This window comes from Petromyzon marinus, chromosome 44 (assembly GCF_048934315.1).
Source record: "Petromyzon marinus isolate PM22_M1 ecotype Great Lakes invasive population chromosome 44, UKy_Petmar_22M1.pri1.0, whole genome shotgun sequence".
NCBI lineage: Eukaryota > Metazoa > Chordata > Hyperoartia > Petromyzontiformes > Petromyzontidae > Petromyzon > Petromyzon marinus.
The window spans coordinates 3822718-3966896 of NC_133710.1; the positions used below are offsets into that span (position 1 = coordinate 3822718).

Genomic DNA, 144179 nt, shown 5'->3' on the forward strand with positions numbered 1-144179 from the left:
TCTCTTAAATCTACACCCCACGCCGAGCCTCTGTCCATCCAGCAGTTTAAAAAGTAAAACATAAAAAATACCAGGTAAGGCTCCACTGAGCTCTGTAGCTTTTTTTCAAAAGAGACCTGGCCACAAATAGTAACTCAACGAAGTGGCTTAACACGTGGAAACGTACAGTGAGGGAAAAAAGTATTTTATCCCCTGCTGATTTTGTACGTTTGCCCACTGACAAAGAAATGATCAGTCTATAATTTTAATGGTAGGTTTATTTGAACAGTGAGAGACAGAATAACAACAACAAAATCCAGAAAAATGCATATCAAAAATGTTATAAATTGATTTGCATTTTAGTGAGGGAAATAAGTATTTGACCCCCTCTCAATCAGAAAGATTTCTGGCTCCCAGGTGTCTTTTATACAGGTAACGAGCTGAGATTAGGAGCACACTCTTAAAGGGAGTGCTCCTAATCTTAGCTTGTTACCTGTATAAAAGACACCTGTCCACAGAAGCAATAAATCAGATTCCAAACTCTCCACCATGGCCAAGACCAAAATGCTCTCCAAGGATGTCAGGGACAAGATTGTAGACCTACACAAAGCTGGAATGGGCTACAAGACCATTGCCAAGCAGCTTGGTGAGAAGGTGACAACAGTTGGTGCGATTATTCGCAAATGGAAGAAACACAAAAGAACTGTCAATCTCCCTCGGCCTGGGGCTCCGTGCAAGATCTCACCTCGTGGAGTTTCAATGATCATGAGAACGGTGAGGAATCAGCCCAGAACTACACGGGAGGATTTTGTCAATTATCTCAAGGCAGCTGGGACCATAGTCACGAATAAAACAATTGGTAACACACTACGCCGTAAAGGACTGAAATCCTGCAGCGCCCGCAAAATCCCCCTGCTCAAGAAAGCATATATGCATGCCCGTCTGAAGTTTGCCAATGAACATCTGAATGATTCAGAGGACAACTAGGTGAAAGTGTTGTGGTCAGATGAGACCAAAATGGAGCTCTTTGACATCAACTCAACTTGCCGTCTTTGGAGGAGGAGGAATGCTGCCTATGACCCCAAGAACACCATCCCCACCGTCAAACATGGAGGTGGAAACATTATGCTTTGGGGGGTGTTTTTCTGCTAAGGGGACAGGACAACTTCATCGCATCAGAGGGACGATGGACGGGGCCATGTACCGTCAAATCTTGGGTGAGAACCTCCTTCCCTCAGCCAGGGCATTGAAAATGGGTCGTGGATGGGTATTCCAGAATGATAATGACCCAAATCACCCCGGGCAAGGCAACAAAGGAGTGGCTCAAGAAGAAGCACATTAAGGTCCTGGAGTAGCCTAGCCAGTCTCCAGACCTTAATCCTATAGAAAATCTGTGGAGGGAGCTGAAGGTTCGAGTTGCCAAACGTCAGCCTCGAAACCTTAATGACTTGGAGAAGACCTGCAAAGAGGAGTGGGACAAAATCCCTCCTGAGATGTGTGCAAACCTGGTGGCCAACTACAAGAAACGTCTGACCTCTGTGATTGCCAACAAGGGTTTTGCCACCAAGTACTAAGTCATGTTTTGCAGAGGGGTCAAATACTTATTTCCCTCATTAAAATGCAAATCAATTTATAACATTTTTGACATGCGTTTTTCCGGATTTTGTTGTTGTTATTCTGTCTCTCACTATTCAAATAAACCTACCATTAAAATCATAGACTGATCATTTCTTTGTCAGTGGGCAAACGTACAAAATCAGCAGGGGATCAAATACTTTTTTACCTCACTGTATAGCAGCCAAGTACTCTAAACGCGTGTGTATAAGTGCGGAGGGGGGGGGGACCAGAGGTCCCGGAGAAAAATCCACGTGACCACGGCGAGAAAGAAAATGCAAACTTCAAATATACAGCAGGCGTCAGGGTCGGGATCGAACCCACGACCTCGTTCTATATCGGGCGAGGTAGTTAACATCTCCTAGCCACCGTGGCGTAGTCGGTCGGCAGAGTGTGGGTGCTCCTCCACCCCTTAGCGCAGGGGTGGGGAACGTCAGGCCCGCGGAATCATTTGGTGTGGCCCTGCCAAGGCAACCGCAGGCGGGGACTCGAAATTCAATAAATCTAGGAGCAAACGTGGAAAAGCAGTTGCGAGTAGCAACATCGTCAATACCAGCTGACATCATCACACGACTCGCCAAAGAGAAGCAGTTCCAGCCCATCACATTAGGGGTGAGTTAATTAAATGTTTCACCAAATATAACAGGCTAATGTTTAAGTTGATAATTTTGCACGGCCCGCGAATGATGTCATAAATATCCAAATGGCCCTTGGCAGAAAAAAAGGTTCCCCACCCCTTTCCTTAGGGCCTCTCTCAAGTGGCAGCCCTTCCGCCAGCAGTGGTCGTGAGAAGGCAATTGGAGAGCTCCTCCATAAGGTCGTGTACACGTCACGTGAGAAGGCAATTGGAGGGCTGCTCCATATGGTCGTGTACACGGCACGTGAGAAGGCAATTGGAGGGCTCCTCCATATGGTCGTGTACACGTCACGTGAGAAGGCAATTGGAGGGCTCCTCCATAAGGTCGTGTACACGTCACGTGAGAAGGCAATTGGAGGGCTCCTCCATATGGTCGTGTACACGTCACGTGAGAAGGCAATTGGAGGGCTGCTCCATATGGTCGTGTACACGGCACGCACACATTTCGGCCCAAAGGTTCGCCAACCAAAAACAACAAGAGGAGCCACATTTGTCGAGTTCGGTCAAATGTTGCAAGGGCCGCAACGCACCGTGGGTGAATAGTAGAGGGTGGTGGTGCTCAATAGAAAACTGCCCCGACGCAGCACTCCTTAAAGAGCCGCAGGTGGCAGACTCCTGATTCAGGCGGTAAATACTTGAACGTTACAACGTGGCGGGCAGCAGAGGGCAGTACAGCAAAAAACAAAACGTTGTTGTACGGTACTGCACTTGCAAGCACCACGAGCCCCACCCCCGGGTCTATGGTCCCAGCCTTTGCGAACCCGCACTGACCGGCGTGGTGAAGCATCGCCACACAGCCACACCCCCCACGACCTCAACGGCGTGGAAGAACCTCTCATCCAGCAGTGGACTTACAAACGTTGTGCGCACGTTTTACACAGTCGCAGTCATTCTAGATTTGAAGCTTTCGCGACTGCAAGGATTCATACTCTTTGGGTTTTTCGGTATAGTCACGTAGATAAAATTAAATTAAAATAAAAGAAAATAACTAAATCAAATCACAACGTTTCGGAGGCAACACAAGCTTCCGTCTTCAGGTGGAACAGTCACAGCAAGATAGCTGCATCAAGTGGGGGGCTCTGAGACCCTCCAGCTTATATACAGGTTAAGGTGGGGGGGAGGAGCCAGGCAGGGAGTGACGACGTGGCGAAGTTAATCCGTCTTTTGTTATGTTGAGGGTTCGGGGGAAGCGGTGGTTCACTGCACGGGGGCAATGAAAAATGGTACAAAAAAAAAGGCTGTGCGCTTATAAGGTAGCTGAAGTTTTGACTTGGTTTATAACATCTTTCCAGTGGTTGCTTAATTTAAAACCATCCTCTTGGTTCAAGTTGTGTCTGTGTTTGTATATCTGGATGGCTTCATGGACAAATCTTTGGTAATAACCAGGAGGTTTGCAGAGAACTTTGGTATCGGAGAAAACAATGTCATGAGAACCCGCTGTGTTGAAACAATGATCAGCTACGGCCGACGAATTCGTTCTGCCGTGTTTCAAATCTGATTTGTGCTCGCGAACTCGGTCAGAAATATAGCAGTCACCGCAGATACAACTCAATTTGTAAACACCGGGGTACTCTAAGTCAGGAATGACATCCTTTACGGATGAGATCAGATCACGGATTTTGTGTACTGTGTTTAACCGAACCTGGATCTTGTGTTTGTTTAGAAATTTGGAAATCCTTTTGGTGACGCCTGCTATGTATGGCAGTGTGATGATTTTGATCGGAGTGTCAAGTGGTTGCTTCTGTATGGTAGGAGAAACAGCTTGGCGGATGATACGGTCAGAGTAACCGTTCATCTTGAGGGCTAGATGTACATGTTTCAATTCACTGGTCAGGTGGTGTTGGTCAGAAATGTAATAAGCTCTATGGTATAATGTTTTGATGAGATAATTCTTTTGAGCCGGGTGGTGGTGGGAATCAGGCTTCAAGTAGGAATCTGTGCGGGTGGACTTCCTGTAAACAGAATGTCCCAAAGAGCCATCAGTCCTCCTCTCAAACAGAACATCCAAGAATGGCAGCTTGCCATCTTTCTCCACTTCCATGGTGAATTTGATGGATGGGTGTCTGGAATTGATGTGGTCTAGGAAATGGTTCAAAGCTGGGAGGCCATGTGGCCAAATGACGAAAGTGTCATCCACATATCTCTTCCACAGGGAAGGACGAAGGGTGGATGTCTGGATGGCATCTGATTCAAATTTCTCCATGAAAACATTGGCTATCACTATCATTTTTCATTGCCCCCGTGCAGTGAACCACCGCTTCCCCCGAACCCTCAACATAACAAAAGACGGATTAACTTAGCCTCGTCGTCGTCCTCTACTTGGCTCCTCCCCCCCACCTTAACCTGTATATAAGCTGGAGGGTCTCAGAGCTCCCCACTTGATGCAGCTATCTTGCTGTGACTGTTCCACCTGAAGACGGAAGCTTGTGTTGCCTCCGAAACGTCGTGATTTGATTGAGTTGTTTTCTTTTATTTTGATTTTGTTTCATCTACGTGACTTTACGGAAAAAAAACAAAGAGTAGTCGCAGCCATGTTGCGAGTTCAAATCCTGTTTTGGAAGATCGACTTAGTCCATCATAGCCCACCGTGTCAAATAAATAACAGAGATAGCACTTTGTGGAATGGGTGGCCCTGCCATGGGAATGTGGAATATCCTCTATATAGGCTCGACAGTGAGGGAATTTGAAAATAAAAAAAGAAACATCGTCCAGTGGACGGAGACACCGGCGGTTAAAACATGAAGATACAGAATTGAAGTAAACTCAAACACATTCGTCAATGACACAGTGGCCTTTAAAATAAATGAAAAATATATAAAATTGATGATATTTCGGGCAATGGGACTTGATCATAGCTCACGAAAAAATAATCATGGTATATGGTCGTTTGTGAAAAGTTAAGACGCGTTCGAGATTTGGAAAGTGCGGTTACCCATCACGGCCACGAGGTGGCAGAGTCGCGCCACACACGCGACCCGACCCTACTGCGATCCCACGCCACTCCGGCGCGGGTCAAAGGTGCCGCGGTTTCCACGGCCGATGGAATCGGACCCGAGCCGTGCCGCGTTGTTCTTGGCCGCGCGCGGTTTCGTTTCATCACCCGAGCACTGAAGTTCGGAGCCGTCCATAAATGACGTCACGCACCTAGGGTGGTCAGATATTTGTGACGATGTGTGACGAGGGGATGGGGGGTGGTGGGGGGTTTGAGAAATGTGACGTCACATCAACATGCGCAACTTTAAATATAGACAACACGTTCTACTTAATTAAATAGACTTTTTAATAAATGTTTTCTCCTACAACATCAGAGTGCAGCGCCACATTAAATACGCACTACAATGACAATAGTTTTAAGCGATTTGAAGCATGTTTTATATATATATTTTGGGGGGGGGCATAGCTTTCTGACGTCATATTTGAGGGGGGGGGGTCTGACTTTTTGTGACACCGTGTGACGAGAGGGGGGGGGGTGTAAAAAATCGTCCAAAATCGCGTGACGTCATTTATGGACGGCCCCTTAGCCATGCAGCTTTGTCAGCCTGGGCCCTTCCCACCGTCGTTCCACACTCCACTCCCCTCCACGGCAACAGGGACATTTGTTGTACTTTAAAAAAAATCAAGGTTTGTTTAATCCATTATCAGAATAGTTAACACTATCCTGAGCTAAAGTATATTTTTTGGCTTTTTTTTTTAAACGAAACTCTGAAGTTGATCGGAATTGGTTTAGGGTCATTCAGCGCATATATTTTTTTCAGGTTGACTCAATCAATTGGGAATCCAGTTTAATCGTCCGTGGATAAAACTGACGATTTGAATCCCGGATCTCAAACATTGTCCAGACATGGTATGAGCCCCTTGAGCCATGCGGTTCGGTGCTTTTAAGGGCACGTTCACAAACATTACTAAGGAGCCACAATAAAAGTCTGCAAATAGCAACCAAATCCAAGGACAGATTTTTTTTACAAAAAAATTATTACGAAATATTTGCCAGTTTTTGAGGTGCACAGTACAGTGCTTCAACAACGATATCACAATTGAGCATATCCAAAGACTCGTATATTATCCACGACATACATAAACCAGTATGATTATTGATATAACACTGTGTAACGCAAAAGAATGTTTCTGTTCCTGGGTAGTAAGTGTTATTTCCTAATAGCTTATATCTCAAAAGTACAGAAAATGGCTATTATTCCCCACAAACTTTGATTTTGTGACCAGGACAGTGATATTTTGAAATTTACCTATTTTCAAAGAGAAAACGTGGTGTGCGTTTGTGTCAGTCCTTCACGTAAAGTCCTGGACACAAGAGAAAAGTTTGTGGGGAATAATAATAGCCATTTTCTTTAGTTTTTAGGCATAAGCAATTCAACAATAACACTTAGTACCCAGGAACAAAAATTGTGTTACATAGTATCATTAGAGGGCGAATATGTATGTACGGTGAACGTCTCTCGCAGATCGTACGTAGCCAACCGTGCTAACCGGAGGTGCGGGAAATGTAACTGTATTGGTATGAAAAGGGTAACTTCCCCAGCTTCTAAATGTAAACTCGGCGTATGATTAAGACGTTGATCCTGCACCGCACAGGATCTTCCTCTCCTCTGTTGCCTCCGACCGACGGTCTCTCTCTTCTCAATAATGACGCGTCTTTATTCGCACTTACGAGAATAATGTCATCTCAATCCCCCCCACCCCACCCACCCACTGATTAACATCACCATCAAATCTGGCTGTAATTAAACAAAATCATCATACCCAAAAAATTACCCTCTTCTGTAAACCTCCACGGGAAGCGCGCACACTTCCCTTTGAACGCCGAGATGTCGTCACGTTGAAACAATGCGTACAATCATTGGCAATGTGTCTTAAATACAGCTATTTCTGTAAATCATCATTTTAACCTCTATCAAAACAGGAGAATGCGCGCGGGATGGACACAATTAGATTTAACGGCACGCACAAATGTGTTGCTGCTCACAAACAGTGTGACAGCACGTGTCACGTGACCACAACATTGCATGTGACGTGCTCTCAGCTTTGTCTAGACCACCAACTCCAGAGATTGAACACACCAAGGTGCGCTGCTGCTCACAATCAACGTGAGGGCACGTGGCTCCCACCCATATGCCTTGCGTGTACAATACTAGCCTCATGTAAGCCACGATCTCGGAAGAGCCGAACGTTCTTTCAGTTTAGGTGTCGAAAAACATGGCCTTCACAAGGGGTGTCGGTGAAACGAAGAGTCGCTGACGACTCGAGGAGGAGTCGGTTGGTCGGAGAGTGCGTCCACGTGCGGCTGATGAACCCAGCGGTGTGCAAGTACAGACACTTACACGCGCGCTCACGCACGCGCAGCGCTGCGTAATTGTACGATCCACTGTTCGAAGATGGGGCGACATTAAAACGGCTGAAATAGGAGTCTCGCGTTCAGCACAAACCCCGACTGAAAGGAGAGCCGCGTGTTCCTGATGAGCCAATAACTCCCCCCCCCACGTCCCATCTCCCTCTAAAAGGTCCACGCATCGGATACGATCATCACCACCACCATCACCATCATCATCAGTTCACGTGCAACGTTCGCAACAAGTTGCCCTACGACGCAAAACACCGCAGGTGACATTCGATCTGGGGGCCGCTGCACGGCTCTCCGAGGCGGGGCTCTTCGGCTCTCGCATCGGCGCGAAGGGCCGACGTGTTGAAGCGTTTCTCAGCGCCCGGGCATGTGCGGCAAAACGTCGGACACCGTCGCCCGGCAACACGCCGGTGCTGCAAGCCGAAGGCGCGTCGGACGACTCTGGCACGCGTGGGGCTTTTACCGACGGGTGCCAATATCGTCAAAGGTCAGCGCCGCGTGCGTGGGTCACGGTACATTCATTGGCAAGGGCAAAATATTGACCTCAAAGCAGTCGCTCTTGAAATATCGGTGACTTTGTTTCACGCTAGTTTTCCCTCCCTCCTATTTATAATAAGTATTTTAACAATTTAATTACGTAATTGGCCAGAAAAAAAACACGTTCAAAGTGGAAAATGCTAATTAGGCCCAAGATTAAAAAAAAACACCTGTGGCGTGGCATCGCAGGCGCCTACATTGTGCGTCAAACTCTCTGTGCCGCCAGCGCGTATCAAGCACCACTAAATTATTGATGGCTCCTGAATAATGCACATATTGGAGGCGCGACATCTATAGTTAATGCGTCTCTGGGGGGCGGCATTTGCCGCACGAGATACGGAGCTGAGCGTGCGGGGCAAAAGCCAACCGCCCAAAGTCATCATCATCAACTAAGTGGTGATCATGATGATCATTGTTACTGAGACCAGGAGCAACAACGTGATGATCACCGTCATCATCATCACCACCCACACGATGATCATCAATCATCATAATCATCATCACCACCACCACCAATGAGACCACCACCACCAGAACCATTATGTATCTATGTATGTGGAACGTCTATCGCACCATCGTACGTATCCAACCGTGATAATCGGAGGGAAGGACAACAAACTAAACACACGCAAAAAAAAACATCCACTGCAAGGGTCAATTGATCACCATCATCACCATCATCACCAACACGAGTACACGCCACTTCATCTCGACGACGACTTCTGCCGCGTAACGCAATGGGGGCAAGTTATCAATTTACATACCGAGGGACCTAATGGGGCATTCGGATACCACCAAGCGGGCCTCAGCGTCGTACACTCACAACGCACACATGAACGCGCAGGCACGAAGAGGGCATGGCAGTAATATAAGTGGCCAAATGAATATCGCAGAGTGCTCGAGCCAGATTGACAATATCACCCCCCCACCCACTCCTCCTCCACCGCGCCCGTTTGTACCCGATTAGTGCCGCTAAGACGCTTCCCAAGTGGCGAGTCGTGTTCAAGTGGGGAGTTCGTACTCGCGTGGCCGTGGACTTTTACCAATCACGAAGTCGCCTGCCACGTCCTGACACGCGGGGGCCATCAGCTTCGCCGCTTCCCGTGCAGGAACGAGCCAGCCAGCGTGCACTCCGCCACATTTACATCCACGATGCAGGTGTTTTTTTTTTTAGTTGGGGTTAGATCGCTTAAATATATAAATGTGTCAGATCTTGACTTAAAGCTTTCGTGCCTGCACGAATTAATATCCGCGGCTCTTTTGGTGAAGTCACGTAGATGGGTTCTTTTCTTTGAACCGATCTGCGTGACTTCACCGAAAGACTCAATAACATAATTATAAACGCGTCGTTCAAACCCGCCACCCCCGACGACACAGCCAATTAGTAAGGTTTGTCACGTAAAACAGAACGTGCCCAATTCGTTACTCACGCAGCACTAACCGGTGTGTTGGACAGCAAAGCTGCAACGTTTACTATCTAAGTGCGACGTTTCGCCAGCAATTACGCTGGTCGCGAAGGCCGTACGTGGTACACTCACATTGGCATCGTTCGCGCCGCGGATGTTGACCGTGACGCGGGCTCTATTTTGGGCACGGCTCCGTCTCTGCGTGACTCATCCGTGGTGCGTAAAAAAAAAACCCTAATTACGGCAACAACAACAACAACAACAACAAGAGAGAAGCCTATTAACACGGCCGCTCAGCGACACGAGAGGCGTTGGGGGTGCTTTTTTTTTGGGGGGGGGGGGGTTAGACTCTCGGCCCGGCGGTTTGACGGGCGCCGTCAAACAGTTGACTCCTGCACATGGACACGTGTTAAATCGCTTTACGATCCCGGCGATGGCCGTAAAAAGGTCGGACCATGAACGTCAGACTGGGATCCGAGGTTTAAGCCACCCGCATTTATGTTTCATTCGTTGCTCTGTCCGGCGTTGGCTGTAGGAGGCGCGGTCGTCGAAACGGAGGGGTGTAGGGGGTCTCGGTATCAAACCGAATCATCCTGCAGCAAGCTCAAGCTCACTGACACACACACACAAAGACAAAGTCCCCCGTATAGCCTTCACCGACTTTCAACCGACCAGTGTAGCCTTTAACAGACTGTTAGGGCAAGTGCTGTTAGCGAGCACAGATGAAGACCGGCAAGGCACACGAGGGGATGGGTGGCCAGCATCACGCCCGGCCGCCTTTGTATCCCCAGTGCTGATGTTTACACCCCGCACCAGGTACCCATTTAAGGCTGAGCCAATCAAGAGGAAAGCCCAGGACCGGTTCAAATATTCACCACTGTTGTTGCTTGTGAGTGGAAATTGGACTCGGGTCACCGGGTTCATTGTGCAGTGCGCTAACCATTGTGCCACCGCTCCCTGCTTACACACAATCCGCTCACCCTTACAATCATTGCCGGTACCCCCCCCCCCCCCCCCCACCGAGCCCCACATCGTGTACGGCGTAGAAATGAGGGCCTCCCCTCGCCGTGCATGCCTTACTTGACCATACTTCACCAAGCTGGTCAGTGCGGGTTGGTGGATGCGGTGGGGGTTGGCGTTGGGGCGTAGCAAGAGTACAGTACAATAGTTGACTTTGCGGTACCTGCGTGCCCTCCGTGCTGCCGACCACTACATAGCCCTGGCAGCAGCCTATACTACCACTGCTGCTATGCACGCTGGTCGCTCATTCAAGCGCTCTCCGGGCTCAACGCTCGCTTCATATTTTCTAGGTCCACGCAGGGACGAATTGGTCGCTCGCAGGCACGCAGGGAATCCCGTGCAGAGAGCCTCCACCCGCCGCCCCGCCGGCACCGCTCCGTCAGGCGCTCCGTGATGCCCGGAACGATTCCTCCTCATCGCGTGGCGATGCCCAAGCGAGGTTGCCCAACCTCTGGGCGCATGTTGAGTGGTCGGAGCCTCTCTCTGTGGGGGGGGGGGGGGGGGGGGGACATGGGAATGGCTAAAGTCGTGATGGATCTCAGTCCTCAGTCCATGTCTCCGTGTCTCTCCCCCGTGCCTGTGTTTCTTTCTCCGTCAATGAATATGAACAATCTGTAAACCCTGCGTTGCCGCCGTGCAGTGTCCGCTCGCTGTCGCAGAGAGAGGACAATTTAGAGGTGCGAGGATTAACCACGGACGAGCGGTGCAGAGCTGGTGTCAATAAATGTAAAACAAAACTTTGGGTCATGACTTGCTTTGTGTTTTATTGTCAAGGGAGCGCAGGTCAATTCATGACTTGATTTGTGCCGTTTTCTTGTTGTCTGACCCCAGGGCACATATGCCCCGCCCACTTCGTTGTGCCGCAGGGAGCGCTTGTGCCACGCCCATTTTTGAAACCTTTACAAACGGTTGCCTTCGGTGGCTTTCCCTCTCTTTCCTCCTGAAGACGATGGCTTGTGTTGTTATCGAAACGTCGTGGTTTTTAATTTTTTTATTTTTCATTTTTTATTTAATTTTGATTACCGAAAGAACCAGCATAAGTCAACATTATAGACTGCCAGTACGCTCACTAAGGTTAAGAACCAGGCTACAGTCTACATTATAGACTGCCAGTACGCTCACTAAGGTTAAGAACCAGGCTACAGTCTACATTATAGACTGCCAGTACGCTCACTCAGTTTAATAACCATTGCTACAGTCCACATTATACACTGCCAGTACACTCACTCTGATTTAGAACCAGGCTACAGTCTACATTAGTGTTTTTTGTTTATTATTTTAATTTTATAATTTATATTTGTATAAACTTTATTTTTATTATTATTTTTCGATCTGCGTGACTTTACCGAAAGAACCAAAGAATATGAGGTCCTTTTGAAATTCATGTAAGTATTCATGTAAGTACGTAGTCGACCGTGCTAATCGGAGGTGTGGGGTGTTAAGGTGTTCTCAGCCAATCGATGAGCGTTTACACGTGGGAGGAAATAGCAGCGCCCGGAGAAAATCTACGCATGCGAGGGGGAAACACTCCATCCCAGAGTTTTTCCTTGCAAGGCCCACGGGCCTCGAGTGCGGCCCTTGACGTGCGGCCCACCGACAACACACAAATGGTGACAACAACCCCCATCATCATCATCGTCGTGCTGCTGTCAAACCCCCAATGGTTTCAAATGTGTGGCGGCCCTCACACTGATGATGTCTCATCAGTGAAAGTGCCTCCCTACCACCCCCCCAAAAAAAAATTGGTGAAAAACACTGCTCTATCCCATACAGACAGAACAGGCTGGAGCCCCGCACATTGTCGTACTGCTGAAGTCTCGCAACGTCCGTGCGCGGCCCACCAACCCCGGGCGGGGAGGAGCGGCGGCGGTGCGCGTTCTACGCACCGCATGTACTTGTCCCATGCCAGGTCGGCCAGGTATCGGCGCGAGGACGAGGAGGGGGTCGCGTTGGCGCGAGGGGTCGGCGGGGGGGCGGGCGTCCTGGGGTTGTAGCGGCCCGGACCGACGGGGTTCTGATCCGGGAAGCGAACGCGGTGAGGGGGTTGGCGGACAGAGAATTTCGTCAATGTACGCTAATCGATCTCAGCATCACATCACACAAAAAGCAATGATTTAGCGACCACAACTTTCTCTCCAGGGCGCAGAATCTGATGGTGCCCTAAGTGGGTTTTTGCCTGCGCCACGCCTGGCTTCAGGGAGGGCAAGGCACCTGGCTGCCCATGAAGAGGCGGTCCGAGCGGGGGTTGAACCGCGCCGAGCTGCTGAGGAAGGGAGGGCGGGAGGCGCTCCGCACTTCGCGCGCCTCCAGGTTCACGGCGTAGGTGCCAGGCCCGGGCCAGCTCTGCGGGTCTCGCGAGGGAGGGCACGCACACAGGGGAGGCCTGAAACCAGGAGGACTCAAGACCGAAACCAGGAGGACTTCTTCACAATTTGGGCGAATCGCCTGATGAAGCTGGTTGTAATCACGGGCGATATGTCGTACTCGAATTGTAAATGTATGTATGTTTGGACTTATTTCGCACCGTACGTAGCCAACCGTGCTAATCAGAGGTGCGATGTTGTGGGTTTACTCTCCAACACACCGATGTGCCGAACTAGGATCTGATTGGCGCATTTCATTTTACGTGACAAACCTTACTGATTGGCTGTGCCGTGTCGTGGAGGGTTTAACGACACATCGATATATTTACGCAATCTAACCCCCTAAAGAGTTATTCATTATTATGGATAATATTGTTTGGCGAAAGCCTACGTGTTAAACAGACAGGGTAGCTCAGAACTCAGTTGTGGTGGCCCTGAAGGCCACTGCTAGCACATTTCTTGGGGGCACAATGGGGAAAACGTCTTGAGCTGGCGGCTCCTCACTCCTTCCGTCGGATACTCCCACATTCACACAGCCACGCCCATATCCACATAGCCACGCCCATGTTCATATAGCCATGCCTACATACACATAGCCACGCCCACATTCACACAACCACGCCCACACGATTGCTAGCCCTGCCACACGCAGCGAGCGGTCTCCCTATTGGGGCTCTTCGTGATGTCGGCTCCGCCTACTATTCGGGTAGCCCCGCCTACTAATTAGTTGGCTCCACCCTCTTCCCGAATCGTGGATTGAACTACCGAGGCCAGATCATTTATCTGAAAAACGTGGGGGACAAAATCCAAAGTGTTCGATAAATCTTTTGACACGAGGGGGCACACTTTATCAAATCGGAACTGCCCTGGCCAATGCAGGAGGTTCGATAGCTCTGTAGTGAGGACTGTAGCCGGTGATGCAACAAGCTGGGCTGTTACCCAGATGGGTTACCTAAGAGCCCAGTCTACGGAAAACAGAGCTGCAGTCCAATCCGAGCAGAAGCGAGGCCTGTTTGATCCAACACTGAAACTCTTCCAATGCCTATAACTGGTCACAGGGGACCTGTTTGGCCACATTTTAATAAAAAAATGAACTGCACTGGCAGTAGTTTGCAAACAAATATGGACGCCACCTTTGTCATTCATACTGCTTTATAGCAAAAACAAAATATATAATAGGCTGTTCTGAAAAAAGAAAATGGTATGTAACAATAGGCTGTCCTGTCTGCAATTTGTCCATCTTTCTGTATATCCATCTCTATGTCCTGCCTTCCAACTGTCTTTGCATGTCTCTCCGTCCATACATCTATTTGTACGTCCATTCGTTTGTCCGCATCCCTCCATCCGTTCATTCATCAGTTTATCACCAGTCTATCTGTCTGTCTTTGCTTCAATCTGTCTGTACATCCGTTTGTCGGTCAGTCCCTCCATCTGTGTGTGTTTCCAGCCATCAGTCCATCTGTCCGTCCTTCCATATCTCCTTCATTCTGTTTGTCCATTTGTCTTTGCATTTGACTGCCTGTTTGTGCATCCATTCATTCGTCCATCCATCCGTCCAAATGTTTGACAACACATTCGCTTGCCCACGCTTTCACCCACTGCTCCATCAATCGCTCTGCCGGTTCCTTGGGAGGTCCAACGGTGCCGATACGGCATGGCCGATGAACGTTCCGGTCGTGCAGCGGGGTCGTTGGGCGCGACGTGCGACGTTACGCTCCACGTGCCGGCGGAAGCTTCTCTCGCGGAACAACGCGCGGCGCAACCCAACGACGGCGTCGCGTGTGCGCAGATCGTGGTGGGGCCCGGTTACCGGCTCCCGGCGGCAGTGGGCCGGCGCGTCCAGGCACAGGCGCAGGCCGGGCTGCGCGTTGGGGCCGGGCTCCGGGGCGAAGCGGCCGTTCCTCGTCCTGGCGGCCAGCGCCTCGGCCATGGATGGCTGGGGGCAGCCGCGGGGGCCCGGCCACAGCGACTCCTGAGATTGATGGAGAGGAGAGGGGAACGCGGCAGGGAGGGGGGGGGGGGCGGGAGGAGTTGTGAGCAGGGAGAGGGGGAACGTGGGGAACGAGGGGACCCACGGAGGGAAGGATTTTTGGAAGCGTGCTGGGAGTGGAGAATACGAATGGCACCGATGCGTGTGGCGTGAGGCTCTGCTCGGGGAGTTGAGGCCAGTGGCTGACGGTGCAAGCCATTGGCAATAATGCACTCCCAATGGTGACGACGACGATGATGATGATGGTGCATTAAAATGACGGATAATTCCTGGACTTGCATCACACACCATCTGACACTTTTCAAAAAATGGCGCCCCGCAGTGGCAGCTGTCCCCCATTCGGCACAAGTTGACGCAGCGCCTGGCCTGCAAGCGGGCATCAGTCTGCCATCGGGGTGGGGCGATTATTGTCGCTCTGTGTGACATCCCGATTGGGTAAAAAGCGGGGTCGTTTCTCCAAAGTGCAGAATCGGGTGACCACTGGACGTCTGTGAAAAAGAGCTTGAAAACTCATCGGATTCCTCCAGCATGAATCAATATTCTGATTCTCAGGCGAACCTTTACCATCCACTGTAAGCGAAGCCGACGGCGCTTCGTGCCACTTCACTGTCACCACAAAACCGCAGCATTAACCAGGGCGGCCCGAACGGAATCGAACTGCGAACCTCCGCTGCAAACGAGAAACAGAGCTGCCGCTGGGGTGCCACGTCGCCGGCGGCTTCAGCGGACGACCGAGCGCATCCCCCCCCCCCCCCCCGTGGCTCTCACCGGTGCCACGAGCCACCCGGTGCGCAGGGGGTCCGTGCGTCGGCCCGTGAAGAGGTCGTACGGACCGCGCGCGCTCACGACACGCGCGGCCAACTCGTCCGTGAAGCTCCTGTGCTCATGGGTCCCCGGGCCCAATCCGCTGCCCTGCGCGTTCACACAAAGACAAAGATCCCCCCCGTGTAGCCTTTGACAGGCTGTTGGGGCAAGTGGCCAGCAGCGCCTATGAAGGCCGGCACGTCACACGGCGGCGGGGGGGGGGGGGTGGCCAGCACTACCCCCGGCCGCCATTGTCTCCCCAGTGGCGATGTTTACTCATCGCACCAGGTACTCATTTTAGGCGGAGTCGACCTAAGGGAGGCCCAGGACCGGTTCAGGTAATCGTCACCCGTTTTGGCCGTAGCGCAGCGTAGCGCTAACCGCAGCACCACCGCTCCCCCCAACACAAACAAATCCCCAAAGATCTCCGGTATAGCCTTAACAGACAACACACACATACACAAATTAGAGACGTCGAATTGTCTTTAAATAAAAGTACGGGGGCGTTGGGAGGGCGCGCGGCGGTCGAGATGGACGCCGGAACGGCAGCGGAGATGGAGCGATGAGACCGGTTCCCGCTTTGCAGGAGACGCGTGGATTTACCGTCGCATCTCAGAACTCGTGAGAGACAGGCGGCGACTTGGGGAGCGGGGGGGGGGGGAAACGCCTTCATCCAGCGGTGGATAGCTCACGGCTGATGTTGACGGTGGGGCGATAACAACGCGGCACGCAGCGATAGACAGGGGGCCCATGGGGCCCACGTGACCCCACGCACCGTTTCGGGGGTGCTGCGGTTGACGGAGCTGCTCAACTCCATGGGGCCGCGCGAGGCCGGATGGTGGGCCCACGCCGCTCCCGGCCTCTCCGGCCGCACGTAGGAGCCCGGACCAGGAGTCGAACTCTGCGGGATTTTTTTAACCACACGGTTAGCGTCGCCGCGATCGCACGGCTACGCGTTGCGATCGTCGATTTTGTATTTTTTTCTCTCTCTTTTGGCGCAGCCGCAGCCGAAACTGCGATTCCCCATCTCATCTCCTGGCGTTCAGTCGTTGGCAAAGGAAAGGAGGAAGAAGACCTTTAGCCTGGACTTGCAAATACTTACACAGACACTGTAGTCTTGCATAGAGATCCATAAATTGTATAGAGACCCGTAGTATATATATATGAAAATGACTTTCAACCTTCGTAGTTTGAACCGACGAAGGTGGTGGTAGGGTTTTTTTTTAAGTATTTTATTTTCTCAATGCCACGCGGTGTCCCGACAGGTGACATGCGACGAGGGAGACGCGTAACGAGTTGCGATGTAAGCAGCAAGCAGCTGTTGTGACGATAAACAAAGCCACGCTGGAATTCACGACGGGAGTCACCGCTGGCACGGTCATCACATCACGGCGTGTGAGCGGTCGACGGGCTCGCAACGTTATTTACTGCGTCAGCATAACCGCTGCCGTGGACCGCTCCACCTTCGCAAAACTTCGTTCACGTATGAATTCAAGTTGTTTCCTGCCGAACGAGCCTGATGATTGGTAAACAAGACCAACGTGACGCAGAGTGTTGGATTAAAATTAAGGTGCTCTATCCTCAACTTGAATCGGAGCTCTCAGCGTCACGTGGCACACGCGCATACACAAGGTCAACACCATCGCAAGGTCTCCTTCGCGTAAAAAAAAAAAAACGGCCCACGGAAGTGGATACCACAGAGCTACCTCTGAAATTCCTGCAAAGTGAACCTCTGTTTTACAAAGTAGGGAGCAGCACTTTACCACTCATCTTTCCCACCGAGAGTAATGGTCGTCGCATGAGAGTGTAGCCAATATTTGTAATTCTCTAAATTTTTATTTTGCCAAAGTGCAGATTAAAATTCAACGTTACGGGTTTGTTTTTGCGTGTGTGGTCATTGGTGGCTGTGCTGAGACCATCAACTCGCTACATCTGAGGACCAGCTTTAATCAGAGGCGGCTGCCACTTGGATTCAAACTCAGGGTCTCGGTGGTGCAAGCTCAGCGCTCTGCCCTCTTAGGCCCACCACCTACTCCACAACATCAACGTTAATAAAAAGACGCCAGGACACGATCTTCCTTTAGAGTCACACCAAAGTTGCGTGTGCGTACTATGAGTGGAGCGCCGGGCGGATAAAGCGCAGCGAGTTGGCACAGTGGTGGGTGGGGGGTACAGCTGGTGCATGTGCCAGCCATCTCGGTCAGTGAACCCATGGCACCTGCTGCGTCTGTTCCGTGACCTCCTATCAGCGGTGACTTCAACATTTCACGTGGCCTCAAATCGCACCTAGCATTGCACAAGCGCCGTGGTGACATCACCACCACTGAGTGGTGAACGGTGGTTGTTGTTGGTTGTCTCATCGGTTAGGGTTATTATTTTTGGTTATTGTTGTTATTGTGAGGCTGTCGAACTTCGGTAGGGATTCGCTCACCTTGCCGATGTTTAAGAAGCGCTCTTCCAGCGTGTCGCACACCCCCCTCCGACTCGATGGTCTCTCCCGCTCCAGGTCAATGAAGTCCTTTGTGTCATAGATCCCAGGGCCTAGCCTACTTTTCTGAGGGGGGGCGGGGGGCAGGGTAGTGGAGGAATATAGGGGGTGGAGTAGACGAGAAGTTGGAGAGAACAGAGCGAGTCTGTGCGTGGCTGCTTGTGAAAGTGGCAGCAACAACGCCCCGGGGCAACCAGGGAACATTCACCGAGGAGTCTCGGGGGCTCATTTTTCAGGTGGGACTTTCATCCGTCCACGAACCCCTCTGGACGAGTTACCTGGGTTCGCTCCTTCTCCCAGGCCTCGCGGTGCCTGAAGTGAGGTGTCCGAGCCGACCGGGATAGCTCCACCTCGCGTGCCCAGCCCGGCCCGCTAGCCCGGCGAGAAACGGCCCGCACGCCGAATCCTCCGGAGCACTCGGGGTTGTAGCGCCCGGGACCCAGGGCCCTGATCTAGATGAGTTGGGGGGATGTGTCAAGCCAGAGTCGTTTGCCTTCGCCGTCGTCGTCATCATCATCAGCAGCAGCAGAAACAGCGGTAGCATCATTAGCGCCACCTCTGATTAGCACGGTGGGCTGCGTACGGTGCAAAAAAAAACGTTCAAGGCAGTACAAATATATACTCCGTGGCGATGGGAGCAGGGTGGCCACCTCTGCGATTGGCACGGAGAGTCTAGGAATTGGCATCTGCATTCGTGCGACGGCGATCGATTTGCACGGAGACCCGCGCTGTTGTGTCGAGCTTTTATCGCAGGAGATTGCAGAGCGTTGACAAGAGACCGAGTGCCGACGCGACAAACACGTCCGCGTTGTGGGGGGGGGGGGGGAGATGACGATCCGACGATGTTATGATTGGGTTGGTTCCCGCTGGAACCACATGAGCCCTGGGAATCCACTCTCTGCCACCGTCCACCTCCTCATCCTCCTCACCTGGTTGCTCATGGTCTGCGAGCAGTAGGGGGCCTCTGTGTAAGTGCCGAGTGGCTTCAGCTGTGGATGAATTCCAGAGACGTTGAACCTTGATCGGCGTTGGGCAGGAGCGAACAAGGGGGGGGGGGGTGTCGGTCGAGACGGACGGTGAATTAGAACGCGTGATACCTGCATTGGCAGTGGGTGCACAGGCATAACTAACGAAGTGCACACACACATCGTTTTCGATTCGTCTCCCTTCCTTGCGCACCCTACCACTGGAATAAACTTCCCCACTTTAATTAATTCCCCCTCCTTTCGTTCCTCTCTTGAAGTCTCACCTCGTCTCCATCGACCATTCTCTTCCTCTTCCTTCTCCTCGCCACGGCACTCCCTCCCGTCCCTCCCCTAGAGTCCTCTCGTGACCTCCACGTGTGCCCTCTGTTACGGTAACAAATTCCTGGGCCCTTGCACTGCCATATAAAATCACTCGACGTTTTTGTTACCGCTTTTAAACGATGCCATCGAGCGCATTGAGCCGAGACACTCTATAAAAATCAAATAAGATAAGATCGTGAACGTTGCCCTAACAATACAAATAACAATAACGATAAGCGACATTCCAGGAAATTGTATTCAGCAAATCCTGTGAATGGCAATCGATTCGAGTGTGACCATGCTTAGAGTCACACTGAGAGACACACAAAGTGGAAGTAGCGTATATGAGAGAACACAGGGCAGCTCACAAGGACATCGTTCACAACTGATACGAAATTTGGGAATGAGGCTTGGACCGGACGCGTCACGTCCAGAAGGGAGGATGGTGGACACAAATCACGGAGGGAGTGGCAGCCAAGGAACGGAACACGTCCCTGAGAAAACGTCCACCGTGAAGGAGATGGAGCAATGAACTCGGCTCGTGTGCCAGCGCTGGGTGGTTTGTTTGGTGTCGAGCACCTGGCCACGGAAAATCATGGAATGTCAGCACCTGGGCACATGCAAGGCGATACAAAATCAACGCCTGTGCATACACGCGTCTGAGGCGGGCGTCAGTGAGCGGATACAGTCGGAGACCGAGATATGGGTGACATTACATTCGTCCTCATCCCTGATACCTGTGAAACGAGACGTCAGTACCCGGACACAGGTGAGATTTAAATTGCGTCAGTACAGGAATAACAGGTGAGATTTAAGGATGTCACTACGTGGATACAGGTGAGGTTGGTACAGGTAAGATGACGCTACGGCAGCACCCAGATACAGGTGACATTTGAGGGCTTTCAGTACCTCGATCCAGATGAATTTAAGTGACATCAGCACCCGAAGGAAGTCAGTATCTGGATACTGGTGAGATGCGAGGGCATCGGCAACCCAGACGCAGGCGATATGAGGGCGATGTCAGTAACTGGAGAAAGGTGAACGAGTCGTCAGCATCCTGAACACAGATTCGAAAAACACCTCTGTACCTGGCCGTTGCAGAACCGAACGGGGCACCGTGAAACTCCACGCCGGGCATGGCTGCGGCTCTCCACGGGCTCTCGCCAGGGGTTTTACTGCCTCGGGAGAGCGCGAGAGTGCGGGCGGACTGCGCGATTTGTATTTGTTCTCGACTGCGTTTGTTTCCTCTGCGCAATTTTGCCGGCCGGTCGCTGGGCAACACGGAGCCAAAGAAATGCCGGGGGGGGGGGGTGGGGGGGGCATGCGGCAGTGGCCCAAGGCTGGCACGCGGCGGGGCTCAAGCGAAGGCGAGCGCACACTCTTTCGGCGATTGCAACAGCGGTAAACTACAAACTATTTGTTTTTGTTACCAGCTAAGGCCCCACTGAGCTACGTGCCTCTTTTTTTTTGTTCTTCCAGAAGGGACCTGGGCTATCGCAAATGATAGCTCAACAAAGTGGCTGACCGTGTGGAAATGTATAGCGGCCAAATACTGTAAACGCGTGATGTTGATTATAAATGTGGAGGTAAAAACCCGGAGGACTCGGAGAGAAATCCACGCGACCACAGGGAGAGAGAGACCACACACAGACTCCAAATAGAGAGGCGTCAGGGTGGGGATCGAACCCACTACTTTCTGCATACCAGGCGAGGTAGTTAACATCTCCTAGCCACCTTGGCAAGATGTTAACTCGCCACTGTGGCGAGTTACGTTATCGTGATCGGCCAAGATCTATCCACTGCTGGATGAATATCTTCCGTGGCCATCTCTCTCTTTCATGAATCCTGATGTCACAATCCACCCGGTACAAGCCTGCACGCCAGCTGGTTTATTATAAGGGGCGAGTTTTCTTTCGTGTTTTACCACAGTTGCTGAGCACAGGTCTAAAGGTCCCATCAACAAACAACGCTAATAAAAGCTGCCGAAGATGACTTACAACTTTTCATAAATTGCGCGAGGTTATTCTCACTATCATCGCGATACTCGCTTGGGAACAGAGACTGATGGAAGGGAATTCCCAAGTGGAGCAGTGCGTGGATGGAAGAAGCAGAGAGAGGTGATGTGACCTCCGGTGTGGTGGTTGAACACAGCGTGGAAGAGACGAGTCTGTCTGGTTGTGTCAGATGTGTTATAGCTCATGATACACTCCGTCATCGCATAATTGATGATGGCAAGCTGCTATTTTTGTTTTGTTTTACCAAGTAAGACCCACTGAGCTGTATAGCTCTTTTTCAGAAGCGACCTGGTTATCACAAATGATAGCTCAACGAAGTGGCTTATCATGCGGGAATGTATACCAGCCAAATACAGTGAGGGAAAAAAAGTATTTGATCCCCTGCTGATTTTGTACGTTTGCCCACTGACAAAGAAATGATCAGTCTATAATTTTAATGGTAGGTTTATTTGAACAGTGAGAGACAGGATAACAACAAGAAAATCCAGAAAAACGCATGTCAAAAATGTTATAAATTGATTTGCATTTTAATGAGGGAAATAAGTATTTGACCCCTCTGCAAAACATGACTTAGTACTTGGTGGCAAAACCCTTGCTGGCAATCACAGAGGTCAGACGTTTCTTGTAGTTGGCCACCAGGTTTGCACACATCTCAGGAGGGATTTTGTCCCACTCCTTTTTGCAGATCTTCTCCAAGTCATTAAGGTTTCGAGGCTGACGTTTGGCAACTCGAACCTTCAGCTCCCTCCACAGATTTTCTATGGGATTAAGGTCTGGAGACTGGCTGGCCACTCCAGGACCTTAATGTGCTTCTTCTTGAGCCACTCCTTTGTGCCTTGGCCGTGTGTTTTGGGTCATTGTCATGCTAGAATACCCATCCACGACTCATTTTCAATGCCCTGGCTGAGGGAAGGAGGTTCTCACCCAAGATTTGACGGTACATGGCCCCGTCCATCGTCCCTTTGATGCAGTGAAGTTGTCCTGTCCCCTTAGCAGAAAAACACCCCCAAAGAATGTTTCCACCTCCATGTTTGACGGTGGGGATGGTGTTCTTAAAGTCATAGGCAGCATTCCTCCTCCTCCAAACACGGCGAGTTGAGTTGATGCCAAAGAGCTCCATTTTGGTCTCATCTCACCACAACACTTTCACCCAGTTGTCCTCTGAATCATTCAGATGTTCATTGGCAAACTTCAGACGGGCAAGTATATGTGCTTTCTTGAGCAGGGGCACCTTGCGGGCACTGCAGGATTTCAGTCCTTCACGGCGTAGTGTGTTACCAATTGTATTCTTGGTGACTATGGTCCCAGCTGCCTTGAGATCATTGACAAGATCCTCCCGTGTAGTTCTGGGCTGATTCATCACCGTTCTCATGATCATTGCAACTCCACGAGGTGAGATCTTGCATGGAGCCCCAGCCCGAGGGAGATTGACAGTTATTTTGTGTTTCTTCCGTTTGCGAATAATCGCACCAACTGTTGTCACCTTCTCACAAAGCTGCTTGGCAATGGTCTTGTAGCCCATTCCAGCCTTGTGTAGGTCTACAATCTTGTCCCTGACATCCTTGGAGAGCTCTTTGGTCTTGGCCATGGTGGAGAGTTTAGAATCGGAATGATTGATTGCTTGTGGACAGGTGTCTTTTATACAGGTAACAAGCTGAGATTAGGAGCATTCCCTTTAAGAGTGTGCTCCTAATCTCAGCTCGTTACCTGTATAAGACACCTGGGAGCCAGAAATCTTTCTGATGGAGAGGGGGTCAAATACGTATTTCCCTCATTAAAATGCAAATCAATTCATAACATTTTTGACATGCGTTTTTCTGGATTTTCTTGTTGTTATTCTATCTCTCACCGTTCAAATAAACCTACCATTAAAATTATAGACTGATCATTTCTTTGCCAGTAGGCAAACGTACAAAATCAGCAGGGGATCAAATACTTTTTTCCCTCACTGTACTCTAAACGCGTGATGTTGATTCTGAATGTGGAGGGATAAAAAAAAACAGAGGGCCCGGAGAAAAATCCACACGACCACTGGGAGAAAGACATGCAAACTCCAAATACACAGCAGGTGTCAGTGGTCAGGATCGAACCCACGACCAGCTGTATACCAGGCGAGGTTTGTTAACATCTCGCCACTGCGGTATGCTCCAGTGACCTCGCACACGAAGGCTGTGTCACGGCCCAGCCTGTTGCGGACGATCGCGGTTCGACTCCAAAGGCCGCCCTGGTTATTACTGGGGGCGTCATAACCGTGACAATACTACGCGCCAGCTGCTTCACGGTGGACGTTAAAGATGCCCCGTGTGCATAACTTCTTTCGCACCACACGTAGCCAACTGTGCTAATGCCCTGACATTGGCGACGGTAGGCCATTGTGTGCCCCGGTGTCATGGTCAATAATTGGCAAATTTGGAATTTAAACCGTAAATAACTATTGCGATTATACATATAGCAATCACCGTCTCCGACTGGCAGCAGACTCATGTTCCAGGTCACTCATGCAAAGGAGACTCATCCTGGTTTCGAGTTTTCACCTGGTTAACACAAAATTAACTTGAAACTTAAAAACACAGCACACATGGCATGAAACAATCGTTTAACCTGTTGCGTGTAATAATTATTTTCAACGACCATACATTGTAAGAGGAGTCCCACAATCATTTGCAAAAACTGATTTGGTCAGACAGGTGAGTTGGCCATAGAGCGAGGCTTTTTTAGAACTCTAATTCCCGCACCTCCTGCTCCTCCTCGGGAGATCGGAGGCGGCGGGGCCTGAGACGGACGCGCCCGGGGGTTGACGTCGAAAGGTGGGCCCCGGCAGCTACGAAGTCCAGGCATTAAGTTGACCGTCAACATCCGAACCCAGAGCCGGGATACGTTGCGATCGATACAGGTGACTCGGCCAGCCACATCAGGCGCTACATCCAGCACAATCTCCCCCCCCAAAAAAAGAAAACTTCAGAATCGATTCTTGAGTCGCGTTCTCCGATAAGGCACTCGGGTAGCACGCGGCGGCCGTTCACGCCCCTGTCACTCTCACACCGACACGCAGACAGGCAGCGGACGAGTGTTGAAGAAAACTTTATTGCTGTTCAATTAGGGGGGGGGGGGGAACTATACAAATTGGGGGTTAACAGACAGGACGCAAACATAAACAATCAATGTATTATCCAACGTTTGTCTTTGGTCTTTTCCAAAGAAGCAGCACTGACGAGTTGCGTGCACGCCAGGCCCATCGGGAAGCCTTTGGGCCGCGCCGCGCCGCTGCCCCAGCCCACGAGAGCCCCCCACCCTGCACGCCTCCCGGCTCTGCTCCTCGCGCGGACCTCGCGTTGTTAATGGACGCGGTTGTTCAGCGTGATCATTAATCGCATGAAGATGGGGGGGGGGGGGGGGGGGGGGGGGGAAATCGGTTCGTCGCACACAAATATCGAAATGTTCGACAATAAAAACAAATTCCAGGACTTGTTTACGTTGCGGACGTCACCACCTTGAGGCGGCTGCTGATAAGCCGGGCTGCTGGCATCACCTGTAAGTTGGTGGGCAAACCGCGTTCGTGCCCTCGCGCTGATCGCTCCGGCTAGAACTGAACCAGATTCGGCTATCGATTCCGAAGACGAACGTCGAAGAAAAAGAGAAAAAAACCACGATCGACGATGGAACAACCCCTCAACGCAGAATGGACACGAGCTGACGCTGCCGACCAACCCCCCCCCCTCCCCCACAAGTGCCGAGACAAAAAATAAAACGTCCAAGCTGAAACGGGAACGCTTGGGGCGAGTCGGGGGCCGGCGGTCCGAACGCCACGCGCACCGCCTTCACCCTCACCGTGTGCCATCCTCACCGCCGCGAGTGACGGTCGCGCGGCAAAGGCCCTCGATCCATCGCGCCTACTACGGGCGCGCGGCGACGCGACCCGCCTCCGCTCGTTCGCATCCTGCGAGTCGTTACCCGCTCTACTCGAGACTGCCGCTTCAGTGTTCGGCGCTAAGCAAGATAGCCAAGGCACAGGTGCAAGGCGAAGCAACACGACGTTCGATTACGACGACGTGAAACACGCGGAGGTGGGGGGGGGGGCGGGGGGGGGCGGCCCGGCCCGGCGCGGCACTCCTCCTCCACAACGCCACGCAGACGGCCTTCGGTCTTGGAAGGCATTTTGACTTTTCGCTTACGCTGGCCGGAGGAGGTGGGCAAGGGAGGTGGACAAAGACGATTGTACAAAAAGCAGCCGTATCGGTGACGCGACGAAGGCTCATCGCAGAGATAGCATTGACCTGATCAACCTGTGCGTCATTTACATCGATTCGTGGGGGGGGGGGGGCACGTTGCACGCTCGTTGACGGTAACGGTTTTCGCGAATGCCGATGACCTCAGCGTCTCAACTCCGAGTGGGCCATCGCGAGGGGCGGCTTCGATCGAACACGGGATTGGGAGTCCGGTAAACGACGCACAGCAACAGTCCAACGCTCAAAACTATGTCAACGTAGAACCTTTACATTGAGTCACTGTTACGCAGACAGCAAAATTACAGCCGGTAACGAGACGTAGGTCAAACGATTCGCGAGGACTTGGCAACGGGTTTGTTGTTGCACGGATCAACGGGCCACGGGACGTGACTTATCCCGAAGGGTGGATGCCCCTCCCCATTACAGCGGCACAGTTACGAGATGAGCCACGGCCACTTCCAAACAGCAGTTGGCTGAACGAGCAACGTCGTTGTCATCGCCACCGCCGCGTTAAGGTTCATGTGCAGGGACAGTTCACGCTCTGTGGCCCGAGTCATCCATAGCGGTCTGCGAGGCCCGGAGCAAATCACACCGTGTGCCGCCACCCCCTCCCCCCCCCGATGGCTTGAAACTAAACCGGAAGTATTACATCTGACATCGTGCCGTCGATGCGCGGGGCCTCCCCAAAGTACGGGGCCCAGGGCAGTCGCTTTCCGATTAGCCGTACCCTAGGGACGGCTCCGCCTGTGTCAACTGTTTGCCCGCGGGTCGGAGCAGCCGTTTCTACACGCGACGGAGGTGCCCGCATATCAACAGCTCCTTAGAAGCCTGGACTGGTGGCAAGACTGACCTGCCTCGGCTTGCTAAAGAACATTTAAGACATTCAGCATCAATAGGAATAAATTATAAAATTATTTACAACCTTGACTTTCATTAAATAGATGCACAATTTCTGAGACGGGAAAAAAAAAAAACAATCTTTTAGTTTTAAACCAAATTTAGCATAAAGAGTTTGTACAGCCCTTGCATATGTGCGTTCGAGTTCAGAGCGTGTTTATCAGCATTGAGAAATGTCTCTCTTAATCTGGAGCGAGCACGCACGCGCACGCCCAGACGGGCACCGGATTACAAGTGCGCGCATCCGTCCGTACGTATGTGCTTGTGTGTGTGCGCACGCACGTCCACTTCTTACATTTACTTCACAGCAAATAAACGATTACAGAAGCACGCTGCCGTGGCGAGCGTTTCGCCCCGCCGCCTAAAACAGTTCCTGCTGCAGCGTCGCTCGGTTGCCCATGCCCCCTGCCGCCCTCTGCGTCGTCACGGCCACTTCGCCGGGGCTGGCGCTGCCCCGCAGCAGTACGAAGGGGGTGCTGCTGTTGTTGCTGCTCAGTGAAACGGGCTGCGGGGAGAACAGCGTCTTGCCGTAGCCTGGCACGGCCTTCCTGGTTGCGGACGGTTTCCCGGCACGGTGGTACACCGGCGAGCACGCGCAGTCCCTGTACGCCGGTGACTCGGTGCAGCCGGGCCCCTCGGCGTCCGAGTGCGGGCCGCACCTCTGCCCGTGCGGGCAGCCTCGCCGCTGCTCGTCGCTGTCCTGCCACACGTCGTCTGTCGAGCCGTCCGTCACGTCCTCGTCGTCGTCGTCGTCGTCGTCGTCGTAGCCGCGGAAGCCGTTGCCGTGGAAGCTGGAGGAGCAGTCCGTGGAGCCGTCGTCTCCGGGCTGCGAGTAGCACCCACTGCTCGACGTCTCGCTCTCGTCGCGCGAGCACCGATAGCGCGGCGTCTCGGCGTGGAATCGGGATGGGGCGCAGCCGTCGCCGCCACCGCTCAGCTTCATGCCTGAAAAGCGGCTCTCGCTCAGTACGTAGTCGAGTTCCAGCGGGTCACTGTCACTGCTCGTCGATGCTACCCCCACCGCTGCCGCCGTGCCTCTGTCGCCGGCGCCGCCCTGCCGTGACGACGTCAGTTCCGGGCGAGGGGAGTCGGTGTGGCGGCGGCGGTCTTGATTCGCTCGCCACGTCACCCGGCCGAGTGTGGCGTGAGTCACCGGTGCCCGCACCGGCATGTCTCTCCGCGGCAGCTCCGGCGAGCTGGGAAGAGACCTACACGTCCGCAACGGCATTAGCGTGAAGTCCATGTCCAGCGTGCTGTCCCACTCGTCCTCATCCGCTTGCGGCCGCTGCTGCGTTTTCTGCGGAGTCGACTGCGGTTCCGGCTTCATGCCGTCCACGGCATCTTTCATCGGCTGGTCGAACGCCAGGGGCGCCAGCGTCGGCCGCGTGGGCGTGTCGAAGAACTTGACGCGCCCGCCTTTGAGCTCCTTACGCGACGAGAAGGGGTTCACCTTCCCGCTGTTGGCGCTGCCCGGCGTGTAGTAGGGGTCCATGACGCTCACCACCGCCCCGCCCCGCGTCTTGGAGTGCGGGGAGAAGACGTCCGAGTGGCTGCGGGAGAGCCGCGTGTCCAGGCGCGATCGCGAGCTCTTCCACGCCGACTCGCCGTCGCCCGGCGGAGAGTTCAGCGGCTTGCTGCGCTTGCACCCTGGCCCCTTCTCCCGCGCACCTACGGGAACAATGCAGACGCAGGACGTTGTCACGTTGTGCATCGTCGTCATCGTCAGCTACGATAAATCCACCGTCGGATGAAGGCCTCCCAAAGCTGTCGCCGACTCTCATGGTCTCGCGATGCAACAATCGATTTAGCGCCGTCACACGGGCATATTTCGTCTGTGGTGGACTTCCTCTCGGGCCATGTTCATTAGCTTGGTTGAACCCGGCGACCATCCCTTCGTGCGATGTGTCCTGCCCGAGTCCACTTTCATTACTGGGTGCTGGCGAGCGGGTGGGGGTGCAGGATGGGTGGTACCGTGGATTGGTGGTGATGAGTGGTGGTGCACGGCTGGGGCTGCAGGATGGATGGTGCTGATGGGTGGTGGTGAATTGCTGGGGGTGCAGGATGGGTGGTGCTGATGGGTGGTGGTGAATGGCTGGGGGTGCAGGATGGGTGGTGGTGAATTGCTGGGGGTGCAGGATGGGTGGTACTGTGGGTTGGTGGTGATGCGTGGTGGTGATGCGTGGTGGTGAATGGCTGGGGGTGCAGGATGGGTGGTGGTAAATGGCTGGGAGTGCAGGATGGGTGGTTACTGTGAGTTGGTGGTGATGGGCGGTGGTGACGGGTGGTGGTGATGGGTGGTGGTGATGGGTGGTGGTGAATGGTTGGGGGTGCAGGATGGGTGGTGGTGAATTGCTGGGGTGCAGGATGGTTGGTACTGTGGGTTGGTGGTGATGCGTGGTGGTGATGGGTGGTGGTGATGGGTGGTGGTGAATGGCTGGGGGTGCAGGATGGGTGGTGGTGAATGGCTGGGAGTGCAGGATGGGTGGTTACTGTGAGTTGGTGGTGATGGGTGGTGGTGATGGGTAGTGGTGATGGGTGGTGGTGAATGGCTGGGGGTACAGGATGGGTGGTGGTGAATGGTTGGGGGTGAAGGATGGGTGGTACTGTGGATTGGTGGTTGGTGGTGATGGGTGGAGGTGAATGGGTAGGGGTGCAAGTATGGTACTATGGGTTGGCAGTTGGTGGTGATGTGTGGTGGCGATTAGGGTGGGGTGCTAGAATGGGCGGTGATGTGGGTAGGTGGTTGGTGGCAAAGCGTGGGCGACTCCCACCCCTATCGGGACATCTGGCCAGCGTGGAAGAGTAGAACAAACTACCCTCTAAAGGTGGGCGAAGTTGCGGCCGCTGCCTCGAGCGTGAGGCCGAGTCATACCTGGCTGCCACACGGCCTCGGTGCTGCCCCCCTGGCTGGACGGGGACCCGGTCTCTGTCCTCTCCGTCTCGATGCTCCTGCTCATCTCCTCCAGCGCCCGCTCGACCTCCTCGAAGTTCGGCCGCAGCTTGGGGTCCATCTGTGAGCGAGGCGCCAGGCAAGACGACACGGTGACGACGCCCAATGAGGGGGTGGTTAAGGAAGTGTTAAGAGTCGCGAGCTACGAGAGGAGCCAACGGTGATGCGAAGGTGCACTGCTAGGCGTTGGTTGGAAGCAGTTTTTTTCAGTTCTCGTTCAAATAAAATGTCAGTGGGTGAAAATAGGACAGATGTCTTATTGGTTTTTCTTTAAAAGTCATGCAAAGTGCATATGACTGGAAACCCATCAGATCTCGTTGCATCTTGCAAGCCAAGCTGGTTTGAGCCTGGATCGCACTTGAATGTGTGACTACCATCCATAAAACAAGCATTGTTGGCTGTGTTTACACAGCAAGAGGACAGTGTGGCAAATTTCATTTTGTATTGTGCTACGCTGCGATTGCTCTGTTCACCACTATCAACGACCGCACTCAACGGCATGGTAGAGTAGGTCAAACAATCCACGAACCTATTCACCCATTCACACACCCGTCCACTCATCACTTCGGAATTCCCCACCAACTTGTCTTTTCCTGAGTCCTTAAGATAATAATAATAACCTTGCTCAATTTTGCCAGAAACGTGTCAACTCTTATCCACCACTGCTTTCGACAGCGCTGTTTGTTGCTGGCCGCTCGACATTTTGGGCCTTCGGGCCTGCGCTCAGCAAGAACGTAAAAGCCCCCAACCCCCGCGCCCCCCAATAAGATGGCACCACAACGCAGGCCCTGCCAGGAATGCGTCACGGTTGCCAGTAGCGCGTGCAAACACTGGGCGGCCGGGGGCCGATCCTCGTGACAAGGAGGCACCTGGGCGGGACAGAGTAACGCCGGCTTGCGATTTCACCCACACAGCCGCCCGCCTGCCCACGCGTCTGCGTGCCCACCCGCTCGCCCGCCTGCGACCAGAAGCCTCCCGACCGCCACAGACAACAGCGGCGACGGCGGCGGCTGTGGCGGCCTCCCATGTGTTCCGTATTACGTTTCGCCGTCCTCTTTGCGAACGGATACTCCCCGGCTCGAACGGATGTCGGGGTGATTTGTGCAATAAACGGGGGGGGGGGGGGCGCGCGCTTTCACTCCCCGCTTTGATGTTTCGTGTCAAGATTTTGAAAGGTGGCTCAGACGACGCCCCACGCTGACGCGCAACAGGGACCACCAGGAGGAAACGGCCCCATTTTTTTTTTTACTTACTACAAGGAGGCCACTCACGAAGACGGGCGGGGGAGTGAGATCCGTTTTGGCCACGCGCAAGGGGCCAGCAGGAATAAAAGATTCAAATGACGCTCGCCGCTTGACTTTGCGCGAAAGGACTTAAAATCTCGGTAGGCCTCTACTCCGCGTGTCGTTCGGCGCGATGTCCGACGTTGCGCCCCCCCCCTTCATGTGCTGGGAGCTACTTCAGAAAAGGGAATGAATATGGTTTTCTGAAAGTTTGGTTTGCGATTGCATTTTCCGAAGAAGCTCCCGGGCACGCGCATGGAAACATCAAAAGACACCCTGGCAAGCACAAAACGCGGTACAACACGGAAACAAGTCGCCGAGCTGCATGCTCGTCCACTGTTCTTTGCTTCTCCATATTTGGGCAATTGCGGCAAAAAGCCGAGTCCACTCTTGATGCTGCGCGTGACACGTGCGCTGCCGCCGCAGCCACGGACGTGCGATCGCGGGCCGCCGTGACCTACTCGACGGCCGCCGCTTTGCGGGGAGTGGCGCGTGGGAGCTGCACGTGCAACGGGCGCGGCTACTCACGTTACAGCAGTTGAAGGCGAGCTGCAGGAAATCGGACGGGCAGTCCCCGACCATGTGCTGGAAAGTCTCGTAATCCAGGCCAAAATTCTGCAGAAAAACGACGCAAACAAAAAAAACAGAGAGAAGCGCACACTAATTGTCGGCTTGTTCGGCACGTCGTGGCACAGCTTCAAATTTCGGCGGAAACCAGGAGGTCGACCGCGGGAGGGGTGGGGGAAGGGGGGGCCAGGTGCCGCGCGCCGTTAAGAGGCGCGTAAGGCGCCGCTCGAGCGCTCGGTTATCTGGTTCCAGGAGTGCCGGAGGAAGTGGTTTGAAAGCCGCGAGCGAGCGAGATTGATCCGGCCCGTACGCTCGTCGAGCCTGCGCTCCGGGGAGAACGTGTGGCCAAATGTTGCAACTTGCCCGAAACCACAGCGCGTGTGTTGCGACAACGCATGCGGTTGATAAGCGAACGATAAAGGTGCGTGTGTGAACCAATGTCACGGGACCTCTTCTCAAATATGAAGAAGGGTTTACAGTGACCTCGACGTTGTGAGCGTCATGGAGAAGAACTGGACCAAATGCAAGATGGGGTTGTCAAAATCGTGGCGCGTGCACACACACGACCACGCCCCACGATGGATCGACATTCGCTCCGTCTGGTGGATCGATATTCAGAGCAGGGAATATGAAGGCATGTTTATTTACATTCAAAAACAAACCGTATGTGTCGTAGCATTTTCCTTTCATTTACAGCCCATTGCCAAAACACCGTTGGACGAAGGCCTCCCCAAATCCGTGTTGATCATAGGGGTTGTGTGACCATACTTCACCACATACCGATCGGTGCGGGCTGGTTACGGAGGGAGTGGGGGGGGGGGATGGGTGGGACAGGGGAGACCCAGAACAAGTTCAGACATCACTTACCACTGACGGAGGTCACTCTGGCCAATGAGACTCTCCTGCTCTCTAAGAGGTTTCACAGTGGCTACACAAAACAGACTTGTTAGCCGTGGCCAGGGAAATCGGGCTCGGGTGGCTGCGTTCAGGCCTCAGTCCGGGCCAACGCCTGCGCCGCCACTGAACCCCCACGCCGCGCACCTCGTGAACGGCGAACACAAAAAGCACTGTGCAGCCACCGAGCTCAATTACAGATCCGCTCAACAGTAACCGAAGCATTAAACGACGAGCTGCCATTATGTCCAATATGATATTACGGCCTAGAAGATGAGCGGTCATTGCCGTTTAACATGCCACTGCGACCGAGAGCTCGACGCGCGTGAAATTAGAAAAGTCCAGCGAAGCCGATAAAAGTGTAATTGCCCTAATTAAAATGAAAAGTGACGAACGCATTTAAGCGGCAAACTGTTCGACAGTGAAAAAGGGCTGATTCCGACGCTTCTCGTTTGAGAGCACCCCCCCCCCACTCCCTCGTGAAAAACAAACTCTAATTACCTCTGCCACTTTCCCCAGGGAGTCCATAAATTATTAGCATTAAGCAAAGTCTGACACGTGAGCGCTGCGACCTTGCGTCACCATCACAAACCCCCAGGCCCCTCCGCTGTGTTTTCAAGACCACTCGGGAAAAAAAATCGAGCTCTTCAGCACAAGCTACGCACTTCTATTTACCATGGTTCTCCTTTACCATACCACGGTGGTGCAATGGCGAATACACTGGACTTGCAATCCACAGCTCGCCGGGACGATTCACTTGATACCACGGGGCAAGTTTTTTTTTTTATTCCCCGGCATCTGCCTCTGTCCACCCTGCAGCAGTGTAAATGGGTCAACCACAGTTAGTCGATAGGCAAGGCTGGCCAGTGTGGAAGACTATGCCTACATTCCTTTTTAAGAGGCTCTCTCGAGCTCCCTCTACTAGTGAAAGGCCGTTCTTTTAGCAGGAGCGCGACCAAAAGCGATTACGGCGCAGCTCCTTTACCCATCACCGACAAACAACTCTGGCGCTCAGCTGGGCTGCGTTAAGAACGGCCCGGGCCCGCTGCGATTGTGCAACGCAAACAACCCGAGCCAACGCGACGGGGCCGAGCGGCGTTACCACTCGACACACACGCGGAGCCCGGAGCCGCGGTCGAGTCGGCACAGCAGCAGCCCCCGGCAGGAGGTCCGCGCCGCGGCCAAAACCCGCCACTCGCAGCGCTCCATAGATTTTTAGAAAACATCTCAAGTCGTGGCTGGAGATCAAAGGGAGGGGCGGTCTCGAGGGCCCGGCCTCTGACAAAAAGTGGTGGTGGCTGCGGCGGCAGCGGCTTAGTGGGAGGAGCGCTGGAGTGGACACAGCGTGGGTCCTTGTCAATGGGGCCCAAGTAGATCCATCACGCCAGGGGGAAGGGCAGAAGGGAGCTGTGCCAGGGCCCCCTCTGGTAACCTTGGGTTCATCTTGGTGGGGGTGTTGGGGGGGGGGAACAATGGTACCATTGTGCGCTCTTGAAACACCCGGGGGCAGTGGTGTTGTTAGCTCGACCACTATTTACATATTGGAATATCGGTGGTATCTGGGAAAGCATTTCCAAAATCTGTATCGTGAAGAGAATAATTTATTTTTACACGGTGAGCCAGACGAAATTGAAAGACGAAGCTTATCTTACATCCAGATTATATCCGTACTGCTTTTGTGTAAACTGGTGACGAAAAATGTAAACACACAAAGCTGGCATTGGGACATCTATAATCAGAAACAATCACCCACAGTTTTCCAAAGCAAATTGACAACCCACTGCAAAAGCCGAGTTTAAAAAAACAATCCTCCCCCCACCACCACTTGGGAAAATCCGATTGCACAGTTCCCCAGCCAGCTCTCCGTAATACAAAATAAACGGTAAACATCCCGTGCACGTCGGAATTGGGCAAAAATAAAACGCAAATCCCCCGACGTAAAGCGGCGGTGACTCCGACACGGGTTACCCCGTCTCACGGGCGACGAGCTGATAGGAGCCAGGAGTCGCGGATCGTCCGTGCCCAGCCGCGCTGACGCCCTTAGGCGGACGGGCGCGTACGATACGCGGTTCCCGGGTCCTATCAGCGCCAGACGCCCCGTGGCTCTCCGTTTTTGTCTGCGCAAGAAACGCTTTGCTCCCGGTCACGGATGAGCTTAACTACATACACGCGGCGCAGGCAACGCCTGCCCGCCAACCCCCACACACGCTTACCCCAGCCCCGTGAATACAGTATCTCGTGAGATCACACGGCTTGCCCCGTGATGGAGGCGTGTGTGTTTTACACTGTACCGGTGGTGGTGCTGTTTTAAATTCAACTCGCCCTTATTTGGAATAATGGCAAGGCCTGTGCCAGACAGCCAACCGAGACTTCACCGCAATGCCATATAAAGCCCTATAAATAATTTTTTAAAAAATATATAAAACCTTCTCTTGTTCTGACTACATTGGGCAAGCTGAAGCCCAGAGTCTATATTGTTCAACGCGTGCGTTTTTAAATGTTGCTCGTCAGCAGCGCTGGAGTGACTGCTGCTGCTTGATCTGATAAAGGCATCACGCTGCAATCCACGTCAGCGACACCCAGGCTGAATGTCAAAGCAAGTTGTGTCGCACCATCCGACCAGAAAAGAAAGGGACCCGTCCTTGCCTGCTGCAGTTCCATCACCCGCCTGACTCACTGCCAGCGTCTCCAGCCGACCTGCTGAAACCGGTACTAAGGGCTGCCTGGGCCAGATCGGAGAGGCTGTACGAACCCAACTCCGTAACGCAGACGCCCACAGGCGCTCGATTGCTCGGGCTGCCGCTCGATTGCTCGGGCTGCCGCAAACACTTGGCAAGTCGCAGCCAATTCCCCCATGCAGCTCCGACACGCTTTTCATCCGTCGGGCTGTTTTCTTTACTTCCGAGCGGCGTGAACGAGCGCTTTCAACGCGGCGACCCTGCACAGCGAGCCCACACGCACGCAAAAATCACGTTCTCTGTCAAACCGTCGCCCTCCGGCGCAGGAGGGGGAGCCTCCTCGGGGAGCACGGATGCCCGTGGACTTGAACTCAGACCATCCCCCTACTCTCGCCACTGTTCGCGCCGCAGCACGTACGACCCGTCGGCCGCGCCATTCTCTCGGCGCGTCAACGTCTCACTCCTAATTGAGTTAAACGCGCCGCCGTTTCAAGTGTCAAGTCGGCCGTGGCTCGGCGTAAGCCATGGAGGAAACGTCCGCACGCCAACCCTGGTACCGTTGCAGCCGTCGGACAACTGCGCACGCCCGGGGTCTCGCCTCCTCCGGCGGTCCGCGGTCGTGGGTGACCTTTGATGCGTTCGAAAAAAATAACTTGTTGGACGTACAAATGTGCTCGTTTGCGGATTGCCCGCTTTCGGTTCACGCAAGGGGAGCAGCTTCGCGGTGCGGTGCCCGTCATCGTGTTGCGTGCAGCCATCTCTCCTGCGGGCACGTAGCTCGCTCTCCTCAAATGCAGTTGTTTTTTTAGCCTTTTGTTTTATTTGCTTTCCTGCCCCAAGTAATTTGTATTTCATTGCTTTTGTCACTTTGGTCACTCTTCCAAATGAGACTCATTCTGGTCTCTAGAAGCTCTCACCTGGTTCAAAATGAACTCCAACCTGAACTTTCTCTCGTTGTCCCTGGCCGCCAGCTTCTCCGAGCGAGAAAACCTCGTGGGTGGAGGAGATGGAGGCCGAGGGGGCGGCCAGAGGCCTCTTGACTGCGTCAGATCGACCGCTACAGTTGCGACGTGGCGACAGGAAGAGGGCTCTCGCCTGGGGGCTTTACCAGGAGGGACCCCTAGGAAGGGGCTCGCCATGGGGGCTTTGCCAGGAGGGACCCCTAGGGGTTGGCATCAGATAGTGGATGCCCCCACGCGTCGTGTTGGCGCACGCTCTCACAACTTTGCTATTCCCACCCGTGCCACCGGTGATACACAAGCTCCGGAGACCGCCGCCGCGGGAGCCGCTATGTCCTGAATTCACCTCGAGCGGCATTCTCGCACTAACGAAGCAATCAATGAGCGCACGTCACTTCCTCGGCTCTCGCCCGTCACTCACTGTGCAAGTACGTGCATTTAACATTTTATATTCCTTATCCTCCAGCGTCCCTATCCAGTTCCCCGAGAGCACCAGCAGCGTCTAATTGGCTGTCACGAGTGAGTAATTTGGTTTCCGTCGAATGTAGGTGAGTTGGTGCCCTTTAATTTTAAGCAGGAGAGAGCTCACCAGGGAGAGACAGAGGGTCTCTTCCGGGTGTTGACTAATTCTATCCACAGCCTAATGAGCACAGCTCCCCAGACGACTTCCGCTTTACGATTATTCAGCCCCACTCTCTGGCCCGCAGGGTTCGTTTTAAACAAGCCACTTGGCCGGCGATATCAACAAAAACAAAGCCCCCCCCCCGCGGAATTAATGAGCACGCAGCACTCATTCCGGTCCGGGCTTCTGCTGCAACATTTAGGCGGCTTACAGAGGACAATCTGAGAAATCCTCCACGTGGGGAGGGAAAAAAATAAACTCGAACCTTCACCCCCTTTGTAGATGACCAACGGAGCTGGGCCTGTGCTCAATTCGCTCAAGTTAATCTTGGGTGGCAAGGATGGAGGCGCAGTGGTTAGCGCTTCTGTGCTACGAACCAGGCAACCTGGGAGGGTGGCGACGGGAACTGGAGTTCGCGCGTTCGACCCTCTGCCAGAGAGGTTCGCGGTTCAAAATCCAGCAGGCCGAACCTCATTGTTACTACTGGTGTAATAATAATAATAATCTTAATTACGCTTCGCGCCGGCTGCTTCACAGCGGACATTAAAGATCACCCGGGGGTAGATTCGCAAGAGTAGGCCTTCGTGTGTAGGCACCAGGGTGCAAATTTTCCAAATTCGAAAAATTACCCGCAAATTTCGCAATTGGATTAGAAAAGGCGGCAAACATTGCCCCCCTACAGGCAGACTAATGCCCCAGGTCACTGTTGCAACTTACGACTATCCTGAGTCTCTTAAGAGTTCTCACTTGGTTAAAGAAAATCAACTTGCAACTTGAGTTGCATTCCCGGCCATTGCTAACATCCGCACCACCGATTGGCATGGTTAGCTATGTAGGGTGCAAAAGTTCAACATACACACATACAGCGGACGTTAAAGATCTTCTGATATCATTCACAAGAGTTGGTGAATGATGTGATATATTTAAATCGCAGGCCTCCCAAACCTCTTTCCCCAGCCTGCACCAAAACAACCATGCCCAACACCACAGTGTGGGTGGCCTACATTCAACAGAGGGTTGACAAACGGCTGTCTAAATTATTTTTACGACTTTTATTATTTAAAAAAATCTCACAGATGAGCTTGAAGCCAGCGATGGAAATGCCACATTACTATGATGGGGGGGGGGGGGGGTTGAGTTTTTTTTTAAGAAGAAGAACAGCACCCTTTGACTCTTCCTTTACAAAGCGGTATTCATGTCGCTCGCAAGAACACAACGGTCTCGCGGGGAGAGGCACTCTGCGGTCACTGCAGACCGCATTATAATTAGCCACCTCACTTTACAACCGCGTCTCCGTGTGCGTGTGTGTGAACGCGCGACGGCTCGGGAGAGGCCCCCCCCCACTCCCGCGCGCACGCCACCACCACCCCTGGGCCTCATCTTGGTGCCACGCCAGTGAGTGCAACCCAAGCTCATGGTGGCGCTGCTTGTTTACCGAGAGGTGGCGTGTCCAAACACGGCCGCCATCACACTCTCCCCCACCAAACTACCACCCCTCCCTTTCTCTTGCTGCTGCTACAAGCCTGGAAGTAAGCCCCCCCCCCCATTCCTATCCACAACAAAAACAACATCGCCCGCAAGATACCCGGGTGCTTTGTCAGCTCCGGTGAATTTTCATGATTTATTTCGTAACAACGCCTTGGGACGATTCACCTCCCGTGTAATTTGGTTTGGCTCCGAGCAAGCGGGCATTGCCACTAAAATCCCAAGAATGTGCAATGCTACGGACTACGGTTTTAGAAAACGGTGGACACCCTATACGGTACTAGTGTACAAACTGACGTGTCAGGAATGACGCTTGTAAGCGACCCCTGTAATTGCTTTATAATTATTTCCCGTGACCATGTTGTTGTGCTTGTGAAAGCTGCTCACCACCAGCCCATGTCACACAAACAGCTACGGTTCAAAGGGACGCCGCTTTAGCTGAACACAGGCGGTGTAACAACGCGGATTCGTTTTCATTGTTAAGCTCGCAACACGTGCACCGAATCACACAAGGATGTAAGTGTATTGATTTGGACGTGTTGTAATGGGTGGGGCGGGAGGCGGTGCGGAGCGGGTGGCACATTGGTTTGTGCACTGCACTATGAACCCAGAATTCTGAGCTTGATTCCCTGCCTGGTTACTGTCTGCACCAACATCCAAGAACCAGCATGGTGAAGTGTGGTCAAACTACACCATTGACTGGCACAGCGTGGGCAGTCCTTCATCCAGCAGTGGATTGATGAAGTCCCTTGCATGCTATAATGGGTTTCCTCTCACCCTTGCAGCCACTAAAAGGCGAGAAGATTCACCAAAATAGATATAAAAAAACGAATCGTGAACTGTGAATCACAACTCATGAAACCACCGGGAGAGGAGATATTTCGACCCCTAGTGGACAACATCTCCGATTCCAAACAACACACACCCACGCTCAACCCCAAACGCTCTACTGCCGCGAGGAATCGCAAGTGGTAATACCACGGCGAAATCCCTCGTTATGAAGCGGAGGAGGAGGCTCCTTAGTGTGGATCAGACACGTGTGGCGCGCCATCTGCCCAGCGCTAATGCCAGGCCGATAAGACAGGATGTCCGGGGATAATCGGGGGGAGGGGCACAGCTGCCACAATGCGCACGTGTGCCGTGCCAGTCACGCACACAAAGGAGCCGCATACCCCCCCCCCATCCTCGCGGGGGGGGCATCGTGGCGCTGGACGTCGGGGGAGCAACAAAAACCACAAAACAAAGAAAAATATGTCGCCAAAGTCTGCGCGCTGGCCCTGCCTCTCTCGGATGGGTATGAAAACGCAGATGGGCTCGCGCTCTCGCGTACGGAGATGGGTCCCTGGTGCAGCCCGTGCACTTGCTCACTCAAACCGCTGCTGGCAGAAGGACCTCTCCCACTAGAGGGAGCTTCTCTCTCGAGAATTTCCAGATGGTATGTGGCCTACTTTTTTTTCCTTGCTGGCCAGATGTCTTGGAAGAGAACATGAATGGCTATTTATACTGCTGGGTGGACATAGCCGGGGAGATGTCGGGTGCCATGTTGCCGACATGTTATCTACCTCGCTTGGTATATAGGTCGTGGGTTCGATCCTGACAATGACGCCTGTATATTTGGAGTTTGCATGTCCTCCCTGTGGTCACGTGGCTTTTTTTCCGGGTCCTCCGGTTTTCCCCTCTAGAATCGACATGCGTTTTGAGTAATTTGGCTGCTATAAATTTCCACGTGATAAGCCACTTCTTTGAGCTATCATTTGTGGCCAAGCCGCTTCAGAAAAAAGAGCTTATATAGCTCAGTGGGCCTTACCTGGTAAAATAGTTTAAACGTTTTTGTTTTAAGATTAAATAAATAGTCCTATTGTTCCAAAGGCTGTGCCAGAAGTTCGAACTGAACCGGTGACCTCTGGGTCGCAAGTCCAGAGTGCCAGCTATTACACCCGCTATGGCAGCCTCCCCGACGTCCTGTACCTCTGATTAGGTTATCTCCTGCAGAAACCAAATGTTGAGTTCAAGGTTCGTGTCAAGCCGCGGAACACTTTTCGGTTCACGTTACACGCGCTATCGTGCAATGTGATCAACCTATTTTTACTCGTAATTTCTGGAAAGATCTAATACCCTCCTGAAAAAGAGTCTTGGGACTGAGCGAGGCTTTCTTGGATAAAAAAAAAACGGTCGCCCAGTGATAGAGCGAGCGGCTCGCAATCGGGAGGTTGCGAGTTTAAATCCTTGTCAGGGGTTGGCACAACCCATCATCCCTCCGATGTCGATAGAATGACCAAGGAAGTCGATAACGATTGACCTGCAGTGTTCACCTCCAATTTACAGCCCTGAGCCAGTGGTGGAAATTCCACATTCCCATGGTGTGGTCGAGACTGTCCACGCGTCAATCTCTGTTAATCCAGAGGGATGATAGACTGAGTAAACCTCCAACCAGGATTTGAACTCACAACATTCCGATTGCAACTGAGACACCTGGTCAGCTTGTGTAGAGTTACTCAAAGATATATACACACACTCACAGAGTGCTTACAGAGTCTGTGGCTGTCCAAAGTGCAGAAAGCAGCCAGGATTAGTTTCGTCAATCATATGCAAGCCAAAAAGCTCTCCGTTCTATCGTCTTGGATTTCGGACACCTGGCTGTGTCGTCATCGTTTCAAAGTGAGAACCATCATCATCACAACCATCATCATCACAACCACCACCACTACCTATCGTCGTCATCAATTTTGTTATAAATCTGCGGAGATTTGCCAAGCAGAATTGCAGCAGAGCTTCCGTGAGTTTCTATTGGTGCCGGGTTTGGGATCGCGTTTCTCAAGGTCGGCGAGTGCCGAATCGGCTGGATTCCTGCGAGTTCCCGGCGACCGCGCCCCTCTGTCGATGTCAGCATGGCCCACACATGTTCATGCATACGAGATAACGGTGGAGTCCTGCAACTACTTGCGCGTGCCTCTGCTGGAAAAATAGCTTCCATTAGACGGGGGGGGGGGGGGGGGCGCCACGGTGGCGAGATGTTAACTACCTCGTGTGGCATTCAGGAGGTCGTGGGTTTGATCCCAACCCTGATGTCTGTATATATGGAGTTTGCGGTGTCTCTCTACCCGTGGTCACGTGCATTTTTCTCTGGGTCCTCCAGTTTTTCCCTCCACATTTAGAATCAACATGCGTTTAGAGTATTTGGCTGCTATAAATTGGATGAGCCACTTTGTTGAGTGACCATTTGTGGCCAGGTTGCTTCTGAAAGAAGAGCTATAAAGCTCAATGGGCCTTACATGGTAAAATAAAAAGTGTAGTTTTTAATTTTGATTTAAAGCTTCCGTGACTGCAGAGATTCATATTCTTGGTTCTTTCGGTAAAGTCAAGTAGAAGGGAAACAATAAAATAATAAAAATATAAAACAATACAATTCTCACGACGTTTCGACTGCAACACAAGCAATCACCATCAGGTGTGAAAACCACTGAAGGAATGTTTTTTAAAAAGTGACGGTTATTTTTAGCGTTAGCACCACGGAGAGCGATTTGACATAGATGGACTCGTCCATCTGAACAAACTGTCAAATCGCTCTCCGTGGTGATAACGTTAAAAAAAACCGCCACTTTTTAAAAAATTTATTGCTGTGGTTTTCACACCTGATGATGATTGCTTGTGTTGCAGTCGAAACGTCGTGAGAATTTTGTTTCATATTCTTCTTATTTTATTGTTTCCCTTCTACGTGACTTCACCGAAAGAACCAAGAATATAGTGTAGTTTTAGTTTAAGTGGTAACGGCACCACCCCACACTTCACCCAAATGCATCCGACCTGCTGATCGACTGACTGTGGCATACACATTGACTGCTGGGTGTTCAGAGATTACGGGGGGGGGGGAGGATTTGAGAAAACCCGCCCCATTTTTTCAACTACCGTGTTGTGAGATCGAACCGGCGACCTCCGTATTGCAAATTGTGCTGTCCTAATCGTTACACCGCGGCAGCCTTTATCACAAACGCTCCACCGACTTCACCTTTCCCAGCGCTAGGAGTGTGCGAAGGCGCAACAACTCATTGATTACAAATGATTGACGCTCACGCTGCAGGCAAGTGGGTCATGCGCACAAGAATTGATTCAACTGTGATTTATGCAAATGCAATTCAAACAGTGCGCTAATGCTGGACGCGATCAATTATGCGAACGAAGCAAACAAAACCGTGAACACGAATACGTAATGGTGAGTGCCAATGCAGATGAGAAAGCAAAAATGAGACCAAAGAAAATCTATTTTTAAATCGAATCGCTCCTCCCAATCGTGACCATCACGCGCCCGACCGCCAAGCTATCTCGCTCATACCCACACGCGCACTGCACCCGCCAAGCTCCGCAGGTACATTCCTTTCGTGCCACCTCAAGGTGTGTAAAGCACGCACGCGTCTGTGCAAGCGCCTGTGCCGCCGTGCCGGCCTCAGTAGGTGCTCAACTCACGGCACTTGCTCCAACAGCCTACGCAGACAATACGGGGCGACATCAATGCGTTTTGCCTTTGTCCTGCTGATGAAGCCCTGATAGGACGTGACTTAATGGCTGTGTTCAAGCTCGCTCTCTGGCGTGCATTTGCATGTGGCGCACATGCACGCGCGCCCGCCTGCTCAGGAACCTGGCCGCCTGGGCTATCCTGGATATACAAAGTCACGTATTGGATTGCGAGCATAATTCGTTCCGGAAACGTGTTTGTAATCCAAAGCACTCGTATATCAGTTGTGATCACGTGATGCTCGGCAGACAAAGCGTGTATACGTACGACTCGTATTGCAAGACCTCGCTCGTTTATCAAATTAATATTTATTTTAAATTTTTGCTCGTCTCGCAAAACACTCGCAGACCGAGTGACTCGCAATCCAAGGTTTTACTGTACCTTTGCGACCCGCAATTGTAGAACGTGCACTTGCCGAAAGAACTACGTGCGTGCGCTTGTGTGTGTGTGTGTGTGCGTTGCGGTGGAGCGGTTAGTGGGCCGCACTACGAACCCGGCGTCACGAGTTCAATTCCCGCACGCGACCTGCCGACGGACTAACTGTGGTGTACCTATAAATACTTCTGGGTGGAGAGAGGCGGAGGGGGGGGATTTTAGAAACTTGCTTCAACAGCCACGCCGGGAGATGGAATTGAACTGGCGACCTTCGAACTGCATGCTGACCGTTAAACAATAGTAGCTGTGACCCCGGCTGTATGCTATATGGCACGCGTGTGTGTGTGTGTGTGTCTAAAATCGACTGAACGAGGCGGTAAGAAAAATATGCAAGTGGTGCTAAGCATTCCGGATTTAACAGTGTAATTAGCAAACGCTTCACAGTAACAGCGGATGGTTAAAGCCCAACAAAGCGATTTCCTTCCTCGGCACAGTTCGACAAGGGACTAGATGCTTTATTGCGTGTTTTGACTTCCAAACTATTCCCAACTCGGGCTCCGTAGGAAACCGATGCAAACGTATCAAATAACGCGCCTCGCTGCGGGGGGCACCAGGGACCTATAAAACGGTACGGGGAAGCGTTCAACGCGGGGGGCTTTGGAACGTCGCGTTCCTCTGGCTCCGTCGAGCAGCAAACAAGAGCGAGTTTGTCCGACAGTTGGCACCCACGCCCGCTCTCCCTGACGAACGCTGCCTTGGTTCCTGTGGTTTTTCCACGACACTTCGGTTGGCACTTTCAGCCAAGTCATCTTTCATCTGTTTCGGAGCGTCGAGAGAGAGAGAGAGCGAGCGAGTGCGTCCGTGCGCGCTAACACAAGCCACATTTTGCATGCGAGGTTGGTAAGGACGCCTTTTGTGGTCGTCTCTCTCAGCGATCACTTCCCCGTTCGCGGTGCCAAGCATTTCGGTCACGCTGGCGCGCGCGTCACCTACCGCGGCCGGCGTGCTTGCCGGACCGCACAGAGTGATAACTCAAAAGGTCAAATGTACTCGAGTACATTTAACCTTTTAGAATTTTTGTTCGCTCACTTTTTTGTGGTGTACATGGATTTGCATTGTTTTCTTGATCGTTGTTGCTTGGCCCCGCTTTTGTCCTGGCGCCTCGACACCGTACGTCCCTGGGAGGTGTAAATAATTCGCGATGAAGACGGGCGCACACCACGGGCGAGACTCACCTCCGTACGCGGAAGGTAGTCCGGGTCGGCCTGTACGCGGGCTATGATCTCGCACAGGATGATTCCGAAGGAGAACACGTCAATCTGCCGGGGTTCGCAACAAGCACCAACAAAGGGGGGATGAGAAACGGGGCTGACCGGAACGGTAGTCGCACGGCGATCTAACGAGGCTTCGCATACTTAACCTCAGCGCCACACACGCACACACACAACACCGTGACAGGTGTGTGGGACACACAGCAACCTTTCAAGTGTCAACATGACCTCTGCAAAGCAGAGATGAGGTTCTCATCTGCGTGTCACTTTGCATCTGAGCTGGAATGCGATTCCCGGCAGTCACGCAACGCTTTGTTTGACCGTACGCGTCAACCTTCAAGGTGTTTCGTGGGAGGAATTTTTGACCCTCTGTTAGTGACATACGACAATGTTGCGCGCGCATGTGTGTGTGCGGAAGGGTTAACCCGTCTCTTGGCTCATTGCTGTGGGTCGAAAGCTTTAAGTATGCACCTACTAACAGCAAGCAAGCACGCACGCACACGCTGCCCCGTCCTTCCAGCGGGGTCAGGATGTAAATGAGGCAGGGGCGCTGGATGACAGCAGGACTTTTGACCGAAATAAACTGGCTAGTAAATAACCTTTTATGACAAGCGAGGGCTATTCATGGTGTTTAATGACAAAGTATGCGATATTTGTTTGGCTGCAGGCATTATATAAACCAAAGGTAAGGTCTAAAACCGGCGTTCAACAAGCTCGATATCTGTGTGATGAGTTTTCGGGTTTATGGGTTGTAATTCGTGTTGTTTGAGAAGCTCCCGGGCTGCACGTGGAGCGAAACATTGGACATGACGGGCGGTACGACCCGTAACCAGCGGGGGACAAGCTGTACGGCAGCGCAGCTGCGAAAAATCTTACACGGCAAAATAAAGCTCACGCAGAAAGAAAAAAAAAGCCTTCCAATCGATCACGGGGATGTGTGAAATGTTCAACGATACAGATGGCCGTTTATTACCGGTGGCGGTTTGGCAATGAAGCGATTAAAGCATCGTTGAGGCCGAAAAGGCTTTAAAAGTTCTCGCTAGCCCTGCGTGCAAGTCCGAAGCGGTGCCAAGACGATAGAAAACTCCAATCACAGAACTGTCAAGGACTCCCCCCGCACATAACGCTTGGGGGACAACACGCGAGTTTGACAGCAACGTCTCGCAGTGGGGGACTTGGACTCGCTCAGTTACGAAACGCGTCGCTGGCCTGCGGGGGGGGGTGGGGGGTAGGTGAGCCCCGACAATGCCCAGACAAATACCGAGGTTAACCAAAGAAATTAGAGGTTGCATAGGTTCTAGGGGGTTTGGTTGATGCACATGAGCTGCCTACTCCACGATGAGAGATTAACTAATTAAACGGAGGGCCTTGCACGGTGGTGACAGATGACGAATGGATGACAACGATGCCTATTTACGAAAAGCCTTCACGCTATGGTGTCTATTAACAAAGTGCGCCAGGCTGTAACCGACAGCAATGGCAACACTCGCATTGGTTGTTGTGGCAACCCAGGTCACTTGCAAATGAGGCTCTATGCTGGTCTGATGAGTTCTCACCAGGGTAAACATATAAAGCCGACTTGGCTGAATTCTATTGGTCCCGAGTGGAATAGGCGCGCAAGTGAGAACCTTCAAGCCGCACAACCCACGACGTCCAATATGTATTTATTCTTTTAAAGTGTAACCCTTTGTTAATACACGTATGGATAAAGGCCTCTTCTAGTTGAATAACGACCATTCCCTCTCGAATGGCTTTACAATATATGAAACTAAATGCTTTCAATTATTTTATTTCCTTCGAAGGTTTTTAGTGCAACTGTGAACATGTTGTAACTGGCGTCACATATAATTTATGACTTTATTGATGGAATTACATTTTTCTGTTTTGCAATTCATTTTCGCTCCACCTGCGTTTATCTTTGCCCTCGTAAATTAATAAAATGTTTAAGCAGACAACACGCCCCTTTCAAATATCTATCCCTTACCATAAAATTCCACGACAAAGTTATGGGAAACCGATTTCACAATAATCGTCAACATGTGAAAGTTGATGTCGTATTCACTTGTGAAAACATTATAAAATTATTGTGCTTACCGTCTCATCGTAGATCTCTCCACGGAGAACCTCAGGAGCCATCCAGAAGGGGGAACCCACGACGGCCAGGCGCTCCCGCTCTCCCTTCTCACTGGAGCACAAAGACAAATACACCCCCGTATAGCCTCACCAGGACTTCTGGGGCAAGTGCTGTGTGCGATTACCTATGGAATTGGCCAAACATCTCAATGTAGCAGGAACTTCTCGTGAAAAATAGCCTTGAGACTCAGAGAGGCCTTCCTTGATATAAAAAGCCATTCTTATGATTATTATAGCCAAAAGCGTTGTGCCAGTGGTCAGTGACCCAAGCATTGGACGCAATCTGGGAGCAAGCGACCCTGCTCCTGCGCTGCCTGGTCCAGATATTTCTTTGGACCCATGACAAACAAATTCCTAAACAATTCCCCCACTAGTACACGATTAGTCTGGCTAAGGTGCTTGGAAAGCGATGGGAAAAATATTGCCCCGTGGGGCCATGTGACCGTGAAGCCGTGGGCTGTGGGTTTCCCACCCCATGTCCCAAGTAAAGAGGAGACCAACAGCTGTCCCTGGGCAGAGACACATGCCATTGAGTAAAAGTGGTTGAAAAAGACTTACATTATCCTTTGTGTTATTTACAGGTCCCCTTTTTGAACACAGGTTTCAAACACATCTCCCACACCTCCGGTTAGCACGGTTGGCTACGAAGGGTGCGAAAGGAGTTCAACATACATACATACAGTGGCGAGTGCAAGGTGCCCAGGTATGCACGTGCATAGAAAGGGCTTCTTGTCAGCGCACGATTGACGTGCAAATATTTAAACTCTCCTCGCAGCGCCTTATTCTTGGCACAAAAACAATGCCGGCGCTCTTGACCAAAGAGGAAATCTTCACACTCCACAAGCGCACAAGAAACTGCTCTCATTGCAACCGCTGGGTTTAACCGAAGACAGCGGAGGCGGATGAAACACATCACTGGGCAAGTTTCACTCTGTAAACCCGTGCTCCCGCCATGCCCCTGATTCAATCATTCTTCTTCCGCTAATTCACGATTTCTGGGGTCGTATTTCCTCGTCGATTTCGGCCTTTTTCTTCACACTCAGCAAGTGCACAAGTAATTTCCAAAACAGTGGCATCAAGTTTAACCGAAGGCTGAACGGAACTGCTGAAAGACAACGCTAAAGAAGTTTTAACTTATAAATCGTGCTCCTACCACCAGAACCCCCGGTTCTTTGCAAAAACAACTGCAGCTTTCATTGTTTTATCTTCTCCTGCCAAATGCTGTTATTATTATTTTTTGCGCCTGAATAGGTTGTGCTGTAAAGCTCTCGAAAGCGCGTGGCATTCGGCTTGTATCAAACACCACGAAGCACAGCGCGGAAATGCACCGGAGAGCTGTCGGGGGTGGGGGGAGGGATCTGGTTTCCTTGTCAGCTTCTCCCATCTCTCCCCGTATCTCTCATCTCTCCCGTCTCTCCCGGTATCTCGCGATTCCCTCTCCTTGTCCCAAACTCCACCCAAGGGCAGCTCCGGCAATTAGGCAACACCGCGGCCACAAATTTTCGAAATCACACTGAAAATGCACACGGGGTGTAACTTTGAAGGCAATTATTGATATTTATAGAATACATGGCTCAGTTGTGGAATGCGTAAACGGTTTGACACACACAGGAAACCGAACATACGATTCCAGCGTGGATGAGGAGTCGGGTTGCCCGAGTACGTCCGACACCACAGTAATTTGAGCACAGATGTGTTGAGTACGGGTCCAAAAGGTCCAAGATGCCAAGTGGCCAGCAACAACAGCACTATTCAAGGTGTAATAGACGAGTCAACTTTTTTTATGAGGTAATTAGACATTTGGGAAATTAGATTATTACAGAGGCTTTCTTCCCCCATTAAGCAAGGCTGACATTCTTTAAAACTGAATTCTATTTATGTATATTTAACTTTTTTTGCACCGTACGTAGCCAACCGTTGATTATAATCGGAGGTGCAGAATTGAACGTCTTAATTGGTTGATGTGCTGTGTCCAAGTAAGAAGCCACTTCATAAATGGAACGGTTTTCCATATTTTTAGTATCTGAAGTGTATGTCCCGCACCGTGGAACTGCCCTGAGAACATGTCTTTGGGTCCTCCATGAGACAGTCCTATGAATCACTTATTTGGTTTCTCCTTGACTGTCTTCTCTTATTCCTCTTTTTTTTCCAAGACATTTCCCAACATGACCTGCACCCCTTCTCACCCACCTATATATATACACAAAGAAATACATATGTTAACCTGGTAAAATACCAGATGTCAACTGCAACAGTGGCGGTAAAAGCAAAATCATAGGTGTGACGTAGAAACTTGGCAGCGGCGTGAATCGTAGCCTGTCGGCCGCTCACAGGGGTGACCCTGAACGTAATGTGGGATTTGACCGAAATCCGTCGCCGCAGCGCTAAGCGCACAAAATCCAGCGGGGTTCCAATTCCGTGACGAACGTGCGAATCATCAATTCCACCTCTCCACCTTGGATGGCAAAATACTCCCCGAAACCCCCCACCTTTTTTTATTGACAAATGTCAGCTTGAGATGCAAGCTGGCAGTTGTAGAAGCAGAGGGGCTTTGTGTGAACAGTGCCACTGTTCAGGCCAGGATTAGAGGCAAATGGCTCCTCAGGCAGGGGCAGTGGACGGGAAATGGGCTCTTAGTCACGACTGACCTACAATCAACCTCGGGTCTCGTCCGTGAGTGACGCGTCCGAGCACACAGAAGTACGTGAAGCAGAATTGAGACAAGCTAGCAATGTATACATTATGAGAGTATGTTTTTTGTTTGCATTCTGACCACAAGCATTGTGGTTAATGCAGACTTGATTCCTTGTAAAAGGTTTCAGTTAGGTGTTTTAACATCATAACGCCTCTTTTGTTGCCAGAAAAAGGGGGGAAAAAAACTATTATTAAGCTAGCAAGGATTGTTAATCGAGAAATTCGTTTAAGATTTTTTGTTTTCTAATTTACAAAATGGATTATCGGGACTGTTCTAAAAGTCACGGAATTGATCATCGCATCTAGTTCATTTTTGGGAACAATCGAACCGATTGGCACACGGCAAAGTAAAAACCGCAAGGAGCGTTGCAATAAGATTGGTCACTCGAGTCATGGGGGCTGCTTGACCATACTTCACCTTGCTGGTCATAAGTGTGAATGGAGGCTGCCCAGGACCAGTGCGATATCACTGGCAACTGATGCTAGCAACCACAGCTATTTATAGCGGGGATGTTAAAGATCAGCTGAAGAAATTCGCAAGCGTAGGCCATTGTATGCTAGTGCCAAGGGTGCAAATTTACCAAATTCGAAAATGTATTTACTCAGTTGGGACTATACACAGCAATCGCCCCCTACTGCCAGACAAATTACCGCAGGTCACTCTTGCAAAGGAGACTATCCTGGTTTCGAGTTCTCACGTGGGTTAAACATTTATATATATTTTATATCTGCTGACCTTGCTCGTCTTACGTGACCGGATTTCACAAAAACAGATCTCGTTTGTAAGCCAGCCCAACCCTTCAAAGCACTGCTTGGCAAGACAGACAAACAAAAATGTCATACCTGCCCCTACCACCCTATCACTTGGGATCTTACCTGCCATGTGGGCAGGCTGCTCGACAGCATTGCTCACAGTGACAGCAAGAGAGAGAGAGAGACAGACTGGGCATTTCACAATCTCGGTGAACATCATCCCACTTCGCTTGGGCACACAGCGCTGTCCGAGACCTGGCCCTCATGTGGGTCCCGCTGGCCACTGATTGAATGCACTCTAAAAACCTAATCATGTGGACTTTATATAAGGCACTGTACGAGTTTAGATTACAGATTAATTCTTTTTCTCCCAACATCAGCAGTTAAATGCACCGGATTGTTTCTCCATTATCAAAAGTAATTCCAAGAGACGATTAGTAGCAAACTAATTCAAAAACACATTGGCAATGACCACTATTGTTTCTGAATACAATGTAACATAGCACAAGAAGCTGATGGATAACCCAAAGCTCAGTGCTTTTGCCTGTAACTCAGTTTGAATTGGTGGGGCGATTTGATTGCCAGGCAATGGCAAAGTAAAAATGCCATTTATTTACCCAGAAAGACCTCACCGAGTATCAAGACTCTCCTGCAGGAAGGAGGTTTCTGCATTGGGATGTATGGCCAAGCATGCCGATGAGTGTTTCATATTCGAGAAGAAACTGGAGAACCCGGAGAAAACCCACTGGGGCATATGAGGGGGCAACACTCAGCGCTGCTATCTCCTGGCCAACTTCACAGCCCCATCCTAACAACGCCTGGCAAGCCCCGGTGAAGCCTACCAGGCTTAATACAGCTTAGCTTGTGTAAGCTGATAAGATCGAGTGCATTTAAAGTGAGTTTGGTTATTAAGTTGTGGGTCATTACCAAAGTGCAGAGTCCCTGCAATTACTCCTTCACTTTGAAGCATGTAATCCTTTACATATACATTACTTCCTTGGCAATACGCGAGAGTTTTCATTGCGGGCTGGGATAGAGCAAGTCTTTTTCCCCCCCCAATGTTCCGAGTAGAAGTGTTTCCTGCCAAAATGAGATGTGTGCCACCGCTCACAGAAGTGTAATGATTCAAACAACCAGCGATGCTATCAACGGTTGCAATCCAGGGCAAAGATTTAATTCAAGAATCAATGATTGGTTGCGTCGGTTTACCATCTCATTTGTATTCTCAACCTTCGGCAAACCAAATTAAATCAGTTCCTGAAGCTCAAACAAAGGCAAAGCGTCAGACATCATGCTGAACATCACGGCGGTAAAACAAAAAAAAACACACTGGAGCACGAGTACTGATTTTATCCACCTCTGCAAGCATGATAGACCGAGATGAGCTCTGACCGGTATTTGAAATGGCAACTTTGCGTGACTGAGTAATCGCACACACTATAACCATGTGGCTTGTGGTTGTACACATAGAGCCCTTAATTAATCCACTGTTGAACGAAGGGCCTCCCAATGCTGTGCAGCTGTTGAGTGGGGGTGCGGGAGGTTATTTGACCATACTTCATCACGCCGTGATCACAGAGTGTAAAAAAACAGCCGTGTGTCCTGGTGGCGTTATTTACTTGCACTTTGGGATCGTCTCAGCCAGGCCAAAGTCCCCGACGATGCCCGTGTAGCCGCTATCGTCGTACTTTATCAGGCAGTTCTGCAATCGCCAGAAAACAAACGCAAAAAAAAGACAGACTTTGCACGATCAACTCTGGAGCCGAGAAGCAAGAGCGCGCGAGGTGGCGGCAGCACAGGTGTTACGTAACATGTCCCCGAATTGAATTAGGCGTTTAACCGCAGCGCCGCAACACCTGCGAACACAAGGAGACGCACGCAGGAGCCCCGTAGACAATTAACATGTCAATGTCCCTGCCAGTTCTCATTCGCTGACGGTTAAAGTTATGCGCCACCGTTGGGAGAGGAAAAAAAAAGCAAGTGATAAAATGTTCCCGAATCTCTTGAAACGTTGCAGAACATTTATACGAGCGTGGAGTGATCGTGATGGGGGGGGCCAGGTTGTGAAAGGAAGATTTTAATAGGTATTCTTTTTTTTTTACAGGAACTTGCAAAAAATGTTGTAAAGAAAATAGAAGGAGCAAGTAAACAAACGAGCAAGCTCGCCGCCGGCATTCAAGCACCGCCCACGTCTAATCTCCATACTCCCGGTGGACATTGGGCGTTTTATTATTTTCCTTCCCTTTTGATTGTTCCACCACGAAAACCACTGGGCGTTACAAGGAGCCATGACCCCCCCCCCCACCCACAGTCGTTAAAACCACCCAGCGCAACTTTTTTTCTGGAAGAGTCAAGGCTGCAAGTGCCTGTGAACGCAGTGTCTCTGCGTAGAGAAACGGCCTCATTGACCTCTTAGCCAGCGGCGACGGCTTCCCCCCACCGCCTTTGCTGTCCTTAACCACGTCCACCACCGTCACCGGCAATGGTCTATCCGCTGCTAGATGCCGGTAACCACGAGCCGTCGCCGTCTCGCGATAAAAACAATCCATCTCGAGCGGGTCTCATCGCTCCGTCTCCGCGATGGACCTCCCCCCGGAAGCGTTGTCCCTCCTTTGGCTGCCACTCCGTCGTCAGTCCCGATCGCCGGCCATCGCCCCCCTCCTGCTTGGGGCGATGGCATGTCCGAAGACGCGGCCCTGCCCGATTATAACCTTCTCAACACTCGGGGATAGCTCTAACGTGAGTGTTTTCTCAGTCCATGTCCAATCGTGCATCTCTCCACGCTCCTTTGCACACTTTTAGATTCAATTCCATTTTCTTTGTCAACGACCGTGTTTTTAAATCTACGTAATACAGAAGGTAATGTACAAACTGGTTTTCGTAGCCAATACAGTTAGGTGTATTTGGTTTTGAGTTTGATGTATGTCAAAATCCTTGAGATTTACAGGTGGGCTTTACCGGTGACAATTTGATAAATAGATTTGCACGTACAGATAACATCTTTGTAAATGTAACAATCTTGTTGGGTGGTTGAAAGGTTAACGGCCAAGAATTTTGGTATACAACTACCACGCGATCTAACCCAAAGACAAGTACGGATCGGTCAAGTTTGATGTCTCTAACCCGCGTACGTTGTAAACCTTCCAGAGCAGACCGGCGCGACGCAATTGATGCGGCCATCCCTCAACATAAAACGTGTACGGATGTGCAGAAAACAAACAGGCGGCCCCACGCCCTGCTCGGTTATGATAAGGCAACAAAAGGGACTGCAGAAGCAGGCAGATTCAGCTCGCTGAAGCATAGAGGATCGCACGCACACACACACGCGCACGCACACGCGCGCCTGCCCTACAACGGGATTAGATTCCATACCCGACCACGCCCTGCCAACATGTATCCATCCTGTGAGGCAGGCGAACACGCTATTTGTTGCCCCACCAACACAAACAGACGCAGGTGCGTTAGGTAAGCGTTCGGCATGTAATGATTCACACCTCCACCACCCTAAAATGAGCCGGGCGGTGGCGGTGCACATGGGACCTCTGCACTTTCAGAGGGCCGTGCGGCTGATGGGACGTGTAAAAAAAAAAAAGAACACTTATTTTTTTAAAGTGGAGACGCAGGTACATGAAGCATAAGTCCAATTATTTATCTCATTAATTAAATCCTCCACAACGTCGAAAATTATTTTACTGCACGCGCAAGCGATGCACCGCTTAACTGCACCTTGGAGGTGAGGTCACGGTGGAAGACGCCCCTCGAATGCAGGTACTTGAGTCCCCGCGCGATGTCCAGGGCCAGCTTGATGCGAACCAACCACGACAGGTACACGGGGCTGTCCAGCAGCTGCTCCAGGTTACCCCCGTTGACGTACTGTGAACATAAAGCCACGGTCTTCTTTGGTTCTTTCGGTAAAGTCACATACAATGAGAATAAAATAATAAAATAACGCAATAAAATTCTCACGGGTTACGATGGGCACCGCCCACTAAGGGTTCTGGTCGTCACACGTACCAAGGCACAGATCGCCCCCTTTGTAGCCTATACAAATATTGTTTGCGACAGTGGTGTTGGCGAGAAACTGTGAAGGCCAGCATGGCACACGAGAGCGTGGGTGACCAACGCCACACCCGGTTTTTGTCTCCCCGGTGGTGCGGTTTAATGCACCGCACCAGGGCTGAGTAGACCAAGGGGAGGCCCAGTACCGTTTGAGATAGTCGTGGTGCTCCCCGCACCGCCGCCCAACCCTGCTCAGCCTCCGAGATCTTACTATTATCGGGCGGCATTCCGGGAGATTTGGTCACAGGCACCGTTTATTCAGAACTCCAACTGTAGCCGTGGTGCAGAGGACAGACGATGACGCACATCGTTGAGGACTGTCTCCGCTAACCAAGCTTAGTGGCGGTCTCAGGATGACACCGCATTCTGCAATTGATGAAGCTGCCGCCCGGCTTGGCGCGAAAGCACAGGCGCTCAATTAATAAATAAAATGCCGAGACATTGCATTCAGGACGCCCTCGCATAAAACTGCACACAGAATGCACAATTCAGACTGCACACCGACCACAACCACTCGCACACCCTCTACCCGCCACAAAACACCTTTATGAGCATTTAAGTAAGACGCCCGCTCGACCATTTCATTCATAATTGATAATGGCATACCATTACTTGAACGTACAAAGAGAAAAAAAAAACCTTCGGTTGAAAGGCAAGAGTTGAAAATAAGAAACCACCCCAGGCAATGAAAACAACGATGTCACCGAAAGCCTTCAGGACACCCGACCGCGACTCGAGCCTCGAAGGCAGGCGGCAATGAAGCGCGACGACTTTGGTGAAACGTCACGCTGCATTGGTTCAAATCCAGCGGCCTCCATCGTTATTACCGCGGGCGTAATCGCCGTAATTATACTACGCTGGCCATCTGCTGGACAGTGGACGTTCAAGATGACCACGACGTCATTTGCAAGATGGCACCAATGGTCCAAATTTGTTGAATTCTAAAATTATTTGCAAAATCACTCAATTGGGATTATACGCAGCGATCGTCACCCTCAACTGACAAGACAAATGCCCCAGGTCACTCTTGCAAATAAGACTCATCCTGGTCTCCGAAATCTCGCTCGGTTAAACAAAATGAACCTGAAGCCCTGTTCCCGTCATGACAAATTGGAAGGCACAGTTAAAGTCTGGAGTGTAACGAAGCCCCGTGGCATGTTAGAAGTGCATGCGTGTGCAGCCAGCGGCTATACTCAAATGACCTCTCTATGGGTGGGGGGGATCACTCACTCGGCTTGCACACGGCACACCAAAAAAAAAATGCACATTTGCCACCAGTGCCACAAACGAAGAATTTTGAAAATAACTAGAAGCAGCAGGTCATGAATACACAGGCCCACGTATTTACAATGAGCTGTTTTTGTTGCTGTGGCTGTGTGTACAATAAGGAGGCAGTATGTAAACATGCATTTTTGTGTGCATGGATTCATGGTTGTTAATTTAGTATATGAGTGTTATTGATATATTCACATACAGAAAAACGATAAAAGAAACCTAAATATCATAGGTTTACAAACTGTCACCAGCACTGATCAGTGTGGTGAAATATGATGAAAGAAGCCTCATGACTGATATGGAGTGGTGGTACAGCATTCATCCAGCAGTGGACTGACAAAGTGCTGTAAGTTCTATATATTTGCATATAGGTTACGTGCCATTGGTTGTCACATGACCAATCACATTGATCATGTGACAACCATGACCAATGTTTGAACACTTTAGCGTGCCAATCGATTATATTGTTACTCAGGTTGAACCAGATTTGATGATCAATTCCACGACTTTTGGAGCTGAAAAATTATTCTGTAAACGAACATCCAAAAACTCATAAGCGATTAACAACCCAAGTTGGAGCCATTTTCTGAAACACTCCTGCCCAACCGCTCAACCAATTTCAACGACGGTGGGGTCATTCAAAAGCTTATAATAAGTAACTCATGCGAGCGACATCGAATTAATATTTTATCACCTTTGATAAATCATTCAGCCCGATTATCTTATATATTAAAATCGGATAGGTGTGTGCCATTGGGAAGGAGTGTGTGTGGGGGCGGGGGGAGGTGGTGGGGGTGATTTGCAAAGGGTATCCTGCAACATTTCAGAAACTGGTGAGGGCGAGTTGAATGCTGGTGAGTAGTGGTGCATGTGTGTGTGTGGGGAGCGGTAGTGTAGTGGTTAGAGTGCTGTGATACGAACCCGGCGACCCGAGTTCGATTCTCCCTCTTGGCCTACACCAGTGAATATAATCTGAACTGGTCCTGGGGCCTCCCCTAGGTCGACTCAGCTTCAATTGAGACGCTAGTGCGATGTGTCTAAACTTTGTCACTGGGGAGACAAAGGCGGCCGGGCATGGTGCTGGTCACTCACCCCCTTGTGTGCCGTACTAGCCTTCATAGGTACTCACTAACAGCACGTGCCTCTTAAGTCTGGTAAGGCTATATGGGGGATCTTTGTCTTTGTGTGACATCGGTGACGAATGTCAATTGAGGGGTCAGGTGAGTGTTATTCAAGTGTCACGTGACCCCCGTCCGTAGGACGGGCTACCCAATCGCGACATTCCAGAGGCTCCTTCTGTGTCTTACCTCCGTTAGCGCGTGCAGCTGTCCCTCGTGAACGCAAACGCCCATGTACCTGCAAGGAAAAGGGAGATGATCCCAAGTTAGTGGTTTATGTAACGATCTCATAAAAATGATAATAAAAGAGTACTTTTGTCAGGCCACTGCCGCCTTGTATCGCTCACAGAATGTGCACGGCTCTTAGGATGTGCAGTACAACTCGGTAACCTGGCCATTATTCGGAAACACGACTTATCTTAATGGCTAGGGCACAATGACACAGACCCACACACGGCGATCAGTTTGAAAAACGAGCACGACACAAATGTTCCCGAAGCCCATGTGGCTCAACCATCCCCATGGATTATGCTGCAGTTTCGACTAAAGCCCAAGAGAACACACAAACATCATTAGAGGACAAAGGGACACGTTCAGAGTCCCCCGTCAGCTTACGCTAGTTCTAACCGCTGAAGTGAGACTACACGGCAATTATTTGGTACTTCTTCACGTTGCCCCCCTCCACTCCAACGCAGCGCATTTCCTTATTGCGGTGCCAAGCAGCGGACATTAGACATGACAGCCATCACCGTGCGTTATTATGGAACGCATGGGAGGGCAGCGGTTCTGTACGGCTTTGTTGGCGGTGTTAACCATTCCCGGTCTTCGGACAAGGCAGCCAAAGCCCCCTGTGGCCTAATTTTTTGTTCACCGTCTACCGGGGATACGAATATCCGGGGAAATGATGTGTCAACGCTTATTTAAATCCCCAGGCGCAAAAAAAAAAAATTGCTCACAGGACCTCCCAGGACCCCGGCCAGTAACGCTTTAACGCTGGTGCTTTAAATACTTGTCATGAGCGAAAGTGAAAAGGTGTCAGTTCTGGAGCTTTCATGGGAAATTTATTTTATTTTTCCAACGGGAGGCATTTTACAATATCAAAAGAGACCATTATAATCTGAAATGTTTCATGGACACAAATTGTGTCCATGAAACAACAAGCCCTCGTACTGCATTAATTGCCGGCGTTTACGAGGCAGGATTAGTGTGGAACACTTCAATGCCACTTATTAAAGCAAATGTAAACTTTTTCAAGTAGAGTCAAATAAAGCATGCAATTGGATTTATATTAATTATTTCCAGTGGGACCCGAACTAATGTATTCCTAACGCAAAATTCAAGTCCAACTTATAGCGATTAATAGTTGTATTTTAATTAAATTATAATTTAAATTAATAAGGCGCACAATCGTTCTCAGGGCGTTAATTTACAGCCCCTTTATCAATTCCCGGGTGGATTAAAGGCCTCCCGAGCAGAACGTATCGGTCATGGAGCGTGGGGTGGCTGGGGGCGTGGTGGCAGGGATCACAACTCGTTCACCGACGTTAGGCATGGCTGGGAATCTAACTCGGGTTTGTCGTGGGTTGACGGAGCGGTGCCCCATCACTCCGCCTCCGAGAATGTGCCATCAGTACGTACGCTGCTCAGACAAAACCTCGTATTTGTAAAGTCTTTTGTTTCACATCACGACCTGCCGCCCCGAGTTAAGACACGGCTAAGGGTTGGTGTTGTTGTTGTTTCAAAGGAAGCTGACCTATTTGTCCGAACAAACTAGCTGCAACTTTACATTGTAAAAATAAAAAAAGACAGCTCGCCTGTGAAGGTCATTCAAACCTTTTACCTTCTGGGCCCTGCCATGGTGTGGGCTGCATTGCATCTTTTGATCGGCAGTTGGGTTACTCGTGCGAATGCACTGGTGGGTGAACATTGTTTAAAGCACCCAAAACCATGTACAACTGGGTTGTCTGTTTAGTATGGCAGTTTTTTTATATTATAAATAAGCCGTTCTGTCTCCGTACACAAATAAATAAATACACACTTGGTCCATCATCCTGTTGGCTATGCCGACCAATATTATCAGGCTGCATGTGCTTCAGCAAACAAAATCCTGGGCTGGTTTTGACCTTCTGAGTCTCATCAGCCATGGATTACCAGATCATGCTGGTAAAAGTGGCAAACTGAAATGTTGGGGCCATGTTTAACCCAAATAAACAATAATGAGCAATAATATAATAAAAGCACATGTCAGTTCGTTATGAATTAGCAGGTGCTCTAAGCATGCAAGTTTTTTGTTCAGAACACTTGCATGCCACACGAAGGTGGGCAAGTACGGTTATCTTAAAGCTGCCTGGATTTCGTGATATTCAAGTGTTCACTATTTATATACCCTACTCAACTCTCGGAGGAATGATTGCAATCACAGGAAATGGCAGGTTTGAAGGGGATGGAAAAAACGTCATCTGTTACATGTTATGGCCGGCGTTACACAATGAGCCGTAATGTACACAAAATATGTCGTCAAAGCGTGACCGTACAAATTAAACACAAACACACCCAGGCGTGAGCAATAGACGAGTGTCTAAAACTAGGAGGGCTACGTCAGTAACCAGGAAGGCACATTCATATCCGCGTCAAGAGGTGGGGGGGGGGTCTATACGTGAGTGCAGGACACAGGCACGCCAATAGACCCCTCCCTCCTACAGATGACAGTGACAGCAAACAAAACAAATATGCTATCAGTACTCTTTGGTTCTATTGGGTAAAGTCACGTAGGTGAAAATAAAATAACAAAAAATCACGACGTTTCGGCCACAACACAAGCGGCCTTCATCAGGTGAAGGGGCGAGACTGTCTGGAGGACAGCGCTGTAGTAATTGGTTTCTATAAATGTCCACATGATAAGTCACTTCGTTGAGCTATCATTTGTGGCCAGTTTGCTTCTGGAAAAGAGCTATATAGCTCAGTTGGCCTTACCTGGTAATATAAAAATTGTTTAGTTAAATTGAGCCATCCAGGATAAATGTGTGCAGCATGTTCTGCCGACCATGCCTGGCTTTAGATCGGTTCAGCCTTGAAGAACTATCATGGGAATGCCGACTCGTAGGGTCTGGCCCAGGAATAGCAACCAATCGCGGTCGGTTCCCAGCAATCGTGGAACCGTGCCAATGGAAGCTCTTACAAAACTACCGCCGGTAAGTCGTCTCCTTGTAATTTGTATCACCGCCACCCTAATTACTGTTCCCGTGAACTCGACTCGTTGATTCTTCCACCCGTGCAGATGACCCGAACTACCAGACTGACTGTTCAGTCTCATCCACAGTGTTCAACCTCCACCACACTGCAGGTCACAACAACAAACTCATTCACCTACCCACTCACTCGCCACAGTGCAGGTCAACACAACATACTCACCCGCCACACTGCAGGTCACCACAACACAATCACCCACCACACTGCAGGTCACAACACAATCACCCACCACACTGCAGATCACAACAACACACTCACCCACCACACATCAGGTCACAACACAATCACCCACCACACTGCAGATCACAACAACACACTCACCCACCACACATCAGGTCACAACACAATCACCCACCACACTGCAGGTCACAACAATACACTCACCCACCACACTGCAGGTCACAACAACACACTCACCCACCACACTGCAGGTCACAACAACACACTCACCCATCATACTGCAGGTCACAACAACACACTTACCCACCACACTACAGGTCACAACACAATCACCCACCACACTGCAGGTCACAACAACACACTCATCCACCACACTGCAGGTCACAACACACCCACCACACTGTAGGTCACAAAAACACACTCACGTACCACCCTGCAGGTCACAACACACTCACCCACCACACTGTAGGTCACAAAAACACACACACACCCACTCAATCACCACAACGCAGGTCATAACACTTTTATTTCGACTTCTTCCCTTACAATGTTTAACCTTTGCTCAATCGGAGAAACGTATGAAATCCGATATTTTACACCTTCAGTTGTGCTCATCGTTGCTGGCCTCTTGGCATTTTGGAACCTTTGGGGCATGTGCTCAGCAACACTAATTTGAAAAAAATCAAGAGAGCTCAGTATAGTTCATGGGCCAGAGCAGAAATCGGTACCGTTTAAGGCAGCAACACTTCAGTCGCACCGATTTATTCCCACGGCTAACACAAGCATAGTATTGGGGAACTCGCTCATATCAAATGGCTATCACACAATTCACTGTTATTGGCCACATAAATGAATTGGAACTGCTAAAGTGAAGCCACCTCAGGTGGTGCCGACAAGTGAAATATCTGGTCTGGTCTCACGGACTCGTATAATAATCGCCTGTATGTGTGCATGCGCCGCACCTGCACGCATGCAAGCGCCACACCTGCGTCGCGTACAAGCGCCGCACCTGCACGAGTGCACATGCCGCACCTGCACGCGTGCACGCGCCGCACCTGCGTCGCGTACAAGCGCCGCACCTGCGTCGCGTACACGCGCTGCACCTCACCGGATGCAGGGTGTGGGGGTTCGCGTACCCGAGAATGTTCGGATGGGAGAGGCGGTTCATGAGCTGCACTTCACGGAGCATGTTGCCACGGTTGCTGCTCAGGATGTTCATCTTCAGCACCATCACCTTCCCCGTGCCCTTGTCTCGCACCTGAATGGACACACACGTCAACATGAATGCAAGGATAAAAGATCCCCACCGTGCAGCCTCCATAGGCTGGTGGTGGGCCGAGCGCTGTTAGCGAACACCTATGAAAGCCGGTTATGCGGAGGCATGCGTCAGGTGGTGTGGTCAACACCTCGCCCGACCAGCGTCGGTATACCCAGTGCTGACGTTTACGTGCCACACCAGGTACTCCTTCAAAGCCAAGTCTATCAAGTGGCTCTCTAGAGCTCCCTCGAGTGGAGGGCATTTCCGCCAACAGTGATGTGAGCAACACATTCCATTGCTGCACCCTTATCTCAAGGGAGAAGGCTCACAGCCATATCAAATGTTTTCCACTCAAATGGCTCCAGACTTGCACCTTAACCTTAGGTACATAAAAAAGGTGCATTCAGATGTTTGCCGGCGGTTGTGAGCCGTGGCCGGTAATCAATCTCAGGTTGTTGGGATTGACAGTGCAGTTGCTAACCACAATGCCACCGCTCCACCCAAAGGTCAATGCGAGTGCACACATACTCTTTCTGTAACCTGGGATGATTGCTAAAGTTCCCACCCGGCCTGTCAGGAGGCAGCGGAATGTTTAGTCACTGGGCAAACAAATAAGTCAGAATGCACCGTGTTAATTTTTTTGAAACCACAAGGTTACTTATTACCCCGAATGCATTCAATTGGAGGGCTTTTTCTTTAGTGGGTTTGAGAAATATTTACAACACCGGGTGTATCTGAAGAAGGGGTTTATAGTTTTAAAGGTTGGCCATCACAATAGTTCAATGTTCAGTAGGAAGTTTCAAACCGAGCACTACTATCCTAATCCAGGGCGCACAGTGTGTGACACTGTGCCATCTCGTCTTGTCTACGTGCCATAGTTAAGATGGGATGACGAGGAAAAGCAGTTATTTTTTCTCGTCTTGGCCATATTAAAATGTATAACCTAGCTCCATGTAAAAGCGATCATTTATCTCAATCGGTTCTTGCCTGCTCATATATAAAGGTGACCGGGTTGTACGATAGCGCGCCATTGTATATTACTCCAAGACACACGTAGCCCTCCACCTAAGGCGGCTAACCAAAAACAAGCTAAGTATAAAACGTGTCTCGTGGACATTCACTCGATAATAATAATATGACAGTGTCATTTATTTTTACAAGAAAGCCTCACCGAGCACCAAGACTTATTTAAGGATGGCCCCGCATTAGGGGACGTTGGGCCTATTCCTCTTAAGGAGCGTTTCTGTATGCTAGAGAGCTCCTGAGCACGAAGTGAAAAAAACCCCACGCACAAGAGGGGAATAACAAAGGTTCAAACATGTCGCACACCGACTTTCTGTACTGCCAAACTCTTGGCTCCTTCATTAGCCCAATAACTTGTTTGGCTATTGTGGTAATAACACTCAAAGGTCCGCACAGATGGGCTTATAAATCAATTTGTTGTACAGTGCAACGTTGTATATCAGTAATGGCCAATTAACCACTCACACCCCGTGCAGTATTTGTGACTGGTAAAACTAATTTCTACAGATGTTCACAAATCTAATCTTTTTACACGTGCCTATGCCTGAGTGTCCTGTATTACAGATATGCGACGTTGTACTATACTTCCATTGCATGGCCAACTCAAAGCCCTCCGGGGAGGTTTTTTTTTACCATTTACACGCAAAAAACCAACCCTCAGTCTCCGAATTGCTGGATTTCACTGGGAAGACGATGACCATATTGATTTACTGCGATGTGCATTGACACTTCACAGCAATGGAATGTGTGCAGTGCCATAAAAAAGACCTGTACTAGAAAACAACCTTTGTTTAAACGTTTAGCCACATTCCACCATTGCAATTAAATCTGAAATCGCAAAGCTTTTACAATCTCGGCTCTCAAAGGGTGCCAAGGCACTGCAACAAAGGTACACAAAAGTACGCAAGCATTCATACAAAGATAAAGATCCTCCCATATAACCATACCAGACAGCGAGGGCAAGTACTGCTAGCAAGCGTCGAGAGGTCGGCACGACACAGCATCACGCCCGGCCGCCTTTGTCTCCCCAGTGGTGATGTTTACACACCACACCAGGTATTCATTTAAGGCTGAGGAGACCTAGGCGAGGCCCAGAACTGGTTCATGTATTAGCCACTCGTTATAGGTGGCGAAGGGGAGTCGAACTCGGGTCGCCGGGTACGTAGGGTAGTGCACTAACCACGGCACTACCGCTCCCCACAATACATTCACATACAAACGCCATTTTTGGTTTGATTAGTCCAAAGGCCATCACCATCCCCAGGACAAAGATGCAGTGCAGGCCACACACATCAGGGGCATGAAGATACAGGCTATAAATGACCTATATTCTTTGGGTGTTTCGGTAAAGTCACGTATATAGGTTCAAAGAAAGGAACAAAAAATAACAAATAAATTACCTTTAAAGGTAAGCGCTTTTTCGTAAAAAAAAAATCATGCGGAAACTCAAAATAACACATTTTAAGACGGCACTGAGTAGGCGTTTGGGGCCGTGTGCTGGATGGTTCCGAGGCATTCACGTGTGTGCCGGACTCACAAGTCGTCACGCCACGTGGATACAAGGATTACAACTGCACTTGACTTTGGGTGTGGGGGTGGGTTCTGCGCTAAGCGGGACTCTACCGACAACATGGACGACTGTACACCCACTGGAAAATAAAAGAAAACATCCTGACGGTTGAGAAATATTATTTTGGATGCATACCATATTCGTTTTAAAATAATAGACGCATGCATGAATGTGTGGGTTTTTTTTTTGACCACAATTAGTATTTATTATCGTCTTTTCGACAACAACTGCCCGAGGAAAATTTGTCGCATCTTCTTGCCAAACAAGATTTCAAACCGGCACCTGTACATCGAGACCAATTCAAGATGCACAACGCGGGACGTAACAGAGAGAAGGCTCAGGTGGCTGGGACATGTGCTGAGAATGGAACCCGAGTCCATAGCGAAAGCTGCCCTACGGTGGGACACCACAAGGGAAAAGACCACGTGGGAGGCCAAAGACCACCTGGCGACGCACCGTTAAAAACCAACTAAAGACCATGGGGGAGGCTGTCTTGGGGTTAAGCAAAGAAAGCTGCTAAAGACCGTCCGGCATGGCCATGGGCTTCTTGCGGCCTTATGCTGCACAGGGAGTGAAGAGGAGTAAGTTATCTTTTCGAACCATTTCATAACCTCTAAACTCGGAAAAGGTGTCGGTGGCCTACGTGTTTTAAATCAAACGTGAATATGGTATTGAAAACAGCTGCCTTTGGATGGTTTCGTTACAGCACAAGACTCTAAATAAGCATGCAAAACAACTACATAGGAAAGTCAGTCATTGATTAAATTATTTATGGGCAGGCCGCCTCAAATAATCCATGTATAACACACGATCAAAGGCATCAAAAGAAGTTTTAAATAACGCCTCTGATGGATGAAGCCGATTTTATCAATGGCTGATAAAAGGTGGGTACAAAGGTAGGCCTCCTCCATGCCTCTGTTAAGATTAGATTCAACAACGCGTCAGTCTTTTACAATATTTATATATTTTTTCCTGATAGTATTATCGGCGTCATGTGATTATTTTTGGTGCAGTCATTCATGACCGGCCTAACACCATAAACTCACTCATGACTGTACTGCAACAAAATATCACATGATGCTGATATCAAGATAGCATATAATTATTGTTAATTTTATTATTTGTAACTGGTGATCAGGCTGACCCCTTCAACCCACTACACTTGAGAACCAGGTTCAACCGCAGGTGATTGAAACCTGGATTTGAAGCCAGAGGTCAACACTTTGAACAGATGTCATCACTCTGACCTCTGAACCAACAAGTTACCTTGCGAAAAAAAAGTATTTCACGCTTGTATTGCACAGTCTCATTTTTATTTCCCGTCCTGTATATTCTGCGTCATTTATTCTTTGTCGTCAGCTCCATCGTCATTCAAACAGCTTTTCATGCAATTCGATATAAGTCGAATTAATAGTACTTTACTGAACCCGATATCCGCATGTAAATACATTATGGTGAGCATAACACTCGATTTTAACAAACGCATCGATCAATGTCTGTTAAAGGCTGGGGGGCTATTTTGTCAGCAGAGGGCAGTGCAGCAGAATCCGTTGTTGTACTGTACTTCTATGCCCTAGCATCTATGTTCTCCACCTTGGTGACCAGCTGAGTGAAGCATGCTCAAATGACCTTCACGACCGCCAGGACACGAGGAAGGCCCTCATTCAGCAGTGGTTGAAACAAGGGCTGTACATGTACATATAACACATAGGATCTTGTAAATCACAAAAAAGCTAAATTATGTTTGTGCCTGCATACCATTTATTTGTTCATCGGATTGCGGCGACTCACGTGACACACGACCCCGGTTCTTTTATAGCGCACAAAGAGATCCGCTCGCTTTTCATTTCTACTCTACGGCCCGTCGCGCAAACCTCCAATGCTCCAGTATTTATCTAACGTCCCTAAATCCCCCAAATGGTGAAGGTTCAGAACGTTTTGCGAACACATTTTCTCAACGCCAAACATTAATCATCCACGGTGCACATTTACCGTGCCCTCCCTGCTTAAACAAACCAGCCATCACCCAACTTGAAATAAAAAGTAATCTGGCGCTTTGGGCCCCCCTCCCCCCCGAGCGCTTTTGGGGCGGATCAAATACATTTCTGCAACTTCCAAAGCCGCCAGGAGCTGCGGGATCATGTTCATGTACAATCCACTGCTGCTGCTGGGCAATAGCCTCCCTATGCCGTCTGGGTTGCGGTGGGGGGCTGCATGACCATATTTGACCAGGCTCTGCGGTGCGGGTTGGTGAGAGGCGGACGGGGGGTGTACAGACGTACCGTACACAACATCGCGCCAACAGCAGCCTTTAACGCCTGCTTTATGCACGGTGGTCGCCCATCCAAAAACTAGCGAGGTTGACACCAGCTTCACTGCCGCGATCTGACAAGATGGGGCGCATTCCGGGCGAGTTGGTCAGAGGCAGCAGAGTGGAGTGGGGATTGACTCCACCAGTGCGGAAACTTATTTCCTCGTACGAGTGGGGTTTTTCCTGCAGGTACCCATGGTGTTTCTACCGCAAGTGGCCAAAAATATCGCCAACGTAGGACCCTCATAAAAACGAGTCTGAAAACTCATTGAGGGTTTCCTTGACAAACAAAGTGGACGGAATAAAACAACTATCGGTGTGTGATTTTGTCATGACCCAGTGTCATTTTGGTGAATCAGGTTCACTCTTGCAAATGAGACTCTCCCGGTATATAGAGTGTCTCATCTGGTTAAACAAAATGAACTTGAACCAGAGCATTAAGGCACACAAAAATGTTAATACCTTCCAAAAGCTGTAGAGCCAGTGGCAATTGATGTAAACAATTGGTTACATTGTTTCTTGAGCTTAAGAAACGAACGACGAAAAACTGAAGGCGACCAGTGACTTATAACCATCAAAACCTAACACTGAAAAAACAAACTAAACAGTAACTGGAAGCTGAAAACGCCTTGGTACACCTCAATGTTTATCCATTGCCATCACTAGGCAATGCTCACTTCCCACACTAAATTCAGACTGCACGACATGCTTTGTTGGGGCTGAAAATCGACACCAGACTCGTTTCAAAAGGGGTCTCCCCCCCATGTCATTTGGTGCACAAAGTGACGATCCAAAAAAACGCCGGAAAAAAAATAAACAAAGTTAACAGGTCGCCACTCACTCCATTGTGGAAGGTTCCAGCCTCGGGGTGAGCCGCAGGTAGCAATCGGGGAAAGTGCGCTAATTTTTTCACAAGCTGTACAACTAACACTGGCGTCACGGACAGGTGGGCAACGGAGAAGGCGGAGGGGGCGACGACGGAGAGGGAAACGGGTCGAACGTTCGATGCTGAACGTCCCTATGGAGATGGAATGCGCAGCTGTAGCGATGACAAGCTCGTACCCCCCATCGCGTGGGGGTGGGCCCTGGCATGCGCAGGTGAAGCAAGGTGTACGTAACCGGTGCATTTGGTCAAGATCAAGACGTCATCGTGGTCACAGCGGCTGCTGATGCCACCTCATGGTCGCTACCACCGCGTTCCACCATGCACCAGTTTCCACAGCTGCCGCTGCTGCTGCCGCTGCTGCTGCTGCACGGTATACACGTGACAATTTGCCCGAACAGTAACCCTACCAGCTGCTACTCTCAGGTCTTCCCCCGCGGTTGTTGCACTCGGTCCATTGAACGAATTCTAGATTAGAAGTTGTTTTAAATATTTATTTCTTTCACCTACGTGACTTTACTGAAAGAACCAAAGAGAATTGAACGAATGTCGGAGACCGAAAGCGTGCGGAATGTTAACAACGATTCGTGGAGGCACGACGGAAAGGGCGCACGGTACGGAGGCAGGGGTGGGAGTATTCCTGTCCCGGTTCAAATGTACACTTGCGTTCAATCGAGACCGAAGACTAATTTCTTTGAGAACTGCTTTTTTGTGCTTAGTTTGCCGTCGTTCCCCCGCACCCCTGCTTAGCACGGTGGGCTACGTACGTTGCGAAAGAAATTCAACATACAAAATGCACACAGCAAGACACATGGTAATCCATTAGCCCATAACTCTCTATTTAGAGCTTGCATTTACACGATGTTAAGAACTGCAAAAGTTACATTAGAAATACAAAATTCTAGCATAGCTGCGATGCATTGATGAATGAAATATTTGATTTACAGTGAGGGAAAATGTATTTGATCCTCTGCTGATTTTGTACGTTTGTCCACTGACAAAGAAATGATCAATCTATAATTTTAATGGTAGGTTTATTTGAACTGTGAGAGACAGAAAAACAACAAATAAATCCAGAAAAACGCATGTCAAAAATGTTATAAATCGATTTGCATTTTAATGAGAAATAAGTATTCGACCCCCTCTCAATCAGAAAGATGTCTGGCTCCCAGGTGTCTTTTATACAGGTAACGAGCTGAGATTAGGAGCACACTCTGAAAGGGAATGCTCCTAATCTCAGCTTGTTACCTGTATAAAAAGGCACCTGTCCACAGAAGCACTCAATCAATCAGATTCCAAACTCTCCACCATGGCCAAGACCAAAGAGTTCTCCAAGGATGTCAGGGACAAGATTGTAGACCTACACAAGGCTGGAATGGGCTACAAGACCATGCAGCTTGGTGAGAAGGTGACAACAGTTGGTGCGATTGTTCGCAAATGGAAGAAACACAAAAGAACTGTCAATCTCCCTCGGCCTGGGGCTCCATGCAAGATCTCACCTCGTGGAGTTGCAATGATCATGAGAACGGTGAGGAATCAGCCCAGAACTACACGGGAGGATCTTGTCAATGATCTCAAGGCAGCTGGGACCATAGTTACCAAGAAAACAATTGGTAACACACTATGCCGTGAAGGACTGAAATCCTGCAGCGCCCGCATGGTCCCCCTGCTCAAGAAAGCACATATACATGCCCGTCTTAAGTTTGCCAATGAACATCTGAATGATTCAGAGGACAACTGGGTGAAAGTGTTGTGGTGAGATGAGACCAAAATGGAGCTCTTTGGCATCAACTCAACTCGCCGTGTTTGGAGGAGGAGGAATGCTGCCTATGACCCCAAGAACACCATCCCCACCGTCAAACATGGAGGTGGAAACATTACGCTTTGGGGGTGTTTTTCTGCTAAGGGGACAGGACAACTTCACCGCATCAAAGGGATGATGGACGGGGCCAAATCTTGGGTGAGAACCTCCTTCCCTCAGCCAGGGCATTGAAAATGGGTCGTGGATGGGTATTCCAGCATGACAATGACCCAAAACACACGGCCAACAAGGCAACAAATAAATATTTTCATAGAATTTGCATGATATTTTCTATCCCCATGTACAACATTTGCATATCGTCACCACATCACACGTGTGGCGAGTTTCTCAGATTTCGGAGGCCAGATTCCTGTAGTAGGCATGTCTAAATGGCTGCCGAATAATCTGCTCATCCACTGGGCGCCAACCTATGGAGCTCGTATGAACGACCAACGGATTCGCAATAGTTCATGGACTAAAAAAGTGATATAATACACAACCACGGTTTAAAAAAAAATAAACTTCCCCCAGGATCCATTCATAAATGAATGCACCTCCCCTGCAGTCAATTCTAAAGGCCTTTAATGTGAATGCTGCCAGAGTGCTTCACTTTCCTGCAAGTCAATGCACACAATGGGTGGCGCTAAAGCAACACAATTTCACGTGTGGAACGCTGTCCGACGTGACCGCTAAAACAAAATATATCCCAAGCTCCTTTGTGCCGACAACTTTGTGCAGTGTCATATTCAAGGTTTTTTTTTACACTTTTGTCTCGATTTCGGAACAATGGAGGGCCGCGTCTTTCATTCTGGAGGCGTCACTAGCGGAGCCGATAAGCCATCTCCTGCGGCCAACATAAAACCCATTATTTGAATTAAAAATAGAAAAGCTGTCAACACAAAAAAACACACCAATTGAGCTATCTTTGGAATAAAAGGGCCATGAGAGAATGTTACTGCATCCATCCCCCAAGGCTTTTATTTGGCAAATGCAGATGATACTAAACTGTCAGTTTTAAAAAACACGGACATCACTCACAATATATACACACAATGAATTAAAAGACACTTACATAAGTCCTGGATTATAAGCTGGGGAGAGGTTCCCATGTACAGCTAACACTAATTACTCTCCATAATCGACAGTAACCTGTACATCAAGTGAATAAACAAACGATAGTACGTCTCAAATACGGACCGTCACATACCTGCCGTGACAAATTAACTGCCCCACACTCAGCGCTGTATTTGCATATGGCACAACTATCTCCAGCGCTGTCCTACCAGACAGTCTCATCCCTTCACCTGATGAAGGCCACTTGCGTTGTGGCCGAAACGTCGTGAGAATATTATTGTTATTTTATTTTATCAATTTATTATTTTATACTTATTCTACGTGACTTTACCGAAAGAACCAAAGAAGAACTATCTCTTTCTATAGATATTCTCAAATTCGACGTTAATTTTCAAACTCTTTCTCCCAAATTACCGTCAAGCACTTTCCCACGTTTTTAAAGCAGTTTGCGCTTATTTTTGTCCAGTAATTTATTGTAAATTTAATATATATGTTCACGTATCTGACATTTTCAAATGTCCGCCCATATCGACAGGCCTCTGCGAGTCTGGACGTAAAACGATATTAATAGTGCTCGTGTGACTATTGGACCCATAACGTAACGGAATGCGTCAGGAAGACCAAGAGATACATTTGCATACGGCTTGCGGTTTACAGTTCACGCCGAGGCTATGTGGCCAACAGAGAAACGCGACCTCCACCCTCCAACCTCCATCTCCCCCCAAAACGGCACCTGCTCATGGCGACTCTGAAAAAGTCCCAGATCCTGTAGCGTTATCAGGATAAGTGAAGTTATTTTGGTAATGAACACTGGGAGACGGATACCCCTCCCACAGCTCTCCTCCCCCCCGCAGCACTCCCTCCCCCCCCCATTTAGCCTTTAATGACCTTTGGGGATCTGATACCCCCAGCTCCGAGTACAAACGGGAGTTGCCAATCAAAAGCGAACAAACACTGCAGGCCAAAGCGGAGGAGCGCTTAACAGAATAGACGACCACACGGCCAAGTTCACATTCCCATTGCTAATGTATAAATCCACCCTGCCAATCCAACTGGCAGTTTGAGTTATTAAATTGCATCGATTGGTCCTTTTGATGTGTATATTTTTCACCACCGCGACGTGATTAAAACTAATTTGTCTTCAGGTATTATTGAGTGACTCTAGATTGCTTGCCAGCCGTGTCGTGAAGCAAGCAGAAACCACAAAAAAAGTTCCACGATTAAGTTGGTGTTGTTGTTGTAGGATGTCAAGGGAGTAGAGTTCAGAATGTTACTAGAATGCATAAAACACAACTGATATATGCAGTGCTGGTGAATCTAAAAGTTTAAAGCCAAACACTAATTCGTGGAATTGTCCAACCATCTAATGCAGGAATCTCCTGAAAAAGTGCCTTAACATTCAGTTAGGTTTTACTGCCTAAACCAACCGGGAAAAACCAAGCCTCTCATCTTAATGCAATGATCCATACGACCAACACAACACTGTCTGGTATGTGGCACAAATCCCAAAACGGTAGACAAATGCATGCGTACGAACCAGAGCAGGATTTCCAGGTGTGCATATTTTGCTTGTACAGGCAGCAATGAGGCTTAGTTTCTTTCATCGAATTTCTCCTGTTCAGTTTGACCTGTCTGACCCTGGGGAACTACATTCCTGCACATACAAAAAACACAACCCTCCTTTTTTATTTACACTTGCAATCCATTTACGTCGAGTCGGACTGGACATGGGCAGACAACGCAAGACCGAGTCAAGGCCAAGGGCAATGAAGATTTGGGTATCCAAGCAAAAACAAATTTTAATCATCGCGCGGGCTCTCCGAGGCTCCCAATGTGCTAGGCCGCGTAATCAAAGGTGTGCAACGGACCGAGCATTTCGGAGGAGCCAAATGCAGCCGAGAAGTGTTCAGGCCTCACTTCCCTTTGAAGTGGACGCTCACGAGGGAGCGAGGATAAAGGGTCTTTTAAGACTAAAATAGCAAGGTGTCATGCCGTCAATCTAAAACGACACGTTGTGCGTAACAACTCTTTTACATAAGGACACTTAAGTGCGCCAGCACAACATAAAAATGCAAATAATTCCTCTTGCCCAAGATAGAAATCGGCCAGACCCGTTCAAACATTTGTGGAATGTTAAATCATTGCCACCAGCCAGGTCCCATTGAAGAAAAAGGTAATTTCAGAACTGGGTGTGTGAAGTACATCAAACTTATACACATTGCTGCAAATACATCACTCATAACACGTCAAGTCTAACAAAAGGGGGGGGGGGACTGGTGAAGATACAGAATACTAATGCTACGGGTAGCACGGAGAACAAATTCACCGGGCCCTTTGTTCACGTGTAATGGCATTGAACGCGTATCGAGTGACGGGGGCCACGCTCAAATGGAGGCCACAGCCCGCCCGCCCGGGCAAGTGCTCTCACGTTCCTTCGTAGCGACACGCGTGCAAGCGCAGCAAAGATCGCTTCACTGTCTGCCGTCGTTTCAAGCGCCACTGTCATTCGGAAAGCAAAAAAAAACAGGATGCCACCGTGCTTGAGACGACGGGCGAAAAGTACACAAACGTAGTAGCATTACCAGGCACTGGGTAAAGTGTCGGGAGCGCTGCGGTAGAAATTATACGGACGCCTTGCGCGCGAAGCTTAGAAAAAAACAAGACGTGTCAGTGTGTTGTTGTTGTTGTCACAGGTGGCAGGGTTAATCTACTCTTATCGGCAACAGATCCACACCGTGCCCCGCGGACACTTTGTCAACAATTTCCTCCTCCCTTGCATTACCCGCACAGTAGGAATTTGCATTTAAAAGACAAAATCAAACACAGGCAATACTTAACTGTGTGTGCTGGCCACGCATATATACTACAACAGCCCTAAGGCCATAATTTTAGTAATTTCACAAGACTCTTGCAATGTTCATTACCTTGAAATGCAGGCTCATTAAAGGGATACCATGCTACCAACATGCAAGTATAGCTTGAAAATGGTGATCAGATTTATTTTCCTTAACATAACTTCCTCCAAATACTTGCTTTGTTACATCGGTCACGCAACATTATACACGGGAACATATTTTCAGCGTGTGCTTTGCTTAATCCCAACCGGCCAGATCAAATTACACTGCTGGATGAGGGCCTCTTCAACCGTTGGGGTTATTTGACCATACCTTCACCAACCTGGTCAGTGTGGGTTGGCAAAGGTTGGGAGTATAAACGTGGGAGCATAGAAATACATTACAACAAAGGATTTTACTACACTGCCCTCTGCTGATAATATGCCCTGCAACAGCCTACAACACATGCTTTATGCATACTGGTCACCCATCCAAGCATTGTCCAGGCTCAACACTGCTTAGCTTCTGCAATCTGACGAAATCGGCTGCATTACACGGGTGATTTGATCATAGGCTGGTTGTATTCATACAACAGTTTAATTGTTAAGAGCTAGCCATGCTGGTAAAAGGAGAGGCTCTGCCAGGTGTAGCTATCTAAATGTAAAATCTTGCAGCAAACTCTCAAAGCGTGTGCATTGTGTGCAGTGCAAAAAGCAAAGCCACCCCCTCGCAGAGGTACGACACAGATATGCAAGCCCGCTGGAATGTGTCCCCAACCTGCAGCAAGTACTAGCGTGGCTTGCGCCTCAGAAAACATGCACTCTGGGATTTCAGCTCTGCCGGTGCCAACCTTATGAACTTGACTATTCCATATTTTAATTTATTATATTCACTAGGTGCCTATGGTGACCCCATGCAGACCTTAAACATTTCTATTTAATTCCAAGATTGCTAAGAATTCTGAATGAAGCTTGCACGTGCACACGCTAAAGGGCCACACTCCAGAGTTTGGGCACGCAATTCATTTTTAGCACGGAACACACAGCCAAACTGCCCGATTGGAGCATGTCCTGTGGTGTGAACTTGCCTCATGCCTGACAGTGTGCAGCTGCATAACCCTGCTGCCTCAACTGTGGGAGGTCCATCAGCAGGGGGTAGCAAGGCCAGCCACGTGCACTGCCAAAGCCGCAAATCAGGCAGAAGAAAGCTCTATTAATAGTCGTGGCTGCTTTTTCTTTCAAATTTAAAATTGAAGACAACTAGGTGCAAAGGTAATGGTGCAGCCCTGCAATTGTTTGTTCACGGCACTGCTGGCGGAAGGGCCTCCAGTAGATGGAACTCTATGGAACCCCTCTGGAGAGAAATTGGCCCACTCTGTCATGCTGACCAAACATTTGGGAAAAGGTGTGTGTCTACCCACAATTGATCTTGCCACATGCGGCACGCCAATAGACTGTGGTGTACCCATTGTAAAATCCTAGTTTGTTTTCTTCGTAGATTTGGATAACTCTATAGCCACACAAGACCTCAAATACACGACCTTAAAAATCACAGTATACAAATGGATACCAGACTAGGTCAAACTAGCTGAGGTTTTGCTCAGAGGCGCAACTTATCACATTCCTCGTAAACTATGATGACTTTTCACACAAATCCATTCTACTGCCCTTGCTCATCTTCTCCACGGCAATGGCCTGTTTCAAACAAGTTAAAATGCCAAAATCTAACCAACGGGGTCAAGTGTTTAGGTTGTGCCAGCTGTACGCAATCCAAAACTTTTACGGCTGGAAGCAAAGGGTATATAGCCTAAGGCATCGTCATACAAAACATTATACAGCACCGTTATTTCTTAACACAGCCATGCGTATCATCATCGGAACACCGACATCAATGCCAACACCATGGCTCTCCATGCTATCGAGCATCCTGCCACCCCACATTTGCCGAGCAGTGGCATCATCAAGGGAAGGACAGGGCTACGTTAAACGCCGAACTGCCGAATTGGGACGATCTCAACCGGCTCCCCCTTAACTTACGTGACAATCTCGCCAACCTTTCTGGAAAGTAATATAAAATGCCGACCACATTGTTACCACCTTAGGGCAAATCACAAAGTACCAGTAAAAATGTTTTTCAACATTTAGACTACTCAGTAAAATGTCAATTGATCTCCATATAAACAACCGATTTCCTTGCTTTTCATTGCTTCGTATTATTGAGATGGCTGAGGTTACACCGGGTTTTGTGATGAAATCACAGTATACGCAAATTCTACAGATGACTTCCAATGGCCTTGCAGATCAGTAAGTGTGGTCTGTGGACCACAGGTTGCCAAACACTGATCTCTCATTTCTCTACTTGACAGCTATAATGCAAAAGCAAGGAAAGACAACGCACACTGCAAATGAAGCACTCTAAGGGCAGCCTATAGAATAATAAAACGGGGAAAATAACTCCAGTTGATTTATGGGATAAGACACCAACACGCAGGGCCCCCCCCCCTGGGGTTGGATTCGCACTGCAGCTTAATACGAAAACTAAACTATTCTTTTTTTTACCAGGTAAGGTCCACAATTGACAGCTCAACGAAAGTGGCTTATGATGGGTAAATTTAAGAAGGCCAAATGTTCTCAACGAATGCCTCTAAATGTGGAGGGAAAAGCCGGAGGACCCCGGAGAAAAATCCACACCACCATGGGGGCAAACTCCAAAAAATACAGCAGACGTCAGGGTCGGGACTGAACCCCTGACCTCCTGTATACCAGGTGAGGTAGTTAACCGTGGCGCCGCCGTTTTGATCAAAACAGTTGCAATACCACAGGTAATTTTCTGTTATATAAAAAGGGGTTATTGTGTGTGCTTCATTTAAAACGCACACAACCTAGCAGTGAGGAAGACACTGTAGTTGATGATGTGTGCATTGTAACATGAGCCCCTGGAACATGAAATAAACAAGTTTAACACGTAGGCTTTCGCGACCAATATTATTCATAATAAAGGTTTTTGGGTTAGATCTCGTAAGTATAAATGTGTCGTAACCCTCCACCACCCGACACGGCCAGCAAGGTTTGTCACGTAAACCAAAACGCGCCAGTTAGTTACTACTTCAGCCCACCGGTGTGTTGGAGAGAAAAATCCACAACGTTAACAATTTGTTTTACATGTACAATTTTTACGAATGAAAAATAAACAAGTTCAGTGCAGCAGTTTTGACCAAAACATTACAATAAACACACAGAGATGTGTTAACTTCACGCCAACTATTGCATTACACGGTCGTTGACAAGCATGGGTGGAGAAGGCCCTGCGTCCAAAAGTGGATTGACCACAGATAATGTTGATGCCGATGAAAGCCGAAGTGTAAGTGCAGGGGCAATAAATCATGCCAAGCCCACATGGGGCATCTCTTTCATTCTAGGTCATTGGCGTAGCCTACAACTCTTCGAGAAACACTGCAGTTTTGAGACTTAAGTTACTACTACAGTATACGATTTGGCCACATCTGTGCCACTAAACTGGTCTGCCTGATGAATGGCCCAGCATCATCATCCACGTCTCGACAGGCCTAGCGCTTGGGAAAGAGCGAACACCCACAGGCGTTATAGCCGGCGTTGCTTCTGGGTCGGCAGCAGACAGCGGCGCCTGGAAAATCCACTGTTGCACGATACTTCTATGCGACCGCGTCTTTGTGGGATGACCTAAGTGAGGAACAACTTAACGACCTCAGCACAACCGAGAAGTCATCATCACCACGACGACGACCACGAACAGCGGGCAGCTGATATTCGCCACGAAGGGTGACGGCACCACCGCGCTTTGTGCCAGGCTAGGTGCACTTTTAAGACAACTAAGAAGCAACTCACACCCCCCACCCCACCCCCAGAGAACGCGGTGTGACCACTGCCGTCAGTCACCTTGTAGACTTCGGAGAAGAATCCCGATCCGATCTTGAGCTCGCACACGAAGTCGTCCAGGCGAGCCAGCTTGTTCACAGCGCTGAACAGAGCCAGGTAGGAGGACGGCCTCAGGCGGCCAAGCCCGGGGATGTGGAAGGGCACCTGAGGGACAGCAGGAGGGTTGCTGGCGGCGGTGGTAGCCGCCGCCGGCAGGACCGTGTCCCCCCGGTCTCCAGAGCCCGAGTCGGGCTGCAGGGAGCGAGGCTGGAGGAGGGCGCCGGACTCGATCCAGCGCTGCGCCACGTCGCCCACGTTCACCGCCACCGTCTTGTTGCTGTTGACGTTCATCGTCGCGACGGCACCGGCGTCCACCGCGTGGACTCTCAGCGCCCGAGCGCCGCCCGAGGCATCGCCGCCCCGCTCGGGCGAGGCCGGAGTCGAGGCTTGGGCTCGAGGCGGAGTCGCGGGTGGAGCTGGTGGCGAGGCTGCTAGATCCAGGGTTGCAGTCGCAATGGACGCGACTCCCAGCCGTGGGATGCGTCGCGACAAGCTTGGACCCCCCCCCGCCCCCTACCTACCTACCTACTACGGAGCCGTAGTTTAGGCGGGAGCTGGAACTAACGTAGTGGCGGCGGCGGAGAGTCTATTGGAGAGCAGATTGTGAGGTTAAGGTAGCTGCTGGAGCCGCTGAACGATGCAGTTTGGACTCGTTATGGAGCTCTTAACCACCGCTGGAGCAGGAGGCTCAAGGGCTCTGGATATGATGATTATCGAGCTGCAGCGCAGGCCGGAGTTGAAGCTGGATATGTATCCACTAGCTGGATGCGAAGTCGACGCTGAAGCTATCGTTCAGGCTTGACCGTAAGAAAGCTGACGCCGCTGGATAATGTATTCTATAGTCGCTGTGAAGCTGCGGCCGCTTTGCTCTATCCGCTGCTGAACGGGAAGTTTTTAGCTGGACTCGGGGGGAGGGGAGCCGAGTTGGAGCCTCTGAAGCTGCTGCTGCTGCAGTCAAGGCCGGAGCCGCTCGCTGCACCGATTGTGGTTCGATTGCTCCTCGGGAACCGGCTGGAGCCGCCTGCGACGTGCGCTCCTATTCGCCCTGAAGCTGGTCAAGCTTCAGCTTGCTCTATCCACCGCTGGCCGGGAAACCGGAGCCGCAGCGAGAGAGACGCGGGGGGTGAGAGCTGCGCTGGAACTCGGCTTCTGGCGCCGTCTCCACGCGGCCACGCCCGGCCACCCCCCACCCACGCCGCGGTGCACGCTGGGATATGTTTACCCCGTGGGCGTGACGTCGTGAAAGCGGCGGTGTATACTTTTAGCGGCGCAGCTCAAAGGGCGGTTTTTGTGGGGGTGTTTTTTTAAAAATATATTTTTTGAGCGCGTTGGACATCGCTCGCAGCTTCGTACGCTCGCGTGCAATGGCACGTTTGCTGCAGCGGTGCTAATGCATTGGTCGTTAGCGCCGTTGCGTCGATCAGAATAGAAATAATTAACAATTGCGTTTTGGCGGCAAAGTGTTTGTGGAAGTCGTTGCTACGTTACCGCTGCTGCAGCCGCCATAACGTGGAAACTGAAGCGTTAATTTACGAGCTCACCCGGACGATGATTAATCGATTAAGAAGTTAATCGGCCTAAACTATTTAATCGAACGCTTTCCAACACGTCTTGGGAAGTATATATGGGACTGTAAGTCCGTAATAATAAACATTTTTGGGTTAGATCTCGTAAATATAAATGTGTCGTTAAACCCGCCACCACCCGACACAGCCAATTAGCGTTGTCATGTAAACAAACATGCCAATTAATAATTACCAGGATGGCATTGATTTGGCATGTTTGCACATAATACAGTACTTTTATTGCTCTCGCTTATCATTTAGTGTTGAATATACCTTGAATAAATGTATTTGTTCTAATGGCAATAGTGTACAGCAGTTGAAATTTCAGTTCCTTTTTTCATATCTACTTCGTTTCACGGGTTTAATAAAACTGTTACTGATGAACAATGATGCATTGTTGAGTGACTTGGTGTTTTATTAATTAGAAAAGTAAAAAAATATATACTTTTATAATTTTACACAATGCTACTTTTCTTAACCGCTGATCAGCGTAGATATTTGCAAGTATAATAGGAAGAACGGAACAATGTTAATGGTAAATAAGAGGATACTTCCACGATGGATTTCCCCCGTTTGCAACGCGCGTTGCTTGGCATGGTGTCTGACGTTTCATTCCCAGCCCAGAATATTCACTTCCTGAAGAAGGCCCCCGGCATGTGGAGTGAAACGTCGGATTTCGTGCCAAACGACATGCGGTAGCACAACCCGAGAGGACTGCACAGCACACTAACTACTGCAGTATCATTTTAATTACCATCTCGAGACGTTTTACAAGGTTAAAATAGAGTAAAGTGCAACAATGAACAAGGTTGCAGGAAACAATGTACACATTTTACAAGGTTAAAATATTCTTAGTTTTTTCGGTAAAGTCACGTTGACTTTACCGTTGACTTTACCGGAAAAAACTAAGAATATGAATTACTGCAGTCACGAAAGCTTTAAATCAAAAGGTTAAAATAGTCAGAGTATAGTGCAACAATGAATAAGGTTGCAGGAAACAATGTACACATTTTACAAGGTTAAATAGTCAGAGTATAGTGCAACAATGAATAAGGTTGCAGGAAACAATGTACACATTTTACAAGGTTAAATAGTCAGAGTAAAGTGCAACAATGAACAAGGTTGCATAAAACAATGTACACATTTTACAAGGTTAAAATAGTCAGAGTAAAGTGCAACTGAATAAGGTTGCAGGGAACAATGTACACATTTTACAAGGTTAAAATAGTCAGAGTATAGTGCAACAATGAATAAGGTTGCAGGAAACAATGTAAACATTTTACAAGGTTAAAATAGTCAGAGTAAAGTGCAACAATGAATAAGGTTGCAGGGAACAATGTACACATTTTACAAGGTTAAAATAGAGTAAAGTGCAACAATGAACAAGGTTGCAGGGAACAATGCACACATTTTACAAGGTTAAAATAGAGTAAAGTGCAACAATGAATAAGGTTTGCAGGAAACAATGTACACATTTTACAAGGTTAAAATAGTCAGAGTAAAGTGCGACAATGAATAAGGATGCAGGAAACAATGTACACATTTTACAAGGTTAAAATAGAGTAAGGTGCAACAATGAATAAGGTTGCAGGGAACAATGTACACATTTTACAAGGTTAAAATAGAGTAAGGTGCAACAATGAATAAGGATGCAGGAAACAATGCACACATTTTACAAGGTTTAAATAGTCTGGAGTAAAGTACAACAGTGAACGAGGTTGCAGGAAACAACATGAACACCGACCTTAAAAAAAAACCCTACATTTTTCAACAAGTGTAACTTATACAGGCAACATAGGCAACTTAAAAAACGGCGGATAACCTCTGCAAAGAATCAAGTTTGAGACTGCATTGAGTGGCTCACGATGCAATGGCTCCCTCTGCTGTTTATCGCAACGCCATCATCGCTCTCAGAACTCGTCTGTGAGCCCTGGGAGCTTATCTCTCTCTGCCTTTTACGTGGCCATGTGGGGGACCATTCGTTGCAAGTGCTTGAGTGATTATCAGGGGACTCACCCAGTGGAAATAGATTTAATATATGTAAAAAAACCGACATTATTATATTTGCACGTGTCAAACCACGTGCTTTGACAAGTTTAACACGTAGGCTTTCACGACCAATATCCAAAATATAAGGTTTTTTTGGGGTTAGATCGTGTAAATATATAAATGTTGTGTCGTTAAAACCCGCCACCACCCGACACAGCCAACTAGTAAGGGTTGTCACGTAAACAGAACGTGCCAGCTCGTCACTAGTACAGCACTAACCGGTGTGTTGGAGAGCCAAGCCACAACATTTACAATCTGAGTACGACGTTTCGCAAGTATTTACAACTAGCTTCATCAGGCGACAGCCAGATTTATGGAAACCCCCCCCCCCCCCCTCTATTATGGATGCTTGGAACAAGTTTGCATTTACGAATGCGCACGCACAGCACACATTGAATCCAATTCTGGAGGGGGGCCTCCCCATATATCCTGCAAGTTGTGGGTGTTTGACCACATTTTAACCTTGCTGGGTCGCAGCTGCCTGGTGAAGGCAGGGAGAGTGTAGGCGGTGGAGCGTGGAAGAACAACGCAACGATGCCCTTTGCTGCCCACTGCACTGCCCACACTAGTCCAGCAGCCTATATCACCTGTTATGCACGGTAGTTGCCCATCCAAGTACTGTCCAGACTGACCATTGCCTAGCTTCTGATATTTTACAAGATTGGGTGCATCCCCAGTGATTTGGTCATTTTCAGATATATGGATATGATTTCATGTTATGCCTTTCTGTTTAACTTACGTTTTCAAACCTGTACGGTTGTATTGTATCCGTTTTTACCATTTGTTTTGCATTATTTAATGAACCTGGTTGCCCCTAACAGATATAGATTTAGCCTCAATGGACCCTCGCCTAGTTTAAATACAGACTTTGATTAATAGTTTTTTTTACATTTATAATTCAATATCATGACAAATTAGATATATTTCTGGACAAAAATAAAACATTTTGGAAGAGCATTTTTCCATCAGATTCATATAAAGTCCGGTGTTGGACAAAGAACCAGCCATGCCACCCTCTCGTGCATGACCTTGAAAAACCTCTGTGCTACCTGATTTTTGTCATAGTCAAGGGTCACCACCATATGGCAATTCGACATATGAAATAAAACGTCCACGAAGATGTATGGTCAGATTTTGGTTAAATATTCTTCCGTGATTTTTGTTAATCCTTTTATACTTCCCAAATATGATTCATCTTGACGAAATATTTATGAAATAACAAACTCAATAGTTAACGTTCGAAACGAGTAGCCATTATCTATTAATTTAGTTATTTGCGAATGTTTTCACGGTAACGGTAATTAACAGCACATGACAGCCTGATCTTTGAAGTTGATTTCTCGTGTAACTGACAGCACATACGTTCGGCATTAGAGGTTGTCAAGTTGTTTTTGATAAAAATGCTTATGGCAGGTTTAGGCGAAGAGAACAGCAGTTCAACACTTTAGTACAGAAAAGCATCAAACACTACAACACAATAAAAAAGTAACGTGAAATGCATTTCCAAAGTAATGGGAAACTGACATCATTATAATTGTTATATTGTGAAATTGATATCGTATCATGAATAATGATATCGTGGTAACCCTACTACAGACCAACATATTTCAGTGGTAGGAGGAACAAAATGGAGATTAAATTCACGTAAAAAATATATAATTTCAGATGTTTCAATACAATTGCCAATTTTTTGGACAAAGATGACATCACCCAATGCTACGTGACATCACTTTTTGCGGAAAACGCATGGAAGTGACATATTTTAGGATCAAAGCGAAACTAAATTAATCCCTGATAATACAAAATTGTGCACCTCTAATTTGGATTTCTTGGGGTTAATCCAGAAATCAAGAGCATATCTCAAATACAGAGAGTGCATAGCTGCGGGGCTTAGATACTCCTCATTCCTGGAGCTCAGCCTACTCCTAATGGCTTAGTCCATTGAGACATATGAGTGTAGGAAGAGAAGAGGTGTAGTGAATTAACGTCAGGCAGCAGCAAGTTCCTACTTGGTTTTCTTCACTGTTTGCTGACCTTTACAGTCAGCTTCTGGCAGCTGGGGACTTTTAAAATAAATGTTCAAACACCACACAGTTCCAAGGATTACGTGACATTTTGGACTTTTTTTCTGGGGGAAAATGTTTCAACAATGGCTCTCTCTCTGGTGGTCATATATTTTCTGAAATAATAGAGGCTTTGGAAAGTAAAACGCACCCGGGTTTTTTGTCTGATGTTAATAAAGTTATTGAAATACAGTAAAACCTTGGATTGCGAGTAACTTGATCTGCGAGTGTTTTGCAACACGAGCAAAATTTTAAAATAAATATTAATTTGATAAACGAGCGAGGTCTTGCATTACGAGTAGTACGTATACGCTTTGTCTGCCGAGCGTCACGTGATCACAACTGATATACGAGTGCTTTGATATACGAGTACTTTGGATTACAAACACATTTCCGGAACGAATTATGCTCGCAATCCAAGGTTCTAAAGCAGACAACATACACTGATTAAATTCATCTTCTTTAGGCCACTCCTATAGCTTGTAATGATCAAATTGAGTTTGCGAAGCACTCCAACCGGCAATAATCCTCTTTAAATCTTGACTTAAAGCTTTCGTGACTGCAGGAATTCATATTCTTTGGTTCTTTTGGTAAAGTCACGTAGATAGAACATAATAAAAAGGTGAAAAGTTTGAAGTCAAGATTTAACCGCCTCTACGGGGAGGGTTTCCACACAACTATTAGATCTTTTAACGGACTCCGAGACAGGAGGGCTCCCCTGATCGAGTCTCTCACTTCTCTGAAGAGATGCCGCGACACCAAGGTAATACCGATCGCCTTATTTTTGTTTGCATTCTGACCACAAATATTGGGGTTAATACAGACACAATTAGCCGAGGTATTCCTAGCTCTGCGATCTTTAATTTACTTGCAAATTCCATCTCTGGCCCCGCCTACTCCAAGCATATATAACATTTGGTTGCAGTGGTTCTGCATTTGGCACAAGCAGCTCTCTCGCTATATTTCTGTCAACGGTTCGCCAGCTGTATTTGTTCACCTGGGGACGATCGCTTGTGTTGCGATCGAAATGTCGTGATTTTTTAAAAAACCTTTTTATTATTTCCTATCTACGTGACTTTACCGAAAGAACCAAAGAATATAATCCTCCTTACCTCATCGTTTTGTTACCCGGTGCGCCTTCAATAATTGCCCGAGTGACGCATGCTCTGATGTGCCTTCCAGTTGTGCCTCACTGCCTCTCGAACAGGAATCTTCAATTAATTAGCGAACGTGTACTACATGACACTTGCTTTGCTCATATTTATCCCGAGGCACACTTTGCTGCCTTCTTCGTGAATTGTTTTCCATAATTTCCTGGCAGTTAATTTCCACGTAGGATTACAACAACTATGCATCACCTGCGCAACAATTCGCATGAGACGTTGGGATACGCTCTTCTAAAAACAATTGTATTGAAGAAATGAAGGCATGATTATAAAAATTGAAAATATGAACGATCTGACGCTTCTGAGTTACCAGATGGTATTGTTGAAAATGTAAGTGTATTTAGTTTAATCAGGTGAGAACTCACGGGACCAGGATAGAGTCTCATTTGCAAGAATATTCTTAATATGCCTCTCACGATACGTTCTGGTATAATTACTCCCAGCTGATCAACATCACCACCACATATCTTACGTGGTGGTGATGCTGCTGCTACTGCTGGAATCCAGATTGCCTGCTTAGAAAAGCACATAGGAACTCGTCATGTGCGGGCAGAGACGGTTCTCTGTGGAGGAGAGATGCACGTTGTTACCTGGGGAGACACGGTGCGAATGGGAGTCATATTCAGCATTGAGTGCCAATTGTGGTAACTGCGGAGATAATATACTCTACCGGATAACGCAATGCACGTTCGTGCGTAGAGGTTAGCAGATAACGCGGACTGGTTAAATGGGTTGCAAGCGATGTTCAACGTTTGGTTTCTATTTGCCCTGCAACATTTTGACGGCTTCTGCTGAAAATTAGTGCACTGTCTATGGTGTTTCATTTGCATTTTCAACCGAGGAATTATAAATTATTATTCAGGAACTGAAGAAGATCACAGAGCTATATAGCAGAACCGCACATAAATCTACGCAGTAATTTTGGTTTTAGATATATTAATATGCAACTGTATCTTTGCCATGAAGAATGGCAATCGCGTGAAATGTCAGTATCTGCATCATCGGCAGTCATTGTCAATCCATTCAAGGCCCAAACCTCTGCTGGATAAAGACCTCTTCCCCATGCCATCACCATCTCTCACGGGCCTGAGATGGAACGTGCATCGAGCTCAGTGATCTCCTTTGCAAGGCCCGCTGGCCACTGGCAGCCCCTGGTGGCATTCAGTGCAGCCCCTGACGTAGAGGCCCCTACACAAACTGTGAAAACACCCCATCATGCTGTCAAACACCAATGGTTTCAAATGTGTGGCGGCCCTCACACTGATGTATTTTCGGCGAAAGTGGCCCCCCTCTTAAAATTAGTTGAAGAACACTGATTTGGCTTCTGCACATGAACCGACTTGATCGCTCCATCTCCACGGTGTGCGCACTTTTGGACGTGTTTGGGCAGCACTATTAATGAACGCGAAAAGTGGCCTTATTTATTTGTACACATTTGGTCGTATTCCTACGTAAACTAAAATACGAATACTAAGCTCAAAAGAAGAAATGAATGCAGCACTCTGCAGGCATTGATATTTTATCGATAGGGGTCACTGTGGTACTGAGAGGCAGGCACACTACGGATGGTAAGCAAGCGTTTGGCTACAGGACCCAAAGAGAAACATGCTCACACAAACGTGAGGTCTATTTTAAATGCTTACATTTTCAATGTTTTAACGGTGGCAAGATGTTAACTACCTGGTCTAATATACAGGAGGTCGTGAGTTTGATCATGACCCTCACGCCTGTATATTTGGAGTTTGCATGTCTCTCTCCACGTGGTCGCGTTGCTTTTTCTCCGGATCTTCCGGTTTTTTCCTCCACATTTAGAAACACGCGTTGAGAGTTTTTTAATTGCTATACATTTCCACACGTTAAGCTACTTAGTTGAGCTTTCATTTGTGGCCAGGTCGCTTCTGATAAACAGCTATGGAGCTTAGTTGGCCTTACCTGGTAAAATAAAAAAAATAGTTTATAGTTTAATAGTATATTTTACAACACATATAACAGATGGAAGCTGTTCAGATTCTCCTACCAATGATGTTAGCCACGGATAAGCTGAGTGCCTCTGAAGCAAAAACAGTAACCCCACTCTGCTACTCCAATGATTCCAAATATGAATACCTCCTTATTTAGTACTCAATTGATCTTTTCACCATACCCTCCGATCTCAGATTTCTCCCTGAGATGTAGTTACATTGAACATTATGCATTGATTCAAATTGCATTCCATTGCATTGTGTATGCGTCGATTAAAAGTAAAGCTTTCTCCTGGATGAATAAAGATTTAGATTCTGAAAGCTTTCAGTGCATATATGCCATATCTAAAAGTGGGATTATGAGTGATCTGTGGGCATCTTTAAGGTACAGGAAGACACATGAAGAGAAAATATAGCCATATAAATATAGGTTAGTGATAGTTTATTGCATTTTGTAGATTCACTGATGGATGTAGGTCAACCCACACCGTGCTGGTCACGGGGGTTGTTTGACCATACTTCACTACGGTGGTCAGTGCGGGTTGGAGAAGGGGGTGGAGCAAGGACTGGTTCAGATACCACTCGCAGCTGATGTTAGCACTGGCCAAGAATCAATCTCAGTGCACTAACCGCTGCGCCACCGCTCCTTCCAAGGCATGGGAATAAGTTACAACTTCATAAAATGATGTAATGCATTTAATTGCCACCCTGACATCATATTAAATGGAACGCAAAGCTCGCCGTGAGACAATGATTTGATATAATGAATCACATGAGAATTGGCTCCTAACGCTCAAGTAAACAGTCTTTCTGGAAGGGGGGGGAGGCATACGCGTGACATTTTGTATTGTTAGTTTCTGGGCGAGAGAGGTGCCCTGGATGTCTCTATGCCAACGCGGTGGCTGGTGAAGGGCACGTGACGTCACGTGGCATTAAAGATTGAGCCGTACAAGGAGAACTTTAACGAGAACGGGTGGTAAAAATAAGTGCGTCGCGCGTGGGTTACAGCCGGCCCCGGTGTTATATTACCACGGGGGAAAAAAATATCTTCACAAACCACGGTCACTAACGACGACGACGACAAGAACAACAAAACATAGAACTTTATTTGAAGCTTTCGTGACTGCAGGAATCCATACCCTTTGGTTCTTTCGGTAAAGTCGGGTGGCTTTACCGAAAGAACCAAAGCGTATGAAACATAGAACGACAAATCTGAAGCAAAAAAACACGCTCTAAAAACAAGGGGAGGTGGGGGGCGGACGCATGCGTGGAAATACACTGAGTGTTAACAAGACGAGCACACAGATTAGAGAATGTACGTGTCATTCTAGATTTGAAGTTTGTATGTGGTTAATGACATCATTTGAACCATTTAGAGTAGTAAGGGAGATCAGGCAGGACGTTACTATCTTGATTTGAAGCTTTCGTGACTGCAGGAATCCATAATCTTTGGTTCGTTCGGTAAAAAACCAAAGAGCAGGACTTTACTGTTTAAACTACTTTTTATTTTATTTTACCAGGTAAGGCCCACTGAGCCTATATTGCTCTTTAAAAAAAAACCTGGCTAACACAAGATACCTCAAAGAAGTGGCTTATCAGCCAAATACTCTAAACGTCCCATGGCCAGAAGGACAATGGCTGATGGTCATCACTGATGAACTGATAGGCAGCCGAGGATTGGTGACGAATTTGCGTGGGGACACGTCCATTCGGAGGAGATGGAGCGATGAAATTAGAGCGTGCCGGGTGGATTGTTACATCTGCAGGCTCGTGCGAGATGACTAGAGCTCTTCATCCAGCAATGGATTGACAAAGGGCTGATGATGATGATGGCGATGATGACGAGGATGAAACTGATGATGAGAAAAATCTCGGTAGGCCGTGTAACACCGCCCCTGCCTTTCGCGGAGCGTTAATTCCGCCTGTGGGCCAGCGAGCGCACTGCTCCGGCAGTTACCGCTTCATCAGCCCTGATGCGGCATTGTCTTGGACGGCCGTGAAACAGCGTCTAATTTTAACGAGTCACTAGTTGGCAAATTGGCTCGAATGCGGAGCTCTAACGTTGCATGTAAGGATAATGGAAATTCTGAGCCGGTGCCAGCGTATTTTATGGTAACCGTGCTGTTTTGCCAATATAACATCAAGCGTTTCTCTTTAGCGGCCTGTTGCTTAATTGCAGCCATTGATATTTGCCAGTTATTCTCAATGTCAATGACTGAGTCTTCTCATGCGTCCTTCGCTCTCGATCGTTTGTTCTTTGTCTCGGATTCACGACGTAACCCGCCTCAGTTACTTGGTATAATGTGGTCTCGGGGCCTGGTGGAATAAGGGTGGTTAGAAGTAAGGGCCAGTGATAGTGGCTGGCTGGCTCGTGTGGTGAGAGCTCGGGATGGGATGACCACGAGTGAGGAGCACAGCTGGTGGTGCATCTGGCAGTCATTTCAGTCAGCCAACCCATGGCACCTCCTGGGTCTGTTCCGTGACCGCCTGCCAGCGGGGGCCTTCGACACTGCACGTGGCCTCGAAGTGTACCTAGCCTGGTACAAGCGCCGTGGTGACATCACCACCACTGAGTGGTGAACGGCGGTTGTTGTTGTTGTTGGTTGTCTCATCGGTTTAGGGTTGTTATTTATTTTTAAAATCAGAATTGCTGAGCACAAACCTCCAATGTCCAAAGCACCAAGCCACCGGCAGAAAACGGCACTCGTAAGATGCAATCGATGAGAGTTAATGTTTCACGAATTGAGCAAGGCTATGAGTAATTGAGAGAAGATAATTCCAAAGTCAAGCAGTAAGGGGAAAGACGCTGATAGAGACATATTGTGACCTGGTGATTAGGTCAGTGACTGAATCAGTGAGTGGGTGAGTAATTGAGTGGTTAAGTGAATGAGTGGGGGAGTTAATGGGTGTGTAGTTGAGTGAATGAGTGAGTTTGTGAGTGATTGAGTGTGTGGTTGAGTGAATAAGTGAATCGGTGAGGGATTGAGTGAGTGGGTGAGTCGGTGAGTGATCGAGTGAATGATTTGTTGTGACCAGCAGTGTGCAGGTTGAGACGACACAGCCAGGGTCTGGTCAACCGAATCCTCAAATTGGGTGGAGGAATGAATGAGTGAAGTACAGGGGAACGGTAACCATGGTAGTAGCGATAGAAGAGTGTCAGGGATGCGACTGGCCGCTGGTGAGTGAGGGAGTGATTGAAGTGCATCAGGGAGTGATGCACCATCAGTCGCCTTGGCAGGACTGCTTTGTGTTGGAGTAAGCGAGTGATTGGAGTGCATCAGTGAGTGCTGCACCATCAGTCGCCCTTGCCGGACTACCTTGTGTTGGAGTGAGCGAGTGATTGGAATGCATCAGTGGGCGCTGCACCATCAGTCGGCCTGGCCGGACTACTTTGTGTTGGAGTGAGGGAGTGAATGGAGTGCATCAGTGAGTGCTGCACCATCAGTCGCCCTGGCCGGACTACTTTGTGTTGAATTCTACCGCACTGCAGTGAGGTAGCAACTGGGCGCTCCACCCCCAGATGTGGAAGCAGAATTCCAATTTCGGCCGAGTTTGCTGCCACAGCGGTGGAATGGTTATAGCGCTGGGCTTGCATCATTGCAGATCGCCGGTTAGATTTCATCTCCCGGCTCAGTCGTTGAGACGATTGGAACGTTTCCTAACCCCCCCGCCCCCTCACCTCTGTGCACCCAACAGGGTGATGAGGTTACCACAGTTCGTCGATCTGCAGGTTGATGTGCGGTGAGTTAAAGTGTGAGTACTCTCGAGAGAGACACATTGTTTGGTGGTGCTGCTGCGTTGGTAATGCTGCATCAGCACCAATGACACCAAACTCAACACATTCGACAATAAACACGGTCTTAAAAAAAATAAAAAATATACACAGCGGCTATATAACAGGCGATGTTTTGGGCAATAGCCCTTCTTCAAAGTGTAGTGACATAGAATGAGTCACTGGAATGCGTAGCGCTGGGGACTGGCAGAAGGGAATCATGGGTCGCAGCCCGGTCTACCAGTGGGACATGTGGGCGAAGCCCGGAGCCTTCTGGGGGAATCCAGAAGGGGGCGTGGCCGAGGGCGGAGCCTGGCCACGCTAGGGAGGATAAAAGGCGAGCTCCGACTCACAGTCGGGGCTGCAGCCATCTGGAGTGGAACTCGTCGTGCTGCCATCGTCATGGTCTTCGCCTCTTCGAGCTGTGGGTCAGGAAGCATGTTGGCTGTCCTGACCAGGTGCGTCGTTATCCCCTATGGCTGTGAAGGCCGGAATAAATGAGAGAGAGAGAGTGCCTCCTACTCGTGTCTCTGAATTAGCATACTACAATAGCACGTGCAATCAACAATTGCTGTGAAGAACGGCCATGGTCCGCACCGTCGACCATGATGTGTGCTTCCACCGGAGACACTTTTTTTAATTTGAGCTCCCGCTCGGGGTAGCCTCTTCCACCGGCAGTGGCATGATCCGGCAATTGCAGGACTGCGCCCTTACCTTTGAATTCACTACCTGGGCTTGGCGAGGTGGTGAGAAGGGACGGTGCTCCTGGTCGCGGCACGGATGAGGGCACGCACTTGCATGTTGCGCCACATCGATCTGCGATAAAGGCAGGGCTTTTTATTTGTCCGCTGCGTGAGTGCAAAATTAACGGCCCGAGTTTAGCGTGCTATAAACTTACACTATTTAAATTCATGACCGTTGTAGCGCAGGGATTCAAGCATCTGCAGTTTTGTTGTTGTTGTTGTTGCTGATTCGTGGGCAGCCACTACACTGTGAAGGATTCCGAGTTTGTGGTACTCCCAGGAAACAGTGATGCACAGCCGCTATTAATTCCTCTGCACGATTTGTGAATATCCTATACTCAGCGTGGCTATGGAGTGCGTGTTTATTTCATAAACAAACACGAATTCAAGCACGCTTCATCAGGGTTGGCATGGGCCCCGGTGCAAGGGTCCAGAAGCCAGGGGTCATGGTCCAGTGGCCAGGGGTACAGGGGCGAGGAGTGGTAGGCCAGGGTAGAGGTGTCCAGTGCTACAAGGGCGTGGAGTCAGGGGTCAGGGTACAGGGTCCAGGCGTACACGGGCAAGGAGTCAGAGGCCAGGGGTCGGGGTACAGGGGCCAGGGTCCGGGGTCCAGGTGCCAGGGTCGAGGATCCAGGATCCAGAATCCAACGGCCTGGACTCCAGGCCACAAGCCCCAGGCCCTGGGGTCCGGGAGTTCGGGGGTTCAGGGTCCGGGGTCGTGGACTACAGTTTCCACCTCCCTCTGAGATACACAAAACCCTGACATAGCCATAGGGATAAGAGGGCGAGAACTGGGTGTAAGTGCACTGTCTTGAATGGTGACAAGGTTATGGAACTGACACACAAAAAAACCGGGATGTGTGTTTTTTGTTATGTTCCAGGAATACTTCTTGTGTGTATACGGCCTTAAAAAGAAAGAGGTCGTCCTGTAAAAATCAGGACAGGTGGCAATCCTGGTTGGGCCCCCTCCGGCTGCCGGGGCCCGGTGCAGTTGCACTGCCTGCATACTCGGTAGCTACGCCACGGTTGCCTTCTTACTGGTAGGAACCTCCTGGTTACACCACCAGCCCACAGGGGATTATTGTGTCCGTCCGTCCGTCGTGCATCCAAAAATGGGAGGGGTGAGGCTGGGTGGAGAGGGGAGGGTGGGGAGGGGCTGGGTGGGGAGGGAGGGGCTGGGTGGGGAGGGGAGGGTGGGGAGGGGCTAGGTGGGGAGGGTGGGGCTGAGTGGGGAAGGGAGGGTGGGGAGGCGCTGGGTGGGGAAGGGCTGGGTGGGGAAGGTGGGGAGGGGCTGGGTGGGGAGGGTGGGGCTGGGTGGTGGGTGGGAGGGGTGGGGCTGGGTGGGGAGGGGCTGGTCACCCCGTGGTGCCCTTATAAAACTCAACGTTTAACCTACTCACGCCGGCTTGTGCCTGCCCTCACAGTCGGGAATATTTGCGGAATACACCACGTGGTGCCGCCGTTGACCCTGGCTATTGACCGAGCAACCCAACGTTCCTACCAGCTCCCTCCGTAGGAATGTGTTAATGTTACCAATCAAACAGACACAAAGGGGCCGAACTCCATTGTTCGCTTTGACTGCAAAACATTTTTTTTAAACAAGAATTAACTTCTACAGCGGCGATTAAATTTAGAACAAAAGTCCGATTATGCCGCTTCGTTTGACGGCGTGCCGGCAGTGGGTGCACTTTAAACATGTGGATTGTGCACAGCTGGTGTGGGGGTGACCCCACCCCTCCTTTACACCCCCCCCCCTTCCTTACCCATGGGATTCACAATGGACTAAGCTACCTTCCTGTCTGCCTCGTTTGGTGTGGTAAGGCCCCCAAGCGTCTATCTGCCCCCCCCCCCCACCAACTCTCTCCTTCCCCGCCCCAGTTTTAGTATTTTTCAGGGAGCGCCGCTTTGATTTATTGCGTTCTTCCGTCTCATCATCTTCACGGCAGATTGCAGAACGCCTTTCATCCCCCACCCCCACGGCCCCCACCTCGTGCCTGGCAAGGCACCCTCGTGGCCAGCACGTGCATGGTGTTTGTATTCATAAGTACACAGATTTCTCTTATGCAAACTTTGTATGTGTCTGTATATGGTGGCTGATGAGAGTGTGTGTGTGTGTGGGGGGGGGGGGGTGATTTAACTGTATCAGGGACCCCAAGCTAAGAGCGTTTGTCCCCCCCCGTCTCCTCTTAATTAAAACACGAAAGCTTTAAATAACCGTTTCATATTGTTTAAATATAATGCAGTATATATTACAAAATTAGGCCAAATGGTAGCAGATATTCAATGAATATCATATCTCTTCTTTGGTTCTTTCGGTAAAGTCACGTAGAATGAGAATAAAATAATAAATTGATAAAATAAAATAACACAATAATATTGTGAGAATAATATTGTGAGAATATTATTGTGTTATTTTATTTTATCAATTTATTATTTTATTCTCATTCTACGTGACTTTACCGAAAGAACCAAAGAAGATGAATCATTGCAGTCACGAAAGCTTTAAATCGAAATATCATATCTATTTAACCGATCTTCTTTCACAGATACTAAATGTTGGGTCACATGGTAATGCCATTTTTGTAGTTAGCATCTTAGCCACCGATTTAATTCGTGAAAACCCTGAAATGCGCAGTTGTCGTAATGAAGGAAAATTGGAATAAAAATAATAATAATCAGGCGCTGAGTAAATGGTGTAACACGCGGTACAATCGAGGCGTGGGAAAAGTTGGGTTACAATCTCGGCCTACGGAGCATCTGTGGAAGGGAACGAGGGCCCTGCCAGACAACACCATTATAAAGTGTGCAGGGACCCCAAATCTATCTCTCGATGGGCACGACACATGCATGTACATAATATGAATTTAAGTAACTGCTGCTGTATCATCGCAATTCTTAGAGTGCTCACACAGGATCATTCAGCCGGGCTATAATCCTGCCATTAAAACTGCATTATTTAATCCTGGTTCACGCCGGCTGATGATGATGATTGTGATGACGATGATGACAGCGAGAGCCTGCGCTGGTAATCCTTGACACATCCATTAGTGCCGCGCGTTAAGTGCACGTTGGATTTTTTTGTTTGTTTAATGTCCGATGCGAGAGAGGAATACGCATCCGGCGCTGATGGGAGTTGGGTGCGAATGTAGTGAAGACACAGGAGATAGATTTCGCACGGAAAACCAATGCCCCCCTCCCACCCCCTCCGCGCGTCTTTCGTAGCGCTGCCACTTATTGATGCACTCGTTTCGTAGCGGCAGAACCTGAAACAAGAGGTCACTCGGCGGGTAGCGCGCGTGGGTGCAGTAAAGGTCACCTCGCAGAAGGCTCCGTGGCATCGCGAGCCGCGTGCGTAGCCGCGTTTACTCACGGATGAATAAGAGCACACACGCACATACATACACACACCGTGAAATTACAATAATTATTCAGCGTTGGCAATGAATAATTATTTTTAATCTTCCGTTCGCCTGTATTAAACCTCCCGCTGCAGAGAAAGGCTGACGTGAAGAGAGGAGTGGGTAAAAAAAAAACAGCAAGAGGAAGAAATAAAATAAAGAAAGCATGACCCTCTCGTACTGGTCTGGGTAATGCCATCAGTTTTGATGACACCGTGAATTGAATTTTGCAATTATTTACACGGGGAGGAGTCCGTGAGCCACTGCGCGTGTGCGTGGTTGTCGAGGGCTGCGAGCGTGGTGAAGCGGTGGCGTGGTGCGCCAATCACCGCGCCACGATCCTGGCGACCCGAGTTCGATTGCCACTCACGGCCACCAACACATCCAAACCGGCCGTGAACCTCTTCTAGACCGACTCAGCCTCCAATGAGCACCAGGTGCTATGTGTAAACATCACTACCGAAGAGACAAAGACGGCCGAGGCATGGTACTAGTCACCTCGCCCCCCCCCCCCCTCGTCGTGTGCCGTGCCAGCCATCATTGATGCTCAGTAAAGCACTTACCCCTTCAGTCTGCTCAGGCTACACGGGAGAGCTTTGCCTTTGATGCTGTGAGTGGTTCTGCTGAAGCGTGTTCGCTCTGCGGGGTCTGCTGCTCCGCGCAGCCGGGGAACGGGTTCCCTCCGCAATGACTTTGCCAGACGCGGCAAATGAGGTACAAATTAATTCAGCGTAGGCGATGCTCAGTGACCTTTAATGGGTAAACCTGGCTCTGGTTATTTGTAAGACCCGCACTGGATCACCAAGTGTGGCACTGCGGAGCAGTGGCAATTTTATTGTGCGTTGCGGGGGGACGAAATATCCACATGCCTCGTACTGCATTGTAATTTTTGTTGTTTTTGCAAACCTACTCAAGCTGGTAAAGGGAGTTGTAGGGGACTCCTCGTGCACCTTTGCAGACCCTTGAATGTCCGGTGTCAATTGCGCACCGCGGGAGGTGAACAGCCGAAGGGCGCTCTCCAGCAACCACGGCACTTGGATCGCGAGCGGACTTCGAGAACCTACGCGCGATGAAAATTTTTACAAAAAAAAATCAAATCGCGCCCACGTCAAAATTGGGGGATTTGGCCGCAAGGAAAGTGGCGGGAGTGGGGGATGGGAAAGGAGCGGCGGCATGGACATCTTCGTCCACATTGTCCGCTTTATCGTGAACTTGAACTCCTACCTAGGCCAGTTGATGACCTGTCTCTGAATGGGAGTGGGGTGGGGGGGGCAGAACACGAGAGTGGCAAGTTTGGAGAGGTAGAATTTTCTGTTCCTTTGGGGGGCAAGGAACCTGATGGGCCCCCTCTGCCTCCCCCCTCCCGCCCCCCCGCGACTTTGGCACCGATGAGATGTCCCGTTCGATTGAAATGCAACGTAGGCAATTTGATTTAAAGCCTTCGTGACTGCAGGGAGCCATACTCCTGGTTCTTTCGGTAAAGTCACGTAGAAGGGAAACAATCAAATAATGATGATGATTGCTTGTGTTGCAGTCGAAACGTCGTGAGAATGTTATTGTTGTATATTTTTGTATTATTTTATTGTTTCCCTTCTACGTGACTTTACCGAAAGAACCAGGAGTATACTGTAATCTCAGTTAATTAACGAAGGATGTGTCGTTATTATTCAGGCCACTATATTGCCAGCTGATGCTCCTATTGGTTAAGTTATCGCAAAGGCTGCCGCTGGGAAAGATTCGCCAGGGATTGGAAAGTGATTCGAGTTAGCGATGTGTGCTCACAAAAAGTCCACGGTCTCACGGTTTGAAACCGAAGTGTGCGTGCGACGCTCTTTAGTCACTCCACTGCTGGATGACGGCATCCCGACGTCTCCCTACAATCCCCATGCAGGTCGTGGGGGGTTATCCGACCATACTTGACCACGCTGGTCAGTGGCGTGTTGGTGAAGGCAAGGAGCATAGATCAAGGAGCATGGTACGGTGCAGCACTTGATTCTTCTGCACTGCCCACAAATGTAGGCGCCGCCGCAGCAGCAGCAGCAGCCTATGGCACCTGCTATGCACGGTGGTCGCACATACAAGCACGATCCGTGCGTACGTCCGTTGAACCTCTTTCGCATCGTACGTAACCAAGTCGGAAGTCCTTTAGCTTCCGAGATCTCTCACAAGATGGGGGGCGCATTTCTGGGAGATTTCGGTCGTCGGCTGAAAACGTACACGGTCGTGAAATTGTCTCCAAACAACAACCAAAAAAACAGCCGTTTATTGGTTGTAGCAGATTGAAGGAAACCGCGTGCCAGGAGATCTCAGAGATGGAGTGCCGGATTATCCTAGAAGCAAAAGTAGCTACATATGCTACGGGCCCAGCACTTTCAAGGGCCTCGCGCTAAATGCGTTCAAGCTATCAATTCCGGTTCAGTGATTCTACACTTGCTCTATTACTATAGTACTATACCGCCTTCAACTTTTATGAACGACTGGGTGTTTAAGGTTAGCGATTTGTCGTATTATCTGGCTGTATAGCAATTGAAAAAATATAATTACTTTACTATGTATGTTACATTTTTTTATATTTACGTTTTTTAAAAAAAAATTAGGACCCCTTTATAACATATCCTATAGGCCCCGCACTAGCTTAATCCGGCACTGCAGAGAGGGGCATCTCAAGGGAGGGAAACAGCTCGGAGGGGCGCAGGGGAGAATGAAAGTGATACTGAGCACGACTCTCCGCAGACGATATCCGTCCAAGCTCGTGGCTTTGGGGAGGGCTTGATTGAAAAATAAATTTACCGGTTGCTCTAGAAACCCAGACGTTTGGCACAGTTCGTGCAAATTGCGCGCTCGTGAACTTAATGAAAATTGCGCCGTTTCGCTGGAATATTCATGCGGAATCACGAGGTTCAATTGAAGTGCCCAAGGCTCAGAATAGACTCTGGCAGAAGCACACACTTGTGGGGAAGAAGAAGAAGAAGCAGACGAACTTTCACCACGGGTACGTATTGCATTCAGAAAATTACGATTTCTCTTTCGACGATCCTCCAATTAGCGGTGCATATCTACTCATCAAACACACCGCGTCGATTGCAAACACGGCGAGCTCGTGTTTCCAACGCCGATGCGCGGGCGAGCGAGCGTTCAGTGGGAGCCACGCGCGCTTGCCACGATAATCCGAGTCGCGGGCGGTGACGGGGCGAGAGTGGCACGCGGTGGCAACCAGGCCGCTAGTTCGGTGCCGATGGAGCGGCCGAATTAGTACTATAATTGTTTATCGATTGGGGGTCAGACAATTTTGACAGGGTATTTCAGTTCCGTTAAGTAACACGTGCGCGGCGGCGCGGGGTACCTTTGTAAAGAGGGACCCGGTGAGACTGGCAGAGCAATACAGTGGCTTGCGCAGGAACACGCGAGTCTCCTTGGCGAGCGGAGAGGCAGAGGGCCCTGGTTTAATATTCACGTTACGGCGGCGGTTCATAAGAGGATTCCGTTCTTGGAATAATAATGTAATTAAGACCTAGGCACTGTAAAATGTTCGGTACATTATACTCTTAGGTTAATGAGGCATAAAGAAAATCGTGATGGCTATGAAATTAATGGCTTTCGAGAGAGAGAGAGAGAGCAGCTCTTTAAAAGCAGTGACAAGGCATTTATCCACGCGTGTTTTATTCCGCACAAGTCAAAACAATTAGGTAGTGATTTTATTTCAATTTGCTGCTTTATATCAAACAAAAAATAAAGATGTTGTCACCAGAAACGATCGCAGACACTCGTTATAAATTTCCGGCCGCGCTGCCGGCTGCGATGTAATTGGCTTTTCACCGTCTCATAAATTACTCATAAATGCTGCAACCGCATTAGCCCAGAAGATGCTGCGCTACACTACAGAGGCTCTATCATCGGCCGTTTAATGCATATTTTATTCAAAGAGTGTGGGGGGGGGGGGAGATAAAGCCGGGGCTATGGTTTGGGATTAACGTCATGAGTGAGAATGTTGGGCGTGGGTCAGTCAAGGCGCGTGTCCTATGGTGCGGGGGTACGGACGGGGGTTGCGGGCTGGGGCGATGCCCCGCGAATGTTGACGGAGAGACGGTGGCGCTCCCTCCAGGGTGGGCGTCCGGCGACAACGTAATTGATGAGTTTGCGTCCTCACCTTGTCCTTCCCCCCACACCACCGATTAGCACGTTTGGCTACGTGCGGTGCGAAAGACGTTCAACATCAATATGCAGATGTAGTGACTGTGAATGTCACTGTGTGGTGCCGGGCTTGCGAGGCCACGGCGGATAATGTGTTGGCATTATGTGCAGCCCAGTTACTGGACGTAGTACCACGAGCCCTAGCGGGGCTTTGGTGAGCGCTGGTTAGCGCAGAGGCACCACGTACAGTGTGCAGTGGGAGCGAGAGAGAGCGTCAGCCAGCCAGGGTTATGTTGGGGCATGGTACGCTGGTTGACCTGCCGACACGTGAACGGATGATATTGGAGGGGGGCCACCGGTGGACGGGGGGGACGGCTGGGCGGTCACGTGGTATAGAGGAGCTCTCGGGAGGCTTCGGGAAAGAGCTCGAGAGATCTAGAAGGTGGGCGGGGCGAGGGGCGGAGCCAGCCCCAGCCCGGGCCGATATAACGGGGGCCCCGTGAGGGGCTCGGGGTTCTTCGGGTTGTTGGTGAAGAAGATCCACGTCGGGTTGAAGAAGCCACTAGCCACGCGGTCCGGGACCCAGCTCGTGGTCCGGTCCGGGAGAGCGGGACCGTGTCTAGTTCTGCCGTAGCGTGGCTAGATGGGAGTTCAACACCCGAGTGTAGGTCACGTTTCGTTATGTTGTGTTGAGTTGATGTAATAAATCGTGTTGCTCCCAAGACAACGTCTGCGACTCAGTTGGACTCACTACACATACATAGACTCACACAGAGACCCATACACTCACAAAGAGACCCATAGACTCACACAGAGACCCATAGACTCACACAGAGACCCATAGTTTGTTGTCCTTCCCTCGTACCTCAGCACGGTTGGCTACGTGCGGTGCGAAAGAGGTTCAACGTACATACGTGCATACCGGTCTACTCCTTCCACCACTGTGGAAATTGTAAATGACGATAAAAATGTATAATAAAGTCAAATAAAGAATGTGAGTGCAGCAGGCCGTGAAACACACACAAACAACAGAACAACGTGAGTTTCAACTAAGTTTATTTTGATGGTGACCTATGACAATAGGACCACAGTGCACTTGGACAGGAAGTGCACATGGTTCTTGCACAACGCGCTGAGGCTGTGCACTTTCTGCTACACGTGCTTGAATGTTGTTTGAAACGTACGCGCGCTGTGCTGTGGAGCTCTCTGGGACGTGGCACGTTCGGGTGATGTCCGACGTTTTGCTCCATGTGCACGTGCATAATGTGGGGAGACCCTCATCCAGCAGCGGATTTATGAATTCGGTTCAAAACTCAAAGTTATGTCCTGCTCAAATATGCATGGAGACTGTGCTCATCACCTGATTACAGCACCGAGCCAGAGGTAGGTATTCCATTAAATCAGTGCCTTCACGTGGGACTCGTTATTGTGGAATTTCTGAGAACCCAAATGATGCTTGTTCTTTACTTCCTGGGAAGGATGATGGGTTGAGTCAACCCCCTGCCCCCCAACCACGATTCGAACTGATGACCTTTAAATTGCGAGCCGCTTGCTCTAATACTGAGCCACTTCAATGACCCGATGGGCTATACATGTATATACTTAAAATAAAAAAAAATATAATTAATGTTAAAATCAGTATCCGATTGCCAAACTTCAAACAGAACTGGGCAGTGGTGTTTATGGTTTGTGTAGTTTTTTTTATGAAGACACGAGGCACGCGATGTCTTCTTCGACAAACAGATGGATGGACACACGGAGACGCGACAATATTTGCCAGGCACCGCAATAAGTATCCAATTGTCTCTTTGAACAACAAAAAAAAGCTGCCCTTTAACTCCTCTGGTGGAAAAATGAACACGACGCAATGCCAGCTCAGCCATCTGCGCCAGAGAGACACTGAAGGGCAAAACAAGGTTGTCAGCCGGGATGATGTATTTGCCAGGGGACCTCGGAATATGAATGTGATGATGATGACGACGACGATGACGGTTCACTTGATATGTGATGGGTTTCCGTTGAATCAATGAAAACACGTATCATTTTTGCTCTAATTTTAAACTGCTCTGGGAAATAAGCCGCGGCCTAATAGAAACATCACGCAAGGTAATGAAAGTGAGATTGTACACCCAATGAAGGGTTATTGACTGCCCGGGAGATAAACGTGGACATTAGGCTTGGCGTTAACGATTAACGGGAATTAGCCGCGTACGGACGAGATAAGGTGAGGCACAAATCACTTGCTCCACGTGTTTATGAACTGCCGTGCCGAGGTAATCAACTGAACTCTGCGTCAACGAAATGGCTTTTTGGGTAATTAAATCTATTCATATTTCAGATTAATATTTATAATTAATGCCTAATGAATCTAAGCAGAGATCACGCTCGCATTTCTGCAGACGTACCGACGTTACCCAGGGTCTTTAATAGGCCATTATGAACGCTAATCATTTTTGCAAAGCGAAACAGATAGCAAATACTAATTTAGATTTTTTTTATTTTCATTGCTGTGCTTCGTCATGAATATGTACTAAAGCAATTAACGTGATTGTTCTCATTAATTGTAGCGCCGAGTAGGATTCTCTGACGCTTTTGCGAGCTAAAACGAGACGCGTCTTCGTGCGTTGCACGAACGACTTTAGATTTTTTTTGCCATGAATAAAATAATAAAATAATAATCGAAAAACCGAGTGAATTAACGTGGTCATTAATGAAACCGTACGTAACAAGAACCGGAATGGGCACGAATGAAGTGTGGAGGCGCTCATGTTGAGAATCATAATGGAGAGACGGAAAAGAGAGAAACACGTGGATTAGAGAGCACGCGTCGTTCAAACCGATAAGAACGCAAAGTGGCCTTGGGCTGGATGGCTTATTGACCAAACAATACTGACAGGAGTGGCGGCCAAGGAAGGGAACGCGTCTGAGAGGACGTCCACTGCACAGTGACGGAATCGGCTCGTGTTTGCACAAGTAAACACATTTTTGTTGTCTTACCAGGTAAGGCCCACTGAGCTGTATAGCTATTTTTTCAGAAGCGACCTGGCCACAAATTATAGCTCAACGAAGTGGCTTATCACGTGGCAATGTTGAGTTGCCAATTACTTTGAACGCATGATTAAAAATGTGGAGGGGAAAACCAGAGAAAAATCCACGGGGAGAACATGCAAACTTAAAATATACAGCAGGCGTCAGTGGTCAGGATTGAACCCACGACCTCCTGCATACCAGACGAGGTAATTAACATCTCGCTACCCGTGGTGCCATCCACCCAGGTGCTGGGTGGGTTGCAACATCTCTAGACAGCGAGGTGGCAACGGCTCGGGGAGGCCGTCAACCGGCAGAGGCTTGACCACTGCTACCGATGATGATGATGATGCTGATGACGGTAAACCGAATGTCACGCGCGTTATGATTGCCCTTCTGTGACAAAGCCGCTTTCAGTGCCAGGCGGTGCAGTGGTCGCCGTGTAATGCTGTAATCACAGTGCGCGACAGAGGAGATTATTTTTCAGACATGTTTAGCTGTTGCTCAGTGAGGACAGATGCCACCGCCGGCCTTAATCAAAGCGCAGCGCAGACTGCGCGCTCCTGGCTCGGTTTGGACGAATGCAGTGGAACTTGCCGCATACGGTTTTGCGGTTGTGCTGAACAACTCTCCGCTGCGGTTTCGGGTTTGCACCGTACTTGGTTCGCTGTGATGTCCGACGTTTTGCGCCGCATGCCGGGAGCGTCTACAGTTGCAGTACAGCGACTTGGTTCGAATATTTAGTTGTTCTTTTTTGAAACGGATTAATAAACGGGCAAGAGTCTTTGATTTGTAGTTTCATTACATTAATTCACCACGCTGGTTGTTTGACCATACTTCACCATGCTGGTTCAGTGCACGTTGGTGGTGGGAGGGGGGCGAGCGGGGGGGAGGGCAGCGACCAAGACAGTGTCAGATATACTCTGTCACTGATGTTAGCCCTGGCTGAGAATCAAACTCAGGTCCCCGGGTGCACACATCAGTCTGCTAATCACTGCGCCACCGCTCGCATAGCAAGAACATAAATGCATAGTTTTACCCACAATGCTCCATGATATTGCGTAATGAATCTGTTTTTGCGGTTTTGCGGTTTACGTTGAACAGGATCCCACAGTGCGCTGACCAATAACATCTGGTAGGCCAGCAGCTTTGTTTAACTAGCCTGACCGTTGATGAGATCCAGAAGATCAAATGTGTGTCCAGAGTTCGCTCGCTTAACTAAATGCCGCTTGATGTCGGTCTGGAAGGCCAATTAATAGGCCGGATGAACTACAAGCAAATAATTGTTTCTTGACTTAAAGCTTTCGTGACTGCAGGAATTCACATTCTTCGGGTCTTTCGGTAAAGTCACGTAGATAGGTTCAAAGAAAATAACAAAAAGTTACGACGTTTCGATCGATGACGATCGCTTGTGTTGTGATCGAAACGTCGTAGTTTTTTGTTATTTTCTTTGAACCAATCTACAGTGAGGGAAAAAAGTATTTGATCCCCTGCTGATTTTGTACGTTTGCCCACTAACAAAGAAATGATCAGTCTATAATTTTAATGGTAGGTTTATTTGAACAGTGAGAGACAGAATAACAACAAAAAATTCAGAAAAACGCATGTCAAAAATGTAATAAATTGATTTCATTTTAATGAGGGAAATAAGTATTTGACCCCCTCTCAATCAGAAATATTTCTGGCTCCCAGGTGTCTTTGATACAGGTAACGAGCTGAGATTAGGAGCGCACTCTTAAAGGGAGTGCTCCTAATCTCAGCTTGTTACCTGTATAAAAGACACCTGTCCACAGAAGTACTCAATCAATCAGATTCCAAACTCTCCACCATGGCCAAGACCAAAGAGCTCTCCAAGAATGTCAGGGACAAGATTGTAGACCTACACAAGGCTGGAATGGGCTACAAGACCATTGCCAAGCAGCTTGGTGAGAAGGTGACAACAGTTGGTGCGATTATTCGCAAATGGGAGAAACACAAAAGAACTGTCAATCTCCCTCGGCCTGGTGCTCCATGCAAGATCTCACCTCGTGGATTTGCATTGATCATGAGAACGGTGAGGAATCAACCCAGAACTACACGGGAGGATCTTGTCAATGATCTCAAGGCAGCTGGGACCATAGTCACCAAGAAAACAATTAGTAACACACTAAGCCATGAAGGACTGAAATCCTGCAGCGCCCGCAAGGTCCCCCTGCTCAAGAAAGCACATATACATGCCCGTCTGAAGTTTGCCACTGAACATCTGAATGATTCAGAGGACAACTGGGTGAAAGTGTTGTGGTCAGATGAGACCAAAATAGAGCACTTTGGCATCAACTCAACTCGCCGTGTTTGGAGGAGGAATGCTGCCTATGACCCCAAGAACACCATCCCCACGTCAACCATGTAGGTGGAAACATTATACTTTGGGGGTGTTTTTCTGCTAAGGGGACAGGACAACTTCACCGCATCAAAGGGACGATGGACGGGGCCATGTACCGTCAAATCTTGGGTGAAAACCTCCTTCCCTCAGCCAGGGCATTGAAAATGGTTCGTGGATGGGTATTCCAGCATGACAATGATCCAAAACACACGGCCAAGGCAACAAAGGAGTGGCTCAAGAAGAAGCACATTAAGGTCCTGGAGTGGCCTAGCCAGTCTCCAGACCTTAATCCCATAGAAAATCTGTGGAGGGAGCTGAAGGTTCGAGTTGCCAAACGTTAGCCTTGAAACCTTAATGACTTGGAGAAGATCTGCAAAGAGAAGTGGGACAAAATCCCTCCTGAAATGTGTGCAAACCTGGTGGCCAACTACAAGAAACGTCTGACCTCTGTGATTGCCAACAAGGGTTTTGCCACCAAGTACTAAGTCATGTTTTGCAGAGGGATCAAATACTTATTTCCCTCATTAAAATGCAAATCAATTTATAACATTTTTGACATGCGTTTTTTTATGGATTTGTTGTTGTTATTCTATCTCTCACTGTTCAAATAAACCTACCATTAAAATTATAGACTGATCATTTCTTTGTCAGTGGGCAAACGTACAAAATCAGCAGGGGATCAAATACTTTTTTTCCCTCACTGTACGTGACTTTACCGAAATACCTAAAGAATAAAGAATTGTATCTCAAAAAAAAAACACTTAAACACATTCGTAAATAACCCTGCCTCATAAGGAAAAACATACTGGCGAACGAGTTAAGTTATTTCATATGTGCGTGAACACCACTGCCAACACAGGATCACCAAAAACCTGATTATGTGTGCTTTTAATTAAATCAATGTGGCATCAATGGCATTTTAAACGACAACAGCATCAACACCAACGAAGCGAGTTGATTTTTTTTGTGTGTGTGCGAGACTGTCTGCGGCTGATGATGCTTTGTCGCTCCACGTCGCTGCTGAACAAACCGATACAACGGACAGAGGAGCACGTGTGCAAATGAATCCCTAGCGCGCCAAAGCAGAAAAAGCGAGCGAGAGAAAACCCTCCCCGGTCCACCTCCACCCACCAAACAATAACTCTCTTCCTTCTTTCAGAAACTAGAGGGCAGCCGACAGCCGCTGGGGATCCGAAAGCCGCAGACGACGACCGCTTTCACGGCGCAAGATGCCCTTTGCTTCAAGCGTTGGGGTCGGGCAGCTTGCGATTGAGCCGTGAGGGTTCTCGCATCTCCACTGCCCGTGGAGGGTGGGTGGGGGGTGGTCGGAGGGGGGCTGGCTGAGACGTGCCAACCCGGGTTGCCGTACGGCGGTCGAGCGGGCTGGCCGATACCCCCGACTCCCCAGTCCGTCTGTCCACGTGCGCTCCGGGGTTGATTTGCCGCTGTAGCTCCCACATTCACAGGGGGTTCTGTCAACCCGGCTCGCTCGGGGTTCCACGTGAGATGTTTGGTTGTGGTGGCCTTGCGTTGGGGAGCGGCTCGGGACGCAGGGGGCCAGGCTCGGGAGCTGACGTGGACCCCTCGGCGATTGTCACGGCTCTGCGCCGTCACCGCGGAGTCCCGGAGACTTCGGGGCGAGCCCCCCACGGCACGCCGACTCGTGGGGGGTTGACGTGACGACGCCGCGAATTGTCTTGCTTGCTCCGATGCGCGTGTGTGTACACGCGTGTGTGTGTACACGCGTGTGTGTGTACACGCGTGTGTGTGTACACGCGTGTGTGTGTACACGCGTGTGTGTGTACACGCGTGTGTGTGTACACGCGTGTGTGTGTACACGCGTGTGTGTGTACACGCGTGTGTGTGTACACGCGTGTGTGTGTACACGCGTGTGTGTGTGGGGAGCGGTAGTGTGGCGGTTAGCGCGCTGCGTTGCGAAACCGGCGACGTGAGTTCGAATCCCGCTCACGGTCAACGAATATCTGAACCAGGTCCTGGGCCCCCCAATAGGTGAATTCAGCCTTACTTGAGTGCCTCGTGCAGTGTGTAAGCATCAGCACTGGTGAAAGAAAGGCATGGCGCTCTCAATATCAGCCCATTTTTGCAGCTTTTAGAGGTGCTCGCTAACAACACTTTCCCCAGCAGTCTTGACGGCTATGGTGGTGGTGGGGGAGGGGAGGGGGGGGTTGATATTTGCTGCCATGCCTTTGCGAAACAATCATTGAGAGGGCAAGGCTTTGGTTAAATTTTTGTGCTAATTGCGTAAGATTCAGAGATTTAAAAAAAGCTCCGGGCATGCGGCCAAATTGACTGTCTCAGTGTTGAGGGAGGGTGCCTAACTTATAAGTCTGGATACAAAGCTGCCAGACACTCCGCTATGTACACACGAGCCCTCACTCCGCACGGCCCGGTCACGCTGTCGGGATTTCCGATCAGCTCTCGATTTGAACAAAATAGCCTCTCGGTTTGAATCCAGCTTTAACGGCAGAAAAGAGGAGAGGAGTGATAAAAACACACACACACATATATAAAGCTGGGAATAGTAATCCTCACGAGAAATCCGTTATGTATGCATTAGCCGCGGAGTAAGTCCGACGCTATGGATCTGACGACGCCTTGTGTGTCTCGCTCTATTTGTGTTTCATTTTATTGACAATACAAAGCAAGATAAGAACAGAGTGAAGTAAAATCGTAGTGTATCGCTGTAACGTATGATTATGCGTCTCGGCTGAAAAAGAAACGGGTCATTTGGCGTCGCTTCAAAGACTTTTATGAATACCAAACCGTGGGGGAGAATACAAAATATAATAATTTTTTGCTGCTGACATTAATTAAAAGCGAGCCATCATTTCGGGGATTTTCTAAGTTGTAAACTGCAAACTGTCCATTAATGCTGAGCTTAGCGTGTAACGACACGCACAATCGCGGGCAGAGTGGTAGGATGAGGGCGGTAGGATTTCTCAAATGCCAGTACATTGGGCCAATGTTGTTGACGTGGTTGGAAACGAACGTTAACTCAACGTTGGGGCATCGGTTCCATGTTTACTGGGTATTCACAATCCACCCCTGTACACCTTTCCATGATGGCCAAGCTTCTACTCACGCCTGATGATAGGCAATTGCGTCTCCCGTGAGATATACGGCCAGAATTCGCACCACGTGAAGCACACGTTTACTGTACACACATACACAAGATTCCTATCTAACAGGCGTTTGTGGCAAGTGCTGTTAGCGAGCACCTATTTAGTCCTAAATGGCACACGAGGGGAGTGTGCCAAGAACCACGCTCGGCCACCTTTATCACCCCAGTGCAGATGTTTACACATCGCATCAGGTACTTATTAAACTCTGAGTCGATCTAGGAGAAGGCCCAGGACAGGTCGAGACATTCATCACCGATGTTGGCTGCGAGCGGGAATCGAACTCGTGGCGTAGGATCCGTAGTGCAGTCCTCTAACCACTGCGCCACCGCTTCACATCACGTCCGGACATCCACGTACACACACCAACAACAATCTATCCGTCTGTACACTCTACAGCAGCGGTCCCCAACCTTTTGGGCACCAGGGACCGGTTTCGTGGAAGACAATTTTTTCACGGACCGGGGTGGTGGCGTGGGTCTTTCCCCATTTTCAAAGAAGCTCTCCAGCGACGTTTGTTTCTTAACTCATTGTGGCTCGGGGTTAGCTTGTGAACTTACCAACACTGTGACTGAGACGAGTGCGCAGTGCGGGAAAGAGGCGCGGACGGAAGTAGTGAATAATAAAATAATGGGGGCGGGCCACGCACGGACTCACCGCTCTGACCTCCTGCTGTGTGGCCCGGTTCCTAACAGACCACGGACCGGTAGCTGTCCGCGGCCCGGGGGTTGGGGACCCCTGTTCTATAGGATGCGGCGGGTGAGGAGGAGGAGCAGGCGGGGGTGGGGGTTATTGTTGACCAATCATCAGGAGCGTGCAGCGCGCAGCGGCTCGATGCGTATTTCGGAGGGCTGGTAAAGACGGAAAGGGCGCAGCGTGGGTGGGTCGCAAGCACTGGAGCCGTGGCAAGGGAACGCAAGGGGGCTAGGGGTAGGGCGAGGCGGGCGAATGAGACAATGATGAGACGTATGCGGCGAGAGCGAGCGAGGGAGGGAGGGCGGGCACGAGGCTCTGTCGCAATGAGAGCGGTGTACGAAGCCTCCCCCCCCCCTTGATCACGTAGTGATGCTGATCATTTCATTGTTGCCGAGTGGAAACGGCGGCCGCTCGCTGGCGGAACGGGGCAACCCGTCTGTGCCATTTACCAGTGTCGGATTATCCTCGTAGTAGCTACTACATATGTAGCACCAGGGCCCGGTTTCGTGGAAGTAGTAGCTACTACATAAGCTACTACATAGTAGTAGCATATAGAGTAGCTACGAGCCCCGCACTTTCAAGGGCCCCGCGCTAAATGCTTTCAAGCTATCAATTCCGGTTCAGTGATTCTGCACTTGCTCTATTACTATAGTACTATACTGCCCTTAACTTTTACTTAACGGCTGGGTGTTTAAGGTTAGCGATGTGTCGTATTATCTGGCTGTATAGCAAATGGAAAAATATACAATTGCTTTGCTATGCATTTTTTAAAAAAAAAATGCGTGTTTTAATATTTACGTGTCTTTATTTATTTATTTAGGGCCCCTTTATAACATGCTACAGGCCCCGCACTCGCTTCATCCGGCACTGCCACTTACCGACGGCTGCCGATCGACTTCGCTGTCGGGCGCCGGTGCGCGTGGCAGCAGCGGCGGCGGCGGCGTTACTCGTCAGCCCAAGAGAAGCAAATGTTCTCATTTTCGTTTTCATTTGTCGATGTTTTCGTTGCCAGATTGCTGCCGCGTGGAAACGGCTGGCCCAGACGTGGTGACCTTCAGAGCGACCCCGGGCACCGTCGCAATGACGACGCTTTCTGTGACCCGCCAGTTTCTATTACACGCTATCTTTTCAGCTGCTAAGAAAACCCCAGAGGCACCGTAAATAAACCATCGTCCACTTTAATTTGGTAGTAGTAGTACAAAAAAAACCCCAACCTCCGGTTTTAAACTCCACTACCTCCGTGTATAATTCATTTAAAAAATGCGATCAGATGTAGATGCTGCTGCACACACACAAACTCTTTCTCTCTCTCTCTCTCAATCGTGAAGCTCACGGCTAGAATAGCTTAACGCGAATTCAACAACAAACGATGCAAGCCGCCGTGCGTTCACTCTGCCCCCCCCTCCTCCCCCTGTCCTGCGTGGGCTCGTAGTCGTTGTTATTATTACTAGAGACGCGTTCATTCGCGCAAACGGCATCTCGCGTCGGTCCTCAATCCGCAACGCGCACTGAGGCGCGTGTACAGGCTCGGATACTCTCGGTCCAATGAACGAATTCAGAATTGTTCCTATGGTGGAGGAGATCGGAGCACCTGGAAGAAACCCCCCCCTCCCCCCACACACACACACGTGAGAGTGCAACACTCTATCCCACGCAGATGACACAGATGGAAGCGACCTCACGCTTGCTGTGCCGCTTTCCCCTACTGGATATCTGACGAGAGAAAAAACAGAGCTTTATAGCTCATCGGATTCCTCCAGTATGAGTACAGATTCTGATTGTGATTCTGATATGCACCTCGACGTCCACGGGAAGGGAGTTTCGCAGCATTTTTCTGATCCGCCAAACCCTCGCGCCTCCACACTGCCGGATTAGAGGCCACGCGCGTACACTGCCGTGACTGTCTGCCACTAGGTCAACTCAGCCTCAAGTTAGCATCCGGTGCGGCGTGTAAAGCATTAGCGTCGGGCTTTTCACAGGTGCTCGCTACCGCCACTCGACCCCTACCCCATAGTGGCCCGTGTTGGCTGTACGGGGTCGTATCTTTGCCCTTTGTGTTGTCTCCGTCTCAGCAGCAGGGCGAACACAAAGGGGGCTCTCGTGTCCAGCCGACCGCTTCGCCTGCAGCAGAGGAGCGTCGAAATGCAAACTGAAAAACCGTGTTGAGTGCACACGGCGCTTCGTCTGCTAAGTGAGCCGCTTCGAGCGAAAGACAGCCGCGCTCAGTTTTAACACGCGGCAGGCTTTCGCGACCAATATTATTACTACTGGCCCTTTTTTCCCGTCCAAGGACACGGGTGTATTGCAGTAAATCTGAAACTTGCAAGCGAAAAGCAGACCGCGACGTGATGTATTCATTGCATCAATTCGTGTGCAATTTGTAAGGCCGCGGTGACACAGACCTATTTTATTTGAAGGTCATAATCGCTCGTTCATCATCACGACGTCCTTTTTACTTCGATGTCTCAACAGCGTTACGGAGATCGCGTGATGACGTGAGGCCTTTGTAGCGAGGGTTGTGAGTTGACGCCGAGGAGGGGGGAGGAGGCGCCTCGCCACCCCATGTGGAGTGACGTCACCCGCTAATAATTATTAATGGCAGGGGGGGCCCATTTGATTATTAATGAGGGGGCTGGCCGACATGGAGTGACGTCACGCGCGGGACACCCAGACATTCTTGGCTCATTATATTAGTAAATAATGAAGGTTTCTGGGTTAGATTGCGTAAGTATAAACGCGTTGTAACCCTCCACCACCCGACACAGCCAATTAGTAAGGGATTTGTCACGTAAACAAAACGCCAATTAGTTACTAATTCGGCCAGAATACTGGCAAATCGCCCGATGATGCTGGATGTAATCCACCAGCGAAACGTCGTGCTACTCAATTTGTAAATCTTGTGGATTTACTCTCCAACACACCGGTGGGCTGAAGTAGTAAACTAATTGACGTTTTTTTTTACGGGACAAATCCCTTACTAATTGGCCGTGCCGGGCGGTGGAGGGTTACGACGCATTTATACTTAGGCGATCTAACCCAAAAAAACCTTTACTATGGAAAAGCACTCATATTTAGAGAGGTGTAAGAGGCGTGAATCCCCGCCCCCTCGCACTTCAAGCATCGGGCCAGGGGGACTGTCGCTGTCCGGCGGTGTGCGGTGGTGCTGATGAGCGCTGATGGAGCACTTCGCCACCACCCCATCTTGCCTAATGCACCGGGCACATTTATAACAAACAAACAAAAAAAGCACACACACACACATTTATCTTAACCCTTGGCCCTTTCTTGAACGAAAGAGGAACGGAGGGGCTGTAAATGCAACTGTACAGCATATATACAGTATAATGTGTGTAATGTATTCACGTTGGTAATGCGTACGGTTTAACAATGACCATTTAAAATGAGTTGTTTTTTTTGGGGTGGTTGCGCCGCAGTGCGCCGCTCCGATGTTGCTTCCGGGTCGTGTCGCGTGTTTGTTTGGCACGGTGTCCGACGTTTCGCTTCACGTGCCGAATTTTTCAAATCTTCAGAAAATTGATATCCAGCCCCCGCCATTGACGAAACATCCCCGGCGCATCGAGATAAATCGGAGGGAGATGAATCTTCGAAAGCGTTACACGCGGCCCCCCTCCGCTTTCGTGAGCTGGGCGTGCCCTCTTATCATCCCGGGCAAAATTCATAATTGCATTAAAGAGAGGGTTAGACGCCTTAAACTCAATATAGGATTACAAGTTAATGCACCCGTGCTCGAAAGCTAATAGCTATTGATTACGCGCGCCTGAATTGTATTTAGAAAAAAATCATCATCATAATAACCAAGAAACCCTAATGGAAGTTGTTCTGCACGCGTTGTGTTTGGGCTTGACAACGCTGCGCTGCCGCTGAAGAGGAGGAGGAGGGGGACGATGGCCAATCGAAGGCCCAGACGAAGTCTGTCCCCTGCGCAGCCTCCGTGAGCAATCTCTAAATCTAACCCCTGGCCCTAACCCTATTTGCTTTGGATTAAAGAAAAAAATCACTGACAACGGCGAGGCGTACTGGACCAACCGCACGCCCCGAGAGGGTTTGTACATGCTAATGTACTCACAGGGATGGGCTTAAGAGTGCCCGCTATCACAAACCTTGACATCATGAGCGAATCGAAGATGATGTCACCGCTACCGCACCGACTCGGCTAATCCACTCAATCGGCGACTTCCAACTTTCCAATCTGGGAATTAGGAGCCTCGTCCCGAAATGGACTCGACACAAAAGTCAAATATTGTCTCTATTGTAAATCAAAGTAAAACGGGTGAGGTCACTGTAATGCGTCTGACGTGATCGCATAATTTACATTCCGGCTGCGTGTTGACACACACACGCCAAAAAAACTAGGGGAGAAAAAAAAGATATACCGTCCTGAAGGCGAACACCGCAACCGGCACGACCGAGCATCCTCACCCGAGTCTCCTGCCCGTGACTTCGACGCCTACGGCCTCCTTTAGATCCACCGCTGGACGATGGACGCCGGCCAGTGAAGGCATTTGGGAATTAACGTGGGAGCGTAGATGTTGGAGTGCTTTAGCAGCGATGCGCTGTCCACGGTCAACTCTGCTCTGGGCTTGCGAGATGCAGGGTGCTGCGCACTCACGCGTGCCTGTGGTGGGGGTTTCTCCGGCAACAGCGGGGTTCCTCCCCTCGGAATACTCTCAGTCGTGGGATCTGGTCAAAGATCGCACGGTAGACGGGACCCTCCTGAACTAAAGAGTCTCGAGACTCGGCGAAAGCTCTTACGGGTAAATGTATGGCATAGACGTTCCATCCGCGTAATAAATTGCGTGTTTGTATTTACAATAATGCGGATTCTTCTTTATCACGAGTGCACCCTATTTTTGTTTTGTCCCAGAAGCAAGTGCAGGGGGTCAGAAACCCGAAATAACAAGAATATATTTTTCTTATTCGGTGTATTTAAAAATGTTTTTATTTCAAGAGCCGCAGTGCACTGTGGTCAATACGAAACGGTGCACCTTAATAAGTAACGCTACGAAGCAAGTTCCTTAAAGCGCCGTTGGACATTCGTTTAACCGACACAGGTGGTCCACATCATCGGTTAAACGACTTAAAATTATCGACATTATGTGGAATATTTTTAAGTCGCGTCTAAAAACACATCTTCTGAAAGTCCGTGCATTTTATGTATCTCTCCTTCTCTCTTGGCCTTTGATGAACCTCATTCTTACAAGGCGTCTTGAGACATTAGTGGAAGACGCCTTACAAATAAATGTAATTTTTATTTAAAGCTTTCCTGACTGCAGGGATTCATATTCTTGGTTCTTTCGGTAAAGTGACGTAGAAGGGAAACAATACAATAATACAAATATAAAACAATAAAATTATCACGACGTTTCGACTGCAACACAAGCAATCATCATCAGGTGTGTTGCAGTCGAAACGTCGTGACAATTTTATTGTTTTATATTTTTATCATTTAATTGTTTACCTTCTACGTCACTTTACCGAAAGAACCAAGAATACAAATAAATGTAATTTATGATTATTGCCACGTGGCTTCTGATCCGCAGGTTGCCGATCCCCTGCCCTAGTGTAGCGGTTAATGCTTCCCTTAGGTCGACTCCAGCCTCAATGAGTACCCGGTGCGGTGTGTAGTAAACATCGCCAGAGGGGAGACAAAGGCGGCCGGGCGTGGTGCTGGCCACCCACCCATCCCCTTGCTTGCCGTGCGGGCCTCCATAGGTGCTCGCTAACAGCACTTGCCCCAAAAGTCTGCCGAGGCTATACGGTAGATCGTTGTCTTTGTGTTGTATCTATGACACGTACCGCGTGGAGATGCATTGACAAACGCGCAAGCACGCAGCAGGATTGAATGTCCAATGAAAGTCAATGTGCCGAGTCCCAAGGCGCTGTGTGTGATTATCCGGGGGGGGGGGGTCATTGTCAAATCACCCTTAGTGTGTGTACGCATGTGCACACGCGTGTGCGTGTACACTAGGAGGGGCGGGGGGGGGGGTCTTTGTCTTTGTACAGATTCGCCGACTTAGGTCGATTCAGCCTTAAAAATGCGAAAGTATTGGATTGCAATTTTGTGTTGCTTAACGTTTGTTTAGCCAGGAAAGTCTCACAGTGAGTCTCAAGGAGATATTTTCAGGAGGGCCCTGCTGCATTTCGCCTTAGCTTGTAACAATCGCTTTTGCGTTCGCCAATTATGCAATTTGCCAGAATTTGTTTGTTTTCAAATGTCATCAGTGAGCGGCGAACATGGGCAAAAAGAAGACAAAGGTGGCCGGGAGTGGCTTCTGGTCACACCATCCCCCCTCGTCCCGCCGTGCCGGCCTTCATTGACGCTCGCCAAGAGCGATAAAGTCACCGCCGTTTCGACCGCAGACTAAATCCGCACGTGTTTCCCCGTCAGCACCTGGGTCTGCTCTCACCACTGTGCAGGACACCTCAATAAAGTTCAACACAACAACGGCAACAACACCGGTGCCAGACCTCGGTACAAATCAATGCCTTCTGCCACCCGAACAAAGAGGCCAAATCCCAGACTGTCCTAGTTAAACTCGGACAGGTGACAACCGCATTTGGCCCCCAACACTCTGTTTGAGCCACGGGGGGGGGCTCTTTGTCTCTGCGCGTTCCTGTACAGAGGGCTCGCGCGACGGAGAGATTCGTCTCTCCACAAATCTAAGGGCACCTCTCCCACGTCGTGAAATCCGTAACAAGGTAGCGTTGTCGCGAGCGGAAAGCAACACGGTGCCGTGACTCGACCCATCTGCTTCTGAGCATCACAGTGGGGGGGGGGGGGGGGGTGGCTGCGGCGTGAAGCAGAGGAGGGGTTGGCGGGTGGTGGTAGCGGTGGCGTTAGAGACGTGGGGCGCGTGCTCCCCTGTGGGTGACCTTTACCCGTCTGTCCGCTGCCTGCGTTCGATGCCCTCCCTCGTCCCCCCCCCCCCAACAACAACAACCCCCGGCCAAAAGCCCCGTCCGCGCGGCATCACACCGCACGCACCTGGCTCTATTCGCAAGCTTGGCCACCACCTCCCGCGCGATCGCTGGAGCCAAGTGGCCCGTGCCAAAAGCCGCGCGCCTCTGCTCGGTGAGCGTGCACACCAACCGGTAACGTCTGAAAAGCCCGCAAGCCAACAAACGTGTCCGAGAGGACGCGCGCACCGGCAAGATTGGGGCAATGAATTCGGTTCAAGCGCACGTGGAAAAGGGGAGGTGAATCCGCAGCCTCGCGAATGTCTCTTCCTTCCACGACCGCGCGCGCAGGGGTTTTGGTTTCCGCGGTTGCGCTGTTCATTTTCGGGGGTTTTTACCGCGCGCGGTTCGCTGTGATATCCGGCAATTCGCTCCGCACGAAAACGGTCCGTGGTTTGCGCACTCAAACCAACGCAGCTGCTGAACGATTTCGAATCGGACAACCGATCGGCTGATGGAGGAATACACTTACGTTTACCTCGATGCGAGTGAGACACAGAACTCAGTTTGTTGGTACGTGTACCCGCGGTTTGCAATCGGTTACAGGGGGCCTATGAACAATCAATAGGCATGGAGGCAGTGCGAGAAGGCTGTTCCCGGTACGGGCGGGGGGCTCGTGATCGAGTAGGCGTCGCTATGTAAGAGTGGGCGTGGCTATGTAACAGTGGGCGTGGTCATGCAAGAGTGGCCGTGGCTGTGTATGAGTGGGCGGTGTTCCCAATGATGTCGAGGGTAAATGGGCGAGGTTTAGGACTGTGACTCATGCAGCTGCAATGGCTGATTTGGGTACGCGGTCCAGACCTCCCCAGAGAGCCTGGCTGACAGAGGAGGTATTCAGGATGGTTGAGAAAAAGCGACAGGCCCACTGTCATCGGCTACAGAATCCCACGTCAGAGAATGAGGAGGCTTATCGCAGTCTTCGCTCGGAGGTTCGGAGAGCCGTGAGGCGCTGCAAGGATGGGTGGTGGTCGCGGGTTGCTGAGGAGATGGAGTCTGCCTCAGTGGCCCGTGATCACAAATCTCTATTTAACTCCATCAAAAAAGTCATCTGCAGCGCCACACCTATTACGATCATTAGGGGAAAAAACGGTGACCCAATCTCCGACCCCCAGGAACAGGTTTGCAGATTTGCTGAGCATTTCTGTGAGGTCCTGGGGGAGGGAAAATCCCTCAGCCAGGAAAACATCGTGGCACAAAGTGAGGATGACCCTGCTGAGGCTGCGGTGCCTCAAATATTGGAAGAAGTCACCCCCTGTGAGTGGCTGGCTGAGGTGCCATCTGTTGAGGAAGTACTGAAGGCGATCCGGAGTCTGAGACCAGGAAAGGCAGCGGGCAGAGATGATCTCCCAAGCGAAATGCTGAGGGAGGGCGGCGTTTGTGCACAGACTGCCCTATATGACATCATAACAACAGTCTGGACCACTGGACGGGTTCCGCAGGATTGGAAGGATGCCCTGGTGGTCCCCCTTTTTAAGAAGGGGGACCGCACAGACTGTAACAACTACAGGGGCATCTCACTCCTCAGTGTGCCGGGAAAGGTCCTGGCAAGGATTATTCAACATCGCCTTGCCAGGCACGCTGAGGAGAGGCTTGCGGAGCCCCAATGCAGTTTCAGGAAAGGGCGGTCCTGCACAGATGCCATATTTTCTGTCCGTCTGCTACAGCAGAGGTGTAGGGAATTCCAACAAGACCTACATCTCTGCTTTATTGACCTGGTCAAGGCCTATGATACCATCAGTAGGCCTGGGCTCTGGGTTGTTCTTCGTGCTTTTGGAGTACCTGACCCTCTGCTCACGATCATTAAGGACCTTCATGATGGTGAGCTGGCCCGGGTAAAACTACGTGGCCGGGAGTCAGAGCCATTCCCTGTACACCTTGGGGTGCGACAGGGATGTCCTCTGGCTCCCACATTATTTAACATCTATTTTGACCACGTAGTTCGTGAAGCCTTCAATAGCTGTACCGGGGGAATCTCCATATGGTACAGATATAATGGGAGGCTGATCGATGCCCGGGTGCGGTCAAGGGATGGCTTCCTATTGCTCAACCACGTTATGTATGCTGATGATTTGGTAATAGCTGCTCATTCAGAGGAGGAGTTGGAGACGCTGCTGCTGAGACTGGAGCGTGCCACTAACAGGTGGGGCCATACCATCAGCCCCACCAAAACAAAGCACCTGCCTGGGTATTTTGTACCATCGGACACTCCACCCCCACAACTCCCAATCGGTGATGGGGCAGTTGTGGAGAGAGTGGATAGTTTCCCATACCTGGGCAGTGTGCTTATGACTGGCTCCAGTTTAACAGCAGAGGTCTCACTCCGAATCAGTCGAGCGGCAATATCTTTTCATCAGTTGCGTAACGCTGTGTGGAAGCTACCTGGTCTGTCGCTCCGCACTAAGCTTCAGGTCTTCTCGGCCACGGTCATTCCCTCCCTTCTCTACGCTTGCGAAACGTGGACCCCCCTAATGGAACATCTTCGTCGGTTAGAAACATTTAGGTTGCCCTGCCTACGATCCATCCTGGGTTTAACCAGACTGGATTGTGTGATGAGCTCACAAATCCTTGAAAGATCTGGGCAAGGTCCCATCGGTGAGCTCCTCCGGTGGGGAAGGCTGCGATGGCTGGGTCATGTAGCCCGCATGCCCAGCCATCGCATGCCGAAACAGCTTTTGTTCGGCCGGATTGAGGGGCCTAAGCGGGCGCGGCACGGGCTAGAGAAGTGATGGAGTGATGTGGTACAGGAGGACGTCGAGCTGAGTGGACTGCCGATGACTGGTACCAGCGGTGTCAAGATCGGCCTCTGTGGAGGAGGCTCGTGAAGGACGCTACTGGGCAGTTGGAGGCAGTCGCCCTCCAACAACAACGGAGGGCGGAGGAGCGACGCTCACAACAACGAGCGGAGCGCCGGGTGGCTAAAGCACAGCAGGTTGCCACAGTAGGGGGCACAGGTGGTGCATCAGCCAATCATCTCAGTCAGTCGACCCGTGGCACCTGGGTCTGCCCCGTGACCTCCTGCCAGCGGGCGTTCAACACTTCACGTGGCCTCAGGGTGCACATAGCCTGGCACAAGCGTCGTGGTGACGTCACCGCCACTTAGTGGCGAATGGCGGTTGTTGTTGTTGTTGGTGTTCTCAATTGACCGTGGCGTCCCCGCTGAGCCTCCTAGAAACTCGATCGTCTCAACACAACCCCCCTGACACCACCTCTTCTTCACCCGCCTGTCGCTGCAGCCTCACCTGGGCTTGTGCCTCCCTTCGGGCCGCACATCCAAGGGTTGTTTTCATTATCATTAATAATAAATATATATTCCCGCACCTGCCAGCTTGCAACGGCTCAACGCGCCGCGTGTCATCTGCTCCACGGCACAGACACGCACGCAGAGCGCGGTCACCGCGACACGGCCTCGGCGGGGCGGCCCCGCTCACCCGCCCCCCACCCTCCCACCCACTCCCCCCCCGTCCATCGCCTCGGTGGTTACGTTGCTGGAAGCAAAGGACGCGCAGGCGACGGTGCTTCAGCTCCACCGTCACGTGGAGAAATTGAAGCCGCAGATCGTCGTCGGTAAATCTGCCCCGCGAGGAGGCGATGAAAACGGCGTCGGCGGCGGCGGCTGTTGGAGGCGCTGCTTTGATACACACTCAGAATATTTATACTGGAGGAATCCGATGAGCTATGAAGCTGTTTTTTTTTTACACCACGGACGTTACAACAACAAGAAATGGAAATAAAACCCACGATAGTGGTGCACAGAATAAGAAAGGTAAACAAATGACCCAAACACAAACAAATCAAACCTATGTCATCCCCACCTTACCAGGCAAAGCCCACTCAGGTATAAAAAAAAAACAATTCAGAAGCGACCCAGCCACAAGTGATAGCTCAGCAAAGTGGCTTCCCCATCATTTGGACATTTATAGCAGCAACATAATCTAAATCGCGGTGCTGCTGGAGAAATAAAGAAATAGAAAAAAACCCCAAAGCTGCAGACCAAACTTCAACGGCGATGGCGTCAAGTTGATGAAAATAAGGGAACTTGTTGGTTTACGGTTTGCGTCGCGTTTGCTGACTGCCCACTAAGAGAATCTCGTGGACTTCACCAGTAAGTGCTGAGCGGCAAAAAAACCCCCAACATAATGTTACTAATTCATGTTCAGCAACTCTGTGAAAAGACAGCTTTGATAATAATAATAACCGCAACGCACTTGGCATCGGAGCATAAATAACTATAAATAAGATCAACAACAGATATGTTGTTGTATATGTATAATCGCGTCTTTTTCTGCCTCCGCCGCTAACCTGGACGCTCACTGAAGTGGGAGGCAAATTATTTCTTATATACGGCTTCGAGGCTACGGGCCAGGTAGATATAGACAGAGGACTGCAAACATTAGCCGATGCACTTGTACGCGATTTTATTGACGTGATTATTTTTAAAAGCAATGTCAATATAAATGTCAAACGTGCTTCTAGTGGGGGAGAGGAGAGAGAGATCTCGCGCGTTGGTCGCCATTTCCTTTGTGACGCGCCCATATTCGCTCGAGCAGATGGTCAGACGATCACCGCCAAAAAATATATATATCTGTGAGTGATCTACAAAACCGTATAATCTGAAACAAACCCAACATTGATCTGGGCCTTCAATTTAAAAAAAATACATTGTGAAACGGTTTCATTTGGCTTTGCGGAAAATGAGTTTTGGCAGCGATGTTGAGATTAGCGTCTTCAACGAAGAGGGTTCTCCCCTCTCTCCTCCGTGATCGCTGCCGCCGCAGTGAGAAAGCTGTGAGGGCAGTGTGGGGGGGGGGGGGGCCCTGTGACGTCTCCGTTATCTTCAAAGCCATGAGGGGGGGAGGGGGGAAGTGACCCCCCCCCCCATCCCCGCGAGATACAGCGAGATACAGCCTCGAGTCATCGCCGCTGGAAATATTTCATTTCCTCCTCTTTTTGTACCGCATGCCGCGCTAATATTCATTTACATGTTCATTCCCCCCGCCTGCAACCCCCCCCCCCACCCCTGCTGATGCTCCCTGGTTTATTTGCTCAACGTGAATCTCCCACGGAGTTTGAATTCGGGAAAAATCAATTGGTGCGCGTGCGTGCGTGTGCTTCGGGGGGTGTTCCCACGAGCGTGCGTGTGTTTTGTATTATGCCACTGTGTGTCGTGTGTGTAGAAATGTATTCAGTCGTTTGTATGCATGCGTAAATGCGGGGGGTAGGGTTTTCACCTGTCCAGGTTTTCCCAGGATCGTCCTCTTTTTGGAGTAACTGTCCTGGGAAATCCGTCAGTCTTCCCAATGAAATACAACATCCTGGTGTTTGACAGTTCATAATAATAATCCATCACCCAAGACGATGCATTTACATGCAAGTATCATCCCCTCTTCTGATACTGCGAGATATTCAATTTACCACGATAAGTCCTGGTGTCTTTGTATCTCCGAGGTGGCAACAGGAGGCATGAGTATATTCACTCACGACCATACCAGCACCACCAGCACAGTTTTTTTGTTGGCTTAAAAACAAAACAAAAAACATAAAACAATAATAATAAATTTCATAGCGGCATTCATTGGTGCAGGCTGCATGCAGGTGCCTTAAACAATACCCTTGCAATTAGGGAGAAGTGTGGCATGCATTCCACAAGCTGATTTAACAACTTAACAGACATTTATTGCTGCTCTGGCATGGAAATGTGCGCGGGTCTCCTAATTATAAATCGCAATGGGGACTAACGAACAATGGCCCACAATTACCCGCGCCTTTGGCACCGCTCACTCGCCCCAAAAGTCCAATCGTGCGAGAAGAGGCAGGGTGGCGGATTGCTGTGCTCGACCACCACCACCACGAGAACCCGACAATGATGATTTTTTTTGCATTTAATGGCGCCCCGCTTCCTGTCCGTGCGAATAAATAAATAAATAAATCGCAATCTGTATCTGTGAGTCATTGTATGCTGCACTCTCGGGGCCTCTCAGGAGAGCTCCGGTTGCCCTCCGCAGGTGTGGCTTCCCACTGCTCCATCCCTGGGGTGAGCACATTGTCCCCCTCGATCCAATTCCACTTATTGGAATGTTCCACTCGCTCACTGTGAGAAGGGGGTTGGTTGGGGCCGGGTGGGGTGGGGGGGTAGCTTTTATCTCCTTCGCCAGATTTGACCTATTGGAATCTTCCACTCGCTCATTGTGAGAAGTGGGGCAGGGGCCTTAATATCTTGCAACATATTTGGCCTATTGGATTATTCCATTAGTTTGTTGTGAGAAGAGGGTGGGGAAGATTATCTCCTTCACCAGATTCGACCGGTTGGAATGTTCCATTTGCTCATTTGTGAGTCGGAGATTTGGCGGGGGGGCGGGAGTTTTCAAGTTTGATTTATTAGGTACTAGCTTTACTACCCGGCTTCGCCCGGGACTTGGATTCACCACGCCCGGCCGCCTTTGTCTCTCCAGTGGCGATGTTCACACAGCACACCAGTTACTCGTTTGAGGCTGAGTCGACATAGGGGAGGCCCAGGACCGCTTCAAATAATCGTCACCGGTGGTGGCCGTGAGCGGGAATCAAACTCGGGTCGCTACAATGCGTTACGCTTCCACATGCGCGGGTGACATGACAGATGTGACGTCAGCTCACTTGCCGTGCAAAAAATATATGCATTATTGAGCTCCCCCCCCAAAAAAAACAAAAGTGTATTTTTATAATTTTTGCATGGTGTACAGTCTTGAAAGTACCCACATGGCAAATTTCAAGTTTGTTGCATGTCGGGAAGTACGCTAAACATTTTGACCAGACACACATAATCACAACTTTGCATTTTCTACATATGGAGATAGCCCTGTGAGCCATGCGGCTCTTGAGTCGGGTGCAACCGCAACAAACAAAATATGAAGAGAGAACATTTTAAAGCGACGACACGCAACAGAAACATCCTGGATAAACCAGCAAATCTTCCAGAAAAAAAACCCACCGTACATCAACGCTGTGTGCAAAAATCCCAGTGTGATGCAAGTCGAACAATAACAACCATTAGACAATTTAGATTAAAGTTATCAGGTCAACTCCGCACTTCAGCAAGAAACATGGCTTAACCATATGTTTTCGAAATCACCTAAATAAAGCTGTAAAAACAATGTAACAACAGTAATCATAAGAACTGTGATTCAAATGTAACAATAAACGATATATATATAACATGTACGACCAAACATGCAGCCATAGCTGGCAGCATGACACTCCCAGTGTATGATGTGTGAGTGAGTCAGTGGTAGTGTGAGTGAGTCAGTGTATGATGTGTGAGTGAGTCAGTGGTAGTGTGAGTGAGTGTATGATGTGTGAGTCAGCGTATGATGTGTGAGTGAGTCAGTGGTAGTGTGAGTGAGTCAGTGTATGATGTGTGAGTGAGTCAGTGTAAGATGAGTGAGTGTATCACGGCCTCCTCCCCGCCATCGCGGCCTCCTCCCCGGGAGGGAGAATTGCATCGTATCTCCATCAGATTGAATAATTAATTTAAACATTCCACTCGGTTATGGCATTGAAGGGTGAAGATTCATACAGCGTTAACTTTTATCAACACATTTAGTAACGAAATGATTCACAAAGTGCTTAAACATTTCTTTGACTTTAGTCAACGGTGACTACTACCGGACGAAGCAGGCACGACGGTGACTACGGCCACTGCTGGGTCTCGAATTGAGTCTCTGAGTCTTAATCGTGACTGCGATTTATCGTCACGTTACATCGCCGATCATCGGCCGAATCGCGCACGAGGTCGATACGGAATCCACCTTGGCGACGTCGCCCTGCCGCGTGTCTGGGCGACTTGTCAGAACTCAAGGCGCAACCTACAGCTGCAGGACAACGCGGCCAGGGTAGCTCTGCGCGCTTCACCTCGAAATGCAATTTTGGCGATGTTACAACGACGCTTCATTTGGTGGGGCTTTTTTGCGATGCAATTTCCGTCCGCCTCACACAACCCCCCCCCTCCCCCCCCCCATACGTGACGGAACGTTCTGAGCAGGGTTGGCTATGTACGGTGTGAAATGAATTAATTCAACATACGTACATACGACGGAGAATGTATGGAAATGATTAATTCGGCTAAAGGTGCCCCTGCCCGGCTCGCTCTCGTACAAGCTCTGCAGACTGTGGGTGGCGCGGTGGCCTCATAGCGACACCCGTGTCTGGGTTCGAATCCCGACTCGGGTGGCTTTACCGTGTGGAGTTTGTATGTTCTTCCTCTGTTTTGCAAAGTGCGAGTCTGTGTACGTGAGGAGAGTTCGTATGGGCGCAGTGGTGGCGAGATTTTGACTCCCCCACTTGGTATGCAGGAGGTCGTGAGTTCGATCCCGAGATTGACTTCTGTGTACTTGGAGTTTTCATGTTCTCCCCGTGGTCCCGTGAGATTTTCTCCAGGTCCTCCGGTTTTTTTCCCCTCCACATTTAGAATCAACGTGCGTTTAGATTATGTGGCTGCTATTAATGTCCACGAGACAATCGCCTTCGTTGAGCTATCATTTGCGGCTGGGTCACTTCTGAAAAATACCAATATAGCTCAGCGGTCCTTACCTGGTAAAATAAAAATAGTTGTGAGTTTAGTATACTCTTTACCATCTTCTGCAAAGTGTGTGAGTGAGTGTGAGAGTTCGACAGTAATGTGAGTGTGTGGAGTTGTATGTTCTCCCCCTGTTCTGCACGTGGTTGTTTTTCTGGCGTCTCCAGTTTCCTGTAATTACGTCAAATTTTAGGAATAATTTTTGGTCCATTTAATACAATGAAATCAATTACATCTGGTTTATAATCAATGGACCAGAGCAGAAATCAGTACCAGCTAAGGTAGCAACAATTTACGAGCACCGTTTTATTTTCATGACCAATAAGAGTCAATTATTCAGAGCTCACTAATTTCAAATGGGCATCGCATCATTGTTATTGGCCACATGAAGCACAATGCAGCCATCAGGGTAATGCCACCGCTAGTGGCACTGACAAGTGAAATAACTGGTCTGGGCACATGCACTATTTCAGCCATGGCCAACACATCATATTCCCAGAGATCAATCATTACGTGTTAGTGTTACGTGACTCAAGACAATATCCCGCGTCATCAAAAATCCCGAGCTCGACTCCTAGCATCTTTGGGAACGTGTGGCTGTGTGAGACATCGCAAACGGCAGCTCCCGGGTGCTTTTTCACTCATTCATCCGGTGGCAATTTGACTGTCACGGGTCTGTCCAATCTGACTGTTATGGTGCTTGTCCAAACTGACTGTCAAGGGTCTGTCCAATCTGACTGTCGTGGACCTGTCCAATTTGTCTCTCGTGGGCCTGTCCAATCTGACTGTTATGCTGCTTGTCCAAACTGACTGTCATGGGTCTGTCCAATTTGACTGTCGTGGGCTTGTCAAATTTGTCTCTCGTAGGCCTGTTCAAACTGACTGGCGTCGGCCTGTCCAATCTGACTGTCCTGGGCCTGCCCAATATTACTGTCGTGGGCCTGTCCAATCTGGCTGTCACGGATCTGTCCAATTTGACTGTCGTGGGCTTGTCCAATCTGACTGCCATGGGCTTGTCCAATCTGACTGTCGTAGACCTGTCCAATTTGTCTCTCGTGGGCCTGTCCAATCTGACTGTTATGGTGCTTGTCCAAACTGACTGTCACAGGTCTGTCCAATCTGACTGTCGTGGGCATGTTCAATATGACTGTCGTGGATCTGTCCAATTTGCCTCTCGTGGGCCTGTCCAATCTGACTGTCGTCGGCCTGTCCAATCTGACTGTCCTGGGCCTGTCCAATATGACTGTCGTGGGCCTGTCCAATATGACTGTCGTGGGCTTGTGCAATTTGACTGTCGTGGGCTTGTCCAATGTGGCTGTCGTGGGCATGTCCAATTTGGCTGTCGTGGGCTTGTCCAATCAGACTACCATGGGCCTGTCCAATCTGACTGTCGTGGGCCTGTCCAATCTGACTGTCGTGGGCATGTCCAATCTCACTGTCGTGGGCCTGTCCAATCTGACTGCCGTGGGCCTGTCCAATCTGATTGTCGTGGGCATGTCCAATCTGACTGTCGTGGGCGTGTCCAATCTGGCTGTCGTGGGCATGTCCAATTTGTCTCTCGTGGGCCTGTCCAATCTGACTGCCATGGGCCTGTCCAATCTGCCTGTCGTGGGCTTGTCCAATATGGCTGTCGTGGGCTTGTCCAATCTGGCTGTCGTGGGCATGTCCAATCTGACTGCCATCGGCCTGTCCAATCTGACTGCCGTGGGCCTGTCCAATCTGACTGTCGTGGGCATGTCCAATCTGGCTGTTGTGGGCTTGTCCAATATGACTGTCGTGGGCCTGTCCAATCTGACTGCCGTGGGCCTGTCCAATCTGACTGTCGTGGGCCTGTCCAATCTGGCTGTCGTGGGCATGTCCAATCTGGCTGTCGTGGGCCTGTCCAATCTGGCTGTCGTGGGCCTGTCCAATCTGGCTGTCGTGGGCCTGTCCAATTTGGCTGTCGTGGGCCTGTCCAATCTGGCTGTCGTGGGCATGTCCAATTATATTGCCCTAGGCCTGACAATAGAATACAAGTTTGAAAAAAAACTCCACAGGCTTGGAGAACACACACACAAGCTGGCGACATCGTATTGACTTTCAAGCAGAATGAGTGGTCTTGGGCAGGGGAAATGTTGTGCGGTCAGCGTGAAAAGGGAGGCCAAAATATCGTCTATAGGAGTTCATTTTTGCTCCATCTAGTGGAGGCCCTGCCGCCAGCAGTAGTTTGAATGACCAATTACAAAGCTGCGCCTTTTTAACGCCTCACGACTCCTCGGGTTAAAAAGTGCTAATGCAGTGGTTCGGTCCGTCTGTCCGTCCTTCTGTCTGCGTGTTACACGGTGGTCATGAGAACTCTCGCATGACCCAATGTGAACCCAACTTTCGTGTGAAGTCGCGTTGTGCTTATGTTTGTTGATCTTATTTCGCATTGTACGTAGCCAACCATGCTAATCAGAGGTGTTGCTGTTTGAGCACCACCCGGGAGGTAACCTGTCACATTGATCAAAGGGGGGGGGGGGGGTTATCCAGAATTTGCGAGACACAAACCAGCGCTAAAAGGACTCCTTGCAAATTTTCCAAATGCATTTTCCGGTCAAAACCTCCCGTCGGCTTGCGTTCTCGTGCAAGAAAAGCCTCCGAGGTCAAAGGCTTTTTGGAATGAGTGACAGAATCCACGTGCGTGTGCATAACTCCTTGTTGTTTTATTCAGAAGCCACTGGAAGCTATGCACTTTTTTGATCTCGATTGAAAGACTATTTTTTTTACAACTGCTTGTTGTTGTGTTTAGTTTGTTGTCCCTCCCCTCCCCGCTCCCCCCACCGCACCTCCGATTAGCACGGTTGGCTTCGTACGGTGCAAAAGCAATTCAACATATAGTTGTGTACATACATATGTAGACTATGGAGCTTCGCGAGAGCGGTGGAAATCAGGCGGTAGCATCGTCAACCCGTTTGGAAGGAAACGTTGGTCCGAGCGCCTTGCCTGAATCTCTCTTTTTTTTTTTAAAAAATAATGAACACGTAACCATCGAGTGATCCCTCTCCCTTTCTCTCTTTATCTCTCTCGTCCGCTCGCTTTGCTCGGCTGAGCTCTATGCACGCCCTTGATGGATGGATCGGCTTCGGCTGAACCGCGACGATTCAACAAATTCCTTTTATTCTCGGCTCAAAGGAGGCAAGGATCTCGAGGCCCTTTTCTGGAGCAGCCGTGAAGACCGATGCCTATCGTGCGGCACCTTTGTTGGAAGCAACCCGCGCGCCGTTAGATGCCCTCTCAGGGACCATATTTTGACCATTACGTGTCAAAGCAGCGCTGCCGCCCAAACGGTCAACAATTTAAGATGGCTTTAAATGTGCGACCACCAACGATGTGTCCACCGCGTAGTTATACATATATTAAAAGGTCATCATCACAGTCGTTGAGTGACAAGTCCAGCCGGGTTCATCGTTGCAGCAACCATTTTCAGAATTGCATATCGATACACGTAATGTATTTATTTAATCGACAAGATGTGTGTGAGCCTTGAATGACCGCTGTGGCTCAGACTTGGTTTAAAAACTGCCGGACTTTAAGAAACGTGTGTGCACCTTGGGGTGTGACGGGGACGTTTTTTTTGTTTCTTGTTATAACGTTCTGACCCGTCCCTACTGAATATCTGTCAAAAAGAGCTTTATAGCTCATCGGATTTCCTCCAGTATAAATAAATATTCCTATTTTGATAAGAAAGAATAATGGTTTCCACTTGTAATACGTCGCTGTGCACTAGTCGCTCGCTCTCGAAGAGTGACAGAGAACGACTCAGAGGCACGAGGAATCGCAGGCGATAAGAAAGGCGGCAGCAGCTACGTGGCGAGAAGCCGGCGCAACCAACAATTGCCCAAGCTCTGTGGTCCTCTACATATTAAGGTTGTATCGGCCAATCAATGAGTGTTTACAAATGACCATATAACACGGTTGCTGGGTTAACATTCGTGAACCGTTCGGGTGGCTCAGCGCTAGAGCAAGCGGCTCGCAATCTGAAGGTTGCGAGTTCAAACCCTGGTTGGGGGATAGGGGGTGACTCAGTTCGTCATCTTTCCGGCGTGGAATTTCCTACACTGGTTTCAAGGGCTGTCAACATGAGATGAGCACCAATGCTTCAATGCTCACTGAAGCAGGACATCACTTTGACGAACCGTACATTGGTGATGCGATAAAATTGGTACACATCAATGAATGAATGCTGGATGCTGCCTCTCAGTGAATAATACATTTTAATGCTTTCGCTGTCGTACTTTTTTATTGCTCGTTGAATTACTGTCTTTTCTTCTGCAAAAGTGAACACATATTTTGGTTTGTTGTGTTTTTTTATCACTTACATTTTGCGGAGCAAAAAAAAATGCATTGCTAAGCAGTAGATTGTTTTTTATACGTGGACCTTTATGCGACACAATAATGCATTTTTTAATGGAATCTCAACTATCAAATCGACCGAAAATTACATTTTAAAGTAACAATGCTTTTCCCGTTCAGGTGTCTTACAAAGTTACCGCCACAACTTGGGCCGGTTCGGATCTTGCAGGCAATTTTCTCGCCCGGTCCCCCATAAACTCCCACCCCCCCCCCATAAACTGCCACCCCCCCATAAATGCCACACCTCCTCCCCCCCATAAACTGCAACCCCCCTACCACCATGAACTGCCACACCCCCCCATAAACTACCCCCCCCATAAACTACCACCTCCCCTTCTTCGCCCCCCCAGCCCACCGTCTCCAAACACCACCAACCGTCAACATCACGAGCGCCACAAACGAGCCAATTACTCATGCGCCGTGCCATGAGGGGGTCCGTGACGGGCGGCGGGGCGGGGGGATACCTGTAATTAATTAGAGGCGTCTGGAATGCAAGCGGCGGCCATTCCTCACGGCGGTGGGACCACAACCCCCCCCCCCCCAGCCACCGACTCGCGGACAGCATACCTGGTGCGTTGATTGTGCCCGTTCACGCCACATTTGCGTTTCCAAACACAGTAGGCTTTTAAGCCCGTCCTTATTGAAAGCCCTGGCAAGTCCCCCCACCTTTGTCTGCCGGTCTGCGTGCCGCATTACGGATGCCTCCTTTCCCCGATTCGGTGGAGAGAAAAAAAGAATTTTGTCCGGATTTGTGTGCGCGTTTCGCCACAATAGCGCGGGCCGATTTGTGCAGTGAATGCCAAACGGATTTCACAATTACGCGGAGGGGAGGGGTGGTGGGGGGTAAGGCGGGGAGCTGGTGGGGGTGGGGGGTGTTGAATATTCACGCGCTTCCTTCCGTTGTTAAAATGAACCGTAATGTATAGCCTTCTTTACGTGCGATTGGAGGCAATAAGTATATACTTTCACCCGTTAATACGTTATGAAGTAACAATTCAAGTCGTCATCATCTAAGCACTCAGCATCAAGCAGTTTCAGTCTCCTTTTGTAACTAATTAATTGGCACGGGTGACAGATTCGAGTTGAGTTTTTTGTTTATTTTAACTCGCAGAATGACTGAAGTGCAGTGCGGTTTATCAGTAATGCACGTCTGAATGTTTATTTCATGAGGCTTTAAACCCTCACTCACAGGAAACACTCAGGGGCACAAACGGACGGTTGCTGCTCAGTAACCACCTCTACGCGTCACGAAACACTTTCATAATAAAATAAACAATGTACAGCCCTTTTATCGATCCACTGCTGGATGAACCCTCCCACCCCCCGCCCTCCCCATTCCACGCCAGCACGCTGGTCGGTGCGGGTTGGTCAGTGGGGGATGCAAGCCCATGACCAAATCAGATTTATACTCGCCACCGATGTTTGCTACGGCCGGGGATTGAACCCGGATTTGTCATGTTTATAAGGCAGTGGACAAACCACTGCGCCACCCCCTCACTCCCTGCTTTGAGCTTCATAACATCTAAAATGAAATTATTGCATCACATCCATGAAAGGAATTGGTCAAATCATCTCAAGTGAAACTGTCCTAAATTGACGTTTTGACATACAAAGGCTTTCCTGGACAAAGTAAATTATTTGGATTAAGAGGACCTCTGATTAGCATCTCGAATTAGTACGGTTGACTGCGTACGGTGCGAAAGAAATTCAACAAACATATAGATGCTATGTAAGAACTTGCATTCTACAGTGATGTATTATATGCCAACAAGTGGAATGCATCCGATAAGAACGTCCAATGAGAAGATGAAGCGATAGAATTAGCTCGTGTGTGGGTGCGATGTGGGTCATGAGAAATGGTTGTATGATAGGAATGGCCTTCATCCTGCAGTGGTATGACTGTGGCTGCTGATGATGATGGATAATAATTTGGCTGAACATCCCATCTGTACGACGGTGCACGTCAGGATTCTGCACAGAAACAACCTGCAAGCACGTGACTCCAGTCTAACGCATAATTCCACATTCAAATGTAATGTATTATTGACACTCTATGGCTACAACACAAGCTTATAGCAGCTCCGTGGGCGATTTTATTTTTTTCTTCAAGACACATATGGCATACGATACAGCCCATTAAAGTGTCAACATGCGGGTCATCATTGCGCTGTATATAAACAATATATAACGGTGCGATCATTATAGCGGCTCGGGTTACCACTGCGATGTTATGGTACAGTACATCACCCGTGACAGTGTCATTATCATTGCGGGTTGATTCAAAAATATATACCCCGATACCAAAATATAGTTTATGAATTGATGACCACTCCGCAGCCCGCAAACACACACACACAACAAGGACGTGGAACAGGCAACCGGTAGGAGGATTGACAACGAGTTCAAGGGCAATGCGCCAACACGAGAGATACAACTCAGGGCACGCGTAACGGCCACGCAAAACCGAGCGGGCCTTTTGAACAAAAAGGATAGACCCCGGCATGGAAGAAGCATAAGAAGAGGATAGACCCCGGCATGGAAGAAGAAAAAGAGGATAGACCCCGGCATGGAAGAAGCATAAGAAGAGGATAGACCCCAGCATGGAAGAAGAAAAAGAGGATAGACCCCGGCATGGAAGAAGCATAAGAAGAGGATAGACCCCGGCATGGAAGAAGCATAAGAAGAGGATAGACCCCGGCATGGAAGAAGCATAAGAAGAGGATAGACCCCGGCATGGAAGAAGCATAAGAAGAGGATAGACCCCGGCATGGAAGAAGAAAAAGAGGATAGACCCCGGCATGGAAGAAGCATAAGAAGAGGATAGACCCCGGCATGGAAGAAGCATAAGAAGAGGATAGACCCCGGCATGGAAGAAGCATAAGAAGAGGATAGACCCCGGCATGGAAGAAGCATAAGAAGAGGATAGACCCCGGCATGGAAGAAGCATAAGAAGAGGATAGACCCCGGCATGGAAGAAGAAAAAGAGGATAGACCCCGGCATGGAAGAAGCATAAGAATAGGATAGACCCCGGCATGGAAGAAGCATAAGAAGAGGATAGACCCCGGCATGGAAGAAGCATAAGAAGAGGATAGACCCCGGCATGGAAGAAGCATAAGAAGAGGATAGACCCCGGCATGGAAGAAGCATAAGAAGAGGATAGACCCCGGCATGGAAGAAGCATAAGAAGAGGATAGACCCCGGCATGGAAGAAGCATAAGAAGAAGATAGACCCCGGCATGGAAGAAGCATAAGAAGAGGATAGACCCCGGCATGGAAGAAGCATAAGAAGAGGATAGACCCCGGCATGGAAGAAGCATAAGAAGAGGATAGACCCCGGCATGGAAGAAGCATAAGAAGAGGATAGACCCCGGCATGGAAGAAGCATAAGAAGAGGATAGACCCCGGCATGGAAGAAGCATAAGAAGAGGATAGACCCCGGCATGGAAGAAGCATAAGAAGAGGATAGACCCCGGCATGGAAGAAGCATAAGAAGAGGATAGACCCCGGCATGGAAGAAGCATAAGAAGAGGATAGACCCCGGCATGGAAGAAGAAAAAGAGGATAGACCCCGGCATGGAAGAAGCATAAGAAGAGGATAGACCCCGGCATGGAAGAAGAAAAAGAGGATAGACCCCGGCATGGAAGAAGCATAAGAAGAGGATAGACCCCGGCATGGAAGAAGCATAAGAAGAGGATAGACCCCGGCATGGAAGAAGAAAAAGAGGATAGACCCCAGCATGGAAGAAGCATAAGAAGAGGATAGACCCCGGCATGGAAGAAGCATAAGAAGAGGATAGACCCCGGCATGGAAGAAGCATAAGAAGAGGATAGACCCCGGCATGGAAGAAGAAAAAGAGGATAGACCCCGGCATGGAAGAAGCATAAGAAGAGGATAGACCCCGGCATGGAAGAAGAAAAAGAGGATAGACCCCGGCATGGAAGAAGCATAAGAAGAGGATAGACCCCGGCATGGAAGAAGCATAAGAAGAGGATAGACCCCGGCATGGAAGAAGCATAAGAAGAGGATAGACCCCGGCATGGAAGAAGCATAAGAAGAGGATAGACCCCGGCATGGAAGAAGAAAAAGAGGATAGACCCCGGCATGGAAGAAGCATAAGAAGAGGATAGACCCCGGCATGGAAGAAGAAAAAGAGGATAGACCCCGGCATGGAAGAAGCATAAGAAGAGGATAGACCCCGGCATGGAAGAAGCATAAGAAGAGGATAGACCCCGGCATGGAAGAAGAAAAAGAGGATAGACCCCAGCATGGAAGAAGCATAAGAAGAGGATAGACCCCGGCATGGAAGAAGCATAAGAAGAGGATAGACCCCGGCATGGAAGAAGCATAAGAAGAGGATAGACCCCGGCATGGAAGAAGCATAAGAAGAGGATAGACCCCGGCATGGAAGAAGCATAAGAAGAGGATAGACCCCGGCATGGAAGAAGCATAAGAAGAGGATAGACCCCGGCATGGAAGAAGCATAAGAAGAGGATAGACCCCGGCATGGAAGAAGCATAAGAAGAGGATAGACCCCGGCATGGAAGAAGAAAAAGAGGATAGACCCCGGCATGGAAGAAGCATAAGAAGAGGATAGACCCCGGCATGGAAGAAGAAAAAGAGGATAGACCCCGGCATGGAAGAAGCATAAGAAGAGGATAGACCCCGGCATGGAAGAAGCATAAGAAGAGGATAGACCCCGGCATGGAAGAAGAAAAAGAGGATAGACCCCGGCATGGAAGAAGCATAAGAAGAGGATAGACCCCGGCATGGAAGAAGCATAAGAAGAGGATAGACCCCGGCATGGAAGAAGCATAAGAAGAGGATAGACCCCGGCATGGAAGAAGAAAAAGAGGATAGGCCCCGGCATGGAAGAAGCATAAGAAGAGGATAGACCCCGGCATGGAAGAAGAAAAAGAGGATAGACCCCGGCATCGAAGAAGCATAAGAAGAGGATAGACCCCGGCATGGAAGAAGCATAAGAAGAGGATAGACCCCGGCATGGAAGAAGCATAAGAAGAGGATAGACCCCGGCATGGAAGAACCATAAGAAGAGGATAGACCCCGGCATGGAAGAAGCATAAGAAGAGGATAGACCCCGGCATGGAAGAAGCATAAGAAGAGGATAGACCCCGGCATGGAAGAAGAAAAAGAGGATAGACCCCGGCATGGAAGAAGCATAAGAAGAGGATAGACCCCGGCATGGAAGAAGCATAAGAAGAGGATAGACCCCGGCATGGAAGAAGAAAAAGAGGATAGACCCCGGCATGGAAGAAGCATAAGAAGAGGATAGACCCCGGCATGGAAGAAGCATAAGAAGAGGATAGACCCCGGCATGGAAGAAGCATAAGAAGAGGATAGACCCCGGCATGGAAGAAGAAAAAGAGGATAGACCCCGGCATGGAAGAAGCATAAGAAGAGGATAGACCCCGGCATGGAAGAAGAAAAAGAGGATAGACCCCGGCATGGAAGAAGCATAAGAAGAGGATAGACCCCGGCATGGAAGAAGCATAAGAAGAGGATAGACCCCGGCATGGAAGAAGCATAAGAAGAGGATAGACCCCGGCATGGAAGAAGAAAAAGAGGATAGACCCCGGCATGGAAGAAGCATAAGAAGAGGATAGACCCCGGCATGGAAGAAGCATAAGAAGAGGATAGACCCCGGCATGGAAGAAGCATAAGAAGAGGATAGACCCCGGCATGGAAGAAGCATAAGAAGAGGATAGACCCCGGCATGGAAGAAGCATAAGAAGAGGATAGACCCCGGCATGGAAGAAGCATAAGAAGAGGATAGACCCCGGCATGGAAGAAGCATAAGAAGAGGATAGACCCCGGCATGGAAGAAGAAAAAGAGGATAGACCCCGGCATGGAAGAAGCATAAGAAGAGGATAGACCCCGGCATGGAAGAAGAAAAAGAGGATAGACCCCGGCATGGAAGAAGCATAAGAAGAGGATAGACCCCGGCATGGAAGAAGCATAAGAAGAGGATAGACCCCGGCATGGAAGAAGCATAAGAAGAGGATAGACCCCGGCATGGAAGAAGCATAAGAAGAGGATAGACCCCGGCATGGAAGAAGCATAAGAAGAGGATAGACCCCGGCATGGAAGAAGCATAAGAAGAGGATAGACCCCGGCATGGAAGAAGCATAAGAAGAGGATAGACCCCGGCATGGAAGAAGCATAAGAAGAGGATAGACCCCGGCATGGAAGAAGCATAAGAAGAGGATAGACCCCGGCATGGAAGAAGCATAAGAAGAGGATAGACCCCGGCATGGAAGAAGCATAAGAAGAGGATAGACCCCGGCATGGAAGAAGCATAAGAAGAGGATAGACCCCGGCATGGAAGAAGCATAAGAAGAGGATAGACCCCGGCATGGAAGAAGCATAAGAAGAGGATAGACCCCGGCATGGAAGAAGCATAAGAAGAGGATAGACCCCGGCATGGAAGAAGCATAAGAAGAGGATAGACCCCGGCATGGAAGAAGCATAAGAAGAGGATAGACCCCGGCATGGAAGAAGCATAAGAAGAGGATAGACCCCGGCATGGAAGAAGCATAAGAAGAGGATAGACCCCGGCATGGAAGAAGCATAAGAAGAGGATAGACCCCGGCATGGAAGAAGCATAAGAAGAGGATAGACCCCGGCATGGAAGAAGCATAAGAAGAGGATAGACCCCAGCATGGAAGAAGCATAAGAAGAGGATAGACCCCGGCATGGAAGAAGCATAAGAAGAGGATAGACCCCGGCATGGAAGAAGCATAAGAAGAGGATAGACCCCGGCATGGAAGAAGCATAAGAAGAGGATAGACCCCGGCATGGAAGAAGCATAAGAAGAGGATAGACCCCGGCATGGAAGAAGCATAAGAAGAGGATAGACCCCGGCATGGAAGAAGCATAAGAAGAGGATAGACCCCGGCATGGAAGAAGCATAAGAAGAGGATAGACCCCGGCATGGAAGAAGCATAAGAAGAGGATAGACCCCGGCATGGAAGAAGCATAAGAAGAGGATAGACCCCGGCATGGAAGAAGCGTAAGAAGAGGATAGACCCCGGCATGGAAGAAGCATAAGAAGAGGATAGACCCCGGCATGGAAGAAGCATAAGAAGAGGATAGACCCCGGCATGGAAGAAGCATAAGAAGAGGATAGACCCCGGCATGGAAGAAGCATAAGAAGAGGATAGACCCCGGCATGGAAGAAGCATAAGAAGAGGATAGACCCCGGCATGGAAGAAGCATAAGAAGAGGATAGACCCCGGCATGGAAGAAGCATAAGAAGAGGATAGACCCCGGCATGGAAGAAGCATAAGAAGAGGATAGACCCCGGCATGGAAGAAGCATAAGAAGAGGATAGACCCCGGCATGGAAGAAGCATAAGAAGAGGATAGACCCCGGCATGGAAGAAGCATAAGAAGAGGATAGACCCCGGCATGGAAGAAGCATAAGAAGAGGATAGACCCCGGCATGGAAGAAGCATAAGAAGAGGATAGACCCCGGCATGGAAGAAGCATAAGAAGAGGATAGACCCCGGCATGGAAGAAGCATAAGAAGAGGATAGACCCCGGCATGGAAGAAGCATAAGAAGAGGATAGACCCCGGCATGGAAGAAGCATAAGAAGAGGATAGACCCCGGCATGGAAGAAGCATAAGAAGAGGATAGACCCCGGCATGGAAGAAGCATAAGAAGAGGATAGACCCCGGCATGGAAGAAGCATAAGAAGAGGATAGACCCCGGCATGGAAGAAGCATAAGAAGAGGATAGACCCCGGCATGGAAGAAGCATAAGAAGAGGATAGACCCCGGCATGGAAGAAGCATAAGAAGAGGATAGACCCCGGCATGGAAGAAGCATAAGAAGAGGATAGACCCCGGCATGGAAGAAGCATAAGAAGAGGATATACCCCGGCATGGAAGAAGCATAAGAAGAGGATAGACCCCGGCATGGAAGAAGCATAAGAAGAGGATAGACCCCGGCATGGAAGAAGCATAAGAAGAGGATAGACCCCGGCATGGAAGAAGCATAAGAAGAGGATAGACCCCGGCATGGAAGAAGCATAAGAAGAGGATAGACCCCGGCATGGAAGAAGAAAAAGAGGATAGACCCCGGCATGGAAGAAGCATAAGAAGAGGATAGACCCCGGCATGGAAGAAGCATAAGAAGAGGATAGACCCCGGCATGGAAGAAGCATAAGAAGAGGATAGACCCCGGCAGTTTAGCCGAGTGGAGTGCTGTCGGGGGGGTCGAGCACTGACCGTGAGCGTCCATTTCATTGCTGGGACGACGCGCGAGGAGCGTCGCTATCGAGGGTGCAGGCGGTGCAACTGCGCCGAGACCCATGGGTTGTGGGGTGCTGGGGCGGTGGGCACACACCAGGACATGAAGAGAGCGCGGGGAGAAATAGGACAGGGGATACCCCCCCAACATATTTCATTTTTTGCACCGGGACCCATGGCCACCGCGCGCTTGCAGATGCGCTTCTGGGGCCGTCTGGAACGCTCTTCCGATATTAGGAAGCCACTGGTGCGATGCGCGTTTAAATCATCATCTAGATTGAAAACTCCTTCCTTGAGAAGTGCTTTTTGTGTTTGGTTTGTTGTCCTTCCCCCGCACCTCCGATGAGCGTGGTTGGCTACGTACGGTGTGAAAGAAGTTCAGCATGCGTCCATACAACCGTGCTGTCACGCCACTGACCAGCACGACACGAGGCCGACTTTGTCTATCCATGTTCACGCACTGCCCCGCTACCACGTGCTCATTGAAGGCTGAGTTGACCTAGAGGAGGTCCTCGGTAGGTACAAATACCACTTGCCACCGGATGGTTGGCCAAAGCCGGGAATCAAGCCCAGGTGACTGGGTTCGGAACGCAGTGCGCGCGACCCACTGTAATGTGAACGCCAACAATGGACATTGAACACAACGATCAATATATATGCCGGAGGTGAGGTCATGGGCAGGGGTTAGGGTCTCTTACAGGGATAGTGCTGGTGGCTGCCTCGTTCATTAGGTTTCGGGCGAGAGAGAGGGTTCGTCTCGTGGCAGGTTGGGTAGACCTCAGGTAAGGGGCTTTCCATAAATGACGTCACGCACCTGGGGGGGGGGGGTGTTTGAGAAATGTTACGTCACATCAACATTTGTGACGATGTATGACGAGGGGGGGGGGGGTGTTTGAGAAATGTGACGTCACATCAAAATGCGCAACTTTAAATAAATGTAGACAATACGTTCTACTTAATTAAATAGACTTGTTAATACATGTTTTCCTCTACAACATCAGAGTGCAGCGCTACATTAAATACGCACTACAATGACAATAGTTTAAAGCAATTTGAAGCATGTTTTTTTTTGGGGGGGGGGGCAGAGCTTTGTGACGTCATATTTGAGAGGGGGGTCTGACTTTTTGTGACGTCGTGTGACGAAGGAGGGGGGGGCAAAAATCGTCCAAAATCGCGTGACGTCATTCATGGACGGCCCCTAAGGTACTAATGTCTGGTTGGCTAGGTGCTTTATGCTCGGGGTAGGTTGATGTTCTGCAGATCCAAACCGCTAGCTCCAACCTCCGCTTCAGATTTCACCAACTCTTCACGTCAGGTGTCAGCTGCAAAGAGAAAAATCCCCCGACAGCCTTAACATACTTTTGGGGCAAGTGCTGTTAGCGAGGGTCTATGAAGGCCAGCACGCAACACGAGATGGTGGGTGGCGAGCACCACGCCTGACCGCCTTTGTCTCCCCAGCGGCGATGTCTACACACCGCACAAAGTACTCTTTTGAGACTGAGTCGACCTCGGGGAGGCCCGGGACGGGTCCAATTAATCGTCACTTGTGTTGGCCGTGAGCCGGAATCGAACGCTGGTACCAGGTTCGGAGCGCAGCGCGCTACCCGCCCTGCTACCGCTCCCCACCCCCCCCCCCCCACACACACACACACATGTTGATGGCCACCAAAAAACAAAGATGCCCCATATAGCCTTAACAGACTGTAGGGGCAAGCGCTGTTAGCGAGCACCTATGAAGGCCGGAACGGTACACGAGGGGGTGGGTGGCCAGCACCACGCCCGACCGCCTTTGTCTCCCTAGTGGCAATGTTTACACACCGCACCAGGTACTCATTTGAGGCTGAGTCGACCTAGGGGAGGCCCGGGACCGGTTCAGATAATCGTCACAGACGCACACACACACACAGGGAGATAAACACACACACAACCACCACCGCTTTGCATTACGCCCACTCCCCCAATCCACCTTTCCCCGTCCCTATCACAATCAATTAAAGCAGGGATGGGTTGATTGTGTGTGTGTGTCCACGGTTGTTGTCGGTGTGTGTGTCCACGGTCTGGTCTCTTTCTCTCTCTCTCTTAGCTGGGCACCGGCTCCAAAAGAGCACCGCTGCTTTTGTGTACGGCCAGCAACGCGTTACTAATCATTAACTCTCGCGTAATTAATTTCTCCTCCAAAGCCGCGGAGTGGCCACATGCCCACATCTGGAAAGGGGGTTACCCACCCACCCATCCACTTCCCAGGGGACCTAGGGTCTCTGAGCAGCCGTGACGGAAAACTAAATAGGAAGGCAAGCAACGTGACGTGTTAGATGAGGTTCTTAACGATGAGAGACTGCACCCCCCCCGATCCCCCGCCGTCCCTCCAACTATCCCCCCACAATGACCATTAACAATTTCATTCACACGCACATTCACACGTATGTACTGCGCTCACACACACAGCGGCACGATGTACACACGCGCATCATTGGAGAGGCCCCGCGCAATGACACAGATTCCCCCGTGTGCCTTTCAGCAGACTGCTGCTGCTAAAGTGCTATGAGTGAGCATTTAGTAGGTGGAGTGTGAACAGCAACATGCCCGGCCTCCCAATGTCTCTCCACTGCTGATGTTTACGGGACTGGACGCGGTACTCACTTGAAGTCTGAGTTGACCTCAGGAGTGGCCCAGGACCGGTTCAGATAATCGTCACTGGTCGTGAGCGGGAATCGAACTTAGGTGACTGGGTTAGTAGCGCAGCGCGCTAACCACTACCACTCCCCGTGCGCGCGCACACACACAACCCTGTTTGGAGTTTTTCTTAATCCACTTATGGATTATTCACCCCCACATCCAAAATTGTGAATGTTTGTTTTTGAACACGAGGTAAGCGAGAAACAATTGTTCTCTTCATTTCAAAACTGCACCAGTTCTCTCTCTCTCTCTCTTGCTCTGTCCTAAAGAGAGGGAAATTAATTGAAAGTGTCTGTGTTCTCTGCCTATACAATTAACGGAACATCAGTGTTATTACACGAGCCCTCGTACACAGCCATGCCTAATACCCATCGTGCCTTGCCAGCAGCAACGTGTCTTGCACCAAAGCCAAGCCTGCTCACAATCCACGCTTGCATGTCGGAGCCCTTTCGTCAAGCCACTGCTGGATGAAGGGCGGTGGTTGGCTGTGCACGTGACCTGCAATCCAGCATCGTGGCGGCGGCGAGGGTTGGTTGACCGCGCACATCATTTTGAAATTCCCTTCCCGTGGGCGTCAAGAAGGAGCCATAAGCCCCTGCTCACCAGGAGAAGGCGGTCCGGCAAAAACAATAACACAATGTGGACTCCATCTAAAGAAAGCTGTCTCTGGTGTGGACCAATCAGTTTCAAAGACAATGCACATATCAGAGCATGTTACTTTGTTTGCATGTTCATCACAAGTATATGTGGTTAATGCAGACAGGATTCCTTGAAAAAGGTTTCCGTTTGGCGTTTTAACATCTTAACACATGGATATTGGCAAGAAAGGTCCTTCCTATATTGGACTCCATCTGACGGAATAGAGTGGTGCCCGATTTCCTCCCGCAATAAATGGCTGACAACACCTCAATATACATAGAGGACTGCAGAGCTTGGGGGACGGTGAACTTGGCACCGGTTCGTCCGTGGTTCCTCGCGTCCCCTGAGCCGTCCTCTCCTTTTCGAGAGCCAGTGAGCGAAGTCTGTGCAGCCAGCGGCGCGTTACAAGCCGACTCTGCCGGTTTTCGGGTCTCTCCCCGCAACGCATGGGATGCGCAAGGGGCCATTTGGCCGCACAGACGCGGGAGCATAGTATCGTGGAAGGGTTCGGCAGAGAAAATAAGACGAAGAGACATTTTTTTGGTCGAATTCGGTCAAAAAAACCCCCTCAATATTCCTGCAATGCGTGTGATTACGAGACGGTGGACCTTAATGACGAACGTCACGAAAGCAGTTCTTAAAGAGCCGCATGTGGCTCACGAGCCGCAGATTGACGACCCCTGCCATAGTGCGACAATACAAATACATTTTCATTTGACCTGCACTGCCCTCTGCTGCTGCTCCTGCTGCCCACAGAGCCGATAGCACCTTGCGCTTTATGCCTGCCGGCCGCACCATCCGTTCGCCGTGCTGCCTCAAAGTCCCGCTGAGATTGTGAAATCTGACACGGAGGGGGGTGGTGGTCGGATTGGTGAGAGGTTCGGCTTTACGCTCGCACCAAGTCATTCCGTTGTGAGCTGCTGGGCTCGCGGTGCAAGCCCCAAGTCTTTGACGGTGCAACATGTGCCGTGCCCGAAGTGACCTCAGTTCAGTTTCATTAAGAGTCTTTTATAGCGACCGCTATTCTTTGACTCCGAGATCCTTTTAAGAGACAAACACAGCACCCTATCGCGCCTTTGTCAGTGCAGTGACCCCAACTATTACCCTGACCTTGCACTCTGGGTTTGTGCAATACACAATAGAGTGGAATCCTATAGACGTTTCCCTTGAGTTGTAATATTACACACATTTTTTTAAATGACCGTTATATTTACGATGTCGATGTATATGCCATCTATGTGCAGATGTGTCTCGTGAAATATACTGACTGTGATTGGAACTCTAAATCTGTTTCCATGGAAGAGAATAGGAATTGATTTAAATTACAGCCCTTTGTCACTCCACTGTTAGATGAAGGCCTCCCTTATGCTGTGTCGTTTCATGGTGGTTGTTTGACCATATTTCACCACACTGGTCAATGTGAATCGTTGAGGTGAGTTGGTCTTAGTAAGGCCCAGGACTGGTTCAGGTATAACTCGTCACTGATGTTAGCTGTGGCTGGAAATGAACAAAGGTTTACATCATTGGAACCTCCTTTGCTAGTAGCAAAATGTGATAATTGATTTTTTTGTGCGTTCGCCTTTTGGCGTCATCTGGTCCAACACCATGTGAGACTAGGCTCTAAGGAAAGCTGTCTCGGGTGTGGACCAATCAATTTCAAGGACTGTGCCTACAATACATTATCAGAGTTATGTTTTTTGTTTGCATTCCCTCCGCAGGTATTGTGGTCAATGCAAACATGACTCCTCGTAAAAAAGGTGTCAGTTTTGTTGCCAGATAAAAGGGTAAAAAAAAAACAATTATGAACCAAGGTTGTTGAATTTGTAGCGCAGTGCGCTAACCACTGTGCCACTGCTCCCCACTGGAGGAACCAGTTAAAAAGAACGACACATAATACCCCGGCTCTCGCATCATGTCCGTGATGCAGTAATTTGTAGTCTGTTGATGGTCGGCGATGCGGCAATCGACTCATCTCGACGAGCTGTACTCACGATGCACCACTACGGTGCGTACGAGCGTTCAGGGTTTCAGCGCAATCGTCCTCGCTCGTTTCGACATCGCGGAGTGTGGCACCGATTTCGGATTGATTGGTACCCCAGTCACGGAGTTAAGTACATCCCTGGACAAAAACAGTGTCCCAGAAATAAAATATTTAATTGTCTCGGCTATTTAGTATTATTTGGTACCCCGGGATACCGCCATAAGGTTCATAAAGTGCATTTAAAAATGGCTTTGGCCCTTAAATGTCCCACACGACCATTCCCAAATACCCCGAATAGGTGCCCTCTCATCAGATCTCGGAAGCTAAGCAGAGTTAGACCACGTTGGCGATTGTATAAATAACTGTCAGAGCCTGCCAGGTGTTCTCGGCTTGGGCTGTGAAGTGGGCAGGAGATGGCAGTGCCGCGTGTCCCCCCTCGTATGCAGCACGACGCTGGGTGTTCTCCGGGGTCTCCGGTTCATGACCACACGAAGCAAAGCTCTCATCACTCGAGGGATTCGTGGCCAAGCATCCCAATGTAGCAGGGCCCTCTTGAAACATAGTCTAGAGGCTTAATGATATTTCTATAGGTAAATAAACGGTATTGCTCTTCTTCTTACATGTTCTGATTTTTCCTGGCTGTTTGGATCTGAAATGGAAATTGTTGTGAAATTGATGGAGTTGAAGTGGGGTCTGGAGCAGCGGTGGCTCTGATGGAGCAATTTCATGCTCCACTTCTGGCCACTGTGCCCCGGAATTTGAAAATTTTTATTCTCCTTCCTACCTTTTTATAATTATTTATTTGCTAATATTTTTTCATTAAAACTTTTTTTTCACTATTCTCTGTTATGTGTTTTTCAAGGCGCTCTTTTAATGTTCAAACTAAATGTGTGCTCGTGAAACATGCACACCCGCCCTGGCGTAACGACAACTGCACAGACTTAAAACCGAGGCGAATTAATATCGCGTCTTGTTGGGTTTGTAACTTGGGTAAATAAAGGTTTGGTCACAATGGAACAATGGGAACAGAGTGAAAGGCCTGTCAATGCTGGGCCGGGGTCAGAATGGTAGCACATCAGAGCAGCGAATTACGATTGGCTTACAGATGCCCATTCGGGGTGCAGGCGTCAAAACAAGAAGGCAGGCAATAGGGCCCCCTCCCCTCGCCGCTTCCCATACATGTCCATCTCTCCACGCACTAAACAATGAAGGCAATTTTAGAAACAACCCCTCAGCCACACGGCTTTCTGAGGCGTGCATTTTTTTTTTACATAAGCAAAACCCTGGGCTGGTTTCGGTATTCAGTGCACTATCAACATTCAGGCTTGCTCAAAGCAGTGCTGGTCATCTGCCAGATGTTAATAGACAAGGGCCGTGTCTGTTATGGGTCTTAGCTCGACGCATTACTCTTAAATACATAACTCATAATTTTCCCGAGCATTATTGTGGAGTATATAAGCAACACGTGGTCCCCTGGTGCAAGGAATAGAATGGGACTCCCTGTCCGATTTTCCCCATCATGTAACTTGTGGGGTGGGAGTTTTAACATTAAAAATAATCATTTGGCTGGCGTCACGTGTTGTCACTTTTGGCGGGAAAAAAGTGTGGCAGTTGACACCATTGAAGTGGCATCACTTTTCGGTGTGGAATTAACATTACAAGATCTATCCAAAACAACGCGTGGCTTTTATTTTCATATATTTATTTCGGGTAATTTTCAATTTCGTATTGACGCCTCAAAAAAATCTGCAGTGTGTCTCAGTGCTCATGTGAGCCGAGTCGTGGCCTAGCGAACGCACGATCATGGTTCGAGGCCAGCGGCCGCCCCTGGTTATCACTGTGGGTGTAAAATCTAAAACGAACACCGCCGCTCATTGTCTGCTTTATGGGGGAAGTTCGAGATCAATTGACATCATTCGCAAGGGTGAGGCCATTGTGTGCCAGCGTCAGGGCCCACATTTGCCCAATTAAAAATTGCACCGCAAATTTACTCAATTTGGGATTGTATGCAGCAGCAACCATCGCACCCCCCCCCCCCCACCCGATTGCCAGGCTGATGCCTCTGGATCACGCTTGCAGATGAGACAATTTCCTGGCCTCTTCGCTTCTCCCCGTGCTCAGAAATCGGTGTGGGGGGAGAGGGGGGAGGGGAAATAAATAAAATGTCCACACTAAAAAGGCCCCTTGACAACGGTGAACTCTCTGATGAACATATCCACGTGAACGCCGAGCTGCTTGGTAACGCCAGCTCAGTCGGCTGACGAGTTAACAACACGAGCACTGAGAATTAAAATGCCCTGTGCCTTGGTAGAGAGGAAGCATAGACGGAGTTTGACATATATTTGGAAGGGGTTCCCTTTGTCCGTCACGTTCGGAATCGAGGGTGCATACAAATCATTTATTTTTAATCTTAATTGTAAACTACTGAACATAAATGAATAAATTTTGGGCGGGGCGTTGCACCCCCCCCCACCCATTCCCGCCTTGCCTTCCCTACCCTCCTTAAATTCCGTCAATAAGAGGATTTCTTTTTTAGAGAGCGAGGAGGAAGATTTCACTTAACCATTAGCAACCACCTTGAAAGTCTAAGAGTCGCTCAATTAGTTTTTTTTAAAGAAGCAACTTTATTAGCGACCGTTTTTCTCCCGAGCCTCTTTCCTCGTCTACGAGATCTGCGTAACGGAAATAAAATAAAAAAACACCAAAAAAACAAACCAAAAACTCGCGGTGAGAAATGAGATCCATTATCGAGTTTTTTGGGGTTAGATCGCGTAAATATATAAATGTGTCGTTAAACCCGCCACCACCGGACACAGCCAACGAGTAAGGTTTGTCACGTAAACAGAACGTGGCCAATTCGTCACTAGCACAGCACTAACCGGTGTGTTGAAGAGCCAAAGTCTCCGTGTTAAACTGAGAAATGACATGCGCGCATTCTGAGCGCCAAACGGCCTTCGAGGCTTGTGGGGATGTCAAGCGTCGGAGCAGCAGCAGCAGCAGCAGCAGGAGGAGGAGGAGGAGAAGAAGGAGCAGGATGCAGAGGCGGCTGTCGGGCGCCGCAACACAAATGCCCCCTCGATTCGGTGGCAACGCGCGCAGGACGTGGCAATTGCCCCGAGGGAACGTGACAGCAGAATCTGTGATCCCATTACGCGCGGCGGCGCGATGATTTGTAAAATCTTATCCGAAGGGGAATGTGCCCGCTACTGAAACCAACACACACAAAAAAAAACCACTTGTGCACGCGTTGGCTCCGCTCAGCCACGTCGTGAAGATTGAGATACTTTATTGGGATTACGAGACAGATTTCACTGTCTGCGCGCCTGTTCGCGTGTGTACAGACACACACAAAGACAATGATCCCTCGGTAGAGCCTGAACAGACTCAGCTTAACACTTAGGCTTTCGCGACCAATATTATTCATAATAAAGTTTTTTGGGCTAGATCGCGTGAGTAGAAATGTGTCGTAACCCTCCACCACCCGACACAGCCAATTAGTAGTAAACAAAACGCCAATTAGTTACTACTTCAGCCCACGGGTGTGTTGGAGACCAGGTGTGGGCACACCTGGCCATCTATCAGCTGTCGTTCGTCCGGAGATTGCCACCGCATTGGAGTGGTGGCATCACCACCAGGCCCCATTCGGCGGGTGGGGCCCAAAGCAGAATTTTTTTCTCAAGTAACGTTTTCTCCTCTCCCTTTCAACGTCGAAAATCATAGGCGGGCGACAGAAGTGATGTGGATGAGAAACGCAGACGTTAGTGAGATGAGAGAAATATAGCGAAAACAAATATACAGTTGTGGTGTGATGAGAAAAATATAGAAAACGAATTATAGGTGTAGTGAGATGAGAGAAATATAGAGAAAAATATAGTTGTGGTGAAATGAGAGATGAGGGATGTTGACAATATCGGGATGAGAGATATATTGGCTTGTTACGTGACTGGGATTGTTACGTTTGTTAGGATTTGAACTTGAGATAATAATTTGATACTGCCTTATTTTTGTCTCCCAAATCTGCAGACCCCTTGAGCCATTAGGGTCCCTACGACTTTGTGAAATGTGCTCATGTGTCAAGGTTAGCGAGATGTTAAACTGCCTCGCCTGGTACACAGGAGGTCGTGGGTTCGATCCTGACCCTGACAATGCCTATATATTTGGAGTTTAAATGATCTCGTGGTTACGTGGATTTTTCCCCGGATCCTTCGACGTTAGAGTATTTGGCTGCTATACATTTCCACAAGATAAGCCGCTTCGTTG

The 144179-nt window shown here is 49.6% G+C and overlaps 2 protein-coding genes across 2 annotated transcripts; both read right to left on the reverse strand.

The window, feature by feature from the left end:
* Positions 1–10543: 10543 nt before the first annotated feature.
* On the reverse strand, positions 10544–20745 carry CIMAP2 (ciliary microtubule associated protein 2). The gene is made up of 10 exons (XM_032970675.2): positions 20569–20745; positions 19124–19211; positions 18473–18646; positions 18138–18260; positions 16482–16607; positions 15671–15814; positions 14723–14884; positions 12761–12892; positions 12436–12563; positions 10544–11032 (listed from the first exon to the last, which is right to left on the reverse strand). The coding sequence occupies exons 1-10, from the start codon at positions 20616–20618 to the stop codon at positions 10963–10965; spliced, it is 1197 nt and encodes a 398-aa protein (XP_032826566.2). The 5' UTR covers positions 20619–20745; the 3' UTR covers positions 10544–10962.
* Positions 20746–24558: 3813 nt separating this feature from the next.
* On the reverse strand, positions 24559–77602 carry LOC116951934 (dual specificity testis-specific protein kinase 2-like). Its single transcript, XM_032970810.2, has 10 exons — positions 76342–77602; positions 60810–60931; positions 56434–56482; positions 53519–53665; positions 51412–51494; positions 46307–46397; positions 44177–44260; positions 31380–31466; positions 29491–29629; positions 24559–28286 (listed from the first exon to the last, which is right to left on the reverse strand). The coding sequence occupies exons 1-10, from the start codon at positions 76669–76671 to the stop codon at positions 26980–26982; spliced, it is 2439 nt and encodes an 812-aa protein (XP_032826701.1). The 5' UTR covers positions 76672–77602; the 3' UTR covers positions 24559–26979.
* Between the last annotated feature and the right edge of the window lie 66577 nt (positions 77603–144179).

What these genes read in the sequence shown, in the direction of transcription:
- CIMAP2 (XM_032970675.2), bottom strand. Translation starts at nt 20,618, where the DNA reads ATGCCCGGCGTGGAGTTTCACGGTGCCCCGTTCGGTTCTGCAACGGCC. An exon ending in GGGAGAAGGAGCGAACCCAG is followed by an intron (nt 18,261 to 18,472) that starts GTAACTCGTCCA and finishes GCCCCCCCTCAG; the next exon opens with AAAAGTAGGCTAGGCCCTGG. An exon ending in GCTTCTTAAACATCGGCAAG is followed by an intron (nt 16,608 to 18,137) that starts GTGAGCGAATCC and finishes AAAATCCCGCAG; the next exon opens with AGTTCGACTCCTGGTCCGGG.
- LOC116951934 (XM_032970810.2), bottom strand. Translation starts at nt 76,671, where the DNA reads ATGAACGTCAACAGCAACAAGACGGTGGCGGTGAACGTGGGCGACGTG. An exon ending in GAGAGATCTACGATGAGACG is followed by an intron (nt 44,261 to 46,306) that starts GTAAGCACAATA and finishes GAACCCCGGCAG; the next exon opens with ATTGACGTGTTCTCCTTCGG. An exon ending in ACTACCTTCCGCGTACGGAG is followed by an intron (nt 31,467 to 44,176) that starts GTGAGTCTCGCC and finishes GTTTTTCTGCAG; the next exon opens with AATTTTGGCCTGGATTACGA.